The 139,791-nt window shown below is 40.8% G+C and overlaps 2 protein-coding genes across 2 annotated transcripts; both read left to right on the top strand.

The window, feature by feature from the left end:
* Positions 1 to 60,225: 60,225 nt before the first annotated feature.
* On the top strand, positions 60,226 to 115,749 carry LOC127662201 (vascular endothelial growth factor A-like). The gene is made up of 7 exons (XM_052153297.1): positions 60,226 to 60,719; positions 103,362 to 103,398; positions 105,926 to 106,122; positions 108,573 to 108,652; positions 108,816 to 108,845; positions 108,937 to 108,999; positions 113,540 to 115,749. The coding sequence occupies exons 1-7, from the start codon at positions 60,585 to 60,587 to the stop codon at positions 113,559 to 113,561; spliced, it is 564 nt and encodes a 187-aa protein (XP_052009257.1). The 5' UTR covers positions 60,226 to 60,584; the 3' UTR covers positions 113,562 to 115,749.
* Positions 115,750 to 118,230: 2,481 nt separating this feature from the next.
* On the top strand, positions 118,231 to 121,104 carry LOC127662692 (uncharacterized). The gene is given in 3 exon segments (XM_052153983.1): positions 118,231 to 118,241; positions 118,292 to 120,674; positions 120,676 to 121,104. Coding segments are annotated over 3 exon segments (2,823 nt in total).
* The last annotated feature ends 18,687 nt before the right edge of the window (positions 121,105 to 139,791 follow it).

Here is a 139,791-nt window from a genome sequence, read left to right on the forward strand (position 1 = left end):
TTTTAGATTTTTTATTTTAATTATAACTGAGATAGTTGTAGTTGACGTTTCTAAATGCATTTAAGCTTTTATTTCATTTTTTTTTTTTAACAAATACATAAACAGTAATGAGAAGCCATCCATGGTCTTACCTGTGGTTATGGCCTTATTACAAAATTACAAATGCCACTGTTAAACAATGATAAAACAATGGTAAACTTTTATAAGGGCAAGTATACACAGTAGAATGAAGGGGTTTCAAGTCTGGACTTTGATGAATTATGGGCATAATAATATTGAAAAAAAAATTGTCCTCCTGTTTTATTCTACTTCTGTCCTAACTGTCCACATTTGCCTTAAGATAGTCCAAAATGACTTAAATCATTAGACCTGTGTCCTGCTAAACTCAAATAATTCAACTTCAAATAAAATATAAAACAATTATTTGATTTAATGATAACTAATAACTCAAGTTACTATTAGCAGTGTTACAGTATAAATCTTAAAGTAACAGATCAGCAGGAATCTCTGAGGGTTAGCTAGGCATCAGAAATTACCTTTATATTGAGAAACTGCTTGAACAAAAATTATGATGCTCAAATGGGATGTCTTTTACTGCTGTGCACAGTACAGGCTGAGGATTCAGATACATTTTTTTGAAGAAACAGCTGTGATTGTAAACCTTTTAGAATTCCCTTTGGGATTTTGGTAAAAGGCCTGAATGGCACTTTCCCTTCTTCAAAACTACAGCTTTAGCACTTGTTGCTTCTTGGTGTCAAGGCACTTCTTCCAAGAGCAATATAAATAGTGCATGTATAGGAAATGGCTTTTATGGGCAGCTTTATTTAGCCACTGGCTGTGTCTGAAACCAAAGGCGCCTGTCTTGCTGCCTCTCTGCTCAGTCAGTGAATGACTTAACAGAGGCTACCAGATAGGCATCCAAGTTACCATAGCATCATATATTTAATGACCACAAGCAAAATATTTCATGATTACAATTATTGTTTCTCTGTAGAAATAGTTAAAGTTCTATAAAAGACATTTATTTATTAAGTTTCTTCTTTCAACTGTTCCATCAGATGGCATTATTATTCTTTATACCTACTGCCAAACTTCATGCACAGGATAGCTCACTCCAAATATTATAGACCTCCTTGGATACATCTTTGGTGCCTTCAGAAATCAACCAAATGAAGGTATCTAAGTTAACAGAATGTTTTACAAACATTGAATTTGGACATGCTGTGATGTCACCTATTCTCTGTACTCAGTATTCAGGTTTCGGGCACAGCCATTGTTTTATATGGTACTCAATCCCTACAAATGTTCCTCTTTGTTAACGTTTGAACCCCAATGCAGAGGAAGAAGACCAGGAAATGGAATTAGGGAATATCTCAAGTAACATTCTGAGTAAATCTGTATTTTTCAATTGCTCATCTGCACATCAATTTCTGGATTGAAAATAGTAAAGTACTCCAACATGGAAGCCAAAATCATGTTAAGACCACAAGATAAGCCCCATTTCACTCTGCACAGATTACATTTTTGTGCAAGGTAACAAGAGACCAGAGTTAGCGTACCATTCTCTAGGCATTATATACAGTCGTAGATTAGACTGGAAGTCATCTATTTCACCAGTCTGAGAAAGTTTAATGATGGCATTTCAATTATGTGAAATAAAATATCTCATGTCTCTTTCTATCAGCTCTGAATGTATAGGAAAAGAGTTACATGATGCTACTATTGACTTCCGTCTCCTCAGTGAGTGGTTAAACAGACCTTTTGCTGGAGGGTATGAGTTATAAGACAGGGTAACATATTTAGAGGTCTCTAGGGTCAAGCTGAACACCTCCTACCTCTCCCACTACTGGAATGATGGATGAGGGGGCACCAGAAGAAATGGTACTGGAGGTGGAGAAAGACAATCAAGGAGAAGAGAGAGTTAAAACAGCAAATGGGCATATTGGAGGGTATAGGCTGTAAAGAACGTATGTATAGTAGTCTGATGAAAGGGACAATGTCAATGTGTTTTAGATTGAAGTTTGTCAGCAGAGTTTAAAGGCAGTGTTTAAAACAGCAAATTCTATTGACCTTTTTGATAATAATTAGTCATTTGTTTTAAGATAAATTAAGTCAACATGAATCAGCATTTGCAACCCATTTTACTTCCATAATGTGACACATTAATGAATAAAACACCAATATATATATATATATATTATATATTATGAGCCAGTTGGTGACGTAAAGTTAATCTGTTAGTCATTGTTTACATAGAACTGCACTCCGTGATCGCTGTATTACTAATACATTACTAAAGCTATGGAAATAGCTTTAAACGGCATTAAAATGACAACTTCAGGATTAAGGCTAATGCAGAGAGACACAACAGACTGATTTATTACAGAACTCAAGAACTCAACCTATTATCAGAGTTTCCACATTGGATACATACTGTTTAAAATGGAGGAGGACATCACTGTTCTATAGTGAATGACTCTTGCGCACCGGCTACCGCGAAATAGAGAGGAATAACCCCGCTTGGGCGTTTATTTTCCACTGAGAAAGCTGACAGCATCTCTGATTGGGTGTGGCAACAAGTGATCACACACACTCTCTCTCTCTCTCTCTCACACACACACACATCCAGCCATCTATCCTTGTTTATCCAATAACTTGTTAGAAACAGCACAAGCCGTGATACTATTTCTGAAGTGAACTTTTTGAATTACTAACGGAGTCTTGGACGCGTCATTTGTTTTGAACCAGCAACAGCAAATTCAGATTCGTAACATAAGAAAGTAGTTCCATGCACAAATGCGTTTTTATGACCTTACTTGGTTTTTCCAAATTTTTTAAGATGTACTTGTTCATTGAACTGTTGTATAAAAGCAATATCACACTCACAATCGTGCTACATGGCCCTACATCAGCACTGCTGTAATTACCTGTGGCCGAATCACAGCAGTGCTGATGTAGGGCCATATCGCACTCTTGCTCGAGTGATATTTGTCACGAACCCCGCTCCTCTGCCCCATCCCCGCTTCCTCGAGCACGCACACGCGCTCCCCTTCATCCAGCTCACGCGCACGCTCGGCTTCACCGAGCACACACACGCACTCCGCGAGCGTACTCGCTCGCTTCCCGCTCCCTCGCTCCGCCCCCTCGAGCTTCTACGCTCGTTTTGCTCGCTCGAGCTTGCACGCTCGTTTTACTCCTACGAGCTCACATGCTCGTACACTGTCTCCCCTCCTCGGGCTCACATGCCCACTTCTATCGCCAGAACATTATGTACACCTGCACTCGCGTCATCTGCACTCCTGTTCATTGTTTACACCTGCACTCGTCTCTATAAATATCACAGCACATTCGTCTCCCGCTGGTTGGTTATTGTATTTAGTTTCCCGTGTCTTTGCCCCCCGCTAGTCTCGTCTAGTTTTGAACTCCTCTTGTCTTCCTCTTAGCTTGCCAGCTCCCCTTGTTCCCCTGTCTTTTGCTCCCACTAGTCTCGTCATTCTTATTCTGATTACCCCGGCTTTGACCCCTTGCTTTCCTTGACCACTCTATTTGTAGATTTGCCCTTTTGTTATATCCTGATTCCCCAGCTCTCGACCCTACGCTTACCTCGACCATTCTCCCTCTGGATTTTCCCCACTGTACCTTCGCCTGCTCTTAAAAATAAAAAGCAGTTTGGATTTACATTGTGACTGTCTCATCTTGTGTGTGTGTGTGCGGGTTACAATATTGCTTAAATAAGACTTGTTTGGGAATTGGATTGTGGAAAGTGGGCTTTCCATACTCAAATAGAGCCAGACCTAAATTTAGAGTTTACTGAGTTGTTATGTTTTGATCAAATATTACAAATATTTTTTTTTAATAAATTGCACTGATGAAATGTGCACAATTAAATCAGGTATGTGTATTAAGTGGAGCAAATTCTGATTTCAAGTTAACTTTAATTCATAATCATGATTACTACATTCCTGGATTTAAATAGTGTGTCAAACTACTGTAATTTGTTTGAGTCAATCATTTTAGATCAGTTGATATTTTATCAGATCAGTCGATATTTTATAAAGACTGATTACACTGTGAATTCGGCCACAGGAGATCGAAAGTTTGCTGCTGAATTGGGTCTGTTGTCCAAAATTCAAACCACTACCCTAATGGCCGAAGATAAAAACGTTTGTTGACCAGGTTCCAAAAAGGGGTGGAGACTCCAAACCACCATTAAATATATAGAGAGACCCTTACTTAACCCTTTCCCTAACCATAACCTTGAGTGGAAGTGACGCTTTTTGAGTGGCACAACCACTTTTTGGAGTTATCCTGCCCTCTTTTGAAGATTCCAACCCCATTTGGAGGACTCTGGTCTGCAGCTATACCTACTTGGGATTCTGGGTGAAATGTTCACAAGGTGGCACCAAAAGAGAGTTATATTTTTAGTTTTAAAGTATGTAAAACAGTCAACAGGAATGTTTATTTTATTAACCCTACCTCTAACCTAAATCTCAACCCTAAACCTAACCATCTGTGGAGTAAAAATGCAATTTTATAGGAAATATGTATCCTCTGAATCGCACTCACCATTGCTTACATGAAGGCAATTTACTTACCGGTTTGCCTAGGACCAGAACCAATGCTCGAATTGAAGGGACTGGAATCAAAACAGGCACTTACCAGAACCCATGTTTTGAAGATTGCTCAGGCATCACTTTATCAGTAGTGCCACAGGGAAAGTTGAACACATTAGAATTGATGCAAAAAGGTCTGATGTGGATGCCACTTGTTAATAATTCAGCAGAATGGGGTCACTTTTAGGGTACACGAACATTCAGAAGCAGCATGTCGGTTTTTTGTGATCATGATGATTTTATCATGTTATTTTAATTCCTTAATAAATGTAGTTCCTTTACTTTTACTGTGACCCGCAGATATTGTAACTAAATTTTAAAAGCAGTTTCTTTCCCAAACTTGGATATGACCTTGAATTCCACTTTCTTTTTGCAAGCAGAATCATTCCTTAGACATATTACAGTGTTGGCAAATGGAAAATTGTGTGCATATTTCAAAATAACTGCTTATGAGGCCATTAGACTGTCATGGACCCTGACAGCATGGTATTTTTAGTGCTCTACAACTTCTGTCTTTTTATAGAATGATAGGAAGGCAAGACACATTTACAATTACTTCTCCAACCCCCAACCACACCTCACCTGACCAATCTTCCTGCCTTGTGCCACTCTCTCTAACCATGTGCCACTGCGGCACTAATCAATAAAACAATTAAGATCTTCAATATTCTCCACGTGTTTTTTCTTCTGTATTCTCAATCCTTGTATTGGTGGAAACACATGCTTGGAATCACTTTATATCCAGTTTTGACATTTTAACTTTCTCTGATTGACATGTAACCTCACTGCAAACCTCTGTCTCACTGTAAACCCTTCACAATTGGGCAATTAACTAATTAAACAGGAAAGACTGTCATTGATTTAGACTACACTGCTCTTTCAAGTGCACTTCTTCTCTTATAGCTAGGGGGGACATTCATCAGGCAATACTCATATTATCTCAGTGCCAAAAAGTCAGACAGACCCCAGGTGCTGGGAGCAGTTCAATTAATTCTCTTTTCTTTCCAATCACAGTCTATGACAGCTCTCCTGGGAGATTTGCCATCTTATCAGCCTGTTGTTACTGTGGGCTCTGATGGTGAGGCAAATAATTAGAGTGAGTGTGCTTCTTTCAATGATGTCCACCCCTGCACTTACAGGATTACATTATGAGGGATAACGAGTGGAACACATATCATGCTCTTAAAAGTCCTCACATTTACATTAAACGCTCTTCTTCTAATATTGCCTAATGGAAAAGAGGTTGTAAACAGAGATATTTTCAAGATAAACAGAGCAATTGTGCATGAGATTTGTTTTTCATCTTTCTTTTTCCCTAAAGGGTCATATTTATAGCATTATCCAGATTGATATGGGTTGTAACCATTACATCTGCTACATTCAACTGTAGATTATTCCATTGTGGTTTCTTGAATTCATAAAATGCATCAGAAATTTGTTTTGGACACATTTACAATTACTAAGCAGTATCTTTCCCAAACTTGGATATGACCTTGAATTCCACTTTCTTTTTGCAAGCAGAATCATTCCTTAGTCAACTTACAGTGTTGGCAAATGGAAAAGTGTGTGCATATTTCAAAATAACTGCTTATGAGGCCATTAGACTTTCATGAACCCTGACAGCATGGTATTTTTAGTGCTCTATCCAAATTAGCAATATCCAGATTGATATGGGTTGTAAACATTACAGCCGTTATCTACTGTAGATTACTGTATTGTGCACAATTCATCAGTGCATATTCTTCTAAACTAAAATTAACCTTTTCTTTTTTGTGTGTGTGTGTGTGTGGCTGTCATCACCTAGACCATGTGGGCTATTTGGTTAAAGTTTATCAATATCCAAAGCTATTTAGTTATTGTGTGTTGCTATGATAGCATATAACAATAGTCTTGTAAAATAAGTGTTACATCTGTGATACATCGAGATGCTCTTGAGGGTAAACTTGACCTTTCAGCCTTCACATCCAATTTAAAAAGCCTCTTTACAAAGTGGGTGCTGGTGGAGTTCCAAGAGAAGATAGTTCTGGTATGTATGAACCTATGATCCATTGAATTCCTGATGGATAAATTAAAGTCCCACCCTAAATTTGCTTCTCATTTAATATAAAGTAAAATGAGTTAAAATGACCTCTGGACTCCTATACTGAGGTCACCAGAACCGTCTGGATCTAGCACCATTCCTGCTTCGTGTTGGACTCCACTACTACGTGTCGCTAAATGATGATGACTAAATGCAGACGGTGCCAGCCAAACATCACTTAAGACTTCAGAGGATGAACTGATGCCAACTCCAAACATAAGACATGGGATAATTCATATGCCATTGTCTGAACCTTGGATTTAGGATGGACCACACCGAACCTCACCGAAATTACCGGCCAGGTTGAACTGTGTTTAAATCCCTGATCTCTGCCTGCATCACCTCGGTCTATTGATGGACTACGAGCTTGAAATGGAATGCATAGACTATCAATTGCCAACAAAAGCCTTCATCAGCCAGTTAACAAGGACAATTGCATCTTTGTGAACTTCTGCAGTTAATCCAGGCTGGACTTCAAAGATAGTTGGTCATTAATCTTACAGTTCAAACAAAGTCGATGTTTAAACACTGACCCTTAACACTTACTTAGATTAATAATTTTAAACCATGACTTTAACTATACATAAGTAATATTTACATTATATTCATGATGTTAGCCAGAGGGGAACTGGCCCCCACAGTGAGTCTGGATTCCCCCAAGATTATTTTTCTCCATTAACCAACATCTTATGAAGTTTTGTGTTCCTTGCCACAGTCGCCTACAGCTTGCTCACTGGGGTTATTAATACAATTATTATTTAATTACTTATTTTTAAACACAATTAACAATCATATTTTATCTAATTACACAATGATGATTCATCGACTTTATAGACATTACAGTTTTATCGTATTGGTTCTGTAAAGCTGCTTTGAAATGATGTGTGTTGTGAAAGGCGCTATACAAATAAAATTGACTTGACTATGCCATTTCATGTTTACTTTAACTAATGTAAGTACTCTGCAGGTAAGAGGTTAAAGTAGCAAGTACTGGCATATCACAGTCAATAATAATTGCCCTTGTGCGAAGGATTCTTCCTTTGACCGAGGTTGAAGTCATAATGGCTGGGGCAGAGCTAAAAACTTCCCTTTTATATACAGGTTGTTAGTTTACAATCTACAGTATTTAAGGAAAGTAATTTTTAAAAGTGAGAGCCATGTAATAGTTAATGTTATGCAATTGTTAGTTCCGGTCCTGTCATCTGATTGGACAATTAGTATTCCAAGAGTGCTGATATTTATTATAACAGCACTGAAACACTTCACACCATTCCAGAAATGCTGTTAGTCTATGTGATGCCTGGCAATATTCAATGGTTAATTTTGCATTGGCTTTGAATGTTACTATTTTGTTTGACAGACACAAAATAAGTGACTATATAGTTACTTGATATAAACATCTCATTTATGGAACTATTGTAGTGTGGCTGAATCACAGCCTTATTGATATTCAATACAACAGCACCTTTGCTTGGGTGTCATTGCTTATATTTTGAGAATAAAACATTCTTGTTCTTATTCTATACGTGTCTGGAATTAAAGAGGAACACTAACTGAAAGACAGGTACTTTTGCAGCAAAACTCCTTTGTTTTACAGCAAACAAAATTCTCATTGTGGGATTTTTATGCTGGTCATGTCATTAACATTCCTCTTTATTGCTTATGAAATGTTCCCTACTCTGGTAAAAATACATTTTAATCATACAGTCAGCAGGGTGTTCTCTGTTTATTCTGCATCAGTGGAGGGTGTAATGCACCCTTGATGGGCACTACTCATGCTCTTTTTCATACAGTATATGAACTTGAATGCCCTCTTGAGTCTGCAGTGCTGATTTTGATCAACATATATGGATTCATTCTGGTCATTTGCTCACCACAGTGCTTGTATTTGCTCTACTAAATAAGAGCATCCTAATGAAAGGAGGGAGTTGAACAGCAGGAGGCCCCAACACTGCACATTTGTTTATCTTCCTTTTCTGACACTTGATTCAGGTCTTGGAGTCTCATTAGCTAATGAGTTGAATCAGGTGTGTTTGATTAGGAGATACCCAAAATGTGTAGTGCTGGGGGGCCACCAGGAACAGGGTTGGAAGCCACTGCACAAACGTAGCCTGTTATGACTAGTTGCAAAAGGTGCAATTGGATTAAGATTTTGTGATATGAAAACTCAGTCATCACTCACTTATTACCAAAATTACCAAATGCCGTCCTTAACTGACTTCCTATCTTCCATAGAACAAAAAAGGTGGAGAATATCATGGGGAGTGAATTTAGAGGGAGGATGCAGTTCCAATTCAAACCAACATGATCACACAGGAAGTCGGCATGTTGCTACTGAATTTTCTAGTACCCTGACATTGACCCCTTGCTGCCGAATTACTGACAAGCACCATTTCCCATCAGACAGTTCAAGTATATTTACCTTCTCCTGTGGTGCAACTGAATGCATGTTGGGTCAGCAGCATCACAGACCTGTTTGTGTACAGAAACCAACAAATAATCATTTTGACATAATCAATTATGAGGACCATTTGGAGGTTGCATTTTCCCTCTAAGATTACTGTACATTTTTACTCCACTGACAGTTAGGTTTATATTTGGGTTTTGGGGGTAGAATTAATAAATTATGCATCTACTCTGCTGTATTACATCAGTGACAACTAAAAACATTACACTTTACAACTGGCTTTTGGTGCCCCTCTGTGGACATTTCACCCAGAAACTGGAGCCCATACGTGCCATTACACTTCCTGCTTCAACCACTGCGGGCAGTAGTTCAAATTTCAATAAGAAGAGCAATTTTTGCTGAAGAACTTTCAACCTGCAGTCACCAAATTCACAGTGAGATTAGTCTGTTCCAACAGGTTACATTACATTTTTAAGGACAAATACAATACAATAGCCTCAACCTCTGCACATGTTTAATGATTCTTGCTTTTCAGAGCACTAAACTGAGAGGTAGCCATCTAAAACTGTTTTCCTTAACCTGATCTTCAAATGCCCCCTGACACCCTAGCTATGGACTCCCTAAGGAATCTCGGCTATTTCCACCACTGCATAACCTAACCCCAAAACGTAACCACATTTTAACAATATAAAAGATCAAATAGGCAGATAAAAGTACAGTCACAATACTTTGTTACATTACACTAAGATACAAAATAGATAATTTGGAGCACCTAACCCCCACCCCTACTAATCCTAACCATTTCTCAACAATATAATAGATGTACTGTATCAAGTAACAAGTGTTACTATTTGACACCTTCGCTGTAAAGGTGGTGCCTACAGCTCACATGCTACATTCCAAGACTTCTGATTGATTTGTGAGAGGCACAGATTGAAGTCATTATTCACTGATAGTCTTTTCTTCTGTGACTGAATCATTGAGACAGTGAGTCAAGGAGAGCTTAATTTCTGACTATTCGTCACAGTAGGAATATCTTCTATTTTGTGTACTTTTTAGGGACAGCTAACCCAAAAATGCTAAAATTCTCACATTATTTACTCACCCTCCTGGTATCCCAGATGTGTATGACTGACTATCTTCTTCTTTGATGCTCTAAAAAGCACATAAAGTCAGCACAAAATTAATCCATAAGACTCCAGTGTATGTGGGTGTATATGATGGTGGTGGTGATGATGGTGCATCTAAAGCACAGAACTAGTAAGCAGAAGGTTGCCGGTTCAATCCTCACAGCCACCATCATTGTGTCCTTGAGCAAGACACTTAACTCCAGGTTGCTCTGGGGGGGATTTTCCCTGTAATAAGTGCACTGTATGTCGCTTTGGATAAAAGCATCTGCCAAATGCATAAATGTAAATGGCTCTAGTAAGTGAGTACAGATGAATTTTTTAAGTAATTTGTTGCTAGAAATTCTTCTCCCTGCCCAGTAGGGGGCTGTGGCAAGGAGGAGGGTGGGACCTGGCCATGATGACGCACACTCGGCCCCTAATCAGGTTAATCAAGTTGACCAGAGGGATGAGGGCAGTCAGGTGATGGAGGAGCCGGCCGCTTGAAAGTGGAGGAACAACCGCCAACCGAGAGGGGAGGAGGTTGTGGCCCTTATCCTTAGCCTGTGGCCCTTATCCTGCTCATCGGCTTGATTAGCCTGATTAGGAGCCAGGCGTGCGTCATCATGGCCTGGCCCCACAAAAGAATGACATTAGCTGCCATAGCAGGGGTAATATAAACAAGATTGCTTTTATGTTCTTCAAAACAACCAACTCAGTCTTCGGCAGTGACATCTGTCCTATTTTCACACGCTGTATTGTATAATACATCAAGACAGCGCTGGCACTAATATCTAAAGGATAATGAAAAGCTTGTATTGACTTATAGGAAGCACAGAAGGTTTTGTATTCATTGCTTTTCCGACATTTTATGATCACCAGCCCAACCAGCTGATCTATCCTTGCTTTTAATGTATTTGGGGTTTATAAATCCCCTGCTAATCAATGCGCCTACTTGAAGAAATACTGTTTAAATTAATATTGAACCTCTTACCTGCATTCTCTGCAGCTTTATTCTTAAATTTTTATCAATAGTCTTTTTATCTTCCTTTCTTTTTCTCTTACTTCTCCATGACACTAGTTGTTTTCCTGCAGCCTGTTAGTATTTTTTCACTGAAAGTAATGGCAAGTAACATGTCAATGGAGAAGATAACACATTACAAAAGATAGATACAAGGCTTTTGAATGTACTTGGAGTCCTTTTATTCATTTCTTGAGAGTTAAATGTATTAGGGATGTGCTATATTTATTTTGTTGTACTACGGTTGTGTTTTAAGATTGTAGTTAGCTTTAAATGTTGTTCATTTTAAAATTAACTTTTAAAAATAGATTTAAAATAATGTTCATCACACCAACATATTCGTTTTTGTTATTGACTGTCACCACTATATTTTTTGTCCCTTCATAGAGTTCACATTCATGTCTGAAATTAAATGCCACCATTCTTCACTGTGTGACTTGAATAAAGACCCTGCTCTCCGTGGACCCCTACACACTATTCCCAACCACCCCATCTCGCTGCATCCCTTATTGATCGCTCTTTCCCCCAAGAAATGCACGTGTCAGCGCAAACACGCAGCGCCTCTCCAATTCATATCAGAGATAATTTAACTCGTTTGTCATTGGCCGGCCTCCTCCTGCCCTCCCTGCTCTTCAGAACAGGCATGCTGGGAATAGTGAGGAACGGACGTCTGCAGATCAATCTGTCCCAGAAGCTGGTCACATAGAATGCATCCCGTGGCATGTTACAAAATTGCTGCTTTTTGACCTTTGCTCTGAAAGACAGAACAATAATTGATGATGACTGATGATATGTAAATGACTGACTGATTTCTGTCATGCCTAATTGGAGTTAGGATTTAAGATTGATGATGTTGTGGTTCTGCCATGTAACATACACCATAACTTTGTAATATATTCCTTCGCATCAGCACAATTTACTTTTTTGAATACATCCAATGTGCAGCACTATAGAAAAAACAATAACATTGAACAATTGCAATCTGGAAAATTTTTACATGGCTAAGAATCCCAGCATGCAACAAATAGGCTGAACTATATTGGCACTTACTCTAAAAGAAAACTGCACAATTGAACTATTGAAAAAATATAGTGATGACCTGGGTGGTTGCTGAGATGCTGGCTGTACTAATCATCCTGTGGAGGCATTTGCCGTTGATCCAGGGCAAGCATGTGTTGGTCCGGTCTGACAACACAGCGACAGTAGCATATACAAATTGCCATGGTGGCGTGCGCTCTCGTTGCATGACGCAACTCGCCCGTCATCTACTCCTCTGGAGTCAGCAGCAGCTGTGGTCGCTGTGGGCCACTCATATCCCGGGCACCCAGCAAAGCCACAGCAGACATGCCATCGTGGCAGGCAACGCTAAGTGTAGAGTGGAGTCTCCACCCCCAGGTGGTCCAGCTGATTTGGAGTTGATTAGGCAAAGCACAGGTAGACCTGTTCGCTTCCCGGGAATCCTCCCACTGCCAGCTCTGGTATTCCCTGATGGGAGCCCCCCTTGGGACAGACGCTCTGACACACATCTGGCCCCGGGGGCTACTCAAATATGCATTCCCCCAGTGAGCCTTCTTGCTCAGACCCTGTGCAAAGTCAGGGAGGACAAAGAACAAGTCACCCTTGTGGCCCCATACTGGCTGACCCAGACATGGTTCTCGGACCTCATGGTTCTCGGACCTCACGCTCCTTGTGACAGCTACTCCCTGGCAGATTCCTCTGAAGAAGGACCTTCTTTCTCAGGGATGAGGCACAATCTTGCACCCGTGCCCAGACCTCTGGAACCTCCACGTCTGGCCCTTGGACGGGACATGGAAGATCTAAGTGGCCTACCACCAGCAGTCGTAGACACAATCTCTCAAAACAGAGCTCCCTCTACTAGGCAGCTTTTTGCCCTGAAGTGGCATTTGTTCATGAATTGATGTTCTTCCCAAGCCGAAGACCCCAGAGATGCGCAGTCGTGTCAGGGATTTTCTTCTTGTAGGAGAGACTGGAGGGGAGGCTGTCCCCCTCCACCTTGAAGGTATATATGTAGCCGCTATTGTCCCTGATCATTAGTTTCCTCAGAGGCACTCGGAGGCTGAATCCTCCCAGGCCATGCCTCTTCCCCTCATGGGATCTCTCCGTGGTCCTCTTGAGCCTTCGGAGAGCCCCATTTGAGCCGCTCGAGTCAGTCGAGCGGAAAGCCCTCTCCTTAGAGACTGCCCTCCTGATTGCGCTCACCTCCATCAAGAGGGTGGGGACCTGCAAGCGTTCTCTGTCAGTGACTCTTGTCTGGAGTTCGGTCCGGCAGATTCTCACGTGATCCTGAGACCCCGACCGGGCTATGTGACCAAGGTTCCCATGACCCCTTCAGGGATCAGGTTGTGAACCTGCAAGCGCTGCCCCGGGAGGAGGCAGACCCAGCCCTGTCATTGCTGTTTTCTGTGCGTACTTTACGCACCTACTTAGATCGCACGCAGAGCTTTAGACGCTCCGAGTAGCTCTTTGTCTGCTTTGGTGGAAAGGGAACACTGTATCTAAACAGAGGCTTGCCCACTGGATCGTGGATACCATTGCATTGGCCTACCAGACCCAGGCCGTGCCCGCCCCCTTGCGGGTTCGAGCACACTATACAAGGAGTGTGCCATTCTAGTGGGCGCTGGCCAATGGCACCTGTCCAGCAGACATCTGCATAGCAGTGGGCTGGGCAACACCCAATACCTTCACGAGATTTTCTAATCTCCGTGTTGAACCGGTTGCGTCCCGTGTTCTTTCAGGTACGAACAGATAGAGTTCTGTAATACGGAACAGCTGGCTGGGTGTATCACTTACATATAGTGACTTTTCCCTCCCCTGAGGTGAAAATGTGCGCTTTTACCCCCAGTCGAGTTCATGAAGTTGTGGACCCTGCATGTCATTCCTCCCTAGCCCTATGGCTCGTGAACTCAGCATAGGAGTTCGGAGCCAGTCCCACTACGGGGTCTAATATGCCCTGCAATGAAATAGGTGCTCCATAGGTGCCGATGTTAACCTCCCCTTTTGGGCAGGATGTGGTCTCGGCGGAGTCTTTTCCCCTTAAAGAATAGAAAAGGAAAAGAACAACTTCCCCGATGCGTATAGCGTTAGATGGCCCCAGTCGAATCTAATATTCTGTGGAGAGAAAACATAGAAAGAAAGGCCACGGCTGGCATGGCCTTCTCCCATACTGGTTACATGGGAGGTGTTTGGGTGCTCTCATGAGCGACCACTAATGTCACTATATCAACAAAACGCCTCTTTCCCTCCATCAGGGAATGGAGGTTAAGACAGTAACCAAGACTTTTTGCTTGCAATTGCAATCAAAATTGTAACATGCAAAAATTTATTTTAACCTATTCGCTGGTGAGCAAGGTTTAATTTCTTGTGCATGGAAAATCCACAAATAATGCCTATTATCAGCGTTGCAATAAAGAGCATGTAAAAACTGTCTGAGTGGTGATAAAATAAGAAGTAAGATATTGTTCTATTTGCTAGCATGTCAGAAATCTAAATGCTTGACTTATCCAGAACGAACATAAAGATGATAGTCCACTTATAGTTTCCACTTATATATTTGGTGTGTTGTAGTTAGAAATGGCAATAATTGATCTAAACAAAAATATTAATAGTAATAAAGGAATGTAATTATATAAAAATGTGTTATGGATATGGGATTGATTATTTTTCACTCCCTTATGTTTTACTTGCTGTACTTGTAAAACACTCAGACAGCATGCCCATGGAACACACGCAGACCATTCACAGCCAACATAATGCTTAAAAATGATGCCGCAAAAATGGCAACAGCTAGAAGAAAAGCCATTGTGACTGGCTGCAATGCAACTCATGTGAGACAGGGGTGCACACTGCACAGGTTTTTTTATCAGCTCATCATGTAACAAAGTGTTGTATAGAAATTACGAGGCTGCAGAAATCAGCTCCTTTGAGGAAGAACTAGTCGACAACTATTTGATTTTTGCTTAGATTTGCTAAAGCTTACAAAGTGTACAGCATTGTTTCTTTGATAGAAAGAAGTATATAAGTAGATTATGTGATCATTTGAACAAGCTAACTCTTTGTTGCAAGTCATACAGTAACACGGTATTAATAAAATTAAGTTAAAATATTAAATACATTTTGCCTAGGGCCTCTCAATGTCTAGAACCGGCCATGTTTAGGGTACTTTTTATGGTGCTTTTTAGACCTTTTTGGGTAAAATGGCTGTAAAAATCACCATCATATTTCATAGAACTAAAAGAAGTGTCTTGACCACATGAATTGTGTGTAGGTCAGTTCATGATGTCTTAGGTCTCTGAATTTTATAAGAGTTTCAATTATGTAATAAATGTTCCTGAACATTCTGCAGAGCATCACTGCCATGATGAAGATAGTCTGATAGATAATGCTATAGTAATTGATTAAGATCACACAACTTTGCTTTGAGAGCAGAATATAGATATATTTATTGAACAGTATAAATATCAGTGTAAAATGTGCCAGAAACAGTGAGTCAACGTGTGACTGACTCGTTTCAAGCTATAAGTATTACTTTGCTGCCCTCCGGTGGGTATAGACAGCACAGTGAATTTGTGATGGTTCATACAGCATTAATTTTTCCTTAATAGTTTTCACATTTATCAAATGACATTAAATTGGTCAAAACCACAGGTAAATGAGGCCTGGTGCAGACTGAAAAACCTAACTAAAGCAGCGAATGTTGAATTTCCTAATTAGCTGCACCTTTTGAGTGCTTTTGTCTCTTTGGGTTTGGATAATTTGAATAGTAGGTAAATGTAGATTGGATTCCCTGACATTATAATACAGATTGATGGCGCACACCATAAAATAAAGCTTTTTGGAGAGTTTTTAAACATTTTGAGATTTGTACATGCAAGTAGAAAATAACTTTTTTTACACATTTTTTTTGCAGGACGTATAAACTCAGCAAAAAAAAAAGAAACGTCCTCTCACTTTCAACTGCTTTTATTTTCAGCAAACTTAACATGTGTAAATATTTGTATGAACATAAAAAGGTTCACTAACTAAGACATAAACTGACAAGTTTCACAGATATGTGACTAACAGAAAAGGTATAATGTGTCCCTGAACAAATGGTTAAAATCAAAGTAACAGTCAGTATCTGGTGTGGCCAACAGCTGCATTAAGTACTGCAGTGCATCTCCACCTCAAGGACTGCACCATATTTGCCAGTTCTTGCTGTGAGATGTTACCCCACTCTTCCACTCGCACTTGCAAGTCATTTCTGGGGGGAATAGCCCTAGCCCTAACTCTGCGATACAACAGGTCCAAGACGTGCTCAATGAGATCCGATCTCTTCGCTGGCCATGGCAGAACACTGACATTCCTGTCTTGCAGGAAACCACGCATGCTGGAGGGTCATGTCAGTTTGAGCCTGCAGGAAGGGTATCACACGAGGGAGGAAGATGTCTTCCCTGTAACACACAGCATTGAGATTGCCTGCAATGACAACAAGCTCAGTCCGATGATGCTGTGACACACCGCCTCAGACCATGACGGAGCCTTCACCTCCAAATCGACCCTGCTCCAGAGTACAGGCCTCAATGTAACGCTCATTCCTTCGGCGATAAACGCGAGTCCGACCATCACACCTGGTGAGACAAAACCGTAACTCGTCAGTGAAGAGGACTTTTTGCCAGTCCTGTCTGGTCCAGCGAAGGTGGGTTTGTGCCCGTAGGCGACGTTGTTACTGGTGATGTCTGTCTTACAACAGGCCAACAAGCCCTCAGTCCAGCCTCTATCAGCCTATCGCGGACAGTCTGAGCACGGATGGAGGGATTGTACGTTCTTGGTATAGCTCGGGTAGTTGTTGTTGCCATCCAGTACCTGTCCCGCAGGTGTGAGATTCGGATGTACTGATCCTGTGCAGGTGTTATTACATGTGGTTTGACACTGTGAGGATGATCAGCTGTCCTTTCTGTCTCCCTGTAATGCTGTCTTGGGTGTCTCACAGTACAGATATTGCAATTTATTGCCCTAGCCACATCTGCAGACCTCATGCCTCCATGTAGTATGCCTAAGGCACCTTCACACAGATGAGCAGGGACCCTGGGCATCTTACTTTTGGTGTTTTTGAGAGTCAGTAGAAAGGTCTCTTTAGTGTCCTAAGTTTTTATAACTATGACCTTGCCTACTGTCTGTAAGCTGTTAGTGTCATAACGACCATTCCACAGGTGCATGTTCATTAATTGTTTATGGTTCATTGAACAAGCATGGAAAACTTTGTTTAAACCCTTTACAATAAAGATCTGTAAAGTTATTTGGATTTTTAAAAATTATCTTTAAAAAACAGTGACCTGAAAAAGGGACATTTATTTGTTTGCTGAGTTTACATTATATTGGCTGTTATATACTGCTAGACCGTATAGATAACCATCCATCATGTGGCAAGGTATAATGCATATTTCAATATGTCTAACCATTTAATATTTTTTACCTAAGTACATTGTTATGGCTGTCATATTGGTTTGCTCGTAAGAATGTCAAGCACTTACACTCCATTATAGTATTGTTTTTCATTGCATGTAGACACACAGATGTCTTTCCCACTTTTCCAGCACTTCCCTGAGCCCACAGAAGGAGTTATTATGTAACTTCATTACCCGTCTTCAACACCTGGTTGCCTGCTACAGTCATCAGTCAAAGCCTAAACCCTGGGGCTCCATAAAACCCAGCAGGCGGGTTGGGAAAGACCTTCAACAGATTTTCTCTTCAGCTGTCTGTAAAAAAGAAAGAAAAAGGGAGCACCAGGGAGTTCAAATCACTGAACCTCACCACCTTTACTCTATATGAGCGTGTTACGTCAACTTTTGGCCCTTTTAACCCGGTGGAACTAAACTCCCTTATAACACACTTGTCACACTCTCACTAGTTTATTTAATTTGTCATCATGGGATGTATCCCATCTCAAATGATGTATTCTGTGTGATACAATCTGACGATGGTGGAAATTACATTTGAAGAAGATTAAATTATCACAAGCATGCCCTTCATGACACTTCAGTCTCCTTGGTAACCAATGATAGTATCATCAGAGATGATTTAGCAGAGATGGGCCAATTCTATTAAAATCAATGGGAGAAATTGGAACACTCAACAAAGGAGCTCTTGAACATTGGGCTCTCACGGATCCCGCCTTACAGTTTTTTAAGCGTAATATGAGGTTAAGAATCACAAAATATGATAGCAGTATTGTCAGATTTTATTGCTGATTTAAAGTATGTTCTTTAATCTTGACCAACATGTTTTGAGATTTTTGTCTTTCTTCATTCAAGTAGGAGCTGCACTGGCATGACTGGAAATAGTCTTTGGAGCATGCCAAAGATGGCCGACAGTGGACTGACTTGCTATACAAACTTTGGTAACATCGCGTTTAACTTTTGATTGAAAATGACATCACAACTGAGACAGTTGTGATACACAATACACATTGCAGTGGTTTACAATTAATGGACTCTTTGTTTAGATTAAAGTTTTAAAATGTAATTTTTACAAAATATTGACATTAACATTTTAAGATCAAAGTCTGGGCATGGGACAAGTGTAAATCTAAAGATATCCAGTAAAAGGCATTAAAAAAGTAAAGGAATGATGAAAACATGGTATTAAAATAAATGATGAAGGCAGGATTAAATGTTTTCAAGACCATTTTAATGTGACCGGTTGTGACCAGTTCAAATCGGTTAGTTTTATTTAAACCAACAAACCAAGTTTATTCTCATTAGTTGGATCCATATTACTTTTTTTTTTTTCTAAATTTTTTATTTAGGATAAGGGCCTGTCATCATGCAACCTGTCCATGTTTGCACCTGCCTAATTTAACTAGCTTCTAACAAGTTAACATGTCAACAACCAAATTCAGTGACTGTAGATCAACGTTCTGCTGCTGAAATCATTCTGTGCTTTTCAAATCATTGCCCCCCAGTGGCCAGAGCTTTAAGTGTTGAACACATTGGCATGTGTGAGCTTTAGGATGCCTCCCCCTACCCTAACCCCAGCTGGTCTATGTTCACATCATATTATTTGGGTCTGAACTCTCTGTCTTATTGCATCATCAACGGGAGTGCAAGCGGGAGCTGTTTACCACTGTAACAAGGTAATAACTTAGCTTTGCTGTGTTATTGGATTATTCACCTCTTTGGGTTTACCACTAAAACTTTACATGCACAGAACCAGAGGTGGGTAAAGTAGCCAAAAGATGTTCTCAATTAAAAGAACAATTCCTTTAAAAAAAATATTCAAGTAGAAGTACTATCATAAATAGTTACTTGACTAAGATTAAGAAATATCCAATTAAAAGAATACTCAAGTAATGAATTGTCACTTTCACAAATAACACAATGGACATTAACTCCCCTATATTCCATTGCATAATACCCATTTAACATGTATTACAGAATTATTATTATTAATGGTAAACAGTCAACATTGACCATCACGTTGTTCCAAACCCTTATTATTTTCTTCCATTCAACACAATAAGGAGATTTTAGACAGAATGTTAGCTTTGGTCACCATTTACTTTCAGTGAATGTCTTTTTTTTTCTCTCTCCATATTTTGAAAGGGAATGGTGACCGAGACCCTAACATTCTGTCTAACATATTTTGTGTTCCACTGTATACAGAAGGTCACACGGATTTGGAACAACATGAGGGAATATTAAATTATGGCTGAGCTATCACTTTAAAGGGGTAGTTCACCCAAAATTGAAAATTCTCTCATCATTTACTCACCCTCATGCCATCACAGGTGTGTATGACATCCACAAATTATGATTTTTAGAAGAATATCTCTGTAGGTCAGTACAATGCAAGTGAATGGGTGCCAAAATGTTGATGCTCCAAAAAGCACATAAAAGTAATCCATATGGCTCCAGTGGTTAAATCCATATCTTCAGAAGTGATATGATAGGTGTGGATGAGAAACAGATCAATATTTGTCATTTTTTGCTTGACATTCTTCTCCCAGCCCAGCAGGGGGAGATATGCAGAGAAGAATCACCAAAAACACAAGAAGAAGTGATCCAATACTCATCCACACCTATCACACCACTTCTGAAGATATTGATTTAACCACTGGAGATTTATGGATTTCTTTTATGCTGACTTGTGTAAATTATTGAGCTTTAAAATGTTGGCACCCATTCACTTGAATTGTATGGACCAAAAGAGCTGAGACATTCTTCTAAAAATCTTCATTGGAGTTCAGCAGATGAAAGAAAGTCATAAAAAATTCTCTCATTATGTACTCACCCTCATGCCAGAATTTTCATTTTTGGGTGAACTATACCTTTAAGGGCTCTTGTCAGATCTGAATGACTTTGTCAATAAGAAGAGAGGTTTGTAAAACTTCAGTCATTATTATGGTGAAAACATGAACAAGTGCCCACTTTTTAACCTACTCTAAACCCCCCCCCCTCCCCCCAAAGTTACTCAAGTAAATGTAACAGAGTAAATGTAGCATGTTACTACCCACCTCCGCACAGAACTCTACTTGCCTTTGTCTGCCACGAATGCATTGAATGTGCAATGATGTGATGAATGTTAGCACTTGTCTGCATCTGCAGTCTGCTGAGGGGATTTATTTGGACACAAGGAGGTATTTAGCATCATTTCGGCCCGAGGTATACCTGCGACTTTACATAAGAGTAGTGGGTAAAAAAAAAAAAAAAAATGGATATGAATTTATCCATTCATTTATCCATCACTCCATATCATGTGTGATGATGTGTTTAACTATTTTTTTACTTACATTGCTTTTTTTCTTTCTTTTTTTTTTAATTTGCAGATGACGGTGGTGGAAGAAGTTTACCAAAAATGTCAGTTTTTACAGAATGTATTTTTTAATGATACTGTTCTTGCACATTTTTATCCATTAAATGATAATTCAATGTTTTGAACGTCCTGTGAGACATGGCTTGTGTTATAATATGTTAACAATTAAACAATGGATCAGCAATGATATTGATTGTGGTCTGATTATTTAGGCTGATGTTTTATATAGGATTAATGATGTATGAATGTATGAACATGTAAATATAAATATGAAAACTGAGGTTAGGGGAACGTTAAAAGAACATTAGTGGAACGTTTTGCAAACCTAAAAAGAACATTCTATTTCAGTCATGAAAACTTTCTGGCTAACCAAAAACAAACCTTAAATGTACGTTCCCAGAATGTTATGGCAACCAAAATGTGTTAGCTGGGGGTTTGACTTGAGTGTGCATGAACTTTCAGAAGCAAGAAATCAGTTTGCTGTACATGCAAGTTTTCTCTTTCCTTTTAAAGGTTAATCAATACACCCATTTATTTTGATACCCTCACTTTACATTATGACGTGTTACGTTGCCTTTTTATTTTCGGATTTAGCATTTTTCCCTGCTGTTTGTAACCTTATCAGAACAGACTAGGTGTGACCCATTTTTGGAGAACCACTGGCCTAACCACACCTTCAATAATAGTCACAAAAAAGCCAATTCAGGGTTCATTGTTAATGTTAATCATTTTTAAAACCAAACCATATGTGCAGTTGGCAGCTCTTATGGTACTGCAATTATTCTTCAAAGATATGGAATTTTGACCACAAATCTGTAAGTGGCTAAACGTATAGTTCCACTGAGAGAACTGCTGGAATTTTGTCTTGATCTTAACAGATTGAATGTCTGCCCAGCATTTGCATTTTTATCCAAGGATGCTCTGCAAGTTGCCAGAACAAAGTTACATGGGAATGAGTTGATTTGTTTCTCAGTTAGACACGAGTTGGCAATTTGTCTGCTCTTTACAGCCTGAATTTTTTAAAATATTTCCAGGTCACGTCCTGATTTACACTACATTGAATCCTGAAAAACTCTAATAGTTGTGCCTCGATTTAATTAGATTTTTCTGTGTGAAATCAGCTCTCAAACTTTTACTGCCATAATTTAATTTGATAGTGGGAAAAATGTGAGGAATGTAGCTTGGATGAGGAAAACCTGGCCATATGTATTTGGGGAGATGTCCATTCATTCATTTACTCAGCTGTTGATATTTTATATACTTGAACGCTGAATTATACACTACAGTCAAAAGTTTGGGAACACCTACTCATCCTGTTTTATTACTGTTTTCTACATTTCATAATAGTAAAGTCATCAAAACGATAAAAATAACACATACATGGAAGTATGAGAATGGTGAACAAAAGTTAAACTGTGAAACTATTATATTACAGAAAAGTTAGTTCCGGTTCTTGAATTTGATTTTACCAAGCGACATTCCAAGAGTGCAGTATAACAGAACTGGGATGCTAAAGAGTGCAAGTGCTCAATATTGTGCGATACCAAACTATACTGCCATTTCATCAGCATTAACTTGCCCAGTGGTCACTATTACAAACTGCTAGTCACAAACCAAACCCTCTGAGAATATAGTGGATTGTCGCATAATTTCCTTTGCATGAAGAATATAATCAGTAAACCTTTAAAATGAATGAACTGGGCTGACAGTGGAGCCAAATGTCACTCAGTTTAATCAAAGTCAGTGCAGAATTGACAGCAGTTCTGAGAAGTGTTCAAGCTTCAGAGAGGAGATAATTCACCCAGTATATTGTTCATTCTTCTCAGCTATTGGCTTGTTTATGATGGGCAAACATCTGGTTTGGATGAGTGCTTTGAAAAATGTGGTTTATGAATAGTTGCATCATGCATCTCCACTGACATATCCAATCATCACTATTATTTCCTCCATTTCTGGTAGTGAAAATGTGAAGCTGTAAAATAGTGCAGAGGAAAGATACCTTCTAAGACAAACATGACCATGTCAGATATCCCAGCTAAAATGCTGGTCTTTGTCTTATTTATTGTAGCTAAAATACAGGACATCTTCATTTTGGCCAAACTATTGAAAGTTCCTGCTAATCTGGGACAGTTGGCAAACCTACTCCAAAGATCTGCACTAGCGACTATCCTGGTGGTGCATAAAATGTAACATCTAAAATAGCAGAGAGGGAAAAATTGCATCGGCCTGGTCACTAGTAAAACATTTACAATATAAATGTATAATATATTACGAAATATTTCCTTGCAAACAAGAGTAGTTCATAAGAATATAATGGATGCTTTTGCCTACATCTTAGAAAGATGCTTTTGCCTACATAATGGTGCAGTTGTTTCATCTACCAGCTAGGGCCACCTGTCCATGCTAACCACTCAATCCTGTGAACAATTCCATAGATTTTTGCAATATTCAAAGGGACATCATTTACACCCCCGGAACTGCACTTGTATGTTCAATATTGAGGGTTGTTGCGCAAACGGCAGGTGTCTGCGTACAGGACACGTTACACTCATTTCATCATCAACAGACTGCTCAAGCATTGAACATGTGCGGCCCGATTTTTCAAAAGGCAAAAGTATACTTCGATTTGACACAAATGCTTAGCGTGTACATCCAGTCCAATGCACAGCCTTTCAAGGTATACTTAATTTGGTTGGAAAATCATACACATCTGGAATGGTATGAGGGTCGAGTAAATGATAGGAAAATCATATATTTGGATGAACTATAAAAAGTAATAGCAGATCACTTCTCAAGGAGGGACAACTTAAGTTACATTTAATACTCAGTGTTAGGGGTTTGTAAGTATGAGCAGTAGAAATAGTAATGTTTACCTTAGCAAGCACCACTAATAAACTTTACAGCATATTAAGTGAACGGTAAAGGCGAACATATTGCTGAAGGTATGATCCTTGCACAGTATTTTCGCAAACTGTCTACTTCTGTCAGCCATTTCTCTGAGCATTCCATGGAATAAACATACATTTTGCAAAACAGAACAAATGTTTCATGTTATAAGACCTTGCTTGATCTGCAAAGTGCTTTGTAATGTCACATATGCGGTGCTAAACTCCCCTGAGTAAAACTTTTGACATTTCTCAATGAACATAATTAAAGATTCCCATGGCAACAGTTCGAGACGTTTTCCAGCTGTTCATTGCACATCTGCTGATCTGTCCATTGTACAGCTAGATGCATTTTTCTCATGAGTTTGCATGTTAGACTTATGGTGCAACTGAGCTTCTGCAACTACTTCTCATGCAGTGGATTTCCTGTTTCAGCTGATGTCTGCCACACGGCCACAATTTACCCTCAGCCTAGGAGAATCAAGCTAATGGTTTCAAGAATATAACTGCCACCCCTTATCACTCTGATACTATACAGGGAGAAAGAGACAGTGAACAAGAGAAAGAGAATTTATAGTAGTTAAAATGTGTGAAAGTAGAGCACTGGAAGAGATACAGTATTTCCCAATTGTCTTATATACCCCACAGCCCATCAGTGAGACTAAAGTATCCCTTTATGGGTGGCTCAGGTGGTAGAGCGGGTCGGCTGCTAATCGCAGGGTTGGCGGTTCAATACCCTGCCCACACGACTCCACATGCCGAAGTGTCCTTGGGCAAGACACTGAACCCCAAGTTGCTCCCAATGGCAGGCTAGCGCCTTGCATGTCAGCTCTGCCGCCATTGGTGTATGAGTGTGAAGACACAGCTTAAAGCCCTTTGGTAACCTCTAAGGTTAATAAAAGGCTCTATATAAGTGCAGACCATTTACTTTATAGAAATTAAACCAAAAATGTGTTCCTTTTAAATTAAGTTACACCGGATATTGTTTGGTTAATATTAGAAGACATAATTATTGTTAACATTAGTTTAATTGAATTTAACTTTTTTAAGTCACTTAAAACAAGGCTGTCAATCGATTACAAATTTTTATCAAATGAATTAATGATATGCTGAATAAATAATTCAACTGTCAGAGATCAGTCAAGTTCATTGCAGTCCACCACTCAAAGATCACTCTCCCCAGAATTCTAAATCACAAACACCTGGTCATCACTTATCACCTCATCAGCCAACTCATAAAAACACTCACCTTGTATCCAGTCTTTGTCAAGCCTCCAACAGGAACAGACCATTTCTCCCTGAGTCCTGATATCTCCGTCGATCCTGAAAACCTGAGTATTCCGTTTTCTTACCTGATTCATACTAACCCTATGCACTGTTGTTCTGCCATCTCCAGATCACTTATCCGATTCCTGAACCCTTGTCTGAGATCTGATCAAACCGGCCCGATTGCTCCTAGAAAAGAGGAGGAGTTAACGAACTGATACAGAGTGAATGTTCTACGATCCAAGTCATTTGGATTTCCAGTTTTTCTCCGTGCAACGAACTATCTTCACTAAACCAGCACCTAAAAGTCACCTGATACTTACCTTTCACCTTCTATACTTGAATAAAACTATATTTGAATCACTTACCTCCGATCTCCTGGTCTCTACCCTGACAGAAGGCTTGGCCGAAAAAAGGGGAAGAAGAACAGCGCGATGGAATCTGTTTGTAATATTGATAACCCTGCACAACCGACAGCCGCCGCTGTTAATCCCTGTCAGCCATCTTCCAGCACTTCCGTAAACCCCGCTCCTTCTCTGGTTTGCTTCACCAATCCAACTTCCCGTCCAGCGCCATTCTCCGGCCAGGCGGAGGATTGCAACGGTTTCCTGTTACAGTGTTCGCTCGCTCTAGAACAACAAATCCAGTTATACCCCACTGAAAAGTCGAGGGTTGCATTTATTATTCAACAGTTATCAGGAGCTGCATTAAGATGGGCTGAAACTTTGTGGCTGCAGGAATCTACCGTTACTTCCTCTGTACAAGAATTTATAAACCATTTCAAAGAAGTTTTCGGGCGTCCAGTAGATGATTCATCCATCAGTGACAAGCTATTGCAATTACACCAAGGCAAGAAGTCAGTTGCTGAATATTCACTGGAATTCCGCACTCTAGCCGCCGCCAGTGGGTGGAACGAAAAAGCGCTCATTTCCATCTACCGACGTGGTTTGAATCCTACACTCCGCCTTCAACTTGCGATTTATGATGATAGCCTGGGGGTCGAGAAATTCATACAGCAAGCTCTCCGTGTGCACCAAAGATCTCAAGGCTGCTATCGCGAAGCCCAGCAACCCACCTTTTCACCACCTCAGTACCCCGATAAACGACCCTCCGAAGTCACTGTCGAGAAGATGCAGGTGGATAACTATCGACTGTCCCAAGCTGAACGTTCTCGCCGTCGAGAGTTAAAACTGTGTCTATATTGTGGAATGGGAGGACATTTTCTTCGTTCATGCCCTACACGACCTCCTAGAATGCTTGTGAGTTCTGTTTGCACGTCCGCCTCTGTATCAGCTCCGTTAACGATATCTGTGATTCTGAAATCTACACATTTCCATGTCTCTGCTACAGCCATTGTGGATTCCGGGTCAGCAGGAGACTTCATCTCCGGGCAGCTCTGTCAGAAACTCCAACTTCAACAATCCGCCACCTCCAAGCCATACGCCATCCATGCAGTGACGGGTGAAACCATTAATCAGGGGTATGTCACGTCTCGAATTAAACCTATTCTACTCTGTATTGAAGACACCCACCATGAACTGTTTGAACCTTTTGTACTTGAGAATAGCCAGACTGATATTATCCTTGGCCGTCCATGGCTTATACGACATCAACCTAACATTGACTGGAAATCGGGTAAGATTTTGAAATGGGGTTGCCTGTGCTCGTCCATGAGTGTTGAACACCCCGTATCGCCCATCGCCAACTTGCCCGACACCATCCCGATGAATTCAACCTCCATTGAAAGCCCCATAGACAACTTGTCGGTATCCATTCCTCCATGCTACTCTCAATATTCAGATGTATTCAACCCCGTCAAGGCTGCCAAGTTACCACCCCATCGAGCATGGGATTGTGCCATCGATCTGATTCCCGGAGAATCCATCCCCAAGGGGCGAATCTACTCTCTGGCTATTCCTGAGCAAGAAGCCATGAAACAGTATATTGAAGAAGCATTAAAACAAGGCTATATTCGGGCCTCTACTTCACCTGCTGCCGCCAGTTTCTTCTTTGTCCCTAAGAAAGATGGAGGTTTACGTCCGTGTATAGATTATAGAGCTTTAAACAAGATAACCGTCAAGTTCAGTTACCCACTCCCATTGGTTCCCTCTTCACTTGAACAACTTCGAGAAGCCAAGATATTCACCAAGCTGGATTTGAGAAGTGCATACAATCTCATTCGAATCCGAAAGGGCGACGAGTGGAAGACTGCATTCATCACTCCAGCAGGACACTACGAATATCTCGTCATGCCGTATGGTCTGGTCAGCGCCCTTTCAGTTTTCCAAAGTTTCATGGATGAAGTTTTCCGAGACTACCTGAATCAATTTGTCATTATCTACATAGACGATATCCTAATCTACTCCAGAAACTTGGTGGAGCATCAGCAACATGTCTCTCAGGTACTCCAACGGCTACGTGAATTCTCCCTGTTCCTGAAAGCAGAGAAGTGCTCCTTCCATCAAACCTCAGTCGAATTTCTCGGTTACCACCTCAGTGAAAGAGGAGTAGAGATGGATGATCGTAAAACCAAAGCCATTACTTCCTGGACCACTCCACAGTCTGTCAAAGAGTTACAACGATTTCTTGGATTTGCGAATTTCTATCGAAGATTTATTTATCAATACAGCCTGCTTACAGCTCCTCTGACCTCTCTACTCAAAGGAAAACCGAAAACACTGCTCTGGACCACTGAGGCTGAACATGCCTTTCAATCTCTCAAAACCGCATTCACCACAGCCCCCTTACTCCAACACCCGAACCCTGAAAAGATGTTCATTGTGGAAGTAGATGCTTCTACAACAGGAGTAGGAGCGGTGTTGTCACAAGACTCTGCTTCCTCACCTAAACCCATGCCCTGTGCATTCTTCTCCCACAAGCTATCTCCTGCAGAAGTGAACTATGATATTGGTAATCGAGAACTCCTGGCCGATAAACTTGCGCTAGAAGAGTGGAGACACTGGCTAGAAGGAGCCAAACATCCATTCCTAGTTCTCACAGACCACAAGAATCTGCAGTACTTGAAAGAGGCAAGGAGACTTAACCCACGCCAGGCCAGATGGGCACTCTTCTTTACTCGCTTCCATTTCCAGATCTCCTATCGTCCGGGTTCGAAGAACGTCCGAGCAGACGCCTTGTCCCATCTCCATGCCCCCGAAATTTCCCACGAAGAACCTGAGAGTGTACTCCCCGAAAAAATGTTTGTCAATCCCATTCAGTGGGACCTAAATGAACAACTGCTTGAAATGTCTCAACACCAACCCAGTCCTCCAGAATGTCCTATCGGAAAGATATACGTACCCGAAGAATTTCGTACCTCTCTAATCTCCTCCGCACACTCGTCTGTCGGCACAGGTCATCCTGGAGTTAATAAGACCTATTCCACTCTTCAAACTCAATACTGGTGGTCCAACATGTTACAGGATATCAATACTTTCATCCAAGGATGCATTCTCTATGCCATGAGCAAGAACCCTCGTCACTTACCCACTGGAAAACTCATGCCTCTGCCAGTCCCGCAACGACCTTGGTCGCACATTGGAGTCGACTTCGTCACTGACCTTCCTCCCTCAGACGAGAATACATGTATCCTGGTAACTATTGATCGTTTTTCCAAAGCCTGCAAATTAATTCCCCTCAAGAACTTACCCACAGCCTTCGGGACTGCAGAGCTATTGATGGAACACGTCTTCTGGAATTTTGGCATCCCGGAGGATATTGTGTCAGACAGAGGGCCACAATTTATCTCCAAGGTGTGGCGAGCCTTCTTTGCACTAATGAATGTTACAGTGAGTTTAACATCAGGGTACCACCCACAAGCAAATTGTCAAGCGGAGCGAAAAATACAAGATGTCAGTCGTTTCCTTCGTACTTTCTGCCATTCGAATCAACATCTCTGGAGCCGATATCTCGTATGGGCAGAGTATGCTCAAAACTCCCTTCGACAAACCTCTACGAATCTAACACCATTTCAATGTGTACTGGGTTATCAACCACCATTGTTTCCATGGTCCGGTGAGTCATCTGAAGTCCCCGCAGTTAACACTTGGTTCCAAAACAGTGAGAGGGTATGGAACCAAACTCATCATCATCTCCAACAAGCCTTGAACCGTCAACAACACTTCGCAGACATTCACCGCAGTAACACTCCGAATATCAGCCTGGGCAACTGGTCTGGCTTTCGACCAGAGACATCCGTCTAAGACTCCCTTGTCGTAAACTAAGTCCGAGATACATTGGTCCATTCCCGTTGTAAGACAACTTAACCCAGTCACCTACCAGCTCCGTTTACCAGCCCAATATCGCATCCACCCCTCATTCCACGTCTCACTCTTGAAAACCCATCATCCACTTGTTCCTGTTCCCTCCACAGACCTAGTGCACGATGACAACCCCCCAGTACCTCCCATTGAAGCCGACCCCATCTATACTGTTAGAGAAATCCTGGACTCCCGACGTCGTAGGGGTCTACTCGAATATCTGGTAGACTGGGAAGACTATGGCCCAGAAGAGAGGTGTTGGGTACCTCGAAGGGACATCCTCGACCCCATGTTACTCACAGAATTCCACGAACTTCATCCTGAAAGGCCTGCTCCGCGACCCCGAGGTAGACCCCCATGACGTCAAGGTACTAGGTCCGCTGGCGCGGACTCTGGAGGGGGGGGGTAATGTCAGAGATCAGTCAAGTTCATTGCAGTCCACCACTCAAAGATCACTCTCCCCAGAATTCTAAATCACAAACACCTGGTCATCACTTATCACCTCATCAGCCAACTCATAAAAACACTCACCTTGTATCCAGTCTTTGTCAAGCCTCCAACAGGAACAGACCATTTCTCCCTGAGTCCTGATATCTCCGTCGATCCTGAAAACCTGAGTATTCCGTTTTCTTACCTGATTCATACTAACCCTATGCACTGTTGTTCTGCCATCTCCAGATCACTTATCCGATTCCTGAACCCTTGTCTGAGATCTGATCAAACCGGCCCGATTGCTCCTAGAAAAGAGAAGGAGTTAACGAACTGATACAGAGTGAATGTTCTACGATCCAAGTCATTTGGATTTCCAGTTGTTCTCCGTGCAACGAACTATCTTCACTAAACCAGCACCTAAAAGTCACCTGATACTTACCTTTCACCTTCTATACTTGAATAAAACTATATTTGAATCACTTACCTCCGATCTCCTGGTCTCTACCCTGACATCAACAGGCTATATAATAAAAATTATTATAAATATAATATTGATTTATAATATTATATTATTAGATAATTCAAAGAAATTACATTATTTGTATGGTTTTGTTACCATACAAAACATTTTTACTGCGTAAGATTTGACTTCATTGGAATTAGGGGCCTAGCCAAAGCCAATAATTATAAAGGGTCCACATCCATTTGTCCATGTTCTGTAGCAAGAGCAGCTAGATCAGTGGGGGAGAGAGTAAAAGGAGAGCGACAATGTACAAACATCTTGTTAAGGAGGCATTTCCTGTAGTGCCTGCGCTCTCTAGCTTCCATCTGTTTATCCCAAAAAGATAACAGCAGAGGAAGAGCAAAGTTTCACCAGCGTGCAGCCAGCACTCCAGTGACAGTCCCATTTGTCACTACTAATGTCTTAAGATGGTTTAGCTGGATTGGAGAGCCAAACTGAGGGATTGTGAGCCTGTTGGGACCTATTGGGTTATCTCTGCTCTGGAAATGCAGGCAGTCACGACACAATGGAAGAGCAGGCAGGGTCGTAAATGTTCATGACAAGAGGGGCTGAGCAAATTAGATGACATATTAGGCTAAGGGGGCTCATAGTAACAGAGACAGCAAATGCTGGGTTCCTTACCCTGGGAAGGCTCAACTTTGTTGGTTGTTCTGTTATGACCAGCACATCTCCCTTGTACATACATCATCCTCTCACCCACATCAACAATGTTCAAGGCTTGCAGAGATGTGAAGCTCTAGTTGAGCTGAAGGCTTGTAAATGCCAGGTGTGCAGCAGTCCACTGATTGCTGTGGATGTAAAATAGGCGGTGATATGATTGCAAGGTCCAAGACAAAGCAAAGGAAACTACACTCATGACAGATAAATGGCCTTGGCCATGATAAATTATAATGACAGTTATACTTGGACAACCTGGTATATTAGTGCTAGTTTATTATTATTATTTTCTTGAAGAAATTATGAGAGATGCATTCCAATGAAAATCACCAAGTCGCTACGGTAGTTGCCAGCGCATTGCTATGCAGTTGAATGATATGCATTCAAGGTATACATTTGTTTTTAACCATTTTTATTTCATCAAGCTATATTAGTTTATGCATTCCCTGGGAATAGGAGTTGTATTTTGGTGAGGTGTCTGGAGTGTTTTCTATTAAGTCTCTTCTGGAATTAAGAAATTCTGGTCCATATTACACAGGTCCTTTCTGCCATGTGAGTCTATGTGATTTTATTGCTTTTTTTCAACTGGCCTTATCTCTATCTAAATTACGAGATTGTGACAACATATTTGCAAAATTATATTACATGGTTCATTACACATATCGTGGCAGTTCAAATGTCCAATATGTTGCACTAAAAGCGATTAACAGTAAATGTGCTCCCAAATAGAAGAGGTTTTTAAGGTTAATGCTCTATCCCCAATAAATTACTTCACTGGCTCCAACTTCTACAAAACTCAGCTGCACGCATTATTACCCGTACCAAATCTATTGATCATGTCACACCCCTGTTGATTCAACTGCACTGGCTCCCCATATCACAACGAATCAACTTTAAAGTCTTGTTAATGACATTCAAGGCTCTGCACAACCTCGCCCCCTCGTATATCACAGAACTACTTCAGATTTACATACCCACGCGCCCACTCCGTTCATCATCAGCAGGATTATTGGTAACCCCAGACATCAGACTGTCCACAATGGGAGCAAGGGCCTTCTCCCATGCGGCACCAAAACTCTGGAATTCTCTTCCCCATCATATCCGTGCCATAGATTCCATTTCGCAGTTCAAAACCACTCTCAAAACTCATCTTTTCAAGTCAGCCTATAAACTTTAAGAACCTCCACTCTTCCTCCATCAGCATTAGCCTGTTGGATGTTTTCTTTTTTTAATTTATTTTATTATAATTTTCGTTCTTTTAATAGCTAATATTATTTTTTTTATTTCAATTTTTTGTTGTAAGGTGACCTTGGGTGGTTTGAAAGGCGCCTAAAAATTAAATGTATTATTATTATTATTATCAAGATTAATATACCTATATATTAATATATAGAACCTAACTCACTACCCTAAACCTTAAAATCTAAACCTAACCGATAGTGTCAAAAGCAAATGTGAGATTAACAACACAATTGCTGAAGCAACTACACTAATTTGTGGTGCTTCTACAACATTTAGCATGTAGGTATGAGCATTTTTCTTTGAAGGAATTTTTGTATATTATTGCTACTGATGTTGCATTCAATTTAATTCATCTCTGATCTCTGACCACAAAGGCATTCCATTGCCAGATGCTCGGAAGATGACATGAAAGGAAACAAAATCGTAATATAGCTGGTAGTCGACTGTCACCAAAGATGTCTCCTAGAAACCCAAGTGATAAACAATGCTGCAATGCTAGAATTTGTGATACAGGTGTACGATTATCAAAAGAGAGTGTAATTTACCATATTTTATACACCTGTTTCTGCAAGTGTTTGTTAAACAAGCTTTAATGTCATAAGTAGGAAATTTGAATCATTTATCGAAATTATTTAAGAAAAGTTAATGTTTACTTTGTATATCTCCCAGGGTGCCGACATGTTTGTGTGATGTCACGCACCTGCATTTAAAATTTCCAAGTTGGAATTCTGACTAAAGGTAGCGTTCCATTGAACTTACCAATTAGGAAGCTGGAAAATCTAACTCTCTGAGTTGAATGGAATGCAACATTAGTACACCAGTGAAGTTTAGCCTGATTGGAGCAGCATTTTGATGGTTGTCTGATTGATTGACTGACTGGCCCTCATTAACCTATTCAAAAATAATCAGTAGGGGAGTCTCCTTTTCAGCTGTATTTAATTTGAATGGTTTTATTCTGCTTTCTTTTTGGTATTTGATCAGTGTTGCTTTAAATGTGTAGGTTTTTTTTATTTACATTCTAATTCTGACGAAAGTGTATGTGTTGAAACGTGCTGGTTTTTTAAATACATTTTTAATTAAAATAACGTTTTCATGTGTAATAGTGTTGCTGGATTCCTCTGCTTCATTCCTCTTGATTTATTGCACCTTTTGAGTAGGTAAAGTTGCGCCAGATCTACTCTTACAACAGTGTCTAATCAGTACAAAACAAAGCTTCCCTTATTCATTCATTGATAATGTTTTAACAGCTTGGGCACTCTTACAGTAATTGTTCAAAGTTTGACGTAAACCATTATAATTCTCAGATTCGTATCACCCACGAAATCCACTATTTGTTATTTCTCTTCTTTGCTTTATGGTCATATAAACAAAATGATGTGCCAAATCTTAGGCTACATGTCTAAGACTCAGTACTATTAATAGTCTAATAGTATTAAGTACTATTAAGTCCACTTATGTAAAATTGTAAAATGATTAGTTGTGTGCAGTGTTTTATGGCTGGCTTAAATGCTGATGATCTAGATATGTGATGTTTTCTACACAAAGCTTTGCTGTTTGCTACCAAAAAATTAAGCTTATCTTTATCTTTGGATTTAATGTTATTCAAATCATAATTCTTTCTAAAAATTTCTTGAAAAAAAAAAAAGTATGATAAAAATAATCTAGTGATTGGACAGGATTACATCAATTGTCTTTTTGTTTGAACTAATGTGCAAGCGGGCACCGAAGTACGCTTTGTTTCAATTTCTAAAGGCTTTGTGTAAGAGCCTCCATCGTTGAAAGTGCCCTGATCTCTTCTCTCCAGATTGGTCCACTTTGATGGGCCATTCAATGCGAGGAGCTGCTCCTCCCCCTATCTGAGAATCTTGCCATTAAGAGAAGATCTCTGCCATTTAGAGGGTGCCAGTAATACAGGTTCAAAAGTGTAGCAAAAAGTGTTTACTTTGACCAAGTCACTGACAGCATTTAAGTGCCCTCACCTGAGCTAGTGATAAAACCTGTAAAGGGGCTTTAAGGTTGGTGTACAACAACTACAACTTAAACCTTTAACTCTCTGCCAGTGCATCCTGCTTCATTAAAGAGCAGTTTAGCAAGACCATTATTAGTAATTGACATTGTTCTTCTGAAAACAACCACATCCAAAAATTGCTGTCTGTGTGTGTGTGTGTGTGTGTGTGTGTGTGTGTGTGTGTGTGTGTGTGTGTGTGTGTGTGTGTGTGTGTGTGGTTGAAGTAGGACTTTGTGACCTTCCGAATGGCTTTTTCCAAAACTTTCATTCCCAACAAGACTTTGTCATATTAATGCTAGGTGAACCTGTTCTGGCTGCTCCTACACAATGCAACAATTCCATGCTCTCTCACTCCTTTCAAACACAGATGTCAGCCAGATATTTTGCAGCTATTCATAATGCAAGTACTCCTGGTTTAGAACCCCAGTCCCTTGGCTCAGAGTTAGGGAGTGATGTAGTTTCAAGGTCCATCTAAAAAGTATTCTGGCTTGCACTGTATCGCCAGATCTTTGAGACTACTTGCATTTAGGCCTAATCATGAGATTGGAACAGCAATCAGAATTAAAGCTTGTACTACAAATGGCAGTTTGTTTGTTCAAGTTATACAGAATGTACATTGCTAATATTAGCTGCCAGCTGTATAGATCTTTTTCATTTTCCCAAAGGCAAATATTTATGTTGGGTTGTTCCATATACTGTACTTAATTTATTTGTGGTGTTTTCATCAAGGCTAGCATCATTATTTATATTGCACATACTAAGAGTTAGGGAACCCCTAACCCTAAGTTTTAAACATTTGCATGTAACTCCCCCTGCTTATTTGTGCTACCAACATGAATGATATCGCAGTTGTGAGAAGAGGTGTGATTGTACTCATTAAAGCAATCAGACTCCCAGTATGTATTTGGCCTGGCAGACTGTAAAACTGACTTGTATTTGAGGAGCGACCTGAGTCATATAAAGTGACCAGAATATCATAGAGACTTGAGGATGGGCTTTTTTTAACTTGGGCCAGTAAGCAACCACCTAGTAACCACCCTGAACACCATGGCAACCACCTTACAATGCCCTAGCAAATGCATAAAAATGCTCTTAAATCATTCAGAACACCGTGGCAACACACCACAACAACCTAATCGACAAACACCACTCACATTTCTGTTCAGAAAATGTAGAAATCCAGTGCATATTCGTATTATCAAGGAAGGTATTTTTCCAGAAAGTAAAAAAATCTCCACAAAAAGCACAAAACATCCATATAATGCTCTCTGTTGTGGTTGATATCACATCCGTTCATATACAAACATACAAGAACAAAACATTTCCCTCAATCTTTGTTATAGTACTCCATGGGGAGTTCCTGTCCCCTCTACCAGCGGCTTGTTTACAGACATCTTGCCAGTAGCCCTGTGACCCACACAGAGAGAGCAAACCCATTGAAAAAATACAGATATGTTTATGCAGAGGCCATTGCCAAGAGTATTAGCTGAAATCAAAGATAGCGGCTACTTCAATAAACTCAAACCTCTGAGTGGTTGGCGTGTCAATTAAAGACTATGGCCAAAGCAAATTGGTATTGATCTCATGCTGCCTTCACATGCTATACAATAGGAATAATTGTAAATATGAGTTTCCTACTTGGAAGTTGCACTTGAATGTCCCTCAAGTCATAAATATGACTGGGAAACTCAGAGATAATATTGATCCCAGAGTTTCCAAGTTGGAAGCTCAACATGACAGAGAAGATTAAGTTTCTGTAGTGAATGATAGGTTTGATTATTTTTTTCTAAATGCAACTGCCTTGTTATCACTTGCCATTCTGGTCATTGTGTATATCAGTAACCATTTGATACATTATGTAAATCTTTTACACAGAGAAAATAGCATGTTTTTGACTAAAATGTCACTATCTTCAGCAAGCTAACATGTATTAAGGGTTCAAAATAAGAGATCCTCATGAAACATGCAAGAATGAACTTGGTGTCATCCATGTTTCTGACAACAAAGCACAAAGACATACTTGTCATCACAAAGTGGAAAGAAGGATAATTGCGATAGCACATGAAGGCAGCAACAATAAGTTGTAACTGTGAATATTGACAGTACAATTTAGCTTGTATGTATTTTGTGTAATGGTCAATTTATTCAGAACTAAATACAGACAACATAAAATATCCCAAATTTCAGACAACTTAAAATGTCTGAACTCATAAGTACAAACTTCCCAGGAGGACTTAAAAGCAGCTTTATTAAAGGGAAAATCCCCCTTGAGCAACTTATGATTAAGTGCTTTGTTCAAGGCCAAATTGTTGATGCCTCATGGCTTGCTTCTTTTGGGATCGAATCATAAACCTTCTAGTCATCTGCCTTGGGCTTTAACCACTACACTATTCAAGAAAATAGTTAAGGGATCTACAGTTCTCCCCAAGAAGTCCCAACACTACATTTAAATTCATCAAACATTTTCATAAACACCCTTTAGGCATGTCAAAGTTCACCTCCAACATAAACAACGGTTTGAGAAAAATAATTTGATGGGGTCAAACACAGGGGTCTTTTTTTATATACCTAGAATCAGCTAAGTCAGCTGGGAATTGTCAAAAACAGAATATTTCAAAGAATTGCCTTGTTTCTTGTTGCTGGATGAGAAAATACAGGAGCTGTTGGACAGGGTCCATGGAGTTCACAGTTCTACCTTACCATCAAAGCTGCGTGCATCCCACAGAAAGGCGGGCTCTCTGGTCATGTGACCATGTTTCTGGGGACCACGAGCCTTCCCATGGTGCTTGTGTTATTTCAGTGTGCCCCAGGGAATGGGGAGGCTGAGGGACTGGTAGAGGGGGGTACTGAGATGGACTGAGATATCAAGAGAGACATGGAGATGAAGGGAAAAAGAGGATTTGAAGGGAAATGTGTGGGGGTGAACAAAAGAAAAAGGGTAAAGAACGGCCAGAGATGCAACTAGAGAGAGGGGCATTCTTTGACGTCAACACAAGCTGACAATTGACAAAGTGAGGGAAGTGAACAGAGAGTGAGATAATGAGAGGAGAACAGGGGGAGGGAGAGATGGAGACATCTGCTTCTCATCTGTTATGGGAAAATCCCCCAGATCATGAGGATTAGGCTGGAATCCCTCGAATGAGGTTACCAAGCCAGAGTAGAAGTGATGTTTATTATTTATGTAAATTTATTTTTGTAAAATAATTTTGGAAATCTGCATAATGCGCAAAGATGAAACATTAGGAAGCACCACTAAAATGTCTCTAGAAATCTTGTAGTATATTCACCATTTTTCAAGCAGAGTTGTTTTGTTTCCCTCTGCATTATTTATTAATTTGTGCATTTATTCAGTGGTGCTGAAGTGTTGGTTTGAGGATGCAGGAAATATGTTTCACAAAAATAGCCTGGATTTTCTTGGAAGTAATTTAGCAAGATGGATGCCAGCCCTCCAATCCACGTCTCTGTTATGTCTGCTTGATAAATGTGTTGTGCGTTTGATTGTCTCATAAACACTCCAGAAGCACAATTGCAACATCTCTAAAAATCTCTAAGAACTCTACTTTGCTTAACCTTACCCAGAGTACATTCTCAATAATGATGTCTAGAACTAATGTCTTTAACAATATTAACAAAACAGTTCTTGTACACAGGCCAAATAGGCTATTTAAATACATATAAATAAATTCTGGCTGGCTGATATTGAATCCAATGAAGTGTTACAAAACACTACTTAAGTCTTGGTTGTATTACTGGGACCAGTTTCTTCAAGTTAATGCGCCTAATTTTTTCTTGTTCTGTGATCAGACAATCATAGAGTATGTAATCCACAGAGATTTTATAAGACATCCGTCTTATTTTGCACACGTGTGGCTTTCCTCACAATTATGCATCAATACTGTATATCCATGTTCTCCACGGTCACATATCAGATATGTCTTGTTAAACAGCTTGTTAAAACTTAAGAGATATATTTTTTGTTTATTATCTGTTTATTAGAGGTGTTATTCCAGCCTATCGCCCACTGCAGAATATGTTCTATGATAGGTTTTTCTTATAATTAGGAGACTTAGGGTGTGTGTAGTGGTGTAATGATTTATACCCTGGGGCATGTCCTGTTTCTCTGATAAGATGGTTGTCGTCCTTTATAATGAGTCTGCAATAGAGACAATTTCTAAGTGCCACTAGAATGGCTAAAAGCTATTGTCCAAATTTGTGCCTATAGATAAATACAGTCCATTGTGCCATGATGATACTTGACGTCCAATATATTTATAGGTATAACATGCTGACCAAACTGTTAAGTATTATCTACTTACCAGTTGTTCCCAAACTAGTCTCAGCCTGAGACAGAAAGCAAGCCCACAGTCCCTTCATGGAATGTCTGATTTATATTACACACAGAAATGGAAGGAGCTTTCTCAATTACATAATTACGAGAAGGCTGAGTGCACATGTTTTTATCAGTCTATTGGGAGACAATGTTATCTTTAGAAGCGTCCAGGCTAGTACAATGAATGCTTCTGAGCTCGAACTAAGTGCTGGAATTGTATAGTTTTGCAAGGCCTGTGGAAATGAATATTTGAAAGATATTAAAGAGTTTTGTTTAGAAATGTAGTATCCATTTTCATGTTGGTTGTCCTCTTCTTGTCTAAGTGGGCAGTTCTTGGTCAGATTTATCAGCAGTGTGGACCAGACTTCATGTCAATAGATTAAAGTCTGGCTACACTACTAGACTATCAAACAACAAGTCCACCTTTGTGGAGTCTGAGACAATACCAACTGCCAACTGCGACTGCAACCCTTAGTGAAAATACATCTAAAATGATAACTAAGAATTTTATTAAATGAAGGTGCTTTTACACTGGCAGTTTAGTCTGAAACGGAGCACGATATGCATGAAAAATTGTTAATGTGAAAGCTGTTTTGCAGACCTTGGTACAGAACCCAAGACTACCTGTAGGAGGTGGTCTGAATTGATTGCAATGGAACTGGTTCGCATGAGACAAGTGGAGTTGGGGAGGAGGAGGGTACATGCTTTTCAAGTCTGCTCTGCTGGACTTGAGTCGAAGCTGTTGTGGTTGAGAACCAGTTTGACACGTTTTGACAGAAGGTTGTAATTTCCTGCTTGGTTTACATAGAGGGGTGTCGGGAACTGAACCTATCGGCCTACACCATGTAGCGTTTCCTAACTGAACTTTATAGTACATTACAGTTAGGAAAACTCTGAGTGGTTGATTTATGTACAGTGGAAAGTAAAAAAGTATGTGAACCATTTTGAATTAGCTGGTTTTGGTCATAAAATGGGATCTCACCTTCATCAAAGTCACAAGTATAAAAAACACAATGTGCTTAATCTAACAACACACAAACAATTATAATCTCCAGAAGGTGTTTTGGATCATTCTAACTTACAGAACTGCTACAGCTCAGCCATATTCTTAGTATGTCTGGTGTGAATGGAGCTCTTGAGGTCATTCCACAGCATTTCCATTGGGTTAAGGTCTGGGCTCTGACTAGGCCACTCCAAAAGGTGGATTTTTTTTCTTTAAAGCCATTCTGTAGTGATTTACAGCAATTTTGTCCTGCTGCATTAACCAACCTCAACTGAGCTTCAGCTGGTGGACAGCCACACTGACATGATCATGTACAATCTCTTTATAAGCTTGGGAATTAATTTTTTCCATCTATGATGGCAAGCGTCCAGGCCCTGAAGCAGCAAAGCAGCCCCAAATCATGATGCTTCCTCCACTGTACTTGGGATGATGATTTCACGTTGGTATAAGGTGCCCTTTTTACACCATACATAGTGCTGCATATTCTTCCTAAACAATTGAACCTTAGTTTCATCAGTTGACAAAACATTTTCCCAGTAGCGTAGTGGAGTGTCAAAGTCGTACTTTGCAAACTTCAGGTAATGTTTTTGTTGGAAAGCAGCAGCTTCATTCACAGTGCCCAGCCATGGACACCATACCTATTTAATGTTTTCTGTATCATAGAATCATGAACAGAGATGTTACCCAGTCCCAGTGATTCCTTCAAATCTTTAGCTGTCACTCTAGGGTTCTTTTTTATTTCCTCATTTCATTATACTCATTGAGCATTCTAGTGTGTGCCCTTTGAGACATCTTGGCTGGACAGCCACTTCTAGGGAGAGTAGCCACAGTACTAAATCATCTCCATTTATAGACATTTTGTCTAACTCCCCCGGTGGACAACAGTGGTTCCTCCAGCTCTCGTTGGCCGGCAGTGACCCCTCTGTCCCAAAGCAGATGGCTGCGGCTGCTCCCCTGGAAGATGGTAGCAGCAAGGACTCTGTAATGGCGCATCCCTCATCAGTCCCAGGTCTCGGCACCACTGTAAAAGTATAAGGACGGCCAAGGAGGAGGCGGGAACCAGCTGAAAAGTAAATATACATTTTTAATGTCAAACTTAACTTAAAACAAATATAAAAAAAAAACACAGACACACATGCAAAGCTGCCACATATCTCTCTCTCTCTCTTGAACTGGTGCCTCTGGCTAGCCATTGCATCAATATTTTAAGCTTTTTTAACCTTAAAAACTAAGAAAAACAATGTGTCAGTAGCGAAGCAACAATCCATTTATGGATATAGTTGGACCTGGGACCATACTTGAAGGATTAGTTCACCCAACAATGAAAATTCTCTCATCATTTACTCACCCTCATGCCATCCCAGATATGTACGGTATGAATTTATTTCTTTAATATTTAGAAGAATATTATAGCTCTACAGTTCCATACAATGCAAGTGAATGGGTGCCAAAACCTTGAAGCGCCAAAAAACACATATTGCCATCATAAAAGTAATCCATTGGATTTGACTCCATTGGATTCATTAATGTCTTCTGAAGCGAAATGCTACATGTGTAGAAAAAGACCATTATTTAAAACTTTAACTATTACATTTTGCTTCTGCCCAGCTTTGGTACACACAGCCACGAAGGTCAAATTCACACTGCCTCTCACGCGACGTTAGTGCTTTGGAAAGTTCACAAGAGAACCGACACATGAAATATGTCAAATACAGAAACGCTGTGTTGTTTACAACAGAAGAGGATTGTTATACAGAAGCTGAATTGGTTTCGGCATAGATTTGTATTTGTATCTGTTTCTTTTTCAAGATGGTGCTTGCATGTGCTTATCCTGGATGCCTCAACCTACTGTTGTATTACAAATTTATAAAATGTTAAACACAATCATATATATAAACTGGGAAAGTAGAGTAGACTGCATTTAGCATTTAAGGTATAGATGATAAATATATCAGCTGTTAGAAAGAGTATTCCAGCAAGAGATTTCCTTCCAGTTCTGTTCTCTCTATTGTAAATTAAATTAGTCAGACTACTGACAATCTCATCCTCTGTCTTTTAATGGCTATTGGAGCCCCAGCCCCAGTTGTCTAAATAGTTAGGCTGATTGGATTAGCATCTCTGTATCTGAATAGTTATGCTGATTGGATTAGGACTGGTAACAATCTAGAGTCTAGGGTGGGTTTCCTATGCCTGTATACATCATTTGCATGCTTTAAAGTTATCACCTGGGTGCTTTGTGTCTATCTCTAAGCACTGCCCTCTAAATGCATATATAAATTACAATGTAAAGTTCCCTTAGTTAGATGTTGGTCCCTGCAGCTGCTGACAGTACGAATTTCTCAATAAAGAATCCTGCTTGAAGATACAACCGAGTCTCCTGGTCTTACCTTCTGAGTTTCCCACTCTCTAGAAGGATAAAAAGTTTCCAACACTACTGAAAAACGTTAGATTACTTCCGCGGGTATCACTGCAAGAGGAAAGACTAACCTTCTCCAGCGACTGAATCTATGAAAAGAAAGTCATGCACATCTGGGATGGCATGAGGGTGTGAAAATAATGAGAATTTACATTTTTTGGTGAACTATCCATTTAAGTCTAAACATGAGTCCAAATCCGGACTCGAGTTCCCCAACTCTGATACAACCACAAAGAGAACTCCAGAAACATAAAAAAAAAAAATGGATTCAAAGTTTGGAGTTGAATACAATTTTACTATCTGTATATGATGAAAAGCATGGTTCAATCATACTTTGTTTACCTCAAGCTTAATTTGCGGTTGATTTCCACTGATTTCATACAGATATTTAGACAGAGGAACGATGAAAAGACAAATGCAGAAAATGCACAGATACAAATAATATGTTAAACTAAGCAGGAGTCGAGAGAAGTGATGCAAATGGTACGTTCATGCAAACACAGAGAGAGTGAAGTTGAATAATGAGTTTGTGCTACAAAAAATTTGCAACCAGTGAGTCTCCAAGAGACAGTTCAGGCCTCTCCATTCTCACAATCCTTCTTACGCCATCCTGGAGCTCCTGTGTTTGTTTGCACAATATGAGGGAAATAGTCATGGAAAACCAAATATCACATTGAGGACAATGTGACTGAAAGCTCTTGCTGACATATGTCAAGACATGCTGGTGGGCAGTCCAAATATGCAGACTTTTCTGCACTGATTTTGTGGCAAAAATCTGTGTAATTTAGCTAAATAAACTTAAACATGGTAAAATGTATCAATCAGAGCTGACAGTGATATGGTCTTATAGCTAGCTGAAAGAATATTCAGATTAGCCAAAATATTCAAAAAATGAATGGTAGTTTAGAGCTTCCAATTTCCAATTTTACAGAACTTTTCTGTGTGGACCCACAAAAGGGCAACAAACTCAAAAAGTTGTACTACAAATTTGTTCCTTCAAATAACTAACAAGATCAAGTATCAGCATTTTGGCATACTCAATTCTGGATCTCCCAATTCCAAAATCAAGCTCTTTTCATATTATAATCCACTGCAGTGGTCTCTAACTTTGGTGCCCTTAGGCTATCTGGGGACGAGTCGTCCTCGTCAGTCCTTCAGCACACATGGCACCATACCGGTCCATTAGGAGACAGAAGTAGAACAACAAACAGATAAAATCAGAGGAAATCAAATCCAGTGTTTTAGCAAGTGCACAGCAGCCCTGGAGCAAAAGCCTCTTTTAATAGCAGATCAACTACGCTGTGTAGTTGTACTGATGCCAAATTCTCATCGTCTGGTTGTGCTGTATATTGTTTTAAGATACTAACTTTCCACAGCACTAAACCCATCATATACACCCCTCCTCTATTCCATTTTCCCTAAGAGCCGCAACACACTGCCGTATCTCCCATTCCCTCCATCCACTCTTGTTCGACAACTGGAGGCAGTGGTAGTAACTATTTATGTAGTTGTCTTTCCCCACACAAAAATAAACCAGAAGAAATCGTTTTGCTTGACTGCAGTTCATATAAACACAACTCCAGCGGATGGATTTCACCTTGCACTCACCTCTGGCATGTCCTACTTTAAACTATTGTAATGGGATACACTGAGGCTCTCAGCCTCACAACCCTCCCTTAACCTTGCATTGTGCTGATAAAGATTAACAGAAGTGTTTGTAGAATAATTACACACACTTCCTGTGAGGAGGCATTTGTTGGGTTGAATTGTCATTTCATCACTTTCTGCAGAAGAAACATTGTATCATTAGGCTTAAACTATGCCCCAAGCACTCACAGGAAAATAAAAACAGGAGATGTAGTATTATGACATACTGCAAATATTGAAAACTTTGCAAACTCAATGCATCTTTTTCCATTTGGTGGCCATTAAAAGTGGCCATATATGATGAAATAAACTTTTTTCTAAAAGATAAGTCGCAAATATTTATCTTCATTATAGCAGATTATTTGCCAGTGCAGAGTAACATGTACATTGCGATGAATCAATGTTATCAGTAACTAATCATTAAAAATACAATTTTATCCATTTTACCTTCTCAACATAGTTTTTTAAAGGAAAAGGAAAAATTACACAGAGGAAAGAAAAATCACAAATGAGATCTCTTTAATTTCTCAAATGTTTCTCCTAGGCAGAAATGAGGTTAGATGAACATCAAATGGAGACTTTTGCTCTACTGAGAAAAATACTCTAACGTTCTCACATCTGTCTGAAGTTTAGAAGAGATCTCTACAACATCACACACTGTGCTCATATTTTTCTCCTTAGCTAAAGACTCTGGTGCTCTCACAATTGACTCCTCTAAAGTTTCAGAAGAGCTCTCAACAACTTCACAAATAGTGCACCAAGTCAAAGGTCTCAATATGAACTCAAACATTTCTTAATACTACCATATACAATTTATTAATAATCAAATTATTCAAGAATTGAGTCATAAGCAATCATTTTGCCTTTCTGCAAAAAAAGCTCCAGAGTGGTTGTTCCTGAAATAAGACTTCTTTAAGTCACTTTGGATAAAGGCATCTGGTACACAACTTACTTCCAAAGATAAATTATCTGCCCTATGCACATAAATGGTATAGCTGTATTATCTTACTGTATTTCAACAATTAAGTGTGACTCTAACCCTACTTCATCATCATTTCACTATATATATATATATATATATATATATATATATATATATATATATATATATAGATTTAATATAGACTGAAACTCCAGGTTGCTCTGGGGGTAATTGTCCCTGAAATATGTGTACTCTTAATGCATAAATATAGATGTAAATTTCATGTTCCTGAGCTTAGAAAGAGCAACATCTGACTCCCTGACCACCTGGAGCAATGGACCAGCTGCCAGGGGTGGAGGAGTGCCTTGCCATCCCCCAGAAATTCGGAGGGGTCGACAAAAGACCGCCGTCCGCGAGGGGAGGAGGGAAGTGACTCCCCGACCGCCTGGAGCGGTAGGGCTGCTGCCAGGGGCGGAGGAGTGTCCCCAGGAGTCTCCGCGAATGCGGAGGGGCGTTCTTTCCGCCGGGGGTCGTGGGTCTGACTCCGGTCCGCCCGGGGAGGAGCGGCTGTTGTCCGCCTGAGAGGGTGGAGAAGTGATCGAGGACCCCTGTATCAGAGAATGGACGAGTACATTTTTTATTTATTTTTTTCATCTCTCTCTCCTATCTCTTTCACACTGCCACTCCGCATTGGCCTTTTCCCTCTCGTTTAAATTTTAGTGTTTTTTGGGGGGGGTACTTCACTGTTACAGGAAGTACCCCCCCATTTAATTATTTCTGTTTCCTTCCCCTTGTCCCCTCCCTCGTCCAGGTAGACAGGGATGACCTGCCGGCAGAAGGCCGTCGGGGGCTCCCCAGCCTTAGAGAATGAGGGAGGAATGTGGCAGGGTGGAGGGCGGGTCGTGATTCTACACACCCGGTCCCTTATCAGACTAATCAAGCCTCCAAGAGGGATAAAGGCCGACTGCGGAGGATGGTGCAGGAGAGAGAGATCATTTACGGACATGTCCATCATGTGTGTGTTGTTGTCTTTTGTTTAAGTTTATAATTCAAATATAATTTATATTGCCAAGCCGGTTCACGACTCCTCCTTTCCATTGAACTACGTTACAACCACATTCTAAGTTTTGACACCTTTTCTCTCAAAAATGTCTCGTGTCTCATTTGTGCCTACTTTTATTTTTCCTAAGGAATTTGAGAAGAAACATCTGAATCACTGTTGTACTAAAATGAGAGATATTTGAGAATCACCACCAAGTCTCCTGAGCAAAGTAAAAACAACCTCTGAGCAATACATTTTTCCTCTGGGTAATCGCTACCAAGGACGGATTAAGAATGGAGAGGCCCACGGGTCGGTACACCACGGAGGCCCCCCATGATGTAACTACGTTCACTTTTATGCACTACAGGAGCTTGGCAGATTTGGTTGGATTTTTCAAATAGAAGGAAGATAAGTTTGGAACAATGTCTTACACAGCCAGTTATATATACTTTTTAATTATGAACCAATCCAAAATCATGCTTTATTAATAGGGATATGCATGGTGCCTGTATTCAAATACCAAAATCACTTTTCGGTTATTATGTTACGGGCTGTTCACACATGCGTCTGCACTGTTTTTCCAATTGTTCTTCTAGGCTATGTAAACACACACTGGACGGACGTCTTTGATTGTTGTGCCACAACTGACTTTTTTCAGCATACAGCACAGGACCGTCACATTTTTTTTAAAGACACGATTAAGTTAAGAACTTAACTCTATATATAAGAACATCTCAAGATATATAAACTAGGGCTGTCAATCAATTAAAATTTATAATCGAATGAATTACATATTTGCTGAGAAAGCCCCTCATATAACAATAATTCAATATATAATGCTGAAATAATGATACATAGTTATCTTTAAATAAAAAATATATATACACACAGTATATACATATAAAATAAAAATTCTGATAATTAAAGTGCATTACATTCTTGTGGCAGAAGAGTTCATCATTGATAAGACAATACAAAAAGCGGCTTTAGAATACAACGTATTGTTTACTACCATATTATTGATCATAAGTCAATCATTGGCACACAGTTCACAGCAATCCATTTCACAAGTGAATTTGTCAATCAGTTCGAGATTTATTATGAGGGCTTGTTTAAGGACCCAATATACACCTGCTTCAGACATGCTTGTGTAGCGTCTCGGGTGCGTTGCATCATAAATATAAAATGTTTAGGTCACTGTGTCAAGTTAAATATAGTTTAATATTAGAACACGTCTTGAGATCCCTTAGTTCGGATTTGTGCTCCCTCAAGTGTTTTGAACGCAACAACGTAATGCATGTTTGTGTTGTTCTGCTGCTCAAGGGTGTTTTACTTCACTGTATAAACTGTGCATTGCCACACAGCTGAAGTTTCTCTTACTGCCCTCTGGAGTAAACAGGTGGTACTACAAACTTGCATTTCTCAAGAATCTTCCATATCATTGTGGGCATTGTGATTAATTGTGTTCATTTTTGTAACGCTTTATTTTTAGTCAAATTAATCGCACTGACCGAACGCGTTAAATCAACAGCCCTAATATAAACACATTTATGTTAGGTCGCATTTGTGGGTCGCATACATCATCTATGCTGTCTCATTTCAGAAAAGCAAGTAGGACACTTCGAATGCAGCTTTCGAATGCGACTGTCTTTCACAGGAATTTGAGGATGCATGAGGTGTATCATTTGTGGGCACTCACAACCCACAATTCTTTGCTTCAACGGAAATGTCAAAAAAACAAAAAAAAAAACAATTTGCTAGTAAATACAATGTTCAAATGCAAGTAATGTTAATTCCCAAGTTGAAGTACCTCAGTAGATGGGTGCAGAGTATATAATATGTATAATTATATGAATATATAATTAAAATAAAGTGTTACATGTGGACTAAAAGTACACATGTAAAATCAATTTTCTTTTCACTTTACATTATTATAACTCTCCTAAAATGTACCTCATACATACCCTTCCAGAGGGAATTTGTTCCCTTACGTCTCACTAAAGAGTTGCATGCCGTCACAGCAACCATGTTACGTTCCATTTCCGTTTGTCCACGACGGTCGTTTAAACAAGACTTATAAATATAAGCTTCACATTTCTGCTTTTAAACCCTCTGGACAATTTGCCACACATTGCATTACTGTACAAGCATTTTCGTTGTATTTACAAAGTGGGCAACATTTTCTGCACGAGTGGTTGTAAATGTATGTGTGACCAAACACAGGAGTCATGGGACAAAGTTATGGACTCTAGGGTGCTCGACTACGCCACCTGGGGCCTTTCACACCAAGATTTAACCAAGAGGGCTCTCCCACACAGCTAATGAAGTAATGACAGAGACGTGATATTTCAATATAAAAATATAACAATATTTATTAACAAGTAATTCAATAAAAACAGCCTGGAGTTTGTTTTCTCAACATAGTGTGAGGCAATACAGATTAAGCCCCATAGGCCAGCAAAAAGGGGGTAGTGGCTGCCACTAGGAATATCACCACACAAACAATAATGCTTCAAGGGATCAGCTGTTTGGAAGGGGTTACCTGTCATGGAAGAGGGGTGAGACCGACACACCACCCGTGCTGCTGATTATGTTGCCTATTCACGCAAACATGCCACACACACACACACACACACACACACACACACACTCATAGGCACAGATACTATAAAAAGTGATCACTGCAAATAGTGAGGTGCACATTACCACTACAAATACTGTGTGCGATGGGTGAAGAGGAGGACTCCAATCCGGCGACCTACTCCACAAACAGCTTCAACACTCTGGTTGGATCAGGAATAAGCAGAGCTAGATGTTAGCATTATCACAGCAAACTAATGGGGCAGCCAGTACCACACCTATTGCTGACATACAACAAAATAGAGGAAGGAGAATAAAATAACAAAAACCAACCAAGCCTATGTTTAGGCCAGATCAGACAGAAAACAAAAGTAACAAAAATAAAGAAAAAAACAAAATGAGGCAAAAGCTACAATTATATTAAATTCACAAAAGGCAAAACAGCAGTGACAATCATTCTGAAGGGGGAAACAACCACAATTTAAAATCCATTATGCACAATAAATATAACCTAAACCAGTATCAATCAATGATAGGTAATACAGGTACAAATACCAACATTTCCCCTTACCTCCAGCGATACAACACTCAACATAAACAGAAATGGGGCTCCCCGGTTATCTCCCCCACCTGCAAACCTACATGAAATCACACACAAGCATAGTTCACATACAAAATAGCCCATCATACATTAAGGTTATTGGTTAGTCACATCACAAGGGTTTACAGTGAAACATGGTCATATTATAGTATATCACTGTACTATAAACATACATATACAAACAAATTACTTAGCAAACATTACGCTATTACTGTGAACCATACAGCCAAATGTTACCTCAACTCGCATTCCCATAGGCAGTGACAGTACGCGCGTGCATAGCGTCTTCCAGCCAAGACCTTCGATAGATCAACACTGTACTACCCGGAAGCGTCTGGTACACCGTCACACATCCTTCATAGGCTCAGAGAACACAGTGTAAAGAGGACGTACAAACTAAGGGATTACCTCGTTTTCCACCCGATGTGCCGGTTTTATACAAAGTGCTATTGACACTAATGAATAACTAGCCGCGTACAAGCTAACTAGAGGGCGTGGCTGAGGGGAACAGGAATACGGCGAGCACAGAAGGACAACCCTGCTACGGCCGTTACTCTGCCGGTTACATATGCATAAAACGTAGAAACCTTTCAAAACTCCCATTACACCCCTGGGGAAGAATAAACTTATTAGTGAAAATAAATGTTATTGTACTGCAATAATAAACTGTGCTGCTCTTGCAAAGCACAATCTGAAAAACCAGAATGGTTTTTTAGGACTCTTGTATTAGCTAATGTCATTCAAAACAAATACAATTAAGCAGTGTGTCCTACCTAATATTATTTACAGTGCTGCGGCATCAGTGTGAGGGAATGCTATAGTCTTCAGTAAATAAAATTGTTTAAAGGGGTCATATAATGCCATTTTTGTACAAGTTAATATGAATCTTTAGGGTCTAAATGAAAACTCTGTAATATACTTTTATTAAAAATTCTCATTAGTATTTTAAGAAAACACTAATTTTACCTGCTCAAAAACAGCTCTGTTTTCAGCACGCCGTTTCAGTGCATATGACTTTAAATGATAATGAGCTTTGGTCACCCCGCCCCTCCGTTCTGGAGTTATTCTCCGTATAACTGTTTTTTTGACATTACTTCTTAATCAGTAACATTCAAGTAAACCAGGTGTAACTTAGTGTTACCATGTTAACTGTAACACCTGCGTACACAGTTTTTAATAACACAATAACCATAACGCGTTGTTCATTATAAACGTGGGATTATGAATTATATTGAGAACGTCGTAACGTTATGGAAAACATGCCGTAATGTACCCTGAGTGTAAACATTAGCCACATTCATTGTGAAGCGTGCAAGCGATTTGCAAAGATTAATATAAAGGTTAATAAAACGTTACACTTACTTCTTCTGGAGGTGCAGAGGGAATATAAATAGTTGGTACCGAATCTTTTTGCAGCAGCTTCTTAGCAAAACCAGCTTTATACTGACCCTCGTTTATAACAGTCTGGTGAAAAATGATTCGCGCAAACATGAACGCATTGACGTTGCTCGTGGGGAATATTCCCATCGTAAACAAAACTCAGCCACTGCGTCTTCAGCGGTTCAGATTTAGGAACATCAAAATGACTGCTGTGTTCGTTATTACACCGAAGAACAGAACACCCACAATCGCTTAGGCACCATTCTGCTCCAGTGTATCAACAATGATGACGGACTATGATTGACAGCTCGCTCATGAGCGAGGGCGGGTCTGTGTTGAAACACTGCTGTCAATCAACAATCCTGGGAGGGGCGTCCGACCGTGTGACGTCACACGGTCGAACGGCTCGATTTGAGGCAGGGGAAAATATATAAGGAGATTAAAACAAAAACACTGGATGGATTTTTATCATAATAGGATGGTTGTGTACAGGCACAGCCAACACACATTTCAGTACAATCAACTTGAAAAAGTGCATGTACCATTATATGACCCCTTTAAATCTCTCAGATATATTGACACATATTTGCTATCCTTGACATTTAATATATATTTACTTTTTAATGTAATTTTATGTTAAAAACACAAGTGTTTTCCCCATGAAGACATTCATTGTATTCCCCTTTATCATACATTAGTTTACTTTATGAGTTCACTTGCTCATTTAATCCTTGGAATAATGGTAATCATATTTGTCGAGCTGTCCAGTGAGCAGAGGGTTCGAGATCTGGATTTCGCACTGGCTTGAGATCTCCCCCTAGACTGCTGGATTAGAGCAAGGAGATATATAGGTGAAAAGAGCCTTACTTGAAATAGATACCTGGATGTTAGAAATAAAAGGAGGTGAAGGGGAGGAAGTGGGATTCTGGAAGGATTGTCTCAGGAGTAAGGTAGGCAGCAGTTAATATACTCTATGAAATTATGATTGACAGAATTAGATGAACTAGCTCCTCCAAATTTACGTTTAGAACTTAATTTAATTATACTTACTTACTATAGTGATTCCCAGATCACTAGTGTGTGGGATTGAATCTTCCCTGATCATCAAGTGTAAATTGGCCCCAATCCATCAGCTGTTCACAGTATGTTACCAAAGCACCATAAGAGGTGTGCATACGACTTTATTCAAAAAACTTGCTTTATTCTAAATCTTTTGAAGACATCCAATAGGTTTGTGTGATAAACAGTGAAATTTTTGTCATTATATCTTTCTTTCCGATGCAGATTTCTAATTTATTTTGACACAGGTTTGATATGATGACATAAAAACATAAAACATTTATGTTTGACATCCAGCCTGTGCTGGAGGTGACATATTTGATTTTCAGTGAATAATGAGGTACATTATAGGCCTGTTCATCACACAAAGCTATCATGTGGCTTCTGAATACTAGGAATATAGCACACAAGTCATATGGACAACTTTTATAGTGCTTTTTTGGTGTGCTTTTTTCTCTTTGGAGCTGGACAGATGTGCTCACTGTGAGCTGCCGTTGTTTCGAAACAACAATGTAAACATTCTGAAAAATTCTCCTTTTGTGTTCCATGGCGAAAAATAACATTATACAGGTTCTGCAAGACATGCGGGTGAGTAAATAATGACAATTGTATTTTTTAGTTTTTTGTTTTTTTCAAGTCAAGAGGTAATCAGCGGCAGCAGTGTTACACCATATTCTGCTATTCAAGTTCAGGGGAAACTTTCAACAGTGGAAAACCAGACTTTTAAATATTACATTTTGTAAAAACAAGGACTGGAATTGTTCGCTTGAAGGGGGTTCCAAACTGTGAGCGCACTCTGCTGGACAAACTACGTTATGACACCAATTCTAAATCACCCCAAGCATTGTTTTCTGCATTATATGTTCTGAAAAAAAAGTTTTCATATCTGCGCATATTGGAAAACATATAGCCGATACGATATATCTGTGAAAGTCTAATATCGGCCAAACTATAAATCGGTCAGGCACTAATTCCAATGGCAGTTGGGTTTATGTCAAATTTCGAAAGCCATGTGACACATAATTGCCAGACAATAACAGCACGTCACACTCTATACACACATTCAGTGGGACTTCCTAAATAAACATAAAAATCACACGTTTTTTCAATGGAGCGGAATGCCTGAGGAAACTGCTCAACACCTGTCAGCCTTCAAGACATCTTGTAAATAGGAAGTGACACACAGAACAACAACAACAACTAAAAAGTCATTTTCCGCAACAAAACTGAGGGGATTTTAATGGTGACTGGATCACATCCAGAGCTGCCTTATGCATGATGTGTTTACATCGGATAGAACAGGTGGAGAAATGCCGTGCAGACATGTAGATGACCTAGGCCAGTCAATAGCAGGAAGCAACATCATGTAATTTCCTGCCGAGATGCAGGCCAGATGGCCCGCTGCAGTGATTTCAATCACGGGTATATGTACCACAGGGAGAACTTAAAAAAGAGTTCGATTTTGGTTGACACTTTACAATAAGGCTTGGTATTGGTTAAACATTAGTTACTTAACAAGAAATAGCTTAACATCATACAATTTTAAAACAAAGTTGTATATGGTAACATTAGTACATGCATTGTGAAATAACATGAACTAACAATGAACAAAGGTATTTCATAAATTAACATTAAAGGGATAGTTTACCCAAAAATGAAAATTCTCTCATCATTTATTTACCCTCATGCTATTACAGGAGTGTATAACTTTCTTTCTTCACCAGAACAAATTTGAAGAAAAATAGAAAAATATCTTTATATTTCAAGTGGATAGTGATCTGACTTTTGAAGCTCCATAAAGAACAGCCAGTTAGCTTAAATGTCATCAATACGACTCCAGTGCAATGAATGCCCTCAACACGGTTGCTTTTGGTGTGAAAAGATCAACATTTAAGTACTTTTTAACTATAAATCATCGCTTCCACACAGCAGCAGTTGTGTTTTAATGTCACGGAAGGGCTCACTCTGTCTCTCGTTTGACAGATTCATGTTACAGACATAATCTCATGTTTTCCTCTCGGTTGAGACATCCAGGATAAGCACACAAGTGCACCATTGTGAGTATACAAACAAATATAGATATAAACCAAAATGAATGAAGCTTCTGTACAGTGTTCCTCCTACTCAGTTGTAAACAGTGCTGCTCTTCTGGGTGTGTTGCACGTGCGTCAGTTCTCACATGAACATGCCAACATGATTACGTCACACTTGCATACTGCTGCTGACAGGAAGCGATGGTTTATAGATAAAAAGGCTTAAATATTTATATTTCCCACAAAAAGTGATTGTATCGCTTTAGAAGACATTAATGTAACCGCTGGTGTCGTTGGATGACATTTATACTGACTGGCTGTGATTTTTGGAGCTTCAAATGTCTGATCACCATCCACTTGCATTTTAAGGACCTACTGAGCTGAGATATTTTTCTATTTTTCATCAAAGTGTTCTGCTGAAGAAAGAAAGCCATGCACAGCTGGGACATTATGAGGGTGAGTAAATAATGAGACAATTTTCATTTTTGGGTGAACTATCACTTTAACCAAGAGCAATAGATGCTTTAAAAATATATATTGTTCACTCAATTGTCAACTATGTAAAAAAAATTTACTGATTGCACTGTGAATTTGACAACAAGAGGTCGAAAGTTCTGTTGATGAAATTGGACTTTACTGACTGAAATTTGAATCACATTTTGTTTTGTAAAACCTATACAACAGAAATGTTTACTTTTTGAAAAAAGTAGGTCTGTCAAAAGAGGTAGACAAAGGTTTGTGAGCTACTTGGTTAGTCTGTTTGTCATCAACATTATCTATTATTTTAAGTTTAAACATAAAACATTGTAAAAACAAATGGCCATTTGAATCATATTAATGACAATGCTAAATGATTTCCAGTGTAATATGAGTTACTGGACAGGGAACACATTTCTGGTTTGATGTTGAAGGGGTCCTTGAGACAAACTATGGGGCTGTGTGGGATAGACAAAACAGGTTTGGAAACACTGACCCACGGTAATGATGACATAAAACCCACAGCGGTAATGGAGATTGCTGGATACCTTTAAGCTTCATGATATCCGGAAATTTGGATCCAATGTTTATCATGTCGACCCAGATTAGTGTTCCCATGTGTACAATGAATCTTCCTCAGAGGAAATTAGACCTTCTAAACAATGATGAACGGATAACTTTCATGTAGATCATGCATTCCCCCTTAAAATCTGGGAAAAAGAAGATTCAAAAGTCCCAACAGGAATATGCATGCGTTATGCTGAAATTACCCTTACAACAGTTCCAATAATAACATGATCTGAGAGATGATGCTCTTAAATGCTGACATGACTGATGTTCATGTGCCTGTGAATTTATTAATTATTCTTAGATAGCCAAAAATGGTTGGGCCCATGAGTGTAAATACCTGCAAATGAGGGATGCTTGGGAGTTGCCGCCATTTAAACCAATGAAGAAAGAGAAAATTCTTGGGAGTTGTAGATTGAGGTTAGAGAGTATCATAGCTGGTGGTGATTTGTTATTATTGAGAGTTTGTGGACGCCTGCTTCAAGATTATTTTTTACCTTCCTTGTAAATAATTGGACTATATATATATATATATGTAAATTGTTATTATTATTTTACTTTTTTGTTTACTTTTTCCACACAAAAAAAAAAAGATTCCACCTTTTTGGCACTTTTCCATCTGCACTGCTTGGCGATTTCATATCTGACAGACCGTTCCTGGTGGTTATCTTTACCAATACAGAGGATTCAGTCATATTTATTATTATGTTATATAAGCCAATGGTTCTCAACACTCATTCAGGACCCAGATTTTACATTGGACATCAAGCACCAGTTCTTCTCAGTACACAAAAATGTCCTTAAAATTACATAGAATCAACATTTAAATGTTTAAATATTACCATGAACTGCACATGCTCAAAACTATATACAAGACATAGGCCGAAAAATCTATTTTTTTAAGTGTATAAACAATAGCAGATATATAATTTACCTGTAAACCTGTATGTAATGTAGTTTGCTTTGTGCCTAATTTGGCTATCTTTTACCATGTGATGAATTATACATACTCTAAAATAACACTTTGGTAAATTAAAATTACATGTCAACAGCAAAACATGTAAGGCCGTGTTAATGCCTGTTTATGCTGACTATAATAACTATGTATGCACAATTAGAAGATTAGTAGCAGTTTTTATTTGCATTCAGTGTTGTCTTTTCCTGCTGTCCATGACCTGTCAAAACAGACATGCAACCTATGTATTTTTAGGTCAGTTAAGAGTGGTTGAGTACCAGAACCACTAATATATTTTTTATTTTGTATTTTACTTATATTTTATTAGATATACTTAATAAATGACTATATTTGTACTTTTTAACAGGATATTATAACAGTAATTGTCTTTAAACAACAAAACTACAAAAGAATAATGATAAATGATGTGAAAGTAGTGTGGCGGCACCATTATACAGTGATGGATCAGATGGCAATGCAATGGTCCTTTGATATACAGTATACTGAATGACTATATTGATGTTCCTTGGTATTCACAAGGTACCTTAAAGAATACCATGGTGCGACCTTGTAAACAAACATGACAGTATGAAATCCAAACATCCATGACAATACTACTGTATATTTTGATCATTTTTGTTTGTGTGGCTTATGAAAGAAACAGTGTGGAGTTCTTATTGTAAAACAATCCTCAGGAAACCTTTTAAGAAAATGTATTGATATTGATTATCGATGACTGGCTTTGTTTAAAGTGGCCCAAGACCTTTATTTCCCTTCAGGGATGTCTATAGGGATTAAACTCAATGTATCATTGTCCTGTGGTTTCTTGAGTTTGCATGTTTCTCCAAGCTTGTCTGTTGATTTTTGCAGCACTCTGTCAATGGTTATATTGATTCTTTAAATATTTTAGAAAACTAGTTTGTGACTAGTTACTATGTAATTATTTTCTCGAATATTAATATTTAATGACCACAGACCAAAGCTGATGGGTTATTTGAACTTATCTTTTAGCCAATTGGCTCACTCACATGGGGCATGTGAAGCCAATCCAGGCACGTGCACATGTAGACATCAAAGGGGGCTTGAGCATCTGCCCTTTTTCTTCCTTGAGAAGACTGTCCTTTTTTCTGGGGTGCTTTATTTTTATTTATTTTTTAATAAATAAATACATATTTTAATAAATAAATAAATATATATATATATATATATATATATATATATATATATATATATATATATATATATATATATATATATATATATATTAGGGCTGTCAATTGATACATTTTATTAATCGAATTAATTACATGGTGTCCCGATTAATAAATCGCGATTAATCGCATTTACAAATATTTGCTGAGAAAGCCCCTCATATAACAATAATTCAATATATAATGATTATACAAATTTATATCAATATATAATTATACATAGTTATCTTTAAATATGAAAAATTATATATATATATATATATATATATATATATATATATATATATACATAAATAAATATATAGGGCCATACAGGCTAACATACTGTAATTAATGGAGACACTGCAGGTGAACACAGTAAATAAGTCTAATAACGTCATCGCAATTACCACATTGATAAGAAAATTAGGCATTAACTAATTAAAAAGCGCTAATTTGCATACATTTGACAAGGCACTGCAGGTGATTAGAATAAAAAAAAAACTAAAGCATATCACCCATAATGCATATGGTGTATTCCAATAACACCAAAAGAGTTAAAACGATGTATTGCCTTATGCAAAATAAACTAACTATAAGTGAAACTATGACCCTCTGCTTGGTGCAGTCATTTATTCTAAATATATACTTGAAACTAGTAACAAAGAAAGAAAAAAGTTTCCTTTGCTGTTGCCTGCTCTTGTGATAAACCTAGTGAATACTAAAGAAGACCATGACCTCTGTTTGAACTGAATATTTTGTAGAAATCTTTTGAGTATGAAACAATTGAGGGAATTAAAATAAATTGGTAAGGAGGTCAGAGATGTGTTAATATAGTTAACGTTTTGTTTAAAAACATTTTTTAAATAAATAATTTAGCCCTTTTTTCCACTTGAGCCCCTGCCCCCCAAAATGTCTGTGCACGTTGCATGGTGTAAGCTGATTGGTCCTTTGACATGTAATCGGGTAGCCAATCAACTTGCGTCTCTCACTTTGTCTAACATTTAAATTGCTTAGTTTGGAGATAAGCTTTCAATTCAGCTAGCTGTTTTTTCTTTGAAACCCACCTCCACACCAGATTCACTTGTCTAGATTTGTCTAGATTTGATACATGGGGTTTGTTTGTAATGTCTGTTTGTGCAGCTGCATGCTATTCATGCTCGATGCATTATGTTATGCATTTTGTCAAATTTTGCAGCAGTAGTAGCTTGTCCACATGCTTAACTCAGCATGTCAGTATGTGTATTTTCGCAGCAGCATTGCAGATCTAGTCCACCAAGACCAATTTCCTATCAATATGTCATATCCACATTAACATGCAAAATGTTTTCCCTTTTTCCATACATAGCTTTGCTTATTTCCATAGTGGAAAGACCACTAGTTTAAATGTTTCCTTTTTTACAGATCACCTTCAACAACCCTCAGCAGTCTAATGAAAAGCACAGATGTTCTGTAAATGGCAACAGATCTACAGGTTCACCTCTATTTAATGCATTTCATGCAGTGGTGAGCAACCATGGCTGGGTTGTAACTAGATAAACCATCATAGATAGATAAACCATCATCTTAGCTCATTATAGACTGCAAAGTTTACTGATTTTCTCCATTTGACTGGTGCAAAAGAGCAAGTGCTGGGGAAATGAGATAGGGTAATGTGAAGCAGCGGAACTTACACTGTTTGCTGACACCGTCTATCAAAGCGTGCTCTTTACAATAGGGCATAGAGGCCCTGTCAGTCAACATGACGTGAAGTATGCAGTGAAACTAAAGAATCTCCAGCATTCCAGCGCTACTGAAAACACCACATCCTTGCATATAAACACTTAGTGAGCTAGAAAAGAATCCTTACTGCTCACCCCATTTCCCTTAGCCACAAACACCTTGGCGTGCATACACGTTGACATATTTGTAACAGTATCTCTCCAAGTATCATCTGATTTTTTGCAATAACACTTTTTAGGTTCTTTGAAAAGTGCTTAATTTTGGTAGTAGGCTACATTATTATAAAACAGTGTGTCCAAGGGTATTGTTTGTTTCTCAGGGTGTCTATTCTGAGCTTGTGCTTTTTCTGGTCTGATTGTGAAACCCATACAGCTCCGCTCAGAAAACAAGATGTATTCTGGAACTTTTGGCTGCACAAACCAGTGCTGAATGGACCAACATCAACATGCTTGCTTTCAGATTTGTTTATTGTGTTATGACACAGTAACAAGTGCCGATTGAAGCAAGACCATGATTTTTGTACCAGTATGGTGAGAGGGGACCAAAGTGGGAGCTTCAGTGATATACTGTTGACTGATGTTTAAAAGTAATGTTTAACCAGTCATGGTGAGATATTACATCCTAACCACCAGGGGTGATTACCTTTTAACATTGCTCATAATATTATACGACTGTCCTCCTCTTTGTGTCATTGTGGTTTTTTTTTTATTATAATTGAAAATTCTCTCATCATTTACTCATCCTCATGCCATCCCAGACGTGTCTGACTTTCTTTCTTCTGTTGAACACAAATGAAGATTTTTAGAAGAATATCTCAGCTCTGTTAGTCCAATCAATGCAAGTCAACAGTGTCCAAAACTTGAAGCTCATAAAGCAAATAAAGGCATCTTAAAAAAAAATCCATAAGACTCCAGTTGTTAAATCAATGTCTTCTGAAGTGAATTGATAGGTGTGGGTGAGAAACAGATCAATATTTAAGTCAATTTTTACTATTAATCTTCACTTTCTCTCCTTAAGAGTTTTTCTACTTTTGTTTTTGGAAATTCGCATTCTGCACAGCACCTCCACTCCCTATTCACATATTACGCAGTCAGCGTAGGGCATCAACTCCCTAGGGGGGCACCATCTTACCCACCAGAAAGTTCACCGGCTGCCCTTTCTCGCATGTTATTTTGTTATGCTGTCGTGGAACACAGACAATCTCTTTGCAGTGCACACCACGTCAGATTACCCCCCATCCCCTAATGCAGTGCCATCCAAAACCACTTTTGTGGATTATTTGCTGAAATCTAAACATTGACATTAATGTTTAGATAGACGACTGTTTGGATTGCTCTATGTTTAGACCTGTCTTTTGAGTAGTTTTGGCATTCAAAATGAATTACTCGACAAAAAGGAACATTTATAGCAAAAAAGGACATATATATTGTCATTGGAGTCATATGGATACTTTTATGTTGCCTTAATGTCCTTTTACGAGCTTTAAAGTTTTTAACACTGTTGACTTGCATTAAATGGACCTACAAAGCTGAGATAGTCTTCTAAAAATCTTTGTGTTCACCAGAAAAAGTCATACACATCTGGGATGGCATGAGAGTGAGTAAATGATGAGAGAATTTTAATTTTTGGGTGAACTATTACTTTAAAAACGTTCTTTCTATTCCGAGACCACAATTAATAAAATATATAGTAAAATAATGTTTTTATGTTGATTCAGTTATATGAAATAATTTTGATTTAAAAAACAAAAAACGGTTAGATTAGATTTTAGTTTTTTTTTTGGCTGAATTGTAAAATATAAGTTTATTGATCCAGTGGAAAAGGAACAAGAAGTTTGAGATGTGAGCCCATGGAGGGGAGGGCATTGGGAGGACAGCATGAACATGTGCAGAGCTTCAGGAGGAGGAGATTTAAATGATCAACTTGTTGAAAGGTAGTTACAGTGGTCGTGTGGATGTGTGGCATTCTATTTGGGAAATGCGCGAGCAGGAATCTTTCACCTGGAAACAGACGCTGGATCTCCAGTGGCGCGTGAGGACGATTAAAACCAGCAAACAATAATTAAAGTCATTGTTTACATCATAAGGACATTAACATATTGTTTCTTGTGATATATGCGTAATAGGATGCAATTAAGAGATCTGTCACTATTTTTGCTACTTTCATATTCAGCCTATATTCGGAATATTAAGCACATTCCGGAGGATTTGTTTTTTCTACTTTATTTAATCTTGTCACTTTGAGAAAGCTGCGAAACGCACACTTCACTGACGGCAAGGAAGGCACGTGCCGGACAATCCAAACCCCCTTTTGTGGAATATTTGCTGAAATTCAAACACTGACATTACTCAATGTTTAAACACAACTGTTTGGATTTCTCTACGATTAGACCTGGCTTTCGACTAGTCTTGGCATTCGAGATGAGTTACTTGGCGTCACTGATACACATAGTTGCAGCGCTCCAGTTCAGTCTTTTACCTGCACAGGTGAGCATCTTTTATTAAAGGTAACCAACATATTACAACACCAACTGTACATTGCAAGCGAACGACGTGACGCGTTCAGATAAGTTCGCCCCTGAAGCGTTCTGATTTTGTCGCGTCGATACCAGTGTAGTTTGGGAGTAAGGGGCCGTTCACAGAGTACACGTTGTGCGTTCCGTCTGCGCTCATAATCGTTCGGCTGTGTGCATGTATGAGTAGACGGGACTTCTCGCGTTGATAAGATACCGTTTAAAGTTTAAAATAGTCGTTGTATTATAACGCAAAAATGTGTCCGTTGTGAACGGTCCCTAATTATTTCTGTCTGTATACACATAAAAATGTATAGGCTTCATTTCTAAATGAATGAATTAAAAAGAGCGAATGATAAGGATTTGAGCTGGTCTACGTGCAGTTTGACAGCTTAAAAGTATTGGCTGAATGAATGGAGCAGTTTACTTTTGTCACGTCGGTCAGACAAGCCTCAGACCGCTGTTTTGATAACACCCTCTTTCATAACTTGATCCCTTTCTGAAGTGCTGTCACAGAAAAAGCGTTGAGTCATGAAACGAAACGTGACGAACTGCATCACCCCCTCACACACAGGCGTTTGCCACAGGAATGGGTTAATACAATCTTACTCAAGTCAAGGACGGAAATGAATGCCAAAATCGTCAAATTGAACAATCAGGTTAAAACATGTTTTCAACTGTTGTCGATGATAATGAGTGAGAAATGAGCAGCTATCAGTAAAACCCTAAAGATCAAAGCCAGTCTCTTAGACAACAAGCATGTTGCTCCCTTCCCAGATAACTATTTTTGGTTCCCAGAAGGCTCTGGGAACGTTAGCTCCTGGTTCCCAGAACAGATATTCTAACGTTTCCTGTTGGTTAGCCAGGATAGTTTTCTTTACATAAATGAAACATTCCCTTTTGGTTAGGAGAATGTTCCCAGAATGTTAGTGGAACGTTTGCAGAACTTTAGTATTTGGTTCCCCAAAAATAGCCAAATGGGAAGCAGCAGGGAATGTTATGTATTTGCTGGGTTATAACTGCTCCAATATCACCTAAACGTCTATTTTCGACAAAACTGTCTATCCACTTTAAAATATCCAGTTTCAGAGAATATGAAGATAATTCTTCCTAAGCTCATGGTAAAGCTGAGTCCTGGCTGTAAAGAGGAATGCTGGCAGGAGAGTCCACCTCAACTTCTTTATCTCCTTCACTAACAAAAAGGACCATGGTACTTCAATGGTTATTTGAACATGGTCCATACATAGAGCATTGTATTTTTTGGGCATGTACCATGCCATGGTGTATTTTGTAAGTACTTTCTCTTAGAGTGTAAATTCTGTGGCCTGTGAATATGTTTTTCTATATGTCAATCTATGGTCACTATATTGCCACTTGATACCACCACTGTATAATGTATAACTTTATAAGTGTTATTTCTGCTAAAATGCTCTTGAAATAAAAGAGCATCCGGTTATTATATAGCAATTGGATGGATTCACTAGCGTGACAACTGAGGCAGCACTACTAATATCTTAATATGTTTCAGCTCTGTCACAAATGCGGTTTGAGCTTTCAGTATTTATAAAAACTCACATTCATCTTTTCTCAACTTAACTCAAGGAAACGTTTTCATGGGAATGACAAGGGACCGTCATCACTAACATTTTACATTTGTACAGGGACCCTGTATGAAGCTTCAAATGAATGTTGAAGGGCGAAAATTACAGTATATGGGAGAAAACTGTATGCAGTTAGCAAAGCATCATTTAATGGGAGTATGCTTTAGCTTGGGAGAATACAAATTCTAATCACTATAGTTATCCATTCAATTCTATGTGGAAAATGCAGATAGATAAGGAAAACACAAATATGCCAGAACTATCGCTCATCAATTGAATAGAAGAAAAAAAAAGACTGCTGTAAATATAAGCAATTTATTTACAAGATGAGAAGAGACATGTGGGATCTAATTTGTATCATCATAAAGTAAAATATGATGAATTATGGTCATTACACAATATGGCTTAAAATGGTCAGTGGGCAGCATTCCATTGTATTTCAGGGGAACAAAGTCATTTTCTGATATTTACTTATAGGCCTATTTATCTTATTCAGTGTTTGGTGTAATCTGATTACAAAGTAATTAAATACTTTAATCTAATTACTTTTAGTACAAAAAAAAGTAGTGTTAGTGTATAAAGGTCTAAGTCCTCATGGTGATATATTATGATTCTCAGTTGCCTCCGCGTCTGAGACCGTCAATCCGCACATCTTATCATGTGGCTTGTTGAGTACATTACCGCGGAGACCAAGCACATATGAAGGAGCCTTCACACTATTCCCTGCGGCATCCACGCACGACTCGCCACGCACCCCACCGAGAGCGAGAACCACATTATGGTGACCATGATGAGGTTACCCCATGTGACTCAACCCTCCCTAGCAACCGGGCCAATTGGTTGCTTAAGAAGTCTGACTGGAGTCACTCAGCACACCCTGGATTCAAACATGCGACTCCAGGTGTGGTATTTGGCGTCTTTATTTGTTGAGCTACCCAGGCCCCCATTTTTGCCTATTTTTAAGATGTACGAATTTCAGTTACATAGCAAAATTCCATCAAATTGAATTATGTAATGTTTAACTAAATTAAATTAATAAAATGTAAATAATTTAGGTTTTATTAGTTTTATTTATTAAAGATTGCTCAATTCAATTTGATGTAATTTTGATTAAAAAAAATATGGATCATGTTTCAGTTTCTTACTTTTACATAAGAAGGAATATTCAGATGGATACTCTATGGAGCATTTTAACTTTTTTGGAATAAAGTCTTAACCAGTTAATTACCTTAATCGCTGATGTGAATATAAATGTGGTCAACTTTAAGAGATGGCCAAACGAGCTCCGACTTAAAATCGTCACTTCTGATCAGGAATTTAACATTGTGCTCAAGTTTAGGCTATAAATAAATACATGAGAATCATGTGTGAACGTGTGAAACATTACATAGACATTATTCATTATTTGTACCTTTCCAAATAAGGTATTTGGCTTCAGGCACATCCCTACTAGAAATTGAATCAAAATCTGTGCCTTCAAAAAGGTCGGCTGTGGCTCTGGTGGTAGAGCACGTTGTCCGCTAATCGCAATGTTAGAGGTTCAATTCCCAGCCCACGTGACTCCACATGCCGAAGTGTCCTTGAGCAAGACACTGAACCCCAAGTTGCTCCCAATGGCAGGCTATAAAGCACTGTAAAGCACTTTGTATCTTTTGTTACTTTCATATCAGTAACCAAATAAAAGCTGTTTGGGGTGGGGCACCCTCATGGGGGCGGCCATATTAGCATCACATGACCAGCTGAATACTTCTTGCTTAATCTCAGTAAAAGCCCTGTTATTGGACACTTTCATTCATGGATGAAATTAATCCTGCCTTACAGTGTATAGTGAATTTCTACAATGGCTTTGGTAACTGAAACTACTGTGTTTGAATGATGCAGCTTCCAGGCTACTAGGTGTCAATGTAAGTCACTTTGACATACTTCAAAACATTACTGAGTGCACCTTTAAATATTAATTTTAAATATGCAAAGCTGTGCAAATAACCACACACAAACGTTTTGTAGTGATTTTCTTTAAAATATATTGGACGGAAATTTGTGAAATTTGCTTCATTTTAACTATAGAAATAAAAGCGTAACTATGGAAACTGGGACTCCTTGCCAACTGTATCTATGGCCTATCTATCGTTAACTAATATTAACCCTTCCACTGGCAGGTCAGAACGCTTTGCAAACGCTATAGTTAGATACATTGTAAATCCACCAAAGGCTGAATAAGGAAGAGAAAAATAATTAATTGCACTTGTTTTAATGCCAGTAACAGGTTAATAACACAAAGACTGATGTAAACATGTTAGTTACGTGCTTCATTTCAGATCATGAAGAGGCTATATATGGGAGAATCAAACATAGCGCACCTTTTGCCATGATGATTCAGACAGACTGCTAATTATTGCTTTGTTCTGTGACGTGTTTCAAGTGTACTGCATCTATAGCCAACATTTGGCAAGCGATCATTTTGACAAACTTTGCTAGTTGAATTGTAATGTTAAAAAATTTAATATTGCTGCACTGCTCAGCGTGAACCGCTATGGGTGCATCACTATCTGCAGGGGTTTATGAATATACATACAAATTGTTTGATATACTATGAGTTCTTGCTAGATTATGGGTCAGCATCCTATGGCATGCATGCCAATGGCAGGGGTAATCACTGGCACACCAGCAACGGTGAAAGAGGAGTAGACTCAGGGCCAATTTTCTTTTAGGCCCTGTAGAAAAATGCAACATAGAAACATTTTCACAAGTGAACTCAAACTTTGGAAAATCACATTAAATGCTCGTGTTTCTTTCATTTTTTCTTCTTCTTGGAACAGCTATTAACCAGGAAAATAACTTGGATTTCTCTAACCAGGTCGCCTTGGATTCTAATGAAGAACATACAATTTGAATCATGTTGGAGTGCATTTAAAAGTTGAAAAAAAATTAATTTGTGAATCGTCCATACGTTTTTTTTATTTTTTTTTTGCCATATTGCCCAGCCCTAGGTGTTCTTGCATCAGATCATAGCATACCCCTCATGTTACATTTTCAACGTTGTTACCATGGAGGCATTCATATCTGTTAATACCTTTTCCACTGATGTCTTTGCAAATGAATGGATATTCTTTACTTTTCTGTCATGTTGCTTTTTCACATTATATTTTAGCAAATATTAAGTTCCGTATTCCAGGAGGATCTGTAAGAAGCAATCTTTTAAAATTGGTGATATTACTTATGTAAGTGGGGGGAGATGCATTTTCATTTCCAAAATAGGGTAATCATCTCACAGATGGTTTCTTTAAACATAAGTAAAATCCATCTCAGACATTTTATGCTATATTTAATAATAATAATAATACAACTTTATTTTCTATAGATGTTTAAAAGTTGCATCTCAAAGCGCTTTACAAGAGAAAATTAAAAATACATTGAAACACAAAAAAAAATAAAACATGCAATCAGAAAAAAAATACAATAATAATAAAAGAAACCCTAAAAAAGTGAGTTTTAAGAGAATATTTAAAAATACTAAAAGATTCAGCATGTCTAACCACAGAGGGAAGAGAGTTCCACAGTTTTGGAGCAAAAGAAGAGAACGTCCTGTCACCCATAGAACGTAGATGAGTAGGAGGAGCAGTTAAGAAAACTGAATCGGAGGAGCGGAGATCACGCATTGGAGTGTAGGGTGTTAAAAGTTCAGAGAAGTATTGAGGGGCCAAACCATGCTAATCCTTGTAGGTAATCATGAGAATTTTAAAGTGTACTCGAAACTTGACAGGGAGCCAGTGCAAGGACCCCAAGATAGGAGTGAGGTGATCACCTGTCCTAGTCCTAGTTAAGATTGTAGCAGAAGAGTTTTGCACATACTCAAAGTTATTTAAGGTAGATTTAGAGACCCCAACAAGTAAAGCGTTGCAATAATCAATACGAGAAAATACAAAAGTATTGATTTGTTTTTCAGCCATCGAGTGTCCTTTTGCGTGGACTGTGTTTTGTCTTTGCAAAATGCTATACATAATTTTATTTAATTTTAAACCAGGTGTTTTCAATGTCTTGACAGTAAGCCCCCCCCCGAGAACATTTACAGGACCACACCGCCCTTAGGACCCCCCCCCCCATTTTTTTTTCATATTTACAAACATGCAATAAAGTCATATAGGCCTTAACAATAGCAAAGTAAAAAATAAATAACATAGCCTATTCTACATATAAAACAGGTACATTCTGGTCACTTATTTGAAGATATTTCTATAGAGGTATTGTCCTCTAGTGTAATATTATAAATTCTAGAGCAACTCTCCAATGATGATCAATCTTTAATACAGTCTGACAGACTCATTTGGCAATGTGTTATACACTGATGCATGATAACCGGCTATAAATATTTCTCTAATAGACTAATATGAAACTATATTTAGCATTATTTTCATTAAAACCACGGTTTGTCCTCATGACAGTGGGATTACTTAAAGTTTTTTGCATTTTATCTGTGATAAACTCGCAACACATGAGCCAATCTCTGTCCAAATATGAAACACATGAAGACACGTTGACACAATATCACGTTGAACTAGTAATAATGGACATGGTCACATGGTTGTGATTTTGTTTTGTTGTTGAGTAGTGTAAAGGGATTAATGGAAAGCAGGAGGCGAGAACCGGCTTGACAATCTAAATAATAGTTTAATAACAAATTGAAACAAAAGACAAACACACAATAGTGTTAAATCTCTCTCTCGCACTGCAGCTACCAGTCGGATTGATTAGCCTGATTAGGGGCCGGGTGTGCGGAATCACGACCCGGCCCCGCCCTCCACCCTGTCACATTTCTCCCTCGTTCTCTCAGGCCGTGTAGCCCCCAGCATTGGAAGAGCGAGAGAAAAAAAAACACACTCTCCAGTTCTCTGATACGCCATAGCTTGGTCCTCGGCCACTCCTCCACCCTCTAATCGACGACAGCCGCACCTCCCCGGAAGGATCAGAGGCAGACCTCCGGCCCATTTTTGGTGGACGGTAGGGGTCTCCCCCACCCCTGGCAGCGGTAACCGCTCCAGGCGGTTGGTTGAGACCCCTCCGGCGGATGGCCACGGCTGCTCCATTGGGGTGGATGGTAGTGGAGAGGACTCTACTACGGCGCATCCCTCCTCCTTCCTGGATTTCGGCACCAGTGTAAAGGGGGTTATGAGGGGCAAGGAGGTGGCGAGAACCGGCTTGACAATATAAATAATATTTTAAGACAAACCCACAAAGGTGTCGGACAGCTGTCCATAAATCTCTCTCTCGCACTGCAGCTACCAGTCGGCCTTTATCCCTCTCTGAGGCTTGATTAGCCTGATTAGGAGCCGGGTGTGCGGAATCGGCCCCACCCTCTGCCCTGTCACAAGTATATCTGTGTTTTTCTATGTGAGTGAGATGAGTGAAGAGCACTGTTGGATTTTTATTTGCGCATGTATTTTGCTACGAGTATATTCCAAACGGACTTCTGAACCCAACTTCTGTTTTTATAATGCCTGGATAATATAACACAAGGTAAAGGGATATAAATATGCATGGAATAATGTATATTAAAAATAACGGGGGTCGGCTGCACGTCCAATGTCAGTATTTCCAGCGCCATATATATATATATATATATATATCTCTTTAATATTAGCAAACTATAGTTTTGGCAAGTCATTTAGGACATCTACTTTGTGCATGACAAGTACATTTTCCAACAATTGTTTAAAGACAGATTGTTTCACTTAATTGACTATCATCACAGTTACTGTGGGTCAGAAGTTTACATACAAGTTAACTGTGCCTTTAAGCAGCTTGGAAAATTCCAGAACATGATGTCAAGCCTTTAGACAATTAATCAATTAGCTTCTGATAGGAGGTGTACTGAACTGGAGGTGAGCCTGTGGATGTATTTTAAAGCCTACCTTCAAACTCAGTGCCTCTTTTCTTGGCATCTAGTGAAAATCAAAAGAAAGACCACAGAAAAAAAATGTGTGGACCTCCACAAGTCTGGTTCATCCTTGGGAGCAATTTCCAAATGCCAGAATGTACCACAATCATCTGTACAAACAATAGTACACCATATAAACACTGTATAAACACCATGCGACCACGCAGCCATCATACCCCTCAGGAAGGAGACGCATTCTGTCTCCTAGAGATGAACATAGTTTGGTATAACCTGATATAATCTGAATGGCTGCTCAGCAAGGAAGAAAGCACTGCTCCAAAACCACCATAAAAAAGCCAGACTACAGATTGCAAGTGCACATGGGGACAAATATCTTGTATTTTGGAGAAATGTCCTCTGGTCCAATGAAACAAAAATTGAACTGTTTGGCATAATGACCATCGTTATTGTTACGTATTTAAAAGATGTTAGCGGGATGATTGCGTAACAATTAAGTGAGGTACTGCGGCTAGATGAGCAGGTGGGAAAAACAATCATAGAAACTAGGTCCTTAACGTTGAAAACGTTTATTCAGTCACCGGAGAGTGAGGACGTTACAAAACATATATTAAATGTAAAAGAAAACATGAATAACCAAAAAAAAAAACAAAAGGGTCGTCAAATTAACAAAATAAATCAAAACATAACCCCCATATCTATTTAACCCAAAACCTCTAGAACTAACTACCAAAAAGAAAATGCAGAAAACAACACGAAATCTTCGGCGTAATCGACGCCTTACCTAAACTATACTAAATAAACAAACAAAACAACAATGAATGACGACCGCTCTCCGACTAAACTAACAATTAGATTGCTATCTACATTGGTCTTTCTTAATTGCAGAGACAGAATGAGGATTAGACAACTCACAATACAAACTTCACTCTAATTGGTCTACAGTTGGGCTACTGCGTACAACGCTGTTTTAGAACAAGGTAAACTGCGCTCAATTTCAGTCATTAGTCATACTCACAAATGCATAACAAAGTTTAATCATCTCTGAACCAACAAGTAGTGATATAATAATAATCACAAGACATACACGTAAACTTAATTCTACCAACAATCAACGCATGGATGTGTGCTGAGATCTGGCGCTGCTCTCCAATGGGATTTTTAAATCAGCGGAAGCATCCAGGGATTGGTGGACGTCACAGGTGATGCATAACGCGATGGCGTCACGTCTGACAAGCAGCCAATGAGTCACGTCCCAGGAGCGCAAATAGAAAACGAGCACAAAAGAAAACAGAAAGCAAAACACAAACACACGTGTGTTTGTGTGAAGAACTGAAAAGCATGTACGAGCAAGGGGGCTTACAATCCTGACTCAGTTACACCAGTTCTGTCTGGAGGAATGGGACAAAATTCCAGCAACTTATTGTGAGAAGCTTGTGGAAAGCTACCAAAAACATTTGACCCAAGTTAAACAATTTAAATTCAATGCTACCAAATACTAACAAAGTGTATGTAAACTTCTGACCCACTGGGAATGTGATGAAAGAAATAAAAGCTGAAATCTGTAACGCTTGAGCAACGAGGCAGACAAGGAGATGCGGATCCAAACGCAGTTTAAACTATTTAATTAACAAAACAGGTAAACACAAAGGAACAACCCACAATGGGGAAATCAAACATAAAAAAAACTGCTAACTAAACACGATGTAAACAAACAGAGTACTCGGGAAGGAAACACACACCAGGCTGACATCAAACAACGATAGACAAGGACTGAACAAAGAAACAGGGTATAAATACATAAACATGGGAAAAAGGGGCCAATGAACAAACAGAACTCAAACAAGATAACAAGGTGATTAACAGAAGCAAAAGGCAAACTAATGAGGACAGGTGAAAACAATGACAGAAAACACGAACGCTAACAAAGAGACTATGGAGTTACATAAGGGACTAAAGTGAAAACTAAGAAATGCAAAAGTGACAAAAATGGCAAACAAAAGGGCAACAGTGAAACAAGACAGGGTATACATAACAAAATAAATAATTCTCTCTACTATTATTCTGACATTTCACATTCTTAAATAAAGTAGTGATCCTAACTGACCTAAGACAGGGAATGTTTTCTATGATTAAATGTCAGGAATCATGAAAAACTGAGTTTAAATGTATTTGACTAAGTTGTATGTAAACTTCTGACTTCAACTGTATATTTGGAGATGAAATGTGACCTAGACATATTTTAACGAGATTCACCCAAATATACAACACAAAGCAGGCCTGTAAGAAAGATCCTAATCTTATTATTTGTATTAAACAACATTAACTGAAAGCTGGAAAATAGTATCTGTAAAAAAATGCCTCAAATTTGAAGCTCCAGCTTAGTTATTCAAAATCTGAAGATGCATCACAATGTTCAATTTTGTGGTCAGTTAAAAAAAGGAATGCTATTACATTTAAGGATTCCTTTCTCTTTTTTCACGTGAAACATTCATTTGAATAAGTTCTGGTGCCAAAATGCAAAGTTTTAAACAGATGTTCTGTCTACATTATAGTCTGAAAAGCTCCCTAAAGAGTGCTTGGCTTCAAAAATTCTAAATGCAAAGGATTAAACATGAAAAACCCTTTAAATGGATTCCTCATGTGAAAGCCTAGTTGTTGGAGAGCATCTGATGCAACAAAAAGTACTTCAAATTACAGCTTTCAGCTTGGGAAGCTACAGCTTAAATGTAGCTTTACCAATGCTGCAATGTACACACACACACACACACACACACACACAGAAGCTGTCTCGTTTGTATAAGGCCAAAGGTTTCTGAACAACTCTCACTGTTAGTTGCACCTATTTTGAGATGGTGCTATACCAAATCTTTATTAAATCCCTTGCCTTGCAGACTGGCCACCTAGTTGTTCCTAACTCATCAATGCAGTGCATTCAAATCACCTTTTGCCCATGGGTAGAATGAGATGTATTTCCCAATGGACTGGGACAAAGTCTCTGCTGCATAATGTGAGCTCCCTCCCATGTGGTTTCTCTCCTCTCAGGAGAAAGATGTCTCTTTTGTGCTCTCTGTCTGACCTGTCCCACCTGTCTCATCTGCTTTGCCACTGTTAGCCATTTCTGGAGAAATGCAAACAGAATGGAAAAGTAAATATTGCCCATGTGGTTGTGAAGACATTTATAAATGTATTTTCCTGCCTGCTCGTGTTGGGTGGAGGGCTTGGCTTTCCCAAAATATGTTGAGTCAGGCACTGGGAGAAATTCTTCCATGCCATTGTTGTGCCATGTGTCAGCATAGGCTTACGTGTCACCGATGATGATGAGTCTGTAATGGAAGCAATGACTACACCATTTCTTGAACCCCATTATCATTCGAGGTAACCAGCACTCTTTCAATGTCAGTATCCAACACAATTTCAAACAAGCAGATGGAATATTATATATTTTTTATGTTTTTGGTTCCCATGTGAAATTATAATAATACTAATTAACTTTATCAAGAAGAAAACCATTAGGAGTATTTTAGGTATTTAATTTCATTAACATTTCATTTTGTGTCAAATTACATGGCAGCTTATTTGTCAAAAAGTACAACCTAACAGTTTCAGCTTTAAATCTCAGAAGGAGTAATTCAGGAGTGGTTGAACCTAAATATCAGTGGTGTGGTTTAGGAGCGAAAGATCTGGGCTGTTAATCCAGTGGGTTTGATGGGGGTTGTGCATTATGTGGACTTTTCAGATGGTCCCTTAATCACACCCGTAATAGTATTAGGACGTTTTAGCATAATGTGTTGACTTTTTAGAAAGTCCCTTACCAGCTATAACGTTTACAGATAATATCAAGGTTAAATTAACGATCTTGAACAATTTCGCCTATATGCCATCTGACTTAAAATGCAGGACAAATTCTTTTCATTTTTAAAAAGGGGACGACATGTGGCAACACTAGCTACCATCTTGATAATGCATCTGTGCCTAAAGGAATACAAATTCTATATAATTTACTCACCTTCATGTCCTTCAAAGCCAAACCTGTATGACCAAAGCTATATGACTTTCTTAGAAACATCCCATATTAAAGGCATCTGTTCCTGTATAGAAGCCACATGACAACAGAATGGCTGTGAACAGCAATATTGAGTAACTCACCTTTCTGACCAAAATTGGCCAGTTAGATTGTGCATTTCTTCACCATTGGAGAAAATCGTTCCAGAGGAAGGCAAAACATGACTGGTGACTTGTCCTCTTTTTCTCTCACTTTACCATTGCTTGAAGTAATTTGGCGAACAAAGAAAAGCGTGATAGACGCTATACTGAGCATTAGCACAAAATTCTGTATTTTCATTCACACAAAATCTTAGACTTCAGAAGACTAGGAATATTGTACACAAGATTTATGGAATCATTTTATGATACTTTAAAGGGGACCTATTATGCAAAATTCACTTTTCCATGGTGTTGTACATAAATGTGAGTTGGCAGTGTGTGTACACAACCACCCTACAATATCAAAAGTCCACCCACTACTCTTTCTCATATTTCTATTAATCAAAAACAGAGTGTCAAAATGAATGGTTTTCATTTCTGTTCTAAAATGACATCAATTTAGAGCAGCCCTCGCCCACGACTGGTGATGGACTCCACCCTCCTTCCCTGAGTGATCTACACACAGTCCACGATTGTTTTCCGTGCTGGAGCAGATATAGTGAGAAGAATAATGTCTCAGCTATGTAAGCATCATTAAGTGTTCTGTTGTTGGCTGTAAAAGTGAACATAAGAGTCTTCATTTACTCCCGGCATCAGAGCCACTGAAGATGCAGTGATTTCCCCTGTGGGTCCACGCACTTTGGGGCCGATCAGGGGCGGACTGGCCTTCGGGAGAACCGAGGGCCGTGAAATGGGCCGAATGGGCCATGATAAGCCAAAATGAGCCACCACGTTATGCAGAACAGACCACAAAACGGTGCCGCGATATGCAGAAAGGGCAGCAAACACACACCCGCTCAACTTTTGGGCCAGTTTTTATGTAAAATCCCGGGCTGATTTCTCTTCCCAGTCCAGCCCTGTCTGAGCTCCGGTATTTACGCTGTCAGTCATATAGGTTCTGATTTGTTGTTGCTGTAGTAACCGAAGCACAAGCTGTAAAGGCACAGCCTCTTCCGGAAAGGGGCGGGGGGCAGCAGCTCATTTACATTTAAGGAGACACACACAAAATCAGCGATTGCACCCAAAAAGAGGCATTTATAACATGGTATTTTAAATGATCCATGGGGTATTTTGAGCTGAAACTTCAGACACATTCTGGGGACACCTGAGACTTATAATATCTTGTAAAAAGGGGCATAATAGGTCTCCTTTAATTGTGCTAGTTTGTCATTTACTGAGCTCAATAACTTCCGTCCCCATTCACTGTCATTGGATGGAAAACATTATGCTAAACATATTGTGGCAGGGCGGAGGGCGGGGCCGGGTCGTGATCCTACGCACCCTGTCCCGTATTAGGCTAATCACCCGGTCCCGTATTAGGCTAATACGGGACCGGGTGCGTAGGATCACAACCCGGCCCCGCCCTCCGCCCTGCCACACATATCCTTTTGTGATACACAGAAGAAAGAAAGTCATACGAGTTTGGAAAGACATGGCGGTGAGTAAATGATGTCAGAATTTTAATTTTGGGAGAACTAACCCTTTAATTTTGTAAGTGTGGTCTAGTGGTTTAAGAACTGAACTTTTAACCCTAAGGTTGCAAGTTCAAAGCTCAGAAGCAGCAATTACAGGGTATTACAGACTCATAGAGTCTTCTTATCCCTTAATTTTTAGTGTTTTGAGAAGACAGGTCACAGGAGTTGACTTTTCTGTATCTTTTTTCTCTCTGAGGATGTGTTTCTGTACAAATAAGTGTATAACCTTGTAGCTTGACTGACAAGCTAAACAGCAGGTCCATGCTGTTAAATACTTCCACAGTCAGCCCATTCCATGACTGATTCCATGATTGCTTTACCATGCTTGTCCTGTGTGAATGTGCAGGTTCATTCGTTCATTGCTAATTTTACTGTGCTCTTTCATTCTTTTCCGGTCATATTTTACCTTCCTGTCTCCTGTGTCATTCCGTGTGTTCTTCCACTCTTTCCTCCCAGTGTTCACACATTCTGTTTTTGAGTCTAGGACATGAAATCGTTCATTTCCTTCCTCACTGTATCACGTTCATTGTCTTTGTCGCTTCTTAGGACTTTAGAATTCTGGTGTCCTACATGTTTTATGCTTTAGTTTGTAGTCCACCTGGACATGACTTGGGTTCTGGAATGTTGAGACATGGATAGGAGAGTTTTCGTGTTAATTCAGACATTCTAGCCTCCTTTTAGAGAAATCTTCCTGTGTCTGTTTTTTGATAGTGAAGATAATGCCATTTTATTGGATCTCTTGTTTATCTGATCTTATGTCAGAAGATGTTGTTGGCAGTGTTCTTTCTTAAGTGTATGTACTAAGTTAGGCTTGCCTGCTGTCCTGCATTAGCCAGGACATCCTGTTTTTGGCAGAAAATAAGACACACGAGAACACATTGAAAACATTCAATCATTATTTTAGAATAAAACAGAAGTTCAGTCACAACAACTTTCTGAATCATTTAACACGTTAATGTGGGAATGACAATGATAGGATTTGGTCTTGGCAGACTAGATCTGCTACACCGCTGATGCTGCGGCACCCATACACTTACATTTTATGGACCTACAGAGCTGAGATATTCAAAAATCTTCCAAAATTCTTTGTTTGCATTCTGCTGAAGAAAGACAGTCATACACATCTGAGATTGCATGATGGTGAGTAAATTATGAGACAATTGTAATTTTTGGCTGAAGTATTCCTTTAATAAACATAAGTCCTATCATTTTCAATTATGGGCAATCTGTCAAGAGCTAAAAAAAATTTGTTCAGGGATTCCATGACCATTTTTAAGAACCTACCAGCTTGCGCCATGTAGTTTCATGACTGACCTTTAAGTCATTAAAATGTGATTAAAATCTTGTGTGGAAATGCACAGCACTGATTAATGCATGAGATAAGGACTGCATCCTGGAACAGTTCAGAGATTTCAAGTTCATAGCGATAACAAATTAAACTGCAATAAAAATAATAACTGTTTGCAAACATTTGGAAGCACACAGAAACAATTATTTTCTCTTGTTTTTTTCTGCTTTAGAAGATTCTTATAGAATTTCATGATTAGAAATAGTACTGTGGTGAGGCGACAGCAGAAACGGAATGCCAGAGAGGCAGAGAGAGTACGAGCCACACACACACACACACACACACACACACACCCTGAAGCTCCGTGCTGTAAAGCTGCTATATGGACTGATTTCAGTTTGTGTTGTCTACTATCATTGAAGCTGTATGTGACAAGTAAAAAGCCCTTGTTGGGAAGTAAATAGAGTTAAAGTTCTGGTAATAAAAACAGACTTACGTGGACTGCAACCCCGGCTCCCGCCTCCTTCTTGCTGGAACTTCTACACTGGTGCTGAAACCCAGGAAAAGGAAGAAGACTTCCGTGCCCTGGTTAGCATCCAGGAAACTCACCTCCATGCCCTCCTCACCCAGTAGTGCTCCTCCAAGCGCAGGCCGATTATCGACAGGATTACAGAGCTGGTTATCTCCAGGCGGATCCTCCACCACGGCCCCAGAAGCAGCGATGAAGCCACACCTGCTGCTCTCAAAGATGGGGCTCCAGGACGATCCAGAGGCATTTGTGAGTTTCTTTGATCAGTCGGCCACCACCTCGGCGCAGCAACTACCCGCTGAGGACTGCCTAGACTACACAAAACTGAAGACATCTGTTCCGCTAGCAGTTCCGATCCCTCACCCTGAGCGAAGCCGGCCACCTTTTGCCCAGCAGCTCTGTGAAGCCTGCCGGAAATCAGTGCTAGCCAAGGAAGGCCGCAGCGTGGAAGACGTCATCGAGCTGATGGTGCTGGATCAGCTGACCGTTCGCCTGCCCAAAAGATCTGCATAATGTTTCCAGTGCCACCGCCCAACATCTGTGGATGAATCTGAATCTGGGAACCAATTGGCCATGGTTTAAATGATTACTAAAAGCATTGTGTGTGGATGGGTCCTGTAAACCGAAATCGTAGCTGGGGTCATCCACTTCTGCTCAGCATCAGAATGATGCAGGAGGGGAATCCTCCAGCATTCCCACCCTTAGGGAGTTCCCAGAGGGGGATTCCCCTCTACAGCAGACACGTGATGAAACACATAGGCTAGCCTTTGACCAAGTGAGAGTAATTGATGGGCAGTAGCTCTCATATATCCATATCTTTTGATTATTAGGGACCGAGTGATTATTAGTTGTATCGAGTGACCCAGAACACTCAAACCCATGAGAATACAACCCAGTTACTAATCCCTAAGATCCAACGGGAAACACTTTTCCAGGTGGCTTACCATATTCCAATGGCGTGTCACTTAGGTTAAGAAGAACACTGCACCTGTTAATGGCCTGCTTTTATTGGCCAGGAATTCACGGGCATGAGCGGCCACTGACCACCACAAGAGCGCCATTGCACCGGTTTCCGTTAATCGAGGCCCTCTTCAAAAGAATTGGTTTGGAACTCATCGGGCAATTAGAGTGGTCAGCACACAGATATCGGTTTGTATTAGTCCTGGTGGATTATGCAACGTGATATCCAGAAGCAGTGCCTTTACGCAACATCTCAACATGCAGTGTTGTGGAGGCACTCTTCAAAATTATCTCCCAGGTGGGGATTCCGAAGGAGATCCTCACTGATCAAGGCACAAACTTTATGTCACATACACTGCACAAACTTTCTGAATTGCTGGGAATTAAATCAATTCGTACCAGCGTTTACCACCCGCAAACTGATGGGCTGGTTGAATGATTTAATTGAACCCTGAAAAATTATTCGTAAGTTCGTAAACGAGGACGCTAGAAACTGGGACAAATGGCTGGAACCCTTATTATTTGCAGTCAGGGAGTACCCACAAGCCTCCACAGGTTTTTCCCCTTTCGAGCTCCTGTATGGATGTCGGCCCCATGGGGTGCTTGACTTCATAAGGGAGGCATGGGAGGAAGGACCTTCCCAAAGCAAAAATGAATTTCAGTATGTCCTTGATCTTCAAACAAAGCTACACACACTGGGTTGGTTGTCACATGAAAATTTCCTCCAAGCTCAAGAGAGACAAAGCTTACGACTAATTTACAGCACAGGCTGTTCCACCCCCTCCACCTCCTGCAAGAGCACAGCCCCAAACCCCCTCTTTGATGCACCCGTCTGCAAAATTAAGGGGAGAGAGAAGATTGAAGCATGTAAAAGCAGTCCACCACAGAGTGCAGATTTCACTCTCGTGAAACCTGTTGGCGCACCAAAGTGGGAAGTGTTTGAGCATGTATGAGCTCCATTTTCCCGGGTGAAATATCCTCGGAGGGGCACCAAAAGCAAGTTGTGAAGCGAGTTGGTTTTAGCTGTTCAGACTGTAATACAGTGAAGGGGAATTCTGGTGTAACCCTGAGAAAAATTATTGATATTCTTAACTCAAAAAATTTGATTTGGAAAATATATATATATGTTTATTTGGAAAATAAATATTTGTAAACTTTTTTTTAAATTAATGATTAAGTTTTGTACTCTCTTGTGTATTCAAGGTGCAAGGAAAATATTCTTTATCCTTTACCTGATGCTTACATTACATTAAATCTTTAAAGTAATTAAAAATTAAAATAATTCCATTAATTTTTTTCAAACATTTTAGAAACCAATATGGACACAAATATTACATTTTTATGAACTTCACGTTTGTTTTAAACTAGATTTTCTTTAAAGATTTCTCATTTTTATCACCTCAGGCAACCTTATTTGTCAATGACCAGGGTTTACATTTTCAACAATCAGTCAACCCACAATACTTCAAATTGACATATTGTTTCTTTGAACACATTGACCACTGTGCTTTGAATGCAAGGATCACAAGATTTAATACATATTTATTTAATTCATAGATTTAATACATACTTTTCCAATGCATTAATTCAGCTTATGTTTCTAATGAGTTACTAATAATTAATTCAACGCATGTTAACTATTTCATTTGGGGATATCTTGTTTATTTGCTTCAATTTTCCATAGAGCAGCTTTAAAATGGATCAACAATGACTAATCCATGGATAAACTATGAAATCCTCATAAAACTGAGGATGAAATATGCTGCAGCCCCTCACCCTTTACATTATATACCTTCATCTGTGCAAATGTGTTCATTAGCACACATACACTTAAAGACGACTCAGTCGGCCTGGGTTGTTTTGGTGACAGGAGCTTGGCTTTTTCCTGTGCAGGCCTGGTTATGGCCCAGGGGACGAGGTGCAATCACAATCAGGAAAAATGGATCTCTCCTTCCTTCTGTGGCACTCAGGGGACTGTCATCTACTCTGTAGCCTTTAATCTCTCATCTGGTGGTAATTTGCCTCCATTTACATTGCCACAACAGGGTTTACTGAAATAAGGAACACAATTATCCCTGACTGGCCAATTTCAATAGAGTTAATGTGGAGATGTTTTTGACCAAATAATATTGTTGGTGTTGATTGGATTTGCAGAATCTGAATAATAATAATAATAATCTGAACACTTCAGAATAACAGTCTATAAGATGAATCATTATATAATGGTTATATAATATTATTTATATAATAATATTAAACCTTAAATGCATGTGTATTTCGCCAAACACTATTCAGGTCTTTAGAGAACTGGCACACATATCACAAATATACACAGTATATATCACAAATGGATCTACAAAATGCCCAGATAGTGTATAATTTTCCAAATATTTTCAAGACAATTAGAAAATAATAGAATATATTCATATATTTTTATTTTTCAAAATTTAAAGTGATGAGGCAAAAAAAATCAGGACAAATCTAAAACAGGATTCATTACTTTTACACTGAATTTCATGAAACACAACTGGCTGTCAAACACATATTGTGCTTCACATAACACATAAGCTACACATATGTATATTCTCATGCACTTATTGATCTGAAATAGATGCACAACTTACATAATTTCAATTGTACACCAAAATGACAATATTCATATTATACTGTTTATTGTTAGACTTGCTATAGTTTACTTCCATGTTTTTATTTTTAATCAAATAGCAATGTCATATGTAAATAAATCAGTACCTGAAACAACAGCATCACCTTGAGTAAGAAATAGAATGCATAATATGTATGCGTATATGCATATGGAATACTGATAATTCTCCCGTGTCATACAGATAATCAATGTGATATTGTAGTCAGTTGTATGAATATATCACTAATTTTTGTCTTGATACAAACATAGAAATACATATCTCATGATAGGTAAAACACATACTAATATATATATATATATATATATATATATATATATATATATATATATATATATATATATGTTTATGAAATAATCATTAAAGTATGAATTATGGTAGTGTCAGGATATAGGCAAGGAGGCAGAGGTAAGTGAATCCAAACAGCTTTATTCAAAGTGGCAAGAGTGCTAGGTGAGTATTTCGTGAGTATTTCGTGCAGATACGGTGAAGATCACTCGGTGCAGGACGGGCAACAGGTAAGCACACCCCCTTCAGGAATGTAGATACCAAGTAATCACAGTTCATTGATACTAGTCTTCTCTCTTACGGATGCAGTCACTAGCAAGCAGGTTCGGAGGACTCACTGGAGGATTGGAAGAATACAGGATCACTGACGATAGGCAATTAGAACAGGAGTCCTGGAGACAACAGAACGAGGACACAGAGGTTAGAGATTTGTAGGTGAGTATACGTTACGTCTTAGCAACCAGGGTGCATCAGAGGCTCAGAAGACAAGGGTGAAAGGTCTGTTCCTGTTGGAGGCTTGACGCTGAACTGGGGTTAGGGTGAGTGTTTTATAGTGCTTGTTGATGAGGCTGCTAATGGTGAACAGGTGTGTGTGATTAGTAATCTGGAGAGAGTGATCATTGTGTGGGGGGTGGAATCAAGCTTGGTTGATCTCTGACATTACCCCCCCTCCAGAGTCCGCGCCAGCGGACCTTGGACCCCGACGTCGTGGGGTGGATGCGGTACTGAGCAGGCAGGTGAAGTTGGTAGGTGACTGGGTTGAGGTCCGGGAGGCAGCCATATGGCAGAGACAGGGTCAGGGGGCCTGGAAGGCGACTGTAGGACAGGGACCGGGTCAGGAGGCCTGGGAGGAGGCCACAGGACAGGAAGAGGGTCAGGAGGCCAGGGAAGAGGAATGGTTACTGGGGGAGCTGGCAGAACCATGTGAGGAAGGGTTTCTGGGGGCGGAGCCGTGAAAGGCGGAGCCGTGGAGGACTTGGGAGACGGAGCCCTGGAAGGCGGAGCCGTGGAAGACTTGGCAGACGGAGCCCTGGAAGGCGGAGCCATGGAAGACTCGGCAGGCGGAGCACTGAGAGACTGAGGAGGCAGCGCCGAGGAAGGCTCGGCAGGCGGAGACCTGGAAGGCTCTGAAGGCGGAGCCGAGGGAGGTGGCGCCGTAGGAGGCTCTAGAGGCGGAGCCGAAGGAGGCTCGGGAGGCGGAACCATGGAAAGCTCTGGAGACTCAGGGAGTGGGGCCGTGGGAGACTCAGGAGGCAGAGCTGAGGGAGGCTCCGAAGGCGGAGCCGAGGGAAGTGGCATGGTAGGAGGCTCTAGAGGCAAAGACCTGGAAGACTCTGGAGGCGGAGTCATAGGAGGCTCCGGAGGCAGAGCCGAGGGAGCCTCGAGAGGCGGAGCCCTGAAAGGCTCGAAAGACTCGGGAGGCGGAGCCGTTGGAGGCTCAGGAGGCGGAGCCCTGAGAGGCCCGAGAGGCGGAGCCCTGGAAGGCTCGGGAGGAGGAGCCCTGGAAGGCTCGAGAGACGGAGCAGAGGCAGGCAGAGCCGTGGAAGACTCTGAGGGAGGAGCAGAGGCAGGCAGAGCCGTGGAAGACTCTGAGGGGACCTCTGCGGTCTTGAGCACAAGAAGAGACTGGGGAGAAGGTGCCCTCTTCCTTCTCTTTCTCTTTTGGCCAACAGGGAGCATGGTTATGGGGATGGCCGAGGCTACAGGCGCTGGCTCTGGGACGGTCGAGGCTACAGGCGCTGGCTCAGGGACGGTCGAAGCTACAGGCGCTGGCTCAGGGATGGTCAAGGCTACAGGCGCTGGCTGCTTGGCAGAGGTAGGCAGAAGCTGGAGGGCAGAGGCCTTTCCTTTTCTCCTCCTCCTCCGGGCGGACGAGGCTGGCAATGCTGGCTCACTTACCGTGGCAGGCGTGGGCTCTGGCTCGGTGACCGTGGCCGGCGTGGGATCTGGCTCGCTAGCTGTGGCAGGCTTCGAGACTGGGGCCGTGGCAGGCTTCGAGACTGGGGGCTCTGGTCTTGCGGCTATGTTGTGGAACACTGGCTCGGTGTCCACCTCCCCCACAGTGAACGCAGAACCAGTGAACAGTAGGGGGGCGAGGTCAATATATTGAGCCTGGCTGAGGGAACAGCGACCACCAAGCATACAAGAAGAGGTTGGCTCATTTAGCCCATAATGAAAAATGTTTTTAAGGGCTACATCACCAAAGTTAACCTGGTTTGCCAGGGCACAAAAGTCCACCACATAAGCCTCCAGGGGTTGATTCCCCTGACGAAGATCCCAGAGTCGGACTGCTGGGTCCGTAATGGTTCGGTCAGGTATTCTGTAACGCTCTAGACACAAAACAGGCAGAGACGACGACGGAGTGGAGATGAACCCGTTGCAATCTTCCGCCCGCCCTGAGAAGGGCTCTGGTCGGGAGGCGGAGTTGGCAACATAAACCAGAGAGGAAGCGGGGTTTGCGGAAGCGTCGTCTTCGGGCTGTGCCGGATCCATAGCGGTGTACGGTCAAGCCTTCTGTCAGGATATAGGCAAGGAGGCAGAGGTAAGTGAATCCAAACACAGCTTTATTCAAAGTGGCAAGAGTGCTAGGTGAGTATTTTGTGAGTTCAAGTGCAGATACGGTGAAGATCACTCAGTGCAGGACGGGCAACAGGTAAGTACACCCACTTCAGGAATGTAGATACCAAGTAGTCACAGTTCATTGATACTAGTCTTCTCTCTTACGGATGCAGTCACTAGCAAGCAGGTTCGGAGGACTCACTGGAGGATTGGAAGAATACAGGATCACTGACGATAGGCAATTAGAACAGGAGTCCTGGAGACAACAGGTATATACAATATACAACATGGCGCCGCAGATGGCCGCCTCGGTGTGGAGCTCTTCAATTCTTTTGTTGTTTTTGTTAGTTTGTCCTGTGTTTAGCAATCTTTTACCAATCAGTTTTATCAGGGATGAACTGCTGAACATTCGGCAGCACATACCAGATAATCTTTTCCCAGTTTTTCAATATTCTAACGTTTTGCTGGACATTTTAGTTGGAGGCGCTGCTGTGTTGTTTAGATGCGCTACGAGATGCAGGTGAGGGAGTTGAGCTGGCGCGCTGGTTAAACTCCGTCAGCTCGGCGTTAGAACAGCACTGCCGAGCATTCATCTCGCAAATCTCCACTCTCTTCCCAACAAAACGGACGAACTACATCTCCTCACACATACTAATAAGGACTTTTCAAACTCTGCTGCACTGTGCTTCACTGAAACCTGGCTGAGTGAAGCCATACCGGACAGCGCATTACATCTGCCGGGCTTCCAGCTGTTCAGAGCGGATCGCATCGCTGAGTTAACGGGAAAACGAGGCGGTGGAACATGCTTTTACATCAACGAAAGTTGGTGTACAGATGTAACAACACTAAAGAGGATGTGCTGTCCTAATCTGGAAGCGCTCTTTATTAACTGTAAGCCGTTCTACTCGCCGCGGGAGTTTTCTTCGTTTATTCTGGTGAGTGTTTACATTCCTCCAAACGCGTCTGGGAACTTAGCGCTGCAACAGCTGGCTGATCAAATCACAGACACAGAACAACAATACCCGGACTCAGTCATTATTATTCTTGGGGACTTTAACAAAACAAATCTCACACACGAACTGCCCAAATACAGACAGCACATTACATGCCCCACCAGAGACAGGAATATATTGGATCACTGCTATACAACATTAAAGGATGCATATCGCTCTGTCCCACATGCAGCTTTGGGACTCTCTGATCACTGTCTGGTTCATATTCTCCCGACCTACAGGCAGAAATTCAAATCAACAAAGCCAGTTGTAAGGACTATAAGGAGATGGACTATTGAAGCAGAGCTGGAACTACAAGCCTGCTTTGACTGCACTGATTGGAGTGTTTTTGAAGCTGCAGCTACAGACCTGGACGAGCTCACAGATACTGTTACATCATACATCAGTTTCTGTGAGGATATGTGCATCCCTACTAGGACATTTTTGTCATTCAACAATGATAAACCATGGTTCACAGGAAAACTCAGACAGCTTTGTCATGCCAAAGAGGAGGCTTACAGGGGTGGGGATAGAGTCTTGTATAATCAGGCCAGGAACACACTGAATAAGGAAATCAGAGTGGCTAAAAGAAGCTACTTTGAGAAGCTGAAAAGCAAGTTTTCAGCTAACGACCCTGCATCAGTGTGGAGTAGCCTGAAACAACTTACTAATTACAGGACTCCTACCCCCAACCCTGTGGCGGACCAACGACTGGCTGACGACCTGAATGTGTTTTACTGCAGATTTGAAAGGCCCGATTTCACACCCCACATGCACTCGGACCTTCATTTCACACAACCATTAACACCTCCTGCAACCCCCCTCCTCCCCCCTCCTGCTACACTACCTGCACTCAATATCTGTGAGGACGATGTGTGCTGTGTCTTTCAGAAGCAAAGGACAAGGAAGGCTCCAGGACCAGATGGCATCTCACCAGCTTGCCTTCGTTCCTGTGCTAACCAACTGGCCCCCATCTTCACGCAGATCTTCAATAAATCACTAGAGCAGTGTGCCATGCTGCTTCAAACGCTCAGTCATTATCCCCATCCCTAAGAAACCTAAAATCACAGGACTTAATGACTACAGACCTGTCGCCCTGACATCTGTGGTCATGAAGTCATTTGAGAGACTGGTGTTGGCCCACCTGAAGGACATCACTGGACCCTTTCTGGACCCCCTTCAATTTGCTTATCGAGCAAACAGGTCTGTGGATGATGCAGTCAACATGGGTTTGCATCATATCCTGCAACATCTGGACAGACCGGGACATACGTAAGGATCCTTTTTGTGGACTTCAGCTCGGCTTTCAACACAATTACCAGATTTCTGACGGACAGGCAGCAGCTTGTGAGGCAGGGAAAATTCACTTACACCACCTGTACCATCAGCACTGGTGCACCCCAGGGATGTGTGCTCTCCCCACTACTCTTCTCCCTGTACACCAATGACTGCACCACCAAGGACCCCTCTGTCAATCTCCTGAAGTTTGCAGATGACACCACTGTCATCGGCCTCATCCGAGATGATGAGTCTGCATATAGAAAGGAGGTTGAACGGCTGGCTGTCTGGTGCAGTCAAAACAACCTGGAGCTGAACACGCTCACAACAGTGGAGATGATTGTGGACTTTAGGAGGAACACCCCAACATTGTCCCCCCCTCACCATTCTAAACAGCACTGTGGCAGCAGTGGAGTCATTCAGGTTCCTGGGCACTACCATCTCACAGGACCTGAAGTGGGAGATACACATCGACTCCATTGTGAAAAAGGCCCAGCAGAGGTTGTACTTCCTTCGCCAGCTGAGGAAGTTCAACCTGCCACCAGTGCTGCTGAAACAGTTCTACACTGCAGTCATTGAGTCTGTCCTCTGCACTTCAGTAACTGTCTGGTTTGGTGCAGCTACGAAATCAGACGTCAGAAGACTACAAAGGACAGTTCGGTCTGCTGAGAGGATTATTGGTTGCCCCCTGCCCCCTTCAAGAACTATACACTTCCAGAGTGAGGAAAAAGGCTGGTAAAATCACTCTGGACCCCACTCACCCTGCCCACTACCTTTTTGAACTGTTGCCTTCTGGCCGGCGCTTCAGAGCTCTGAACACCAGAACCGTCAGGCACAGGAACAGTTTTTTCCCCTCAGGCCATCCATCTAATGAACAATTAAATTGCCCCATTGAGCAATAATTATGTGCAATACACAGTTTAATTTTAATTTAAATTTATATTATCCAACTTATCCACTTCTGCCATTACTTACATTGCTCTGTACATAATATACAGGTTTTTGTTCTTTATATAACAGATTGTATTAGATTTGCACTACGTGTGTGTGTATGTGGGTATGTATGAAGGTGAGTATGTACGTATATGTATAATTATTTATTTTGTGTTCTTTTTTGTTTTTAATTACCTATGTCTTGCTGCTGTTTTTGATATTGTTTGTATTGTTGTTGACTGGAAGCTCCTGTCACCTAAACAAATTCCTTGTATGTGTAAGCATACTTGGCAATAAAGCTGATTCTGATTCTGAACAGAACGAGGACACAGAAGTTAGAGATTTGTAGGTGAGTATACGTTACGCCTTAGCAACCAGAGTGCATCAGAGGCTCAGAAGACAAGGGTGAAAGGTCTGTTCCTGTTGGAGGCTTGACGCTGAACTGGGGTTAGGGTGAGTGTTTTATAGTGCTTGTTGATGAGGCTGCTAATGGTGAACAGGTGTGTGTGATTAGTAATCCGGAGAGAGTGATCGTTGTGTGGGGGGTGGAATCAAGCTTGGTTGACCTCTGACAGGTAGCAAGTGCAGAAAAGAAAAAAACACTCTTACATACCTCTAATGAGCCTATACGCTTTTGGTCTTAAAGGGATAGTTCACTCACCCTCATGCCATCCCAGAAGTGTATGACTTTCTTTCTTTAGCAAAACACAAAGATTCTTTTTTAGAAGAATATATTAGCTCTGTAGGTCCATACAATGCATGTGAATGATGATCAGTCCTTTATAGTTCTAAAAATCTCATATAGAAAACATAAAAGTAATCCATACAACTCCAGTTGTTAAATCCATGTCTTCAGAAGTGATATAATAGGTGTAGGGTTGTCAAAAATACAGATACTTTGATAATACCATGATACCAAATTTCAAAAACGGTTCTGAGCTTTTTAAGTTAGCATTCGGTAGTACCGAAAAAACTACAAGTATCTGAGTACTCTATAATGAAAATTGCATGTTTTTGCATCCAAAAAGTGTCCCTGCAGGGACACCATACACTCTAGTTGGAAACAACGAGATAGTTGGGATTCAGACAGCAGTGGTTACGATGGAAGGCGCACAAGCTCAGAGTCCCGTGCTGTTAGAAAAAGAGAACAGCAGGAGTGTGGTGTGGAAATAATTACCGTAATTTCCGGACTATTGTGCGCACCTGAATATAAGCCGCACCCACTGATTTTTAAATAAAATATTATTTTAAACATAAATAGGCCGCACCTGTCTATAAGCCGCAGGTGCCTACCGGTACATTGAAACAAATTAACTTTACTCAGGCTTTAACGAAACACGGCTTGTAACAAAAATAAATAGGCTTTAACGAAACACGGTGTGGCAGCGGGGGCGTGGTGAAGCGCCCGTCCGGGAGAGAAAAGCGGTAAGGGCGCTTACACCTGAGCTAAATTATGTCTAACACCGGTGTCTAATTTCAGTAAGCTTGGGGAGAGCGGCATAAAAAGGCAGCAGCCACAGAGCTGAGAGAGTCACACACGTCAGTCTAGTGTTGGCGCATAGAAGAATTGAGAAACTTTATAAAATTGATTGTAAACATTGCTGTGGCCAGTAAAAGCCTTACCTGGAATGTCAAGTGCCCTGCTGAAAACTGTCACACTGGTGCCCGTGTGACAGTTTCCCCTAGAAGGACACGTGAAGCAGGGCACTTGAAATTAGACACCGGTGTTAGACATAATTTAGCGCAGGTGTAAGCACCCTTTCAGCTTTTCTCTCCCAGACGGGCGCTTGACCACGCCTCTGCTGCCACACACGGCTTGTAATAAAACATTTGCAGTAAACAGTAGCCTACCAAGAAAGTCATTGGTCACTATCTTCCTCGTCCTGTGCACTGAAACCACTGAAGTCATCTCCTTCGGTGTCGGAGTTGAATAGCCTCAGATTTAGAGTCAATTCCTCACGCTGCTGTTTCCAACGTCTTATCATCGACTCATTAAGACCAAGCTCCCGTGCAGCAGCTCTATTTCCTTTTCAACAGCCAGATCAATCGCCTTCAACTTGAAAGCAGCATCATATGCGTTTCTCCATGTCTTTGCCATGGTGAGGGTGACAAAATTATTACCGTAATCAGAATGATGGGAAGTTTGAGCGCGCTCGATTTAATCTAAACAGTAAACAAAAAAAGTTGTTTTGACCTTAACCTGTTCGGCAATTTCATTGGTCTAATGAAAGCTTCACGCCGCCAAAAAACTGAGCACGTCACAGAATGTTGAAACTGTGCTTTAAGACAGTACAAAGCAAAGGAGGCAACACCTTAAATTTAGCGAAGCATTTATCCGACAGGCACCCAGACCTCTTCAAAGAATTCCGACAGGTTAACGACAGCGTAGGTTATTGAATGAATGCCGCACATATAAGTTAGAAGTACATGTCCTCAATAAAACTTATGGATTAATGTGAAATTAATAGAATGAGCTATAGCTAATTTAGCGCTAATGTGTATGTTACAACATTGTTCTCTAGTATTGAAGCGATTTATTTATTTTGTTCTTATTTTCCACCATAAAACCTCATTATGGATCTGTTCTCTCATAGCATCAGCAACCAGCTGAGAGGGAGACCCCTACATTGATGCAGCCTACCATAGCAGCAGTTTTTGAGCAGCAAAGAAAATATGAAAGCACTAGATTGAACAGGGCAGTGGCAGAGTTCATCTGTATGGATCAGGTCCCTGTATATACAGTTGAAAAGTGTGGTTTCAGGCAACTGCTTGAGCAGTTTAACTGTAAATATGAGCTTCCAAGTCAAAATTATTTTATGTATACCGAAATCTAACCTAAATTGTATACAGAGACAAGACATATACTGAGTCAGCAAATTGCAGGAAAACCATTTTATTCATGCACAACAGATCTATGGAGCAGCAGACACATTTATGGCTGTAACTCTTCAGTTCATCACAGACTTAGGCTGTGCTGGGCTAACCACTGATCATACTGCAGAGAGTTTTAGAGAGGCACTGGAGGAGCTCATTGAAGATGCATGGAGTTTGGACATGAACAAAATGGCTGGCATAACAACTGACAATGCCTCAAACAATCGCAAAGCATTTGAGGACTATTCGTGGATCCCATAATTTGGACATAATCTACACCTGGCAGTCAATAAAGCACTAGGTAATGATCGAGTCTCATGCAGCTTTATCTAGGCTTCGCAAGACATTGTCTTCATTCACTAGATCACTCCAGTTGTTAAGACAACTGATAAAAAAGCAGTGCATCAATTTATTTATGATGAGCCCACACGGTGGAATTCTTCTTATAAAATGGTGGAACGATTCCTGGAGCAGCAACAAGCCGTTTGCTCTGTGCTTGCAGAGGACCGAAAGAAATGGCACCTCATGCCCAAAGATTCGGACATCACCATTCTTGAGACTGTCAGAGATGCGCTTGCCCCACTGAGTGCATTCACTGATGCATTATATGGAGAAAAATACCCCAGTATTTCCTCTGTCCTTCCTCTGACAAGGAAGATATTTTCATGTGTTACACATGTTGAGACTGACAGCACCCATGCCCATGAAATAAAGGAGAAAATATGGAGTGATCTGAAGCAGCGGTATGTAGACAGAATTTTACAGATCGTTCTAAACACTGCTACCTTCCTTGATCCAAGGTTAAAGACCCATCCATAACTGCACAGCCTTCCCCACAAGAAAAACTGGCCAGTGAGTTTTTGATATATAGCAAAATGCCAGAACTCTGTGCTGAAGAGGATCCACTTGTTTGGTGGAGAACAAATGAAAAAAGTTTACCTCTGCTCTCACAGTTTTCCAGAAAGTATTTGTGCATTTCAGCTTCAAGCTGTACATCTGAGCATGTTTTCAGTACCTCTGGGTTAATTTGCAGTCCAAGATGATCAAGACTGACCCAAGACAACATCGATATGCTTGTGTTTCTCTCAAGGAACCTAGCAATTGCAAAAAAAGCTTAAATAAATCATCAAAATTGACCACATTAGATGCCAAGGCACTCTTTTTTTTCTTCCTCTAAGTTTGTTGAATAGAAATTAACACCTGCTCCTTTTGATCTACAGTCAAGATTGTTTACTAAAGGAATGCTCTCTTATTATGCGTGTTCAGGTGTTTTTTTTTCGTGGTATCAAATATCGTGAAAAATACATTTTATTGTATTGAAGTTCAAAATTCTGGTATCGTGACTACCATAAATAGGTGTGGGTGAAAACAGACCCAAATGTAAGTCCTTTTTCACTTTCGATTTCCATTGTAGTGTCTAGGCACTATCATGAATTTAGCTCAATTACATGTCCTAGTGCTTGACGTATGCACAGAGTGCTAGATGCCGCTTGGAAGTGTAATAGAGCTGGAAGTCATGATCTCAAGGAGACTGGTTGTGTCAAGGTTTATAGTGAAAATCATCTGTTCTCACCTAAAATCACTACGATAACTTCAGGAGACATGGATTAAACCACCGGAGTCAAATTGTTTAATATTATGCTGCTTTTATGTGCTTTTTGGAGCTTCAAAGTTTTTTTTTACACTTGCATAGTATGGACCTACAAAGCTGAGAAAATCTTCTTTTTTTAGTTCTGCAGAAGAAAGTAAAACACAAAATACATGACTTACCATTTAAGAGCTTTGGGTTTCCTCTCTCTCTCAAATTATTTTTACTTAACCTTATAAATTGGTTGGAACAGCTGGATAGCATCCCCTGTAATAGAACAGGCTCAGGATTACTTAGAAAAAACAAAAAAGCCTGGCATTTGCTGGGTTGCCTGGTCATTTGTGGCAATGCAGAAATTCTGTGCTGTGTGTTACTGAAGTTTGAATTAATGTTGGTTTGCCAGCAGCCATATCACCCTGCAGCTCTTTCCTGGTTGCCCACTAAATCTAAGCAGGATTAAGCCTGGCCAGTACCTGGATGGGAGACCTCCTGGGGAAAACCAAGGTTGCTGCTGGAAATGGTATTGGGGAGGCCAACAGGGGGTGCTCACCCTATGGTCTCGTGTGGGTCCTAATGCCCCAGTATAGTGATGGGGACACTATACTGTAAAAAGGCACTGTCCTTTGGATGAGATGTTAAACCAAGGTCCTGACTCTCTGTGGTCATTAAAAATCCCAGGACACTTCTCGTAAAGAGTAGGGGTGTAACCCCTGGTGTCCTGGCCAAATTCCCTCCAATGGCCCCTATCTATCATGGCCTCGATTAATCTCCATCCCTGAATTGGCTACATCACTCTACTCTCTCCTCCCCACCAATAGCTGGTGTGTGGTGGGTGTTCTGGTGCACTATTGCTGCCGTTGCATCATCCCTATGCTATGTAAAGCGCTTTGAGTACCTAGAAAAGCGCTATATAAATGTAAGGAATTATTATTAATTAATGTCAGGTCCTCATCCAACAGCCTGCACAAACCACAATCACAGAATTATCTTTACATAAAGTAGGACCTTGTGGTTATAACACATCCACACAATTAGTTTTGCAAATAAAGGTGTGCAGTCTTTTATAGATTGTTTGCCTTAAGTTGTGATGTTGAAATAAAAGTTCCCATAGACTACACATCTGCCTGAAGACTTATTTTGAGTCTTCCTGTTGAAGCAGGCCAGCCCTCTGCCACAGTTTCATAAATCAGAAAATATAGGACATGAAAATGAATACACACTCTATATATTCTGTTAGAATTTAGGTCACCCAGAAACAGGTATATCTTGTAGACTGACTTGAGGCATATCTCTCACTCAATGAAGTTACAGTTGGCAGCTGAATATGTATCATGAGTCATGAATTGAAGTTACAGTAAAATACTGAATAGTGATTAAAAGATTTCATATTCTTAAATTAATTGTATAATTTGCTAACCAGTAAAGAATCCTTGATGAAAAATTAATAGGTCATCAATGAAAACCAGTATATAGTTATGTTAATTAATATGAATATTAAGATTTAATACAGTTAGCTGGTAATTGACATATATATATATATATATATATATAGTTGTTTATTTTGCAATTATGACTGGCTGAATGTTCAAGTGAACATTTCTGATTTGACAATATTGATTTGAGTATGTGAGAAGAAAAAGACTGCAAAGTGCTATTACATACTTAAAAATTGGTTGTTAGGGACAAAGGTCAAATATACTGTTTAGCGGTTATTTTATACAAATATTTGACAGCAGAATGCTGCAATTGATAAATCAGAATCGAGTATTCCAGAGAGCTGTGTAAAAATTCAGATTAACAAATAATAATTGACATTGCTTTAGAAAATAACTTCCATATACTGTAGTAACTGAATTTTGTTGGCTCTGAAAGTATGAATTTAGCTTAAAGGGGTCATGACATGAGAAACCAAATTTGCCTTGATCTTTTGGTATATAAGAGGTCTTTGTATCATTAAAACGTCCTGCAAGTTTAATATTTTAAGACGTCCTCCCCATTCTAAACGAATCATTTATTTAATCAAGCTCAAAATACAGCTCGTTCTGGATTCATGGTTAGAAGTGACGTGTCGGTTAGAAGTGACGTAACAGCGTTTGCATATGACCGCCTCCAGCACAAGATAACTACGATTTAAGCGCAAGACAACTACGCTCATTTTGTATCGCCGTCGCCTCACAAGTGTTCAGTCGATGGACAGCGAGCTCTGACAGAGACTACTTGTGCACAGGAAAATTACGATGCCACACAGATGTGCTGTTCCTGGCTGTGGTCAAACAAAACCTCTGAATAAGCTGCCGAAAGATCCAGACGTCAGGGAAAAATGGATGCAGTTTATTTTTTGCGGACGTTCCAGTCACGGCAGTGTTAACTTAAGCGTTTGTTCTGTACATTTTAAGGATGACTGTTTTGAGAACTTAATCTCAATATGATGCTGGCTTTGCCAGAAAACTGTTGCTCAAAGATAAGTCCGTGCCGACTATTCTGGGAACAACGACGACGCAAACTGTAAGTAATCTATTTTAAACTTTAAACTACTTTTTAAAGCGCAATTTCATTCATTATGAATAATCACAGTGTTTTTACTTAGTTTACTTGCATATTGTTCTGGCTGGGGCGTCAATAATTGATACATAGGCACTGACGTTAGCCAATCATAACAGTGGGCGTTAACACTGAAGTCTTAAATGGAAAACGCCCCCAAAACAGACTGTTTGAATCAGAGGATGAGAAACAGGGTGGGAAAAGGTCATAAATCACTAGATTTTAAAAGTTTTTCTTAAAAAAAAATATATTAATACTATAATTGCACCTAAGGGAACATAATAATACAATAAAAAAAAACATGTAATGACCCCTTTAATGTACCTATTTCTTTGCATTTATTTATTTTATGTGATTCAGCACCAGTGGTTCCTCATTCATAACATACATAACAGAGAAAGTACTCTGACTAGCTATACTGTGACCTCACTCATTTGTTAATTTTGTGTAAAATAATGAGTGTGCGCACAACGTCAGAAACAGGAGAGCATCAGGGCAGCTTGTATTTCAGTATAATCCACATCACTGGAGCCAGCACATGTTCCCAAACGGGTTCTGTCTTCAGTTCCCTTTACAAAAAGCTTCACTATGATGCTGCTCTTTGCTAAATGCTTTTGGGAACAATCCTGCATTGTGACCAGCTGTGAATATGTGTGTAACACGTCAATGAACATTGACCGGAATTTATAGCCTCGGCTGGTGAGATCATTGGATGCACCTGTGGCCAGGCTATAAATAGACGCATTACCAGCGTGTCGTCAGATATTTTTCCTTCAGAGCATACTATGCTGTGTGTCTCACAAACCTGCTAAAAACTTTCTTCCCTTTGTTAGGAGTTAGAAATTGTTAGGCAGTGCACAGAACTTTCTTTCCTTTCTCTCTCTGCTCTGATAAGAGATGTTGATGTTGTTTTGTTTGTTTGGGGGAAGAGCACTCTGCTCTTGCGTTGGGGCAGGGCGGGTGCGCGCGTTGTGACCTTCTTTCGGTCGGAATGCTTCGCGCTCACCTTGCTTACTTCCGAGAGCCGGCACCCACACTTCATTCGTGGGGCTCTTGTATGGATCTGGCTGAGGAGCAAGAGACAGGTTCGTCCCTTTCGCTTGCTCTCTCCCCAGATCCGGCTGGTCCTTCGCGTGATCTTGAAGCGCGCTCCGGCACCTTTTCAGTTCACGAGGGGACCGCAATTCTCTTGGATCTGCAGATTTCGAGTTACCCACATCCGATCACTCAAAGCATGACTCAAAATCCTCTGAAGAGTTACTCGATGTGGTTACTCGTGCAGTGGCCAGACTTCAATTAGACTGGCCACGCGACCAAGAAACCCCCAAACGCTCTAAGTTAGAGGACAGATTTCTGTCTGGTGGCCAAGGGAAGGGAACGCCTCATCAGTCCCTTCCCTTCTTTGATGACCTCCAAGATGAGCTTGCTCGTTCGTGGAGGAAACCTTATACCTCGCACGTTCACGTGCCCTCGACATCGTTATATTCGACTATCGTGGGTGCTGAGGCGCGAGGGTATTCAATGATGCCGCCGGTCGAAGAGACACTTGCGGGTTATCTCTCGCCGGGTTCGGCATCATCTTTGAAAAAACCTGCTCTCCCCTCTAAGCCATGCTCAGAACTACCTCCATGCTAGTGGGGAGGGCTTATCAAGCAGCAGACCATGGCTGTGTTATAGGCGTACCAGGCTGACCTGCTAAAAGACCTGAGTGCGGGTGAAACTCTCGACGAAGAGGCTTTTTCAGAACTTCATCGAGCTACAGATTTGTCTCTCTGTGCAACCAAGCAGTCAGCCCGTGCCATTGGCCGGTCTATGTCCACTTTAGTCAGTAAGGAGAGGCATTTATGGCTTAACCTTTCAGGCATCAGGAATAAAGACAGAGTTTTCTTACTCGATGCCCCGGTTTCGCCTTCGGTTATCTCCAGATTCCAGGAGGCAAAAAGCCACGAGGAAGCCTTTGGGCAGTTTCTTCCTTGCCGCACTCAGGGGGCGGGGCCATCGGCCACCCAGTCTCGCCCCGATTCTGCTAGGAGGGAGGCTCAAAAACAGAGCGTGGCGAGTCGTGCTCCCCCTCATAGGGACTGGGGACAGGCTTGTCGCCCTCAGAAGCTGCCCAAGCAAGACCTCAGGGCTGTGATTTCTAAAAGAAAGAAACCCTGACGGTCTTGTACCCAACCTTGTGAGGGTAGTTCCCTTTGGGACGGGGCGCATGTATCATCCACTTCGGCCCTCCTGATACCCTCACGAAACCTCTTCACTCCCGCTGCCTTTGGTGTTTTGGGTGAAAGAGTTGGGTGTACCATTGTTTCCTTCCTTAATCCAGGACACGGAACACTCAACACCCCCTCAACAGGAAGTGTTGAAATGAGTACCCATCTCAGAGAACCTGTCAGCGTGGAAACCTATGCCAGGTATTTCTATGTGGGTTCTAAAGACAGTAGAAAGAGGCTACAGAATTCAGTTCGCTCGCCGCCCTCCGCGTTTCAACAGTGTGGTTCCCACTACCGTAAGACCAGAGCAGGCATGTCTACTGTGGAAAGAACTGCAAAATCTCTTGGTAAAAGGGGCCATAGAACATGTTCCCTTTCCAGAGAATGGGTCAGGAAGGGTCCCTCTGCAGCAGGTTTGTGATGCAGCAGGCTGGTCCTCTCCGCACACATTCATCAGATTTTATAGTTTGGATGTTCATGCTACTCCGGGCTCTTACGTCCTGAGTCGACATCTCAAGCTCATGCTTGAACAAGTTTGTGATGCGGCAGGCTAGTCCTCTCCACGCACATTCATCAGTTTTTATGGCAGGCTCATGCCTGAACAAGTTCTTGATGCGGCAGGCTGGTCCTCTCTGCACACGTTCATCGAACTTTATGGGTTACATGTTTATGCTACTCCGGCTCTTACGTCCTTGAGTCGACATCTCGAGCTCATGTCTGAGACCTCTCACATTCTTGTGAGCACTCTTCACAACCGTAGGGGTCCGGACAGCCCCAGTGCGGCGGCGTGGGTATTGCGTTCCCAAAAGCGCTTAGCAAAGCTCAGCATCATAGTGAAGCTTTTTGTAAAGGGAACGTCGCGGGTTACATGTGTAACCCTTGTTCCCTGAAAAAGCTGAACGAGATGCTGCACTTCTTTGCCCCACTGGGACGTCCCAGGACTGCTCTTCAGAAAAAATATCTGACGACACGCTGGTGACGCGTCTATTTATAGCCTGGCCACAGGTGCATCCAATGATCTCACCAGTCGAGGCTATAAATTCCAGTCAATGTTCATTGACGTGTTACACACATATTCACAGCTGGTCACAATGCAGGATTGTTCCCAAAAGCGCTTAGCAAAGCGCAGCATCACGCTTTGCTTTTTTCAGGGAACAAGGGTTACACATGTAACCCGAGACGTTTCTATCATAATCCAAATTTCTATGAGGAGCCAAAAGTCTGCAGAAATGTTTTGTTACCATATTGTTTGCTTTCCTATTTCTTTTGTAAATTCCTGCCTCACATCCTCCTGATCGTGTGATTGGAGGACAGTAATCCTGATGTCTCTGAGACCTTGAATTACAGATAGATACAGTTGAAGTCAGAAATGTACATACACTTAGGTTAAAGTCATTAAAATGTATTTTAAATCACTGAACAGATTTCATATTAGCAAACTATGAGTCATTTAGGACATCTACTTTGTGCATAACACTGGTCATTTTTCCAAAAGTTGTTTACAGACAGATTGTTTCACTTTTAATTGACTATATCACAATTCCAGTGGATCAGAAGTTTGCATACACTAAGTTAACTGTGCCTTTAAGCAGCTTAAAGAGGTCCAGAAAATGATGTCTTTAGGGAATTAGCCAGTTAGCTTCTTATAGGCTAATTGGATTCAATTCAGCAACTTATTATGAGAAGCTTGTTTAAGGCTACCCGAAAAATTTGACCCAAGTTAAACAATAAAGTGTATGTAAACTTCTGACCAACTGGGAATGTGATGAAAGTTCTCTCGACTAAAAATTCTCTCTACTATTATTCTGACATTTCACATTCTTAAATAAAGTAGTGATCCTAACTGACCTAAGACAGGGAATGTTTTCTATGATTAAATGTCAGGAATTGTGTAAAACGGTGTTTAAATGTGGTTAGCTAAGGCAGAGGTCAGGAACCTTTTTTCACTAAGGAGCAAATTTGTGGTTTATTTTTTATTTATTTTTAAAGAACTGTAACACAAACAAATAATAAACTATTTTCAAAAACAACATTTTTCAATAAAATAAAATGTTTATATTGCCCATAGACTACTCAAAAACAAACAAATATAAAAAAATAAATTAATAGGTAACTGTGACAAGGCAAGCGAGAAAAGAGGATCTTAACATTCAAAGTCTGACAAAAGAAACAGGGAAAAAAGTGCTTAAATACACAAGAGAATGAGGAACACCTGTGGAAACAATCAGGGGAAAACCAATCATAAAATGAAACTACAAAGGACTACAAAAACTAACAGGAAATAGGAACTAAACAAGAATTTCAACATAAAAGTCAAGACAAAAAACTGAGAATATGTGACAGTAACATGTTGCAATATGGAATTTAGTAAACGTGTTTGTGTGGATCTCTATAAAATTACTTAATTTTACAATTGTTCATGAAAAATGTTACTTCCATTTTGGGCTGGGCCATATGTAAAAAAAAATTTTTTTTAACAATAATCGCATTTAAAATGTAGTAAGACATAAGTAAGCGGTCTAAAGAAAAGAAAATATAACTACATTTTAGGTTGATTAGGTTGAATTTTGGATAGATAGAAAGGCTTTGCAATGGCAAAATAGGGGAAAGAAATTCCTGCTCAATACAAAGCCAGAGAGGGGCTCTTTCATGTGGAAGTGACCAATGAGCCAAATGTTTGAGACCAAATGCACAATAATAAAACAAAATCTTGGGTAGGCCTAGCCCACCTTTGTCAGTCCAGTGTAAGATTAATAAAGTGCAGTGCAGATGTATTTTGATCGTGAGAGATCAAGAGTTTAAAAGTCTGATTGCTTGGGGAAGAAGCTGTCATGGAGTCGGCTGGTGCTGGTCCTGAATCTGCGATACCGCCTGCCTGATGGTAGCAGTGAGAGCAGCCCATGTCTCAGGTGGCTGGAGTCTCTGATGATCCTCCGAGCTTTTTTCACACACTAACTGGTATATATGTCCTGGAGTGAGGGAAGCTCACCTCTGATGATGTGTCTGGCAGTTCGCATCATCCTTTGCTGGGTTTTTACTGTTGAGGGCAGTGCTGTTGCCATACCAGTCAGGATGCTCTCAACAGTGCTGGTGTAGAACTGTGGTAGGATGTGCTGGTTCATTCCAAACTTCCTCAGCCATCTCTGGAAGAAGAGGCGCTGGTGAACCTTCTTCACAATGACCTGTGTGGATGGACCATGTGAGTTCCTTAGTGATGTGGACACCGAGGAACTTAAAGCTGCTGACTTTCTCCACCAGTGCTCCTTTGATGGTGATGGGGCTGTGTTCTCATTCTTTTCTTCAGAAGTCCACCACAAGCTCATTTATCCTGCTGACATTGAGGGAGAGGTTGTGGTCCTGACACCAGCGTGTCAGAGTTTGCACCTCCTCTCTGTAGGCTGTTTCATCATTGTCAGTGAACAGACCTACCACCATCGTATCATCAGCAAATGAAATGATGGCATTGGAGCTATGTGTTGCCACACAGTCATGTGTATACAGGGAATACAGGAGTGGGCTGAGAACACAGCCCTGTGGGGCTCCAGTGTTGAGGGTCAGTAATGAGGAGATGTTGCAGCCCATTCTAACCACCTGGCATCTGCTTGACAGGAAGTCCAGGATCCAGCTGCACAGCGAGCTGTTTAACCCCAGAGCCTGGTGTTTCTCATCACGTATGGAGGGCACTATGGTGTTGTTGAATGCTGAGCTGTTGTCTACAAACAGCATTCTCACATATGTGTTCCTTTTTTACAGGTGGGAGAGAGCAGTGTGTAGTGTAGATGCAATGGTATCATCAGTGGAGCGGTTGTTGCGGTAAGTAAACTGCAGTGGGTCCAGTGAAGTAGGCAGCACAGAGCAGATGTAATCTCTGATTAGTCTTTCAAAGCATTTTCTGATGATGGGGGTCAGAGCAACAGGATGCAAGTCATTTAAGCAAGTGATTTTGGATTGCTTTGGTACAGGCACAATGATGGATGCTTTAAAGAATGTGGGGACTACAGGCAAAGAGAGGGAAAGGTTGAAAATGTCCATAAAAACACCAGCCAGTTGCTTGGCGCACACTCTGATGACGCAGCTCAGAATACTGTCTTGACCTGTGTCTTTACGGATATTCATCAGTCGGAAGGATAGGGTTAAATCAGCTACAGATACGGAGAGCGAACTAACCTCTGGAGCTTCGGCTGTAAGAGCTCTCTCCTCGAGGGCATTGTTATTTCCCTCAAAACGAGCATAAAAAATATTTATCTCATCCGGGAGAGATGCAGCTGTGTTCACGGCAGAGTTTTTATTCCCTTTGAAGTCTGAGATGATATTAATTCCCTGTCACATGATTCTAGAGTCGGTGGTGTTGAACTGTCCTTCAATCTTGTCCCTGTATTGGCGTTAGGCTGCTCTGATAGTTTTGCGGAGGGCATAACTGGCTTGTTTATGCTCCTCTGCATTCCCTGAATTTAAAGCGGAGGTCCACATATTAAATGCCGCATGAACATCGCTATTAATCCATGGTTTCTGGTTAGGGTAGATACGTATTGTTTTGGTCGGTACAACATCCTCTGTGCACTTCCTGATGAAACACATTACGCTATCAGCCTCAATGTCGTCATCAGAGGCAGACCAGAAAATCTCCCAGTCCTTGTGATCAAAACAGTCTTGTTTTGTTCAACCAGCTCTGGATTGTTCTGAGGGCGGGTGCTTCCTGTTTCAGTTTCTGCCTGTAAGCAGGCTGAAACAGGACGGAAGAGTGGTCCGATTTGCCAAATGGTGGGCAGGAGAGGGATTTATAGCCATTCCGGAGGGAGAGTAGCACTGGTCCAAAGCCTGGTCCGCTCATGTTTTGAAACTGATTTATTGGTAGTTTTTTGGTGCTATTGACTTGAAGCTGGTTTTATTAAAGTCCCCGGTCACAATGAATGTGCCCTCAGGGTGCACGGTTTCCTGCTTTCATATACTCCTATACAATCTATCATCGTATTACAGCAAGATCCTCTAAGTCAGCAACAACTTTTGTTAGCATCACAGACATGCTTGCCAGTTTCAGCTGGATTTCTTCCGCCTCACTGTCCAAACTGAGTCCCTGGTCAGAGGTTTCAGCTTGAGCATGTAAGTGTCTTTTAATACCTCCAGAGCCAGAGGATTATGAATTCTTTGACATTCTGACTTCAAAAGAACAAATATGTATCAGGGTGTATCGAATCTCACCGGATTATGACACAAAAATCATTTGAAACTAGCAAAGTGTGCAGAGCTCGTCATTTACACATTTGCTCCTCACATGGCCTCATACATACCCGCTCTCAGTTTGATTGATGAAACCATGCTCTTTGATGAGTGGTGCTTGTGCGAAAAACATGTCACTTGTCGCATCACTGAGTGGAACATGAACAAGGCAACTGTGTCTGAGAGATGAAAAGACATGTGTGTGCGTACATACAACGTCATTTAAGGTTGGTTTATCATGAAATTAGAAGGCACCTGGAACAACGTATCCAGATAAATACCTTAGTCTGATGTTTATTTAACTTAAACGTATGGTTTGGTATTGTTTTCCAGTGTGAGGCAAGTAATTTCATAACTCTGTATTAATGGTACAGGGTGACTCATCTCGTATGAAATTATTTAGAGTTTGTGCCTGGGTTGAGTTGGATTTAAAATATACTACTATATGGACACCATTTGCAGTAGTGAGATGATTAAAATGTCTTGTTTATATTGATGACCTCTAATGAACTCTACAGAAAAACTTAAATATTGTATGAAGAAAAGTGCAAAGCCGAATCATCCAGCGTCGATTGAAACCCATTATTTTTGGGTGTAGGATTTACAGATTCTTGAGCACTTCTGATCTCATGCAACAATTAGATTTTATGGTCAAACTTGTTAAGGGTTTGTAAGCCAATGATTCGAACAGAAGTTCTTCTTGTCTGGAAGAATAAAAATAATGAATGGTTTACCTGTGTGAAGCGTTTATCCAGAGCAGGAGGGAAGTCGTGTTATAGTCTAAAGATGAGTAGAAGTTTAACAGTCTACCTCTTACAGAGACACATTTGGCTCATGTCTGTTCGGACAGAAGCTGTATACAACTGTAGTGTGCTGTAGCATGGTCGGAGCAGGTGCTGCTGTGGTAGTGTGCTCGCGCTACGTGCTGCGTTGATTTGAAAAGAGAAGCGGTCGTTTGGGAGGGAGTTCGCTTGTTGCATGATTGCCTCTGTGTTCCAAATAGAATAAATCGTACTAGAAGGGCACATTGGAGGGAGAAACAATCATGATAGTAATGTTTAATACAATCACGATAGTCACATCAGCTGTGCGGAATAACCAGATTAAAATGCTGAAGATTAAATAGTTAATCTTGTTTTTCTCGCTTTCGAATAAAGTTGTTTGCGGAGGAAAACTTAGATAAAAGAACATATGAGCAGTCATAGGGAGCTGTTTCACAGGTATACAGCATCGGAGCGGTCAGCGTCTGGAGGCGGGCTCACGCAGCTGGTCGCTCAGGGGGAAATTTAGATAAGAGAACATATGAGCAGTCATGGAGAGCTGTTTCACATGTATACACCACCGAATCAGCCATTTTGCAGAAGTAGCTTCACGCAATAATCTGCTTTGGCGAATAGAGATTAGGAAGAAAGACAGAGTAAAAATAACACTTAAAGTGGTTGCCATCCATGCTGCAAAACGAATGAGCTGCTGGGGCAGCTTCTGTTGAAAACAGGATGATTTAGACAGAAGAGCTGTTTTGATGAAGACGAATGCTTTGCAGTGAAGTTGCATCCAATGATCCAAGTCACTTGCATGGATCTGTTTGTGGGCAATGGGTGGGGCCAAATGCCAAAAACTCTCAATGCCATGTAGAGGTAAGCAGCCTTTTACTTTGAACACCTATCAGCTTGTTTCCTGTTCAGCTGGAGCTACGCTGACTGTCACCTGCTGACTGCGAGGTGGTGCTTCAAGCCTGAACTGCTCTATTACTTATTATGGAATTTCCATATGGTATAGGGGCATTAATAATTGCGTACACATTTTAACACATTATTTTTTATATATAATTAAGCTATATATGTGCCATGCATTTGTGAGTGTTAATAGACAACCTGAGTATTGGTGAATGCCAACACTTCTAGAAATGCAAGCTTGATTTCACACATTGTTTTGAATGGAAATGCTTTCTGCAATTTATAATGCAATACATTGCTTGTATTAGGTAATAGGTAAATAGGTGTCAATAGGTAAATCATCTTAGTAAACCTCTACCTTCTATCTTTATATCCTCTATGGTCAGTTTTTTCTTTCAGGTCAACTATTGTCATGGCAGAGCAGTTTAAAAGTATCTTACTGAGCAAGTTAAAACAGAGATGGTCAACAACGTGTTTTTACCAGATACCCGAATAAGAGTTGTAACTGCCACTCTAAGGGAGAAAGCAAAGAATACACTGGTCAAGCATTTGTGTGTGTGTTACATGTTTTAGAAGGTACCTGCCTATGCATGTAGACAGCACGGCAGCTCACTACAGTTGGTTTATGAACAGAGCCAAGCTGATCTTTGTCTTCTGTATGAACCAGGTCATTAATATTTCTTAAGGAGAGCATACTGTATGATGAGACAACAGGATGTTAAAAGGTTTGCACTTTCAATCATGTAATATGGCAATACTTTCTCTTTACTGTAAATGTCTCTGTGTATTTCCCCCTATTGAGAAATTCTAAATTGAAGCACAGTAACCAGATTGACCCTGCAGGATTTCTTTTCCACTTTCACAGTGAATGAACTTGTTTTGCTCTGGTGGCTGATAATTTGACCTACCATGCCTTTCAACTGGTTGAATAGTTGAGATGAATGGAGAAGCAATCAGATCCTTTTGATTGTCTAATTTTGTCACTATGTACTATGTTCATATACAGTACTGTAAGTTATAGTTAATTGAGCAGTCATCATTTACTCACCCTCATTTCATCCCAAACATGCAAGACTCATGACTCTCACAAAAAGAGGAAATTTTGAAGACTGCTTTGCAATTACAACAAACAGGGATTGAAGGTTTTAAGCTTAAAAAGAATACAAAAGCACCATGAAAGGATCATAAAAGTGGTCCATATGTGACTCAGGTGCTATTTTTCAAATCTTCTGACACTTTATGGTTACTATGTGTAATGGTAGCATTATTCGCTGAATCTTGTACTGTAGGAAACAGATTTTGAACCTAAACACACATTCACGAACAGGATTATGAGATGGCTCCGCTTGTTGTCCTGGCACACATTAGAGATACTTTCACTGGGGTAAATGTCCTGGAAAACTGGCTGTTGTATTTAGGCGGCCATTCCTGGTGGCAATTAGCATAATATGTCCTTTAAATCTCACATTTAACTGTAGTTTTTACAGTTTTAGTGAGCGAGGTGGATGTACGTTTTTTGAACTTTTTTGAAGACTTATATTTATTCTCTTAGAGTTTATGTTCCTCAGAGATCATAACCATGCAAGATCTATGTGTCTTCACTGGCAACATTCTAACTACAAATAGCAATTATCTTTTTAAACAAGGCCTAAACATATTCACATGTCCTCAAGTGACACAATGTTATTTTTGCCATTTGTGCTTCAAGTACATGTAAATCAAGATTTTCTGGGATACTAGTTGCTAATATCAGTACTAACTTGCACATTTCATTTTGTAACTATACTCTTAAATCTCTCTGATCAGTTCACATTATAATTTGTTTTTACACTTTTTTTCTTGCAGAGTTCTCCCTTAGTAAGTGTAAACAGCACAGCTAAAGGTAAGTGTTTCACCATTCAGCACTTTAAACAGCCCTTACAAAAAAATATAAACTAGCCGCAAACTTGCAGCAGATTTGCCGCTGGTTATTTTCACATTCGAATTAACATTTTATTCGCCGCAAATGTTTTCCAGATATTTGCAGCTCTTTGCCAGTTGTGGTGAAGCTCCGGCAAACTTTTGCCAACATTGGACAATTTTTCCAATGATCATTGCAAAAATCATTTGCATGTGAAAATTATTAGTGGCGAATTTTCCATGAACTGTCGATTTTCATAAGGGTTGTTTTATAATCTCATATGCATCGATACAGTACATTTGGAAATTTGCCACAAATTGGACTACAAGTCTTTTGGCTTCTTTGTTTATTTAAAGAGGATATAGTTGTACAACTTTAAAGCAAATAAGGCTCTCAACTGGTTGGATCATGGTTGTTTTAATTTTTATGTTGGTAATAAGGAGCAGCTACAGATGAGAAATAGATTTTTTTTTAATGATTTTTTTGCTGGAACTCTATAAAGTAACTGTACATTTTGAAAGAACCTCCTTTTACTTGCCATCTGTATTTTATTTATCAATGACAAATAGCAAGTCTTTTGGATTTTTTAAATAGAATTACTGTCAAAAACAAGATAGGCTCTTTATTTCAGATTTAAGAGGGAGAACTGAAGCTAAATCTATAGTGAGAGTATAATGGCACTAGAAGTAATTCAGATTAAGAGGGTAATAAATCCTCTTATTGGCTGCTCCTTGTAATTTAGGTTTTTTTATGTTCCTGTAAAACCACAGCTCTTTGATTTTTTTTTCTCTCCCTTTTACATAATTATTTGTGCTGTATCTTTCCATTTTCATTTCACTTTGCGTGTACATGAACTCTCAATAGGAAGTTCTCTTGTGAGAAATTCTGAAAATGAAAAGCTGGATTATTTTGTTTGTTTGTTTCCTTAAGATATGGAAACCAAACCTTAAAAACATTTGACCAGGACAGATATCCACTGCCAAAACAAGTCAAATACTGAATAGAGCATGTCAAAACAACAGAAGCAATAGTTATATGATCTCAGTTACTCTCATAACCTTTGTTCCCTGAAAGGAGAGCATGAGATGCTGTGTCAGAAGCTGACGTGATGGGAGCACCCCTCAGGGTGAGGTGACCTTGAAACCCTATATAATCACACCGGTTTGACAACCATCACCAATCACACAGTTTCCTTGTCTTCTCATATCTTGCACGATACTTGTAAGCTGATGGGCAAATGCATAATCATGTTTTACTAGACAATTTTGTGCAAAGGCGTCCAAGCCTAGTGGAGCTTGTGACATGGATTAACAGAGCTGATAATGTGTGGTCTCTGGGAAGGCAATAGGTCCACCTCGGCTTACCCCGAATACCTCCCAATGCCTCTGAACTATTTGAGAGTGGAGTCTTCATTCCCCCATCCTGGCACCCTGACGTGAGAGTAAATCTGCTCTGCTGTTCAGGTAGCAGGGGATGTTCATTGCACGTATTGATAGGATACATGACTCTCTCCAAAATAGAATTCCAAGTTTCACCAGATTCAACATGGGGTGCTTATATATCCGATTGAGCTAGTAGCAAACCAATCATAGAGGTAATGTAGCCATCAATAAGCTTCAGCTTAGTGAGTGCTGTATATTCACATTTAGTAAATTTTGCGAGGGGTCAGGGACAATCTGAAGGGTTGGGCCTTGAACTGGAATGCTGTTCCCTTGTAGTTGAATCTCAAGAATGGCCTCCAGCAAGGGGTTATCTGCACATATGAATCTACAGAACAGACTGGAAAAGTGTTTGCATTTCCAGCAAATAATGGTGGGGAAAGTGAGATCGCTGTCCTGGGAACACGGAAGAAAATGCTCTACAGGGTCTATCCAGCTTGCATGCCTTGTGAATATGCAACAAGGTCATATGTTTCTGTTGCGATATAGCAGTCTTCTGGCATGGTGTCAACAACAGTAAAAAAAAGGGCAAAACCTTCCTGTGTTACAGGGAACACTCACACACTCTTTCCTGGCTCACAACGGCAGGGAAAGCGAGAAGTTAATTGTGGCACCAGGTCGTCTATAGACATGCCAATTTCTTGGTGGTGGGAGTGTCAATGGCGCTTTTAACAAGCACAGAAAGTGCGGCTGCACCAGAGACCTGAACTTTCACTGAATAAGGAGAACATAATAATGTGCAACTCTGGAAAGGGCTGCACCGGCGGCGAAGCTCAAATGCGAGCCAATATGGTGAACACCGTTTGCCTTTTTAATGGTAGGGTTCTGTCCAGTTTGAACCTTGTCAAGCGTAGGAGAATGGACTGACCGCATTAGTCGGTCAAGTGTGTCATGGCAACTTCATTCCTAGAAAGTTAAATTGTTTTTTTAAAAGCACAAGCAAGAATTTCAAGCAGCTCAGTTTCAGAGGCTGCTTTGTCCCATTTCCCACTCTCTGGGAAAAAAAGCAAATCACCTCAGTGCATACACGTCTCACTTAGCTCATCCATATTCTTTTGACTGTGTTGCAGTGATGCTGTTTCAGGAGGTTTGGGGCAGAAGCTTCTGTCGCACTATAGAGAAGCTAGTGGAAGTTGTTCAGGAGTACCCTGGGGAGGTGGAGCACATTTTCAGCCCCGCCTGCGTGCCATTGATCCGCTGCGCTGGTTGCTGTGGCGATGAGAACCTGGAGTGTCACCCTACACTCACTTCTAACACCACCATGCAAGTAAGGATTTTCACATCTACAAGGTCAAACAACACCTACTGATTCAAAAACAGTACAAAGGATATTAAAGATATGAATGCAGTCTTATATTCAGTTATCGTTAGCAGAGATAGAGGATAAGATGTTTTTAACCCGGGATTTCCTTTAAAATGCATTCTCAGGTCAGCAGGTGCAAAACCTGGTCCTAAAATTTGGGTAAACTGGTAAAATCCATATATAATATTATATAATATAATAATATTATTTATTTATATATTCAAAGTACTTTATGATAGCATATCGACGTAACTAACCTTGGGCCTTGATACATTTTCTGAAAATATTATATTTACAATTTATAAAGTACATTTACATTTAATAATACGACTATTACCTTTAACCCTGTAACCCGATACACATATATATCATCGATCCAGATTGATGAATCGTTACCCCCTTATTATGTACCTATTTTACACAATCAATTAAATATCAAGTGATCATCAATTGTTTGATTACAGCTTATTTTTCAGTTTAATCCAATCAAAGTTCTTGCATACCCATGACTTTTTCCCAACTATCCGTGCTATCCACGGTTTTCTACGACTTCCACTGTTACAGTTATGTGGGATAAAGGCAAGTAAGGGTGTTGATGTGTAGATTTGTACAGTCTTAAAACTGATGCTAGTGCTGGGCAGGTGTTTTCTTTCCCTCATTAGTGCTGTTTAGAATGTCAAGATGTTTCACATGATGGTTGATCTGCTCCATGGTACATTTAAATAGCAAATTATCATGTATAATTTAAATGGGTTGCATGCACAACGATATCAATGGAAGCCCGAATTAATTGCGCATGTGAGCTGCTCTGCATTTGCCATGAAAGCTCGCTTTTAAGGAGCGCCCGGATGATGTGCTCGCACTGATCCTGTCACTGGTCTGCAGCTCGCGTTTTGTGGGAAGCCCGGTTGATGCACACGGATGGATAGCAGAGTGCAATTTGGCTTCACAGACCCTGCGCACATCCTTGTCCCATATGAAAAGTGTATTTACCATTCGTTAAAGGAAATTAATATAATAAGGTTGCTTCATCGCCTGACAGAAATGCAGACGGATGTGGCAGACATGAGAGCATTAAAATAAAGGTACATCTTTATAAAATGTCTAATGATATTTACACATTGTATCGATAACATTGGATCTTTGTTTATTGGATTGATGCATTGATCGATGCATGGATCCATATCGAAGAATTGTTACACCCCTAGCACATAACATCGGAATATTGATAACAGGGCCCTGAATCGAATCAAAACAAATTGTATCATGGCAGACTTTGAAGTATCGGTAAATATCGGACCACAGGCCAAGAGAATGGGTATAAGATTGTATCATGATTAAACGTCCGATTTACACCCCTTATAAATATATATATATATATATATATATAATATTACTATAATAATTGCATGCATGCATTGTTGATTGTTAGTCATATTGTCACAGTCCTGTCACTCTGTCAGTCTGAGTTTTGGTCTGACAGGATTGTGGCATTATCATCCCATATCTGTCTTGTGTTTCATTGTCTGTCTTTGAGTGAGCGCACGGTTTTGGTTGTATTCCCTGCTGTGCACTCTTCGGTCCATCTTGTTTCATGTCCATAAGATGGTGCCTGAATCCTGACTTCATGTCTGGTTCGGTTTCGGTCTGTGTCAGGATCTGGACGCCTGCCACGATCAACGAACCAGTTCCTGAAGCCTCCAGTTCACTGCCCCCGTCCAGCAGCACCATACAATTCACTGCCCAGTACTCTGTCCCCTCTGCCCTGATGCCACCTCCCAGACCACCAGACCCCGCCTCTACCCTGAGGCCACCTCCCAGGCCGCCAGACACCCCCCTGCCGGACCCCGCCCCTTTCCTTAAGTTCCCTCCCTGGTTTCCCTCCATGATGTTAGTGCGTGTTTTGTCTGTCTTGTGTGTTGTTTGATGTTCCTATTTTGGGATGCCGTGAGGAGTACTGTCAAGGTCCTGACACTCTGTCAGTCTGGGTTTCAGTCTGACAGGACTATGGCATTATCGTCCAATGTCTGTCTTGTGTTTCGTTCATGTTGTCTTTGTGTGAGCACGTGGTTTTGGTTGTATTCTCTGCCGTGAGCTCTTCGGTCCGTCTTGTTTCATGTCGGGAGCACGGTGTCTGGATCATGACTTCCTGGCTGGTTCAGTTTTGGTCAGTGTCGGGATCTGAAAACTTGTTCTCCATGTCTGACTGTTATTGACGTGGGTGTGCCAATTTGACTTTCTCTCTCGAACTTGGGTGCATCTTGTGTCACGCTCGCGTTGCGTTGTGTGCCCGGGTCACGAGTTTTTTTTTGTATTAATAAATTCCCTTTTTATTTTCAGCTCTGCTTTTGGTTCCTGCCTCTGACAATCTCTGACACATATTGACCTGACATGTTCTTTCATTACTTTTTCAGCTCTTAAAGATAAAGCCAGCAGAACAGGGCCAGGAATATGTGGATATGACCTTTGTGGAGCACAACTCCTGTGAATGTAGGTAAGGCAAAAAATAAATTCAGTATGTTCATGCAACTGCATATATTTTGCAATGTGATAAAGCTTTTTATTATTATTATATATTTAAACATTGAATGCAAATGTTTCATTGAAAAATATTTTACTGAATGATTTCTCATGATTTATTCACTTTTGATGCCAAGACTAAGAAAGCCGACAACAAAGCATGAAAGGTAACAAGCTGCAGAACACTTACACAATTACAATTTGATGTACAGAGAAATTGGATTACAGTGATTACAGTGTTTCTTCATTTCAATGTAGATGGAAGCCCAGAAATCGAGGGAGAAAAAGGAAGGAGAAACAAAGAGTGAAAGATTGTGACATGTAAGTTAAATATTATGAGATGATTGCAAAATTGAAAGTTTAATGTAAAAGAAAAAGGATTTGGCTACTTTAATCTACATGCATGAGCACAGCCATGATGAGATAATGTGATTAGCTAAGCCCTTGTAAATAAATCATGGCTGACTGTGAATAGTAAATTTTTACAGTGACATTTAGTGATGTCCGATTCTTGAATGAATAATTATTTTGAGCCAATTCTCAGCAAGTAACCGGTCAAGCCGGTTCACAAATTCTAACTTTAGTTCGGGGTTGATGACGAAAGATGCACAGCTGAAACTGTACAGCAGGCGAACTGTCTGACTCAAAAGTAACCAAGTAAGCCAGTCCCACTAACTGTCAAAGTTTGCAGAGGATTAACGAGGATTTATATGTGTTGAAACATTAAAGGCAGTCGCTGAATAAAACATTTATAAACCTACAAGTGTCTATTTCTTTTTATTTATTTTTAAATATTTGCAAATGAAGGTCTCAAGAATTAAGTAGGCATTGTTACTCGATGATGTTGCTAACACAAATTGTTAATAAATGTTTTCTAATTGTGTTTGTATGTGATAGATATTTCCAAGAAATCTGAATTTCATGAATTATGTATCAGCAACAACATACTAAAATGATGCTAAATGCAGATAGTAGACTTCAAAATGTACAAATTGGACTCATACAGGTTAGGTGGCTCTTACGAGGTAATACACAAGTTACTTAACCAAAGAACCTGTTCAAAATGAATGAATCAAACATACTGGTTGAATCGGAAGTCACAGCTTTTTGTTCGTGTCCAGCTCAAAATGAACCAAATGAGCAGGTCTTAATATCTGTTGAAGTTTGCAAAAGATTTACAGAGGAGTCTGATGAGTCTGCTTGTACAATGAGCATGTTTGTACAAAGGTCATGAACGAGCCTGGGGCGAAATGAATTTACTATTGTTTATTGTGTATGCAGATTATATTTTAAGTTGTTATAACCTGAATCATGGTTCCTGGTGAGTTGATTAAGACTAGTTTATTCTCTTTAAATGCTTTAGACATGTTGTCTGTATTGGGAGCTTTCATTGCAAAATTTTAATGTAGTAAACTTGTCCAAGATTTAATCAGTATTTGTCAGTCATATTCGACATGCAGGATCACAGAATGTAACGCTGATGATAATAAACACTTGCAGTCAAAAAGTGTGTTTTGAATCATTTGTATTCTATTGTGGAGAAGGGTAGTTTAAGATGAGAAATCTAATATAGCCAGCCTTTACTGTCTGCATAGGCAGCTTCCTTCTATACTGTAAAGGGATAACGTTCAATTGTTACCATAAGGATCTATTTCTACTTTATTTAATCAGCATCCTAATGTTAACTAAAAAGTGACATGTTTTTTAAAACTCTACAGGCAGTAACTAGGCAATTATTTATTTATTTGTAAAACATTTTTACTGAATTCTGTGCTTTTGCCTTTTCCACAAATGTGACATGCAATGCTTTCTTATAATTTGGGCAAAACAAGACACCTCAGATATCTTTCATTTATTATGCTGCCTTTAACTAATGGAACAGTCTTCATGTCAGGACCATCAAAGTTTAAGGAGTAGGTAGATGACATGAAGTGATGGCCCAAGGTTAGTTACATTGATATCATTAACTACTTCATGTTTCTCTCAAATGGGTCGCACGACTCGCATTGTGTTTACCTCTTGACAGCGCAGTGCGAGCACAGAGCGGGTTCATTAGCACAGTGAGGGTGACAGACACCCTGGTCCTGCTCTGCTATCGTGCTGCGGCCGTTTCGTCACACATTTGGAGTATTCAGGTTTGGATGTTTCACATGCACAGTAGTTAATGGCAGTGCTTGACTATTTCACCATACAGCGGACTGCTCGACCGACTTGCCCACTGCATGACTGGTCCACCGGGAAAAGTTCTGGTGCTCCCGATAAACAGTCCATCCCCGATGACAGACAAATCTGCACAAGTTGAGGCTGAACTAATTTTTACACCAACTAATACACAACTGATTGTTGTTCTCTGCCTGGAACGCTCATTTCTGTAGATCTTACATAGCTTCTTATGGAGATCTGAACCAGAAAATAGTCCAGCGGCAATCAGAATCATCATGCCGCCGCCTAGTAGTTGGTGAGGAAAACGTCCTGGTTACTTCAATGACCCAGTGGGCGAACCTCTGCTTGGAGACAGTGCTTCCTTTCCGCTGTCCACCAAAGCAGACAAAGAGCTGGTCAGAGACTCTAAAGCTCTGCGTGCGATCCAAATAGACCATAGAACAAATAGAACAGCAACATCAAGGCTGGGTCTGCCTCCTTCTGGGGAGTTCCCATGACCCCTAAATGGGGTCGTGGGAACCTTGGGCACATAGCCCGGTCAGGGTCTCAAGATCAAGTGAGAGTAGCCCGGAGCGAACTCCAGGCACGTTTTGCTGACAGAGAATGCTTTCAGGTCTCCTACCCTCTTGATGGAACTAAGCGCAGGGCAGTCTTTAAAGAGAGTGCCTTAAACTCAGCTGACTCCAAAGACCCGAAGGGGGCTCCCCCGTAGATGTGATGTGATGGCCACACGATGTGCCCCGTGGCACCATGCCCATCTCGGGACTCAAGACTGGAGCCAGTGCTGAAGTGGTCTCATATGCATCAACCCGAGCAGTGTGGCCACCGCTGAGCACGCCATATGCCCCAGGAACCTCTGAAATAGTTTTGGGGGCTGCAGCTGCCGCAGGTGGACGCCCTTGGCGATGAGCAGACGGGGTGCGGGATCTTGAGCCGTGCCGGGGCAGGATGTGTTGAATGGTCTCCATCTGCTTCACTATCAAGAACTGCCGGACAAAGTCCTCGATCATGTCGCTGAACAGGCCAGCCTAGGAAATTGAAGCGTCAAGGAACCGTGCCTTGTCGGCCTCTCTAAGGTGGTGCTCCTGGACCAACAAGGTGGACATCGCCTGTCTGAGAATCCGCGCCGTGACCTTCGTCACCCGGTGGATGAGGTCGGTCGCTGAGCACAGTTCCTGCATCAATCCCAGGATGTAACAACCCTCATGCAGTTCTTTTAGCACCTTGGCTTGGTGGACTTGCAGGAGAGCCATGGCGTGCAGAATGGAGGCAGCTTGTCCAGTGGCACCGTAGGCTTTGGCCGTCAGGGACGACATAAGCCTAAAGGCTACAGGAGCTTCGGGCACCGTGAGCACCTTATCCACTGGGGGCATCACCAAGTACCCCTTGGCCACCCTACCATCGAGGGTAGTGAGGGCAGGGGAGCCGAAAGATCGGGACCGAGTAGTAAAAGTTGCCATCCATGATCTTGTCAGCTCCTCATCCTCATGGGAAGAAAGTAACTGGGCGGGACATGGCTTTGAACGGCGCTGCGGGCCCAGGGACAAATCATAGAGCTGCCAGGGTTCAGGGGAGAGCGGAGGGTTTCACTCTGGCCCAACGCTCGCAGCTGCCCGGGAAAGCATGTCCGTCATTTCCGCGTCAGCCTGTGACTGGGCGACCGCACCCAAAGGGGGAAGCCCAGCCGGGGTTTCCTTGTCTGACTGCGCTCGAGAGCTCATCACCTTAGTGGACCTCAAACAAGAGGTCGAACTCGCACTGAGACGAGTTGGCACATACATCCGGAAGCCTGATTGGGGCAAACAAGCATGCTGGGGAGTGGGAGGTCTGTGGGGATTTACCTGGCGGAGGTGGTCCCATTGAGGTCCCCATATTGCCCCCAGTGCTAGCCATGCTGGCCTCAAACCCGTAGGTAGAAGGACCGAGGCGGGGAGCCGCTGGTGTGGCTTGCTTTCTTACGAAGGCAAGCCGCGACCGCAACGTTGCCATGGTCATGTTCTCGCAGTGGGAACATGACGCATCCACGAACGATGTCTCTGAAAGACAGTGATTGTGGCAGTCAGAAGGAGAGAGATAATGACCGCAACCAGGAATAACACGCAGACGGAAAGGTATCTTTAAAAAGGTGTGTCTTTAAAAAGACTTATCTGTGTGTGCCACTCTTTTAGAATATACTCTTTTAGGATTTATACTCTTTTAGAATGTACTATTTTAGTTTGTTCTGCCGAAGCCCCCAGGGGCGATCTCTGCAGTGCACCAGTGCAGAGGGGGGAGAAGCCACTGTAATGCACCATCAGAATCCAGCAGAAGTGAATGGAAGCCGTGGGAATTCAGCTCAATGAAAAGCGACCGCTCGGCTCTGAAGAGAAAATCTGAATGAGCGGTTTGCACGCCAGCTCCTTTATACCCATATATTCAGGGGAGTGGCATGCAAATACCACTCGCCAATTTCCATTGGCCTTTTATCAAAGATCAGAGGTGTCTTGGGCTCCCAAGGGTGACCCCCTAGTGTTACTTCATCGACACAACATAGAGTGAGTGACAGATAGGGAACTGTGGATTATGAAGCCTCTACATTTTAGTGAGATTTATAAAAGAGCATTTTTTACATTTAAAGATCAAGAGGACAAAGAGTGCATTGTTCTGTAATCTTACATAATTGGAGCTCACACTAACATAGCGATGTGCTTTCTTACAGGTGTCAGCCTCCTCGCAGGTAAAAGATGACTTGCCGTGATCTCAGCAAATCACATTCACCCGCCCCCTTCTGTGCATCCTCATCGTCCTCATCACTCTCTTATGGATGCTGCCATTGCTCTGCAGCTCAATATCCCAGATGTAATGGTGAAGGGGCTTCTCTTTAGCACATGGGGCCCTTTCAGTGATTTATACAGGAAGAATCTGTTGTGCGGTGATGCATCCTGACATTAGCTTCTCACAGCTCTTTTAAGAAGAAAAACCAATGGACCAAACCTAAAATCTGAGACTGACCCAAAGGACTTATATTATTATTATATTGTGTAATATTATGTTGTAGTAGTGGTAGTAGTAGTAGTAGCAGTAGTAGTATTTGAAGTGGTTTCATTGATTTAGTTGCCAGCTACACCTTTTCCAAGTCTTCCCTCTTATTTATTAAAATCCACTGCGGTAAACCTGGTTGCATTTCATGTGTCACAAAGTCCATTTTATGTGTTCATATGTCTAGAATGAATTAATGAGATAAAGTACCAAAGATGTTTTTGTGTGTGTGTGTGTGTTTGTGTGTGTGTGTGTGTGAGCGTGTATTTATCACTTTGTGGGGACCAAATGTCCCCATAAGGATAGTAAAACCCGAAATTTTTGGCCTTGTGGGGACATTTTGTCGGTCCCCATGAGGAAAACGGCTTATAAATCATATTAAATTATGTTTTTTGAAAATGTAAAAATGCAGAATGTTTTATGTGATGGTTAGGTTTAGGGGTAGGGTTAGGTTTAGGGGATAGAATATAAAGTTTGTACAGTATAAAAACCATTATGTCTATGGAAAGTCCCCATAAAACATGGAAACACAACAAGTGTGTGTGTGTGTGTGTGTGTGTGTGTGTGTGTGTGTGTGTGTGTGTGTGTGTGTGTGTGTGTGTGTGTGTGTGAGCGTGTATTTATCACTTTGTGGGGACGAAATATCCCCATAAGGATAGTAAAACCCGAACTTTTTGATGTTGTGGGGACATTTTGTCGAACCCCATGAGGAAAACAGCTTATAAATCATACTAAATAATGTTTTTTGAAAATGTAAAAATACAGAAAGGGTTCTGTGAGGGTTAGGTTTAGGGGTAGTGTTAGGGTTAGGGGATAGAATATAAAGTTTGTACAGTATAAAAACCATTATGTCTATGGAAAGTCCCCATAAAACATGGAAACACTACATGAGTGTGTGTGTGTGTGTGTGTGTGTGTGTGTGTGTGTGTGTGTGTGTGTGTGTGTGTGTGTGCGTGTGTGTGTGAGCGTGTATTTATCACTTTGTGGGGACGAAATATCCCCATAAGGATAGTAAAACCCGAACTTTTTGATGTTGTGGGGACATTTTGTCGAACCCCATGAGGAAAACAGCTTATAAATCATACTAAATAATGTTTTTTGAAAATGTAAAAATACAGAAAGGGTTCTGTGAGGGTTAGGTTTAGGGGTAGTGTTAGGGTTAGGGGATAGAATATAAAGTTTGTACAGTATAAAAACCATTATGTCTATGGAATGTCCCCATAAAACATGGAAATCCAACGTGTGTGTATGTGTGTGTGTGTGTGTGTGTACTTTGTCTTTACATTAAACATGTCTGAATACGTGTTTCTTATTAGCCACGCAATTTGTTTAAAATTGTCACCCACACGTATGAGACTACAGTATATTACACTTTAATTTAGTGAAAACAGTCAAATAAAGGATGAACTTTTTTAAACAAAACTTGTTAACTGCAAGGACAAAGACTTTACTCCTAAAAGGGCAGTCAAGAAGAACCGAGACAGACATTCAGCATAATATGTCTGAATGTTAGTGCTTTGCTTTATTTTTTGTTTACTACATTTTTTAATGAAACGACTGAATTTTCCACACTTTGGTCTCCGATCTGTAAAGTGCTGGAATTAAACCAAAGAAGCATTATTATCTAAGCTGCTGAATGAGAATAGGGCCCGACATGCAAATGCAACAGTCTTCCCCAATAGGGCTATTAAAGATTCCCAATGTATAAAAATATTTTAATATGCATTATTATGATATAAATTTAAGAGTAACTTACTTAATAGTGAGACTTGTTTGTTTTTTATTTCTGATTTTCATTAAAAATATTTTATGAAAGATTTTGTAATGTAAGTGTGTGAGTATGTGAGTGCATTTTGAATGGAGAGTAGAAATTCAGCAGGATAATTTGTATGTACTGTCATGTATATGCTACTCTTAATAAAGAGATGTTCTACTATGTCCCAGTGAGGCTACTGTATTTGTGTAGCAAACTGATTTTTTTCACAGAATATAATAAAGCATATCAGATATTTATTTAGAGGGAGAAATGATCTGGTCTGGTGGCATGTTCTGAATGTTAAATTAACAAAATGTAAGATTTGTTTTAGAATGTTAGCTCTGTTTCTTAATCATTATGATGTATTTTCATGCATCCTATATCCACATTCCTGTTGTAATACAATACATGTTTTAGCAATCAGACATTTTTAGAATATTGTAAATTTATATAGCTAATGAGAATCCCTGAAACTTTCACATTTATTTTGAGAAAAATATTTTTTTCAATGTGATTAAATCAAAGGTTTTTCAATAACAGTCCAATAAATGAAAGGATAGTATTTGGGGTAAAAAGCCCCCCTGTTGCAGTGGCTAAAGACCCCCATAAAACACATTGTTTTTCTTAAGTGGGCCGAATTGTTTTTATATGAAGAATTTTCAGAGTGGGCTCACATTGACTGATCCAAGCAAGCGTTATCTAATTTTTTTTTTAAACAAAAAAGCATCTTGCTCTTTTTTAATAATTTTAATCAAATCAACCTTTACAACATTTATTTTCACACAATTTAGGTTGCTCAATCAATATTCAATAAACAGAAATTTATTTTTTCATTATCTTGATACACATTACGACCAGAAGAAGTTCACCCAAAAATGAAAATTCTCTCATCATTTACTCACCCTCATGCCATCCCAAATACAGTCCATCCGGAACGTATTCACAGTGCTTCACGTTTTTTTTTTAATTAATTATTTTCCGCAAAATTCTACAAACAATACCCCATAACGACAACGTAAAAGAAGTTTGTTTGAAATCTTTGCAAATTTATTAAAAATAAAAAACAAAAAAAATCACATGTACATAAGTATTCACATCCTTTGCCATGACACACAAAATTGAGCTCAGGTGCATCCTGTTTCCACTGATCATCCTTCAGATGTTTCTACAACTTGATTGGAGTCCACCTGTGATAAATTCAGTTGATTGGACATGATTTGGAAAGGCACACACCTGTCTATATAAGGTCCCACACTTAACAGTGCATGTCAGAGCACAAACCAAGCCATGAAGTCCAAGGAATTGTCTGTAGACCTCCGAGACAGGATTGCATTGAGGCACAGATCTGGGGAAGGGTACAGAAACATTTCTGCAGCATTGAAGGTCCCAATGAGCACAGTGGCCTCTATCATCTGTAAATGGAAGAAGTTTGGAACCACCAGGACTCTTTCTAGAGCTGGTCGCCAGGGCCAAACTGAGCGATCGAGGGAGAAGGGCCTTAGTTAGGGAGGTAAACAAGAACCCGATGGTCACTCTGACAGAGCTCCAGCTTTTCTCTGTGGAGAGAGGAGAATCTTCCAGAAGAACAACCATCTCTGCAGCACTCCACCAATCAGGCCTGTATGTAGAGTGGCCAGACGGAAGCCACTCCTCAATAAAAAGCACATGACAGCCCACCTGGTGTTTGCCTAAAGACACCTGAAGGACTCTCAGACCATGAGAAACTAAATTCTCTGGTCTGACGAAACAAAGTTTGACCTCTTTGGCCTGAATGGCAAGCGTCATGTCTGGAGAAAACCAGGCACTGCTCATCACCTGGCCAATACCATCCCTACAGTGAAGCATGGTGGTGGCAGCATCATGCTGTGGGGATGTTTTTCAGTGGCAGGAACGGGGAGACTAGTCAGGATCGAGGGAAAGATGAATGCAGCAATGTACAGAGACATCCTTGATGAAAACCTGCTCCAGAGCGCTCTGGACCTCAGACAGGGGTGAATGTTCATCTTCCAACAGGACAACGACCCTAAGCACACAGCCAAGATAATAAAGGAGTGGCTACGGGACAACTCTGTGAATGTCCTTGAGTGGCCCAGCCAGAGCCCAGACTTGAACCTGATTGTACATCTCTGGAGAGATCTGAAAATGGCTTTGCACTGACGCTCTCCATCCAACCTGATGGAGCTTGAGAGGTCCTGCAAAGAAGAATTGGAGAAACTGCCCAAAAATAGGTGTGCCAAGCTTATAGCATCATACACAAAAAGACTTGAGGCTGTAATTCGTGCCAAAGGTGCTTCAACAAAGTATTGAGCAAAAGATGTGAATACTTATGTACATGTGATTTTTTTTTGTTTATTTTTTATTTGTAATAAATTTGAAAAGATTTCAAACAAACTTCTTTCACGTTGTCATTATGGGGTATTGTTTGTAGAATTTTGCGGAAAATAATGAATTTAATAAATTTTGGAATAAGGCTGTAACATAACAAAATGTGGAAAATGTGAAGTGCTGTGAATACTTTCAGGATGCACTGTATGTATGTATGTATGACTTTCTTTCTTCTGTAGAACACAAATGATGATTTTTAGAAGAATATCTCCGCTCTGTAGTTCCTTACAATGCGTGAATGGTGACCTGACCAGAAATGTGAAGCTCCAAAAAGTAATAGGCAGTATAAAGGCAGCATAAATGTAATCATACCATGAACAACAGAGCAAGTAAAATCCATCAGCTCAGGCAGGAGCTGAAGAACTTGAGGCAGCAGTACAAGGCTGCAAGCGAAGAGGAGAGGGGACCGCTTGCGGAGCTACGCAGCATAATCCGCAAAAAGCTGATGACCCTGAGGAGAGCGGAGTGGCATAGGAGGAGGAGGAAGGAGAGGTTCAGGAGGAGAGCTGCCTTTCTAGTGAACCCATTTGGATTTACAAAACAGCTGCTAGGACAGAAGCGTAGCGGCCAACTCACCTGCTCTAAAGCTGAGGTTGACCACCACCTCAAGCAATCCTACAGTGATGAGTACAGAGAGCAAGACCTAGGCCCCTGCAGGTTCCTGATCAATCCACCTGCACCGGCTACGGACTTTAACGGGAAAGAGCCAGGCTGGAAGGAGGTGGTTAGAAGGGCAAGGGCAAACTCCGCTCCAGGGCCCAGTGGAGTACCGTATAAGGTTTATAAGAACTGTCCAAGACTACTCCACAGACTCTGGAAGATCCTGAAGGTGATTTGGAGGAGGGGAAAGGTAGTAGACCAGTGGAGACAGGCAGAGGGTGTGTGGATCCCGAAGGAGGAGAAGTCTCAGAAGATCGAGCAGTTCAGGACCATCTCACTGCTGAGTGTTGAAGGAAAGATTTTCTTCAGCCTCATTTCCAGGCGACTGACAGACTACCTCCTGAAGAACTCCTACATCGATACAGCAGTCCAGAAGGGAGGAATCCCAGAGGTATCTGGATGTCTGGAGCATACAGGTGTGGTCACTCAGCTTATCAGGGAAGCCAGGGAGAACAAGGGGGACCTGGCTGTGCTGTGGCTGGACCTCGCAAATGCCTATGGATCCATACCCCATAAACTGGTCGAAGAGGCGCTGAACCGGCATTATACCCCGAAGAAGTTCAGAGACCTCATCCTGGACTACTATACCAACTTCCATATGAGAGTCTCCTCCGGAACAACAACCTCAGACTGGCACAAGCTTGAGAAGGGAATCATCACTGGCTGTACAATCTCAGTCATCCTTTTTGCACTCGCCATGAACATGCTGGTGAAATCTGCGGAGATGCAGTGCAGGGGGCCCCTCTCGAAGTCTGGAGTTAGACAGCCACCCATCCGAGCCTTCATGGATGACCTGACAGTGACCACAACATCTGTCCCAGGCTGCAGGTGGATCCTGAACGGCCTCCAGGAGCAGATGTCCTGGGCTCGCATGAACTTCAAGCCGGCTAAGTCAAGGTCCCTCGTGCTGAAGAAAGGGAAGGTCACTGACAAGTTCCACTTCTCACTTGGCACCACCAAGATACCATCACTGACAGAGGAACCTATGAAGAGCCTGGGGAAGGTGTTCAATTGTAGCCTGAGGGATGCAGCTTCCACAAAAGCGACCAACCAAGACTTGGAGACCTGGCTGGCCGCGGTGGACAAGTCTGGCCTTCCTGGCAAGTTCAAGGCCTGGATTTACCAGCATGGCATCCTCCCTCGGATCCTCTGGCCCCTCCTGGTGTATGAAGTCTTCATTTCAACGGTGGAGGGCTTTGAGATGAGGATTAGCAGGTTTTTGCGCAGGTGGCTGGGACTGCCTCGAAGCCTGAGTAGCATTGCACTATATGGGCAGAACAACAAGCTGAAGCTTCCCATGAGCAGCCTGAGTGAGGAGTTCATGGTGACGCGGTCCAGGGAGGTCTTACAGTATCGGGATTCCAGTGATCCAAAGGTTGCCCAGGCTGGGATTGAGGTCAGGACAGGGCGGAAGTGGAGGGCTGCCGTGGCAGTGGACGACGCAGAGTCAAGGCTACGGCAAAGGGTGTTGGTGGGCTCAGTGGCACATGGGAGAGCTGGCCTGGGCAGCAGAAGAACTCCTCGCTATGACAAGGTAGAAGGGAAAGAGAGGAGGTCCCTGATCCTGGAGGAGGTGCGTGCAGGAGTTGAGGAGAAACGAGCTTGCCAGATGGCTGGGATGTGGCAACAGGGTGCCTGGACAAGATGGGAGCGAACAGTGGAGCGCAAAGTCACATGGACTGAGCTTTGGAAGGCTGAACCCTACAGGATAAAATTCCTGATCCAGGCGGTCTACGACGTGTTGCCAAGTCCATCCAACCTCTTCTCCTGGGGAAAGGTGGAGACACCAGCATGCCCCCTATGCCAGAGGAGAGGAACATTGGAACACATCCTGAGCTGCTGTCCAAAAGCCCTGGGCGAAGGGCGGTACCGCTGGCGGCATGACCAGGTCCTAAAAGCCGTGGCGGATTCTATCTGCAGTGGAATTAGCCACAGCAAGAGCCTTCGCCCAGTGAAGACCACAGCCTTTGTCAGAGCTGGGGAGAAGTCAATACCAGCTGCCGGGGCACCTCCTCTGGCCTGTTGGCAACGTGCGCGACTGGGAGCTGGCAGTTGATCTGGGCAAGCAGCTGAAGTTCCCTGAAGCAGTTTCCATAACAACATTAAGGCCTGACATTGTGCTCACCTCAGAGGCCTCCAAGCAGGTGATTCTCTTAGAGTTAACAGTGCCTTGGGAGGACCGTATGGAGGAGGCCAACGAAAGAAAGAGGGCAAAGTACTCCCAGCTTGTGAAGGGTTGCCGGAGCAATGGGTGGCAGGCAATATGCCAACCTGTCGAAGTGGGATGTCGAGGGTTTGTGGGCCATTCCCTTTGCAGGGCCTACAAAATGCTTGGCATCACAGGGGCGAGTGAGCGAAGGGCCATCAAGTTGGCCACTGATGCTGCAGAAGTAGCATCAAGGTGGCTGTGGATCAGGAGAGGAGAGGCATGGCGTGTAGGGTAGTAGCGCCACCTGTACATAAGCTGGGACTTGATCACCCCGGCTGGGTCGCCTAGGGGAGGGGGTCTGATTGTTGAAAGACCCGAAACCCCCCGTGATCCTAGGTTACATCACTGACGATATGTTCAGGTGCACCAGACGGTGTATCAAAAACCTAATCTATTTTTTACATAAATCTCCACATTCACTTTTACGTCCACATTCTTCTTCTTTTGTTTTTTGGCAATTCACATTCATTGTGCATATTGCCACCTACTGCTTGGGGCTGGTCAAATGTGGAGATTAATATTGAAAAAGAACTACAATATTTATGTTTTTCATCCACACCTATCATATCACTTATAAAAACAAAGATTTAACCACTGGAGTCACATGGATTGCTTTTCACTTTCACTTGCATTGTATGGACCTACAGAGCTGAGATATTCTTTTAAAAATCATAATTTGTGTTCTGCAGAAGAATGAAATTCATACATATATGGGATGGCATGAGGGTGAGTAAATGATGAGAGAATTTTCATTTTTGGGTGTTCTGGATATTCTTCTCAAATTCTGCAGAAGTAAGAACATTATGTATACAAGTCATGTATAAGTCTATTTTTTATTTATTTGTATATAATTATTTTTTTTTTTTTGCCACTATCCAACTATTTAGCGCTTCACACTTCATTCCAGTAGGTGGCATAAATGCAAATTTTTGTTGGTTTGTCGACTGTTTGAATGTTCACACGAGAACTGACAAACGGAAACACATTGCAATTTATTTACAACAGGGTAGAAGGGATGCTGTAAACAAACTTGATGCTAAACATGAGTTTAGCCCAAATCTTCTCCCCCTATATGTTTATCACTTCACATACCTCAGCTTGCACAGGAACAGCAGTTGCTTTCTGACATCGTTGTGAACTTCCCTTGACTATTCTGACTAATCTGATGGTACAAAATGCTGACTGCACACCCTCAATGCATAGATATATTCAAAGGGTGTACTGATATCCAGGTTAAGAGTGCACAGCCATTGCCTCAATCTCCATGGCTCGTTTAATGCGAGTCTTTCAGAACAGCGGCGACACGAGGCACATGTGGCAGGGCATCCAGGCCATCACAAACTACAGGACAACATTGGTTGCCTGTGAAAAAGATGCTTCCCTTCCAGATGCGCTGAACGACTTCTACGCTCGGTTTGAGGCATAGAACAATGTGGTGGCGAGGAAGATCACCCCTCCTCCCAATGAACAGGTGCTCTGTCTAACCACGGCCGATGTGAGAAAAACTCTTATGCAGAGTCAACCATCGGCAGGCAGCTGGACCAGAAAACATTCCTGGCAGAGTGCTTAGTGGATGTGCAGACCAGCTGGCAGATGTTCTTACCGACATCTTCAACATCTCTCTGAGCAGCGCCGTCGTTCCTACGTGCTTCAAGGCCAGCACCATCGTCCCCATACCAAAGAAGTCTTCAGTGTCCTGCCTCAACGATTACCATCCCGTCGCACTCACACCCATCATCTTGAAGTGCTTCGAGAGGCTCGTCATGAGGCACATTAAGACCAGCTGCCCCCCTCACTAGACCCACTGCAGTTCGCGTATCGTCACAACCGTTCAACAGACGATGCCATCGTTGTTCTTTTGAACAATATTATGTCATGGGCAAACGTGCTATACTGCCAATAGAAATATTGTTCAAGAGAGGGTGTTCATACTTAAAAAGAACAAAACTAAATAAAATAAAAATATATTTAAAAATAAAATGAGGGGAAAAAACTGACTCATATCACATTCATGTTGTACCTGTCCACAGTGTACCTGTTTTTGTTTACTTTTGATTGGATCTCAGCCCACTTTTCAGTAAAGAGCACATATTATGCCCCTTTTCACAAGATGTAATTTAAATCTTTGGTGTCCCCAGAATGTGTCTGTGAAGTTTCAGCTAAAAATACCCTACACAAGAACTATCTGTGTGTCTAGAAAAACTAGGCTTCTCATGGAAGTTTGCTGTACTGTGCTGCTGTTTTTAAATTTGCATATCGCATAATGTGCCAAGACGTTCCACCACACAGAAAAACGTCCTTAATTTACTGCAGAGGACATGGATGCGCACAAACATTCACCAGCCACTTTATTAGGTACACCTGTACATCTGCTTATTAATGCAATTATCTAATCAGCCAATCATGTTGCAGTGGTGTAATGTATAAAATCAGGCAGATATGGGTCAGGAGCTTCAGATAATATTCACATCAACTATCCGAATGGGGAGAAATGTTATCTCAGTAATTAAGACCACGGCATGATAGTTGGTGCCAGATGGGCTGGTTTGAGTATTTCTGTAACTGCTGATCTCTTGGGATTTTCATGCACTACAGTCTCTAGAGTGTAAAGAGAAAAACAAAAAACATCCAGCGAGCAGCAGTTCTGTGGGCAAAAATGGCTGATTAATGACAGAGGTCAAAGGAGAATGGTCAGACTTGTCCAAGCTGACAGGAAGGTGACAGTAACCCAAATAAACACGCGTTACAACAGTGCTATGCAGAAAAGCATTTCTGAACATTATGACACATTGAACATTGAGGCGGATGAGCTACAGCAGCAGAAGACCCCTCCAGGTACCACCACTGTCAGCTAAGAACAGGAAACTGAGGCTCCAGTGGGCACAGGATCAAAACTAGAAAGTAGATGATTGGAAAGACATAGCCTGGTCTGACAAATCTGGATTGCTGCTGAGGTACACAAATGGTAGGCCAACTGCAGCCTCAAGGCCTCGATATACTTCCTACGAAATCGAAGAACGAACATTAAGAACAAAATCTTTCCAAAAATAATGTTTTCGGTGGTTCATAACAGTCTGCTGGAGTGAACTTTTAGGAAAAATTCTTACCGGCTGCTAAACACCTTACTGCCATTGGTCCACATCATCGGTATGTGTGACCTGGAGCTCCACCTCCCTTGAGGCCGATGGATAATTTTTATTTATGTTGTTTAGTGAGTCAAAATGAGTCGACGTAAACACATCAATGTGCAGTTATAAGTGAGCTGGTGCAAATGTGCCTACATCTGTAAGGTCGTTCGCTTAAGAGACATTTTCCAAGACCAAGTCATGTGATTTTTTTTCTTTAGTCTACTAAAGGAATCAAATATTCTCAAAAACCCTCAAGTGCCCATTCACTCATGTGCTATCTGCAGCAAAAGCCATTCACACATCTGTCTAAAGTAAGATCATTGTTTTATCTTTGTTCTGCACACTAACACACTAACATCTTTGCAATGGTATCAGTGTCATCATAAATTACAGTAACAGAGTGTAAAGGGCGCATATTATGACCATGTGTAGTATGTTAGTGCATTATCGTAATTAATTCATAATTTAAACAAGACAAATTAAACATTTTCTACTGCATATATACAGGTGAAACTCGAAAAATTAGAATATCGTGCAAAAGTTCATTAATTTCAGTAATTCAACTTAAAAGGTGAAACTAATATATTATATAGACTAATTACAAGCAAAGTAAGATATTTCAAGCCTTTATTTGATATAATTTTGATGATTATGGCTTACAGCTTATGAAAACCCCAAATTCAGAATCTCAGAAAATTAGAATATTGTGAAAAGGTTCAGTATTGTAGGCTCAAAGTGTCACACTCTAATCAGCTAAACACCTGCAAAGGGTTCCTGAGCCTTTAAATGGTCTCTCAGTCTGGTTCAGTTGAATTCACAATCATGGGGAAGACTGCTGACCTGACAGTTGTGCAGAAAACCATCATTGACACCCTCCACAAGGAGGGAAAGCCTCAAAAGGTAATTGCAAAAGAAGTTGGATGTTCTCAAAGTGCTGTATCAAAGCACATTAATAGAAAGTTAAGTGGAAGGGAAAAGTGTGGAAGAAAAAGGTGCACAAGCAGCAGGGATGACCGTAGCCTGGAGAGGATTGTCAGGAAAAGGCCATTCAAATGTGTGGGGGAGCTTCACAAGGAGTGGACTGAGGCTGGAGTTACTGCATCAAGAGCCACCACACACAGACGGGTCCTGGACATGGGCTTCAAATGTCAAACGTCTTACCTGGGCTAAAGAAAAAAAGAACTGGTCTGTTGCTCAGTGGTCCAAAGTCCTCTTTTCTGATGAGAGCAAATTTTGCATCTCATTTGGAAACCAAGGTCCCAGAGTCTGGAGGAAGAATGGAGAGGCACACAATCCAAGATGCTTGAAGTCCAGTGTGAAGTTTCCACAGTCTGTGTTGGTTTGGGGAGCCATGTCATCGGCTGGTGTTGGTTCACTGTGCTTTATTAAGTCCAGAGTCAACCCAGCCGTCTACCGGGACATTTTAGAGCACTTCATGATTCCTTCAGCAGACAAGCTTTATGGAGATGCTGACTTCATTTTCCAGCAGGACTTGGCACCTGCCCACACTGCCAAAAGTACCAAAACCTGGTTCAATGACCATGGTATTACTGTGCTTGATTGGCCAGCAAACTCGCCTGACCTGAACCCCATAGAGAATCTATGGGGCATTGCCAAGAGAAAGATGAGAGCCATGAGACCAAACAATGCAGAAGAGCTGAAGACCGCTATTGAAGCATCTTGGTCTTCCATAACACCTCAGCAGTGCCACAGGCTGATAGCATCCATGCCACACCGCATTGAGGCAGTAATTAATGCAAAAGGGGCCCAAACCAAGTACTGAGTACATATGCATGATTATACTTTTCAGAGGGCTGACATTTCTGTATTTAAAATCCTTTTTTTTTATTGATTTCATGTAATATTCGAATTTTCTGAGATTCTGAATTTGGGGTTTTCATAAGCTGTAAGCCATAATCATCAAAATTATATCAAATAAAGGCTTGAAATATCTTACTTTGCTTGTAATGAGTCTATATAACATATTAGTTTCACCTTTTAAGTTGAATTACTGAAATTAATGAACTTTTGCACGATATTCTAATTTTTCGAGTTTCACCTGTATATTACTTTAAATCATCATCGAATGGTTAAAACAGCTTTTACTGACCTCATGTGAATTCTACTCAATGAGGCATAAAGTCACTGATAACACATTTTTAAGGTTTACATGTACCGTCCTCATAGTTAAATGTACTTCTAAATGCCTCCCACATCGGTGTGGCAGGTGTCTGAATAAGAAACAGTATACCGTTGCTCGGCTGTTTATAAGTTCTTTTAACTCCTGAACGAAGAATGAAAATGAACTTCTACAGAAGTATATCTAGGCCTTCAGTTCCCCGTCTGTCGCTCTCTCTACGTTGTGTCGGAGAAGCGACACTAGGGGTCTCTCTTGAGTGCCGAATAGGCCTCTGATCTATGAAAAAAGGCAAATGAAAAGTCGGCAGACAGAATTTGCATACCCCACCCCGGACATACGGGTATAAAGGCGAGGAAATACATTGAGTTCTTTCAGAAATTTTCTTCGGAACCGATGGTAGTGCATGCAGTGTGCTGCGAGTCACACCCATTCCTGTCTTGCTGTTTGACTGACGGCGCATTACAGCAGCTATTTCTCCTTTGCACGGCAGTGCAATTTGCCCCTGGGTGCTTCGACAGCGCAGAAACAAACTCTAAAGAGTTATTTAAAAGAGTGATTTCTCTAAAAGAGTACATTTCACTAAAAGAGCAATACACAGCAGCGTTGAATGTCCTTTTCAGGACGCGTCTTTTTAAAGATGCCTTTCCACCCCTGTGTAGTTCCTGGATGCGGTAGAGTGCTCTCTGCTTTAGACAGTCACAGGCGTTGTCTCATGTGTCTGGGCAGCGATCACACCGAGGCTGCGTTTATGGATGGTTAATGCTCTCACTGCGAGGGCATGACCATGGCAACGTTGCGGTCGCGGCTCGCTTTCAGCAGAAAGCACGCCACTCCAGCCGCTCACAGCCTTGCCCCCCCACCCCCTCAGTCCAGTTTTTCCCGGAGGTGCATGATGAGCTGACGTCATCGTGGAGAGCACCCCTCTCGACCCGTCAAAAAGCCACTCGCTCATCCACTGCGGAGCGGCCCATGGGTACACAGCGATTCCTCAGGTGGATAGGGCTGTTGCCCTAGGAACGTCATCTGTGGCTGAACTTGGTCGAGATGCGTGAGACCGACAAGACTCGCTTTCTCAACGCTCCTGTCTCCCAGTTCGGCCTCTTCGGCGACACCGTCGAGGACTTGGCCCAGCAGTTCTCCACAGTGAAGAAGCAGACGGAGGCCATATCTCACATCCTGCCCCACCGCAAGTCTGCCGCCAAGGGCCACGCCCCGTCTGCTCGCCGAGGGCGAATTACCTCGATGACTGGCTCATACTGGCCCACTCCCGAGAGTTTCTATGCGCTCACAGAGACCAGGTGCTCAGGCACCTCAGCTGCCTGGGGCTTCAGGTCAACCAGGAAAAGAGCAAGCTCGCTCCGGTTCAGAGCATCTCTTTTCTCGGTATGTAGTTAGGCTCAGTCTCAATGTCAGCATGCCTCACCAACGAGGCGTGCTGAAATGCCTCGCCAGGTTCAGGCCAGGCACAACGGTCCCTTTAAAACTTGTCCAGAGGCTCCTGGGGCATATAGCATCCTCCGCGGCGGAGTTGATGCATATGAGACCGCTTCAGCACTTGCTCCAGACTCGAGTCCCGAGACGAGCATGGCGCCACGGCACGCACCGTGTGATGATCACCCACGCATGCCACCAGATCTTCAAACCCTGGACAGACCTCTGCTTTCTACGGGCAGGAGTACTCTTGCAGCAGGTGTCCCGACGCGTCCTGGTCACGACCGACGCCTCCAGACTGTGTTGGGGCCCCACTGCACTGGCATATCAATTGCCTAGAGTTGCTGACAGTTTTCTTTGCCCTGCGGAAGTTCCTCCCATTAGTTCGGGAAAAACATATCCTAGTCAGGTCAGACAGCACCACTGTGTTAGCATACATAAATCGCCAAAGCGGCGTACGCTCCCACCACATGTCACGACTCGCCCTTTGTCTCCTCCTTTGGAGCCAGCAGCAACTCAGGTCTCCCGAGAGACCTCCCACTGCCCGTTCTGGTATGCCCGAACAAAGGCTCCCCTCGGGGCAGACGCACTGGCACACAGCTGGCCCGCGGGCCAGCGCAAGTATGCATTTCCCCCAGTGAGGTCAGGGAGGACGAGGAACACTAGTGGCTCCCTATTGGCCCACCTGGGTCTAGTTCTTGGACATTGTACTCCTCGCAACAGCCCCACCCTGGCAAATTCCCCTGAGGAAGGACCTTCTTTCTCAGGGGCAGGGCACGCTCTGGCATCCGGACGGGACGTGGAAGATCTAGCTTGGCCAACCACCTACCATCATAGACATGATCAACCAAGCCAGAGCCCCTTCTACCAGGCATGTCTACGCTCTGAAGTGGCGCTTTTCACAAATTGGTGTTCTTCCCGGCCCGAAGACCTGCAGAGGTGCGCAGTTAGGTCAGTGCTCTTATTCCTGCAAGAGAGGCTGGAGGGGAGGCTGCCACCTTCCACCCTAAAGGTGTATGTCACTGCTATCGTGGCCCACCATGATGCAGTAGATGGCAAGTCTTTGGGTAAGCACGACTTAATCATCAGGTTCCTAAGAGGCGCCCGGAGGTTAAATCCCTCCCGGCCAAGCCTGTTCCCCTCCTGGGACCTCTTGGTAGTCCTTGCAGGCCTCCAGAGACCTCCATTCGAGCCGCTAGAATCAGTTGGACTCAGGGCCCTCTCTCTGAAGACTGCCCTGCTGATCGCGCTCGCCTGCATCAAGAGGGTCGGTACCTGCAAGCATTCTCTGTCAGCAACAATTGCCTGGAGTTCGGTCCGGCAGACACATATGTGATCCTAAGACCGTGACTGGGCTACATGCCCAAGATTCCTACCACGCCCTTTAGAGACCAGGTAGTGAACCAGCAAGCACTGTCTCGGGAGGAGTGTACCGGACACAGCCCTTCGTTGCTGTGTCCGGTACATGCTTTGCATACCTACCTGGACCACACGCAGAGCTTTAGATGTTCTGAGCAGCTCTTTGTCTGCTTTGGGGGACAGCGGAAAGGGAACGCTGTCTCCAAACAGAGGCTTTCCCACTGGGTAGTGGACGCCATTTCATTGGCCTATCACACCCAGGCCGTGCCCCCCCCTCACCCCTTGCGGGTCCGAGCACACTCAACAAGGAGTGTTGCTTCCTCGTGGGCACTGGCCAGGGGGACCTCCCTGGCAGACATATGTAGAGCAGCGGGTTGGGCAACACCCAATACCTTTGTGAGATTTTACAGTCTCAGGTTTGAGTCAGTATCATCCCATGTTTTCTCAGGTCCAAGCCAGTAGAACTCGGTAACACGCTGATGGACTGGCTGAGTGGATCGCTTGCACCTAGTGCCCTTTCCCTTGGTTGAGGTAAAATTGTGCGCTTTTTCTCCCAATAGATCCCACTCCTCGGATCCTTGGATGATTCCTCCCTAGCCCTTATGGGTCTGCAGTTCAGCGGAGGAACTAGCCGACCCAATCCACTGCGGGTACTCAATCTACCCTGTATTGGAATAGGTGCTCCACAGGGTAGGACTCCTACATGGACTCCCCCTGTGAGTATTTTCCACGGTACAGTCCCCTTGCGAGTGGACCCGCATCTCCCTTAGGCAGTACCAGCTGCCCCCCGGTCGCCATGCTGTAGCAACTCCCCCTCCTAGTGAGGCTGGATCTACCACTGCGCCATTTCCAAATGCCGCCTAAAAAACCCATGTGATGTATTCACCACCTTACCTCCCCTTCAGGGCAGGTGTGATCTCCGCAGGGTCTTTTCCCCCTGAAAGAATAGGAAACTGGGTAAGACCCCCTTCCCTCGATGCGTGTAAGGGCCCGGCCGTTTATTGCTCTATGAGAGAAACATAGAGAGAAAAGAGGCCCAGCCAGGCTCGGCCGGTGAAGGACTCCGACGACTACTTTGGGGCATTGGGGAAGGGTACGTGCAGTCTGACACAGCTGGTCCCCAGTGCACGTCAAAAACCTGCCCGCTCCTGTGTCAGCAGTACACGTACACGGCTCAGCGTATGGCGTGATTTAAATTGGACCCCTAGTGTCGCTTCTCCGACACAACGTTGAGAGAGCGACAGACGGGGAACGTCTAGGTTACGGATGTAATCTCCTTTCCCTGATGGAGGGCACGAGACGTTGTGTCCTCCCGCCCACGTTGCTGAGCCGAGCCACTGTAGTGGCCGGGCCATTTCCGGCTCCTCAGAAAAATCCTGAATGAACTTGACGTATTTCCTCGCCTTTATACCCATATGTCCATACTGGTATGCAAATACTGTCTGCCAACTTCTCATTGGCCATTTTTCATAGATCAGAGGCATATTCGGCATTCAAGAGAGACCCCTAGTGTTGCTTCTCCGACACAACGTCTCATTCCCTCCATCAGGGAACGGAGGTTACATCCGTTACCTAGACGTTTTCTGTTCTTGGCCCAATGTGGTCTTCTGCAGTTGTAGCCCATCAGCCTCAAGGTTTGACATGTTGTACAATCTAAGATGCTATTCTGCTCACTACAATTGTACTACAATTGAGGGGTTATCAGAGTTACCATAGCTTTTCTGTCAGCTCAAACCAGTATGGCGTTTCCATTGACCTCTGGCATCAACAAGGCATTTCCGTCCACAGAACTGACACTCACTGGTTGTTTTTTGCACCATTCTCTTTTCACTCCAGAGACTGTTGTGTGTGAAAATTCCAGGGGATCAGCAGTTACAGAAACATTCAAACCAGCCCTTCTGGCACCAACAATCATCCCCAATCGGAATCACTGAGATCACATTTTTTCCCCATTCTGATGGTTGATGTGAACATTAACTGAAGCTCCTGACCTGTATCTGCATGATTTTTGCATTGCACTGCTGCCAGATAGATAATCGAATGAATAAGTGGTTGTACAGGTGTTTCTAATAAAGTGCTCCTACTAAATGTGTGTGAGTGTGTGTGTGTGTGTGTGTGTGTGTGTGTATACATCTATATATCTTATCATTATTAAATCTCATCACATTGATGAACTTCACCTCACTCTGAACTTGAACAAACAGATCCACCATGGGTAACAAACGGAAAGCATCCAATGTGTTTGACAAAATTCAGCTTTGCCACTCACCTTATTTCCTGGCATCGTTTGTTCTGTTTATATTGTGATTTCTCAGGTTAAATACAAAAAGACGATGTATTTTACAGCCTTGGACTTTTTTGTTTATGTAAAATATGGTACTCCTACATGTCTTTCATTCAATTAAAATGAATGCACCCATTGCTGAATATATTTATAGACCATAATTAAACTGTTAAATAGTTGTATTATTGCTGCATCTTGCCCTAAAGAGTATATTATCATAGCCTTAATCTTTCACACTGTAGATGCCAGTTCAGGATATTTCAGTGCTTTGGACTAAAAGAACTGTGAAGACCTGGGACCAACCAATACTGCCACACACAGCATACAGACAGCTCCGTGGGTGCCTTTCATTCCTGGCTCTAGGGAGGGATTACCGACCAGGCCCAGAGGCCCTTGACTACCAGGGGGCCCTTGACAGCCCGGGGGTGCCCTGGGCTCTAAGGCTGTGCAATCTATTTTGGTGATCCCCCCGCTTGAAACCCTTTTGGGCAGGAACAACGATGTTCAACATATGCTCTGTAATTAATTTGAAATTGAGTATTTGATATAGTGCATATTTGAAACTTGTTAGAATTTGTTTGTACTAAACATTATTTGTATGTAATGGCAAGCCAAGATATATTGTAACTGTTCTCAAATGAATCTCCAACTAAATGTTCTAGTTACTGGTATTAACTTGTACTAAGAGCAATGGACTTTGAGTAAGAGTACATTAACTTTTGTGTGGGTCAAGGGCATATTTAAAGCATCACTTGTGTGGTTATTATTTGTCTTGTCTTGTATTATGTTGTAATGGTAGTTTGCATGCTCAGACTCAGATTGTGTGCTGTCTAAACAAATAGGGAAACACACAGGTCTACATTTTTACCAGCATAAATATTTCTGCAGCAAAATGCTACAATGCATACATATGGACTGATCATTGTGTTCCAGAAAGCAGATTAATAACAAGTCTTGATGACAGAGGTCAGGTAGGCAATGTGATAGTGAGGTGAAAAATGCAATGCGATAGCATGTACTCTGCTGTACAAGTGTGCATTGTTCTGTGAATTTGACATTGTTTTCTGGTACTTTTTGAGTTGTATACTGAAGGCCGTAGCTAGTGGGTTGAAATGTGGTAATTATTCTAGGGGCCCAAAGGTCCAGGGTGGCCCACAACAAATCAAAAAATATTATTTTAATAGAAATGGGACCCAGAGCAATATATAGTCAGGGGCCCAGAATTCCTTGCTACGGCCATGATAATGAAATGTGTTTGCTTAAAACAAATATAAACACTGTATTGATCTATCAGAACGCCATGAAATGGAATGACAGATTGTTGCTATAGAAATCTATGCAATATCCTTATCATTAGCATTGTACTGAAGTGCAGTATAGGTGTCATTTGTCTTTTTATGTGCCTTCAAAAATAAAGGCATTTGAAATATATTTTGGTCACATGTGTGACATAAAAATTTGGCAACGACCTAAAATGAGAAATAAATCACTGACAACTACACTCATTACAAACAAATATACAGGCATCTTTATTATACCATATTTGTCTTGCCACTAAATACACAGGCAGTACAAATGTATCAGTTCTAAGCAGCATTAAGTAACTACACAAATAACTTCTTTATTATTGTGGTAAAAAAATACATAAAATTATACAGTATCCTCTGAAACAGCGGTGATAATGTAATGAAAATGAAATCGCTATGGGGAAAAACAAAGTGCAGTTTCTGAACAACTACCGTAACTAAACCAAGAATAGACACACAATCCAATCAAGAAATACTGAAAAAGTAATTTACTGATGTTTTGAAAAAATAGTTCTCCTTTCAAAACATCACATGGTTGAGAGGGAAGCAAGTGCAAACTTACAATAATTGAAACGTTGACATGAAACTCAATTGCGGATTACAGTTTTATTAAAGGGTTTCTATTACAGAACAGCAGAGTGACCCTCCATTATTTCCAAGTACGTTTCTTGATGGGTCATATCAGCTAATGATCATTGCTTCAGCTGTTTTGCAAATTGCACTGACTTTTTTTCTTATCTATAGTGATATAGCAACAAACTCAAACTGCATTCTGCAGGCCTTAATAAATTGAACGTGAGATATTTGACATACATTTAAGGGACACAAAAGGGTCATGCAATCACGTCTTATAAAATAATACATTAAAATATGTTAAAAACATATTCCACAATCATCGGCGTTCCTAAACCCATTATAGGATGGCTTCAGCTCCCCTATAAAACTGTGACTTTTTAATCAGCACGTGTTTTAAACAGCTGCAGCCGCAACTCTGCACTTGTTTATGGAAAGCCAAGAGTGTCAGAATTTACGTGCTTTGTATCGCCGTATTATATGGTGTTTATGTAACGCCTAATGCTGTTTACTTAATGCCACAAGGCGTTTTGAAAGCCGAGTTTCAAAGCATAATACGATGATACATATCACGTGAATTCTGACCCTCTTGGCTTTCCATACTTGTTTGATGCGTGAGGGTTTTTAGTGGCTTTTCTAGCCTTTAAATATTGACTTAAGCGCAAGCCAATAGCATTGGAGTATAGGCAGTGAAGAAGCATATCATTGGTTTGACCCACTGAACGAATACGCCCCATTTATACATTGAATCCATGAATGAGCAAGGATCAGCATCTGCTGCATCCGAAAATGTTGGAAGCTGACTTTAGATTACTCAAGGACAGTAACGTATTCTAAATAATTTGGATTACTTCTTCAGCACTGGTAGATTTTTTTCACTCGTTTTGACCATAAATCTCTTCCTGTACAATAAGACAAAATACACATGTTAAAAATACATTCTCTGAAAAACCTAAATATCTTATGCAGTGTTGTTTCTAAAAGAAGATAAATCAAACTGATCTTGTTTTAAGGATTTTTAGATATTTTTACAGGAAAACAATACACAAATTATTATCAAGAATATTATTTTTGCCCTAATATCAAAGTTCTTACTAGTAAAAAATAAATATGATCCAACGAGAATTTTTTAAAATATGATTGTGCCTGGTAACATGTGCATGTAAAATGGCTAGAAATAGCATTTTAGTTTAGCGTAAAGCTGACAACACAAAGTTTATTTCTATTTCTTCTGCTCCAAACGTATTTCTCTGTCTGCTCGTATGAATGTAACACATCTTAAGAAAGTGTTTCACCGCTGTTCAAATGCACTTTGGATCACATCATTTATATGTATACACGTTTTCCATCTGAAAGACAAAATATTAAATGAAACAAATGACAACAAAATGCAAAGTAATCTCTTCAGTAATCAAAACACTATTTGAATGTAACTGTATTCTAATTACCAATAATTTAAATTGTAACTGTAGTGGAACACAGTTACTTATATTTTGTATTTTAAATACGTAATCCTGTTACATGTACTCCATTACGTCCCAACCCTAGCTAGGATATGTTGTCCTTTTTGTATACCTTGATGGTCATGTGTTTTGTTGTCATTGCAGGGAAATTTAAATCTACAGTAGGTGATAAATTATTGATTTTCAATAATAATATGTTAGAATAAAAAATTATAATTGATTTATTTGAAGTGTTATTTCATAACTTTATAACTGTGTTTATTAAAGAAAATGACAAAATACTGAATGAATATTAGTCAGCTATCTTGAATGATGTAAACACAGCAAAAAATAAAATAAAAATAAACACGATCTGAGCAGAATACATTAAATGTGCACATCTAATAATGTAATTGGGGGCTGAGCCCTCCCCCGAGACTGAAATCCTAGAATCGCCCTCAATCAATGAGAGGCAGTCGACCTAAACAAATTAGCTCCATTTGTTACGATTAATACCTTTTTAACTTGTTAGGATAAGGAAACCGTCATATAATTGTTTTGATGAGTGTAATACAAGAATATTAATAACATGCTTTTATTTTTGACTTTCATATGTGATTAAAACATTTATAAAAAATAGTTTATACCCTTCTTTATTTTTTAAAAAGCTGTTACTGTAAGTTGCACTTTTACAATCGAAGTGAATGGGGCCAGTCCATAAATGTGAAAATACAGATTGTTTCAAAATTATAGCCACAAGATGTAAACATTATACAGGTTAACATGATTTTAGATTTATCTTAGATTTGTCGATTGATCTTAACTTGTATTTACCAAGGAACATTCCTTTAAGTTAAACTAAACTATATCAAAATAAATTAAACTAAAGCAGGAGTCACCCACATATAGCAGGCCACTTGCGTAATAGATATTGTTTGAACTCATCCACCCTTTAAAGCTGGCCTCCTTTTCTGATGTTACCGTGGTTAATCACTGCTGCACAGAACCAGGGCTTAAATTGAGTTTCAGAACAGTACTGATAGACATCGATATGGCTAGTACCACATCTTTACATAATGCTCTCTAATTTGTGCAGTGATGACAGAAATCCACTAAAAAGGTAGATCAGTTGCATGGGCTTATCCAACTCTAATAAACTGAACCCTTTATCACACATAACTGGTCCATACAGGTCAAATTATGATGAACACAATGATATGGCTTAAGTCTAAATGTTAGTCTTCAGTCATGCTTGTGGTCACGGTAGACCAGCAATTTGCCAGGTATGGTCTCAAACAGTCTGTATTAGCAGGAAAAGACCCAGAGCCCAGCAGGAACCAAAAGCGAAATCATGTTGGCCCGCCAGTTACCACGGCACTCTGAAAATTGCCCTTTTTGCAGCTCACACCAGGTCTGCCCTTGGGCCACTAGTAGAAGCTGTTGGCAGCAGAAGCCAGCACTCACCAGCCCTATACACAGCCAGATGTACAGCATTATAACCAGAAAGGACTGAGGACCTGAAATCAAACCTGGAGGGAGAAAAAGAAGAAATAGTTTTGACCAAATGGTTAAAGAAATAGTTCAACCAAAATTTTTAATTCTGTCAGCATTTACTCAACATCATGTCATTACAAAACTGTATGATTTTCTATCTTCCGTGGAAAACAAACTGAGGATTTCTGAAGACTGTACCACTTGCTCTTTTCTGTTCAATTAAAATTAATGGGCACTGAAGCATCAAAAAGGATGCAAAAGCATCATTATAAGTGGTACATGGGTGACTGTTGTGAAAATTTGTTTTGGTCCAGATCTATTAAGTTATTCAAAAATACATTAAAGGAATATTCTGTGTTCAATACAAGTGAAGCTTAATTACAGAATTTATTCCACGGCTCTCTGGAATACTCAATTCTGATTGGTCAATGGCGCCATCTAGCAGTCTGATATTTCTGTGAAACAACCGCACCTCCACATATTAGACCGCTCATCCGGGTATAGTAAGACATCTATCCTGCTTCTCGGATCACTGTGCGTTCCCTACAAGTAAGCTACTTCAATCATTTTAACTCAAATCAATGTGTTTGTGTGCATTTATTTATTTATTTGGCAAGTAGTCTTGTAATAAGATCCAAAAAGAGCAGTCAGTCATTAATTACAAAATAAACAACAGAACTCCAATGTATTTAGCCTGTTCTGCGTTTTCTTTCTTGTCACATAATTAATCCTAATCTCCCTGTCAGGGTTTATTTTGCAATAACAACCGGCTGACTGTACCTTATCCCTTACTTAGCCTACGATGTAAGTGAATAGGGGCCAGTCTATAAATATTAAAATACACTCTGTTTCAAAAGCAAAGCCACAAGATGTAAAAACGACATGCTTTAATATGACTCTAGTTTGATAAAATCTGTTCTTCATCATTGAAATTGATAAAATTGCTTATACGGATTACCGGCATTATGTCGTCAAGCTAACAAAGTTGTAATATTGGATCAAACGTTTACACTGATAAGGTTAGTAAGTGATTTTTAACACACTTAAATCACGTTAACAGATATAATGTTTACGCCTTGAGGCTATACTTTTGATACAATGCATGTTTTAATGTTTATGGATTGGCCCCATTCAATTCCCAATGTAAGTGCCCTATACTGTAACCGACATTTTTGCTTTTTTAAAAGAAAAAATGGATAAGTTAAAAATATTTTTTTGCGGTAATCAATATAATGCCACAAATGCGGTTGATTGTGCTGAACTTTTATTGAACATGGAATATTCCTTTAAAAATGCAATTCACACAAATCTATTCCTGGGATACACCCCTACTATGATGAACATGTTTTCAAATCCTGAGTTAAAAGCCATTTTATTTTGCACAAGTACTTTGGAATAATCTTTGATTATCATTTATTATCTTTAAATTGAATTGTTTCTTAATTTTTCTTTTTTAACTTTTGACCACAAAATCAAAGTCATACTGGTGCAAACATACAGGTAGCTTATTCATGTGACCAAAAAAAAGAATAATAAAAAAATGAAGATAAATACAATAAAACAGAGAGGACTGCTTTAGACCTTAATGACTATTTAAAAGTTTTTTTTACAAAAGTGCCGTCCATTCAAGAGGTAGTGTGCGTCTATTCTGTCTGGGCAATCGGGTGAACAGACTGGAATGACTGTCTCATTGGCACACTCGGGTACCATATAGTCATAATGTAATTTCCCAGAACATTCCTCATGAGGAACAGAAAGACGGCAATGTGGACCAGCATGGTGGGACTTAACGTCACACCAGGAGTTATGGGAAAATAGTGGGCATGAATAGGAGGAAGTAGAGGGCGAATGTGACCACAGTGGCAGTGTAGAAGTATGCAGGTGCAATCATGTTGAGTAGTCAGAGTTTTACCATCCTGAACAACATACCTGGTAAATTAATGAAAGTGTTATGTATTACAAAATTAACATGTTCAACAATTATACCATCCTGTATATTACATAGATTGTACCATCGCATTATCATATTATCAGGACATGAGCTAATGTTCTTGACATAAAATCACAAATTTCATCTTGTTTTTATTATTGCAGGAAAGTGAATAGATGGTATACTTTGACATTTTGATTATAGTATTATGCATTATTTGTGATTAATTATTTACTAAAACCAGAAGTCCTCTCGCGTAACATTATATTCTGTCCATTGCGGTGTCCAAAATAATTTTGCAATGCTTAAAATTTACCACCCCTTAAAGCCATTCGTAGGTTGAAAAAATAGAAACACTGTGGTGCTTTCAAAACGTCGCTATGTTTGTATGAGCAGCCTGACATGCCCAGTTCTGCCTCAACCAATGGGTAAGTATGGGGCGGGACTATATGTTTTCTAACCAATGGTGGATGGGGGAGGGACTGAAGGGGAAGTAGGAGTGTTGGGAAACCTGTTTGGAAATAATCATTGTTTTAGCACGCAATGCAATTTGTGCCGCAAAAAGTATATAACCCAGATAGCAAAAAATGTCCACACGGCTTCTTTTTGCCGCCGTCCCCAAGCTGTCGGCTATAGGTGCGTCCCACTGGCGGGGATGAAGCGTTTGCCGCCGAATTCGTCACTCCCATTTCTTGCGAGATGCCGCCGGCGGTCAGACGGCGGGCTGCCCGCTTCATTTTCTCTGGCGGTTGCCTCGCGGCAATCGACCGCGGCCGGCGGCAAGCCGCTTTGAAATAGCCTACAAGGACAGCTTAGACTCTCAAAATCGACCAGCCATGTTGGCTATTATTATTTTTTGCTCCAAAGCCATTAGGGTTTATAACAGATTCTTGACTCTTGATTCCATGATAAGGTAAGGTTTAGGAAATGACATTTAAATTACTTTGAAACTCTGAAGCGATTATACAGTAATATATGTAAAATATATTGAATTATTTATGCACAGGTGAAAATTGTTTACATTTCTTTGATTGATGCACATTGAGACATGCAATAAACCAAAAATAATTCCTTTTTGTAAAACTTACTTGGCAATAAATATCTTTCTGATTCTGATTAGGTTTTAAAATAGATATTTAATACAGGGTATGAACAATTTAGCAGAATAAATTGATGAAGTTAGACTTTTCACCAATGCCTGTATCAGTGAACAGTGAAAGACATCTGCAACATGGCCAAAATATCGGGTATACTTTAATTATTTTTTTATTAATTTGCAACCATGGTGATATCTATCATAAACATGAAAATCCCTGTTTTGACGTGAAGGATAAACTCAATGAAAAAGCTGAAATTATCCTCTGGTTTCACAGTTGCGCAGAAATTTCGTTTATGTCTACATTTTTTCCAACCTCGATTTTTTTTGTTATTTTACCTTTTACAGGTTTTGCAATTATGACCTGTACAAATGTTTAAGAAAGTGTTAAAGTCCCTGTAAAGGCAATAAAAAAAATCTAAACGCATTATAAATGTTAAAAATGTATTGCTAAAACACATGACAAAGACTGAACTGTGAAGTTCCGCTGTCGCCATATCTGTTTCCGGTTTACTTGCGCGTCGCCCAAAATGTCTTTTTACTCGATGTCTCCAGAATCTTCCGAAAATACGGCGTCAGCGATGTTCATCGCATTGTTGATGCCTGGTCCCCTGCTCCGACAAGCAAGAGGGACAAGGGCTTTAAACTCTACATATCGAAGTTATCTGCACAACTACAAGGGTAAGTATTTTAATCTAATGTGGTGTGTCGGCAGATAGCGGCTAAGCTAGTTCGCCA

Source organism: Xyrauchen texanus, chromosome 22, assembly GCF_025860055.1.
Source record: "Xyrauchen texanus isolate HMW12.3.18 chromosome 22, RBS_HiC_50CHRs, whole genome shotgun sequence".
Classification (NCBI taxonomy): domain Eukaryota; kingdom Metazoa; phylum Chordata; class Actinopteri; order Cypriniformes; family Catostomidae; genus Xyrauchen; species Xyrauchen texanus.

Bases quoted from the DNA above. Each gene is read 5' to 3' on its own strand.
- LOC127662201 (XM_052153297.1), top strand. From the start codon at position 60,585: ATGTTTAAACACAACTGTTTGGATTTCTCTACGATTAGACCTGGCTTT. The intron at 103,399-105,925 runs GTAAGTGTTTCA...ACTGTGTTGCAG, and splicing joins TGTAAACAGCACAGCTAAAG to TGATGCTGTTTCAGGAGGTT. The intron at 109,000-113,539 runs GTAAGTTAAATA...GCTTTCTTACAG, and splicing joins AGAGTGAAAGATTGTGACAT to GTGTCAGCCTCCTCGCAGGT.